The sequence below is a fragment of the Panonychus citri genome, unplaced genomic scaffold, assembly GCF_014898815.1.
Source record: "Panonychus citri isolate SS breed McGregor unplaced genomic scaffold, ASM1489881v1 Contig00134, whole genome shotgun sequence".
NCBI classification, from domain to species: Eukaryota; Metazoa; Arthropoda; class Arachnida; order Trombidiformes; family Tetranychidae; genus Panonychus; species Panonychus citri.
The window spans coordinates 3,935,543-4,049,597 of NW_026515539.1; the positions used below are offsets into that span (position 1 = coordinate 3,935,543).

At 31.1% G+C, this 114,055-nt stretch overlaps 8 protein-coding genes and 1 pseudogene across 8 annotated transcripts; 6 read left to right on the plus strand and 3 right to left on the minus strand.

Moving 5' to 3' along the window:
* Positions 1-7,107: 7,107 nt before the first annotated feature.
* Positions 7,108-10,989, minus strand: LOC128391281 (uncharacterized). The gene is made up of 3 exons (XM_053351134.1): positions 10,655-10,989; positions 9,940-10,336; positions 7,108-7,715 (listed from the first exon to the last, which is right to left on the minus strand). Exons 1-3 carry the CDS (start codon positions 10,664-10,666, stop codon positions 7,309-7,311), a joined length of 816 nt encoding a protein of 271 aa, XP_053207109.1. The 5' UTR covers positions 10,667-10,989; the 3' UTR covers positions 7,108-7,308.
* Positions 10,990-17,428: 6,439 nt separating this feature from the next.
* LOC128391400 (uncharacterized) lies at positions 17,429-17,857 on the plus strand. The gene has a single exon (XM_053351286.1). The coding sequence runs from the start codon at positions 17,429-17,431 to the stop codon at positions 17,855-17,857; it is 429 nt and encodes a 142-aa protein (XP_053207261.1).
* A 2,795-nt stretch (positions 17,858-20,652) lies between these two features.
* LOC128391401 (uncharacterized) lies at positions 20,653-22,653 on the plus strand. Its single transcript, XM_053351287.1, has 2 exons — positions 20,653-22,170; positions 22,582-22,653. Exons 1-2 carry the CDS (start codon positions 20,653-20,655, stop codon positions 22,651-22,653), a joined length of 1,590 nt encoding a protein of 529 aa, XP_053207262.1.
* A 6,056-nt stretch (positions 22,654-28,709) lies between these two features.
* On the minus strand, positions 28,710-29,460 carry LOC128391403 (baculoviral IAP repeat-containing protein 7-B-like). Its single transcript, XM_053351288.1, has one exon. The coding sequence runs from the start codon at positions 29,304-29,306 to the stop codon at positions 28,710-28,712; it is 597 nt and encodes a 198-aa protein (XP_053207263.1). The 5' UTR covers positions 29,307-29,460.
* A 6,130-nt stretch (positions 29,461-35,590) lies between these two features.
* On the plus strand, positions 35,591-65,385 carry LOC128391283 (beta-2 adrenergic receptor-like). The gene is made up of 4 exons (XM_053351136.1): positions 35,591-36,879; positions 58,318-58,488; positions 62,566-62,755; positions 64,407-65,385. The coding sequence occupies exons 1-4, from the start codon at positions 36,542-36,544 to the stop codon at positions 65,076-65,078; spliced, it is 1,371 nt and encodes a 456-aa protein (XP_053207111.1). The 5' UTR covers positions 35,591-36,541; the 3' UTR covers positions 65,079-65,385.
* A 672-nt stretch (positions 65,386-66,057) lies between these two features.
* On the plus strand, positions 66,058-76,542 carry LOC128391234 (opioid-binding protein/cell adhesion molecule homolog; annotated as a pseudogene).
* A 15,385-nt stretch (positions 76,543-91,927) lies between these two features.
* Positions 91,928-93,140, plus strand: LOC128391404 (baculoviral IAP repeat-containing protein 7-A-like). Its single transcript, XM_053351289.1, has 2 exons — positions 91,928-92,530; positions 92,761-93,140. The coding sequence occupies exons 1-2, from the start codon at positions 92,077-92,079 to the stop codon at positions 93,138-93,140; spliced, it is 834 nt and encodes a 277-aa protein (XP_053207264.1). The 5' UTR covers positions 91,928-92,076.
* Positions 93,141-103,058: 9,918 nt separating this feature from the next.
* LOC128391235 (uncharacterized) lies at positions 103,059-104,152 on the plus strand. The gene is made up of 2 exons (XM_053351087.1): positions 103,059-103,625; positions 103,717-104,152. The coding sequence occupies exons 1-2, from the start codon at positions 103,307-103,309 to the stop codon at positions 103,917-103,919; spliced, it is 522 nt and encodes a 173-aa protein (XP_053207062.1). The 5' UTR covers positions 103,059-103,306; the 3' UTR covers positions 103,920-104,152.
* A 6,751-nt stretch (positions 104,153-110,903) lies between these two features.
* On the minus strand, positions 110,904-114,044 carry LOC128391405 (uncharacterized; the record flags this gene model as incomplete). The annotated part of the gene is given in 8 exon segments (XM_053351291.1): positions 110,904-112,429; positions 112,506-112,675; positions 112,745-112,887; positions 112,949-113,168; positions 113,368-113,449; positions 113,516-113,855; positions 113,928-113,987; positions 113,989-114,044. Coding segments are annotated over 8 exon segments (1,446 nt in total), but the record flags the coding sequence as incomplete, so codon positions are not given.
* Positions 114,045-114,055: the final 11 nt, after the last annotated feature.

A 114,055-nucleotide genomic window follows, 5' to 3' on the forward strand; every position in this document is an offset into this window, starting at 1 on the left:
TTTGTATTTTGTATCAAAATGAGAGTAAATCAGATCAAGAGGATGCAGTTTACTAATGATGATGATGATGATGACGATGATGAAGATGATGAAGATGATTGTGACTCGAAAAAGGTTCAGAATCATTATCATCATTACTAATATCATGATGATGACCTTAACTTAATTAATTGAATTTTTCTTACTGTTGATTGTTTTATTGATTGTTTTTCTGTTGTTGTTGTTGTATTTGTTTAATTTTTCACTGATTGTTTACCTGTGTGTAGACAAGATCAATCTTTGGTGGTCCTACAACAATCAGGCTATTATAAGATACATTAAATCGTGATCAATTTACCTATTAGTTGATGATTATCATCATCATCATCTTTTACCTGAGTAAGCAAAGTAAAAGATAAAAGAATCAACTTATTTTTGTGTTTCTAGTTATTTACCTTTATTTAATTTCATGTAATCACAATTAACAAGTCAACAGGTTCTCACGAAATTGACTGACATCAATAATAATCATAAATACATGATAACAAGATAATTGGCAATCTATTGTTGATTAGGTTGATTGTCTCTGTTGATTGTATCGGTTGATTAAAAAAATTGCAATCTAACTAATGACTTGAAGCTATTCATGATTATGTTGATAGATTAAATTAAATAATAATGATAACTGTAAAATTGATTGAGTTGATTTGAGTTTAGTTGATGAACAAGAGAGAGAAAGAGAGAGAGAGAGAGATGTTGATGATGATGAAAAAGAAAAAGTTAATTCCAATGAAAAACTCAATTCAAGGGTGAAAATAATAATACATGATGAAGATAAAAACTGATGGATGATAATGTTTATCATAAACAAAGTATTGAATTTATGGTTTGTTGATTGAGTAAGATGAAAGTAAATCTTCAATCGCATACATATTATATTTAAATTGTTCATTGTGAATATCATATAGTAAATTTATATGGGTTTTGGGTTACTCACTCTCACTCTCTCACTTTCTAGTTAAACTAATTTTAATTCATTTGATTCATTTTAATCATGGTTCCGTTAACTTGGAAAAATACTACATGGGCACAGAATAAACCATAATAATGGCGATGATTATAATAGGGAAACCTTTTCATAAGAGTATATATTTTTTATCTGTTTCTCTGTAGTTATTATAACCCATTATATTATATCAACATAAGGATGCTCTTGACTAATCATCCTCATCATCATCTTCATCCCTCATCATCAAGTCTAATTACAACCAGTTGATAACAATAATTGACTGAATTAGAACTTGATTTGTTATTGAAACTCACTGGTCATTGACATTAGTATATGTTAACATTTAGATTGTCCTATTCATTAGATTTTTATATTCTATCAATTTTTTCTTCTCTCTCTCTCTCATTTACCTTGATAAAATTAAAATGACAGATAATCTAGCGTTAAATTCAAATGATACTGATGATAATGATGATGATGATTCTGTTATCATTAATTTTTTTTCTCTTTACAATAATCACGTGGTTAAGATGAGAATCATCATCATGCAATAAAAAGTTGATTAGTTGATAACAAGTAAATTCATTTAATTCTCAACGAGTCAATCAAATTGAATGCTCACTGAAATAATAAGAAGATGATATAACATTTAATATATAAAAAAACTTTTCTTTCTCTTTCATTATTATCTATCTTCATCTTCCCTCTTCATCCATCTTCCTCCCTCTCCATCTCCATCTCCATCTTCATCTCTCTCTCTCTCTCTCTCTCTCTCTCTCTCTCTCTCTCTCTTCATCATGATCTCTTTCTCTCTTCTCTTTCTTTTTTATTCTCTTCATTTTTTCTAATTCTTACAAATTAATGGTATCACTTGATGATGATAATGATTCTAATTGTAAGTTCATTTAAAGTTCAACGAAAATATTTACTCATATTTTTTTTATTCTTAAGATTATCTTATTAATAATATTTATCTCATTGTGATTATTTATCTAACCATAAGATTAACAGTCATTCATTGTATTTAATCATCAAATTGTCTTCATATTGATACATAAATTGACATTGTAATCAGAGTTTTATTTCAATTAGGAAGAGAGAGAGAGAGAGAAAAAGTTTCTAACTATCCAGGTAAACGGCTAATTTAATCACTTTCATAATCTAATTTAGTTGGAAAATGATTAATTTGATTGGTAATATTTAAATAAAGATAATCAAATTGGTTATATTAATAGATAACAATTTAATTACAATGTAATAATCATACAAATCAACATAAACGATTACATGTTTCATAATCAAACCCAATTGGTGATCAATAGCAAATCAGTTTAAAAATCAATCCATTGACTGAACACAAGTGAATTAATTTAATTATTATGATGCTCATTATGTTTCAATTGTATTCCAACAATCAAATAACACTAATCAACTTCCTGTTGATTCCGTTGCACTATTGTGTCTGATTGTTTATTGTTAATTCTGATCAGACGATCCCTTTACCATGAAGATGATGATGATGATCAGAATTTAATTGACCATCAATTGAACAATTTTGATTTGTTTCTCTTTCTAATTTCATTTCAATTGAAATTTCATTTCTTTTGATTGAACATCGAGATGATAATCATGCTGAGTGCGTAGGTGTCTTCATTTCCTGCAAGAAGAGTAGAAAAAAAAGAAAGAAAGAAAGAAAGAAAAAAGATGAAAATAAGAAGAAAAATCTTATCCAACCATTTATCTTATTACTCAGACTCAGAATCTGAATCAGAATCAGAATCAGTATCAATAAGAATAAAATAAAAACCAAAGAGGGCAAGAAAATCTCTATGCGTAATTCTGGTTCATCAGAATGGTAAGAAATTATTATTATTATTATTACCACCATTGCAATTAACTATTATCATCATTTTAGGATGAAAGGAAAGATATAAGTTACAGATAACATGATGATCATGATTAAGGTAAAAAATTAAATTATTTTGTGGCTTGAAATCAAATCTCATTGATTAGATAATTTTTCAGATATCTCTCTCTCTCTCTCTCTCTCTCTTATTTACCTGAGCTGGGCCCAAAAACTAAAGCCCATTTAATTGATAATAAAGTTTGAAAATGTCCCTTTACAATAATAATATCATTTTCTTTAGTTTTTTTATTTAATGGTTCATAAAGGTTCTGGTGTAATAATAATATTAAGCTTGAATTTTACCCTGAGGGTGTGTTAACTTTAGCAATGTCACCTTTACACAAGGTTTGCCTCATCTTTGAACATTAACTTTGTGTTTGAAACGTTTTTTTCTGCTTGAAACTTGATTAAGCCAATAAAGATATCTAACCAAAGATCCATTAATAATAATAATGATTATGGTTATTGTTTAATGCTACTAATTATAGATTAAATTATTTATCGCATTTAACTAACTAATCATCATCATCAGTCAACAGGAGTTGCAAAGGTTTAAATACATTATCAAGAGTAATTGCTTATAATGAACAGCATCATCTTCATCATCTTCATCATCTTTTTACTCATCACTATATAAAAAAACGTAAATATTATAAGAATGATAATGTTTTGTTTCTCAATCACTTTGAATCGGTTCAGTTTCATGTTATTGTTTCATCAGGTATTAGATTATCTTCCTGCTAATATCAATGTCATGTACGTTGTCATCTTCTGTTGAATATTGGTAAATGAAAATCTCTTTGCTCATGGTGATGATAATGATGAAGATGAAGATGAAGGTGCTCATTATTTTGTAGGTTGTATTTGTCTCTCTCTCTCTCTTCATTGGGGTGTGGGTGATGATGAAAAGCATAGAGAAAATGAATTTGCGTTGGATTGGCAATATAATAGTTGAAAATGAAAATGACATGGAAATGAAAGAGATGAAATGTAAATGGGAAAAAGTTGCTTGTTGATAATATTGTAAAGAGACAGAACAAAAAGTTAACATAACCACCATTTGCTTTCTACAAGAACAAGCCACAGGTCCCTTGATACATCAGATTCTGTCAACTTTTTCTTTGCATTCTAATATTTTTCCATCTTCATCTTTGCTACCTCAACATTTGAAGTAAACAGAATCATATTATAACCGAGCAATGAACTGAAATATGATAACACTGGTGGAAAAAGAGAAGTGAAAAAAAGGGCAACAAAATGAGAAACAAGACAATCCGAATGGTGTTCATTTGATGTTTCAAGTGGAAAACCAGTAACTGATATAAACTGACAAGCTACTGAAAAGATCAGCATTTGATAAGCATTAAATTGAAGACCTTTGAAAAATCAGTTCTCATAATATTTGTACAGTGTGTTATGAAAAGGACTTTAACACTTTGAGAAGCTATCGTGCGGTAGGGGTTTGTGCATTTTCCAATTTTTTTTCTGCAAAATACTGTGAAAGGTTGTAGAAATAATATATGATAAAGAAAATTCAATACGAAAAACGGGTGTCTCACAGTATCAACTCCAAGTTCAATCTTTTACGCAGTGAATTCGTCTCCCATTGAAACGCATTGAAGAGCTAAGTCTTTTGCTCTTTGTGATAGAAATTTTTTAGTACTGAATGACTATCTAGGGTTTCTTCTGAAGTATTGAAACACTTTTATTTCGACGATATATTCATTTACTGAGAATTGACACTGATTTTATTGAGTCCGAAATACCCAATTTTTACTAGAAGTGAAATTTTTCAAGAACTAATGTGAACTTGTCAACAACTAACCCGGCGTTGCAAGGACCGACTAATGAAAAGTACTCAACAAAAAATTCAGTCCAAAATAATACGTTCTTCTTAGAAAAATTTTCATTTGAATTGATAGTTTCAAATTTTGTTTGTACGTGGATTTTCTCAATGTAAAATGCGATAAAATTGAAATGACCTCAGGTATATCTAAGTTGGTTTATTGTCGACAAAAATTCACTAACAAAAAATTTCTAGAATCGCTCATGATGCTGTGAAATTAAATCAAACAGTTAAAGTGCATTTCATAACACACTGTATATAAGTAAATATCTACATGAATATATGAGTTTGAGTATGGAAACAACAAAAAGAGTCAAATATTATTATTATTCATATGAAAAAAAGATGGTTGAGTTTTTTGGCTAAACTTATTTAGACTTTATTTCTGTGTAAGTTTCAAGCATCATGATAATCATAATCATGGTAATAATAATGCTAATAATGATATATATAAATAAATATGAATTTGTAGAGATGAGACTTGATGAGTAGTGGATTGGTTGGCATGAAGAGAAACTGTTATAATATGATGAAGATAATGATGAAAAGTATAATGAAAATGATAACATCATCATCATAGAATTTTTTTTCAAAAGTAAGAAAGAGAGAGAGAGAGAATTCCTATTAAATTTACTTGGTTAATCCAATTTAAGTCAATCAAAGTTTCAGAGTTGATGCGATTCCTGAGGAGTGAGTTGTAAGTGAGATGTAGAGTGAGAACAGGATATAACACTGATGGATGGAAGCTCTATCCTTCCGCATCTTCTTTTACTTTTCTCTCTCTCTCTCTCTCTCTCTCTCTCTCTCTCTCTCTCTCTCTCTCTCTCTCTCTCTCTCTCTCTCTCTCTCTCTCTCTCTCTCTCTCTTCGTCTGCTTATCCTTCTTGCTTCACAAATTTTCAGGAATTGTAATATTAAGATGATTTTCCATGAACATCGATTCAACTTTCATCTTAAGTACGAAGTCTAAGAAAAAAAAAGTGAACATTAACACTCGTTCAATATTCATTTACATGCAAGTTGATTAAAAAAGTTCCCAAAAGGATTAGTAACTCTAATGAATTGACGATAATCATTAATTTGATTACTTTTATTAGTAAAGTGCTTCAGTACTTTTGATTATAATTCAAATAAGAAGATTGAAAATTGTTTGTATCATTATTATTATATTGAGATTAGTGTTGATTATATTTATCTATTTGTCGTAATAACTTATTGTAATATTATTGACGATCCATCCGATGGATAATATTGTTATTAACACAGAGATTATAAATCGCCAATTGATACGATTGATACTCTTTCCCTTTTCATGATTGAATATCATTTTCAACCATTTGTATCCAAATCCAAATATCAACTGATTAAGTTGCTCTTTCTTTTATTATTATCCAATTGTTGTTATATTACAATAGGAAAATTGATACTTTTTTCACTTGATTATAATAACATTATTATTATTGTGTTGATGATCAGGGCTCACGTTTTATATCATCTTAAGTGAATCATTATCGGTATTAGTTGGACCCATTAATAGATATATGAAGATATCAGTGTTTCCATTAAGTGAGTACTCAACGGAAAAAGAGTGAAGATTAATTCTGATAATCTTTCAGCTTTTATCTTTCACACGAATAATTTAATTCACTATTCCACAATTTAATTGCAATTGAACTTCTATCGCCATCTGATGGATATTTTGATCTTTCAATCAATTCAATTCCAAGATGAATATTAATCATTGATAATCAATCAATTCATTTTCACCTTTTTCATAACTTCTATTGGAAATCAATTGATCAGTTGATCTAATTGTCGTTTCTAAACAATTTAAATCTTATCCATTTGATTGCGATAAATTTTGTTTGTTTAATCAGTTTTTTTGCTTCCAGTAAATTGTAAACTTTTTTTTTGTTTTTCTCTTTTCTTTCAATCTGATTAAACAATCGTTTTAATTGTGGCACTTTGATTGACTAACTAGATAGAGTTTTGGTTTTTCTTTTCGTAACCAATTCAATCATTTACTTTATTAATCATCTCTTGTATCTTGTTACCTAATTGATAACGAACAGGAAAATTGGTTCATCTGTCTGGTTCATCTCTTAAATATGGGTTAAGATAATAAAACAAACCAAGATAATTGATTAAAGTGTCAACATTGAATCAATAACAATTGAAACCAAATGATTACAATTAATTTTTCGTGCATCAAGTGTCGCCATCTAGTGAGGCGAAATCAAACTTTTCGATTTTGACAAATTTATTGATTGAGTTTCGCAACTATTATTATGAGAAACTTACAATTAATTAACTATTGAAGTTACAGAATTTAATTTGATTTAATTTATTTTATTTTCAAATTTGTAAAGTGTTTGTGTGTGTGTGTTTAATATTAATACTAATTGATCACGTTTGTTATTTTCATTAGAAAACATCATTTATCTAATTTTATCATCAACAACTTTAAAAAGTGGTAAAAGTAATTAACTGGTTGATGATTTAATTGTAATTAGTAAAAAGTTGGAGAGAAAATGTTTTTTTCTTCTCTGAAAAAAAGTTGTTCTTTCAATTATTCGCAATAACATCGACTGTATTTTCCAGCGGGTGGATAATTGGCTCGATATTGAACTGGAGTAATTGGAACTGGACGATTAGAACTTTTAATCGATGCCGATTTGACTGATTGCTCAACGACGATTTGTGATCTGGATCCTTTAGTTTCTACTTGTTGTCTGATTGGTGCTGTTTTCGTTGGCTCATCTGACGTATATCGAGCTCTAAATTTTTCCGCTGGACTGTAAAGCGTTTTGGTGACATATTCCTCCTTTTGAACTGTTTTAACTGGTGCTGGTGTTGTCGTTGTTGTTGTTGTAGTAACTGGAATTGCGACAATTTTAGCTGATTTGATTGCAGCAATTCTGCCAGCGGGTGATAAAGGATAAGTGAATCGTGATGAAACCTTGGATGAATCTTCGGCTAATGAGAAAATGAGAAAGAATTGGATTTCAGTTACATGATTAAATTTCTTGTGAATTCTATCCTTTCAAAGTCTATTATCTCTCTTTTATAATCCATCACAAATTCTCATTCAATTTACCTGATGTTCTAAATTGTTGAGTTCGTGAGAAAAATAAAACCAAATAATCTATTGATTACAATAGAAGAAGATGATCTATCGATGATCGTAAATTGTTATTCAGTTCATAAATTCATTTCTCTCCCTGATTTTTAGATTCTCTCTCCATGTTATTAATATTATTTTTTTCCTCTTCTTATAACAAGGAACAGTCTACCATGATTCCAACATTATCTTGATAATTTTTTTCTTCTTCTCTTTTTCCAATCAATAATAATATCGTTCATTTTTATTCTCATTTATTTATTCTCATGAACATAATTTTCCTCGAATAAAATCAATTGTAATCAATGATGAGAGAGAGAGAGAAAATCACATATCAATAACATATAACAAAGCCTCGAGGTTTTTATCGAAATTCAATTCAAGTGAATTATTCCAAGGTGAGAACTCAGATCTCTTCAACTTCCTCTGTCTTTTTCAGTTCAAATTTCATGATGAATTTGATTCAGCAACATTTTCCAACTCATCATTTCAATCATAACTTTCACGAGTTGTACTCAATTGTTCAACGATAGATGTCACTAACCTGTGAACTACTTTTTCTGTTGATTAAATTATTTCAATTTTCAGATTGGTGACATTTAAACAATTTAAATTGATTGATGAGAAAGAACTTTATTTTTCATGAATAATATCAAATCTTTTCAACTTTTCATGAGACAATTGTGACATTTATAACCTTCCAAACTGAAGAGGTAACCTTGATTGTTGATCTGAATTGTAAAATATTAATATATGAAAATTAATCATTCATGGAAATTAAGAAAACAATGGAAACAATGAGTTGATTATTTCTCATTTTAATCTCTCTTTTTTTAAGCTCACCGCCAACGCCATTTTTTCACCTTCTAAACGTTGATTAACCTTAATCATTGATTATCATTAATGAGTAAACAGAATAGAGATATTAATTAAAGCGTTAAGCCCAAGATTAACCTTGGAGCTGTTCAATGAATCGATAAAAATAAAATCAATCATCAAAATTAATTTATCATAAATACTGACGAAAAGTGAAAACCGCAAATTTCAAATACTAACCATGTTAATCTTAATCTCAATCTTATCGAATGATAAATCTGATAAACATTACTACTAAACGATTAACTTTGATTGTTGATCTAAATCAAATTTGACCAGCAATTAGTCAATTATCTGAACAAGAGAAAAACTTTTGTCAAATTCAATTGATTGAATATTTCATGTTGATGATCAATAGAAGAAAGAAAATCATTAATCTAATATCATGGAACTCAATTGTCATTTATTTCTTCCTCTCTTTCTCTCTCATATATTATCATTATTTTTATTTCTAAACCTGAAAACAAACAGGTAGATAAAAATGACCACTGAAACTCATGAATTCTTATATATATTATAAAGAATGAGAATTTTTCTATCACCTTTTCTGTTCATGGGATTCTAATGGTTTGGTTTTATATTTTTTTGCCTCGATTCTATTATCATGATCATTTGGAAATCTATTTTTAAATTTTCACCATTATTACAAAATGGTCAATCTAAAAAAGACTGACCTTCTCTCTTTAGTAATGTTTATATACTTATGCTTTTTATCATCATTATCATCAATGAAAAAACAAAAGATTCTGGTAAAACCCATCATCATAATGACAATAATCAAGATGATTATGATGATAATAAACTACAGACAATTGTAATTGGTTAAAAGGTAAAGTTAATCTGATCCATTGTTAATCTTTAAATTGAATGATTCTATGAATGTTTCCATCTATTCATATCATCATTCATGATTCTGATGAATAAAACTTTTTCTTTTCTTCTTCTTCTTCTTCTTCTTCTGGTAAAAGTTCATTTTCGATTGTTCAGTTTGATTATATATCAGATTTTTTCTTCTTCTTCTTCTCAACTGATTAAACATTAGTTTTGAAGGATAATTTTTATCAATATTTGCAATTGAATTTCATCAACAAATATTATCGGCTTATCTATTAAATTGAATTGAATCTCTGGATCATTTTATCTCAATTTGGTTGAGAAAAACAAGTTGAATGAATATTTTAAATTATTCTGATTGAAACTTACCCTGGTAAGAGGCTTTAGATGGTTCCACTGATTTAGATACATACGATGATGATGATGATGATGATAACGATGATTCTGATGAATGAGGAGGTGAAGAGGTTGATACAGGTTGAGGTAGATCAGGTCCCCATGCTTGGAATCCATTACTTCCTGATGAATAATAAACTAATCTTAATTTACCATCAGGATCAGTGTAACCATAACGACCACGAACTAAGCCAGAATCATCTTTAGATTCTTGGTGAAATTGATGAGCACCAGATAGACCAGTATCATAGCCAAAGTTATAAGAACCTTTATCACTTTGAGATTGATATTGAATCGGATTATGAACATAATCATCACTTGAGACAATACCAAATAGGATCATCAATGAATAAATGGACAGAAACTTTTTCTTTACACATGAAGAAAGAATCAAAGTGATGGAGAAGAAAAAAAATCGAAAAAAGAAAACAAATCAGTAATAATGGTGAAGGTAAAGAGATGAAAAAAAAAACCATGAAAAGGATGAGGATGTTGAAAAGAGAATAGAGAAGAAAAAAAAATGATCGAGATAACAGAAATCAGAATAATTAGCAGTTAACATGTAAATTCAATTAACAAGTTCCACTGATGAGAACAACATTTCCTTCATACTTGATGGAACAAGAATTGTAGACAAAAAAATCAACAAGAACAGAATTAATTAAATAAATTATCTTTTGAAACATACCATTATCATCATGTCGAGTATTTTGGTTTCCTCGAAATTTTGTTCTTTTTTATTCTTCTTGTTCTCTCTCAATGATCAACGATAACTTTCACTTTACTTTTATCAGATTTTTCTTTCACTATTTATATAAGTATATTTATATTTACACTCGATACTTGGAACAATAAATAGAAGCGTTTTTGTTACTCACCAATTCGTTACGTTTAAATGAATAAACGATAAATGAAGTAGCACTCGAATATTTTATCAGTTTAATTGTTTGTTTTGTGGGCGATTCGTAACGAAGTAACGAAACGTCATTACGACGAAGGTAAGATGAGAAAGAGAACATTGAAAAAGGCCTTAGATTGAGTGTAGGCGAATAGTAGAAAAGGTGGTTTCTCCAATATATCATTGAATGGAATAGAGAGAGAAAGAGAAAGAGAGATGATGATAAAGGAAGAAGATGATGATGCTGATGATTAGAATCATGTTTATTTTTGTTTCTTCAAATTCATTAGACTGCAATGGATTTGATGACTTTTGGAACCTTGAAACTACCTTTTCAGAATTTTACTAACGCCTTTTGTGTACACAACTTACAACAGTTCCTTTCCTTTGTCATAGATTGATTTTCTAGATTTTTATTGATATTTCTTGATATCCAGAGGATAATTCATTTATCAACGGATCATTGAGTTCGCTTATTAAAACCATCCACGCACCATGGTCATCATCCCTTAATTTTATGGCGAAAGTTACATTGATTCCGCCTTAGGCGATTACTTTTCACAATTTTCCCTTGTTTTCCTTTACTATCTTTTCCCTGTTCGATGATTCATCTTATTATTATATCTGATATCTAATAATGTATGAGAACCTTGATGTTAGAAAGTTATTTGAGACAAAAGTTTATCATTACATAGTTTGATTGTGAAAGTTCATGAAAGATGATTTTTGATTAATATCATTAATGAACATCTAGTCAGAATTGATAACAAGATAATTGATGAGATTGAGATTGAGATGAAAAGAAGCAGAACAGAAAATTTTTCAAGTTATCTCATTGAATCAACTTTTTCTGTTTTTCTGTTTCCGTTTATCTCTCTCTCTCTCTCTCTCTCATTTTGACTGTTATTTTTTTATTCTCAACCTGAGACTTTTACTCTTCCATGATAATTGAATAAAGTCACTCATTGTTTATTGGTAGTAGTAGTGAAAGTACACAAAATGACACAGTCATTCACCCCATGTGACATATTATTTAATAGGTAATTTTTGACAGTTAAATTAAATCGATTGTTAGTATCATGTGACATATCATTTAAACGAGAATTGATTGGAGATTCAATTAAAGATATTTATTTTCTGATTTATTGATTTTTGACAGTTTAATTTCGAGACCAAAGTCTAACTAAGACATCATTATTACTTATTGATCTCAAATGATGGAAATTGATATAAATTGCTCTAATTGGCATACTAACTCTCATTAATCTTGGATAATCACTAACGAGTCCTGTCAAATTAATGAAAAAACGAATATATGGTACTGAATAATTAATCATTCGGCTCATCCTTGATATCCAAACAGATCTACTGTCATTTGATCGATTTCTATCCCTGCGGAGGAACTCACCTAACCTAACACACAAAATGACAGATCGACTATCACGAAGGTTTTCTTTCATTTCTCTAGCTAATTCGATGGCCTCTTCCAGAGTATTAATTGGTACAGCAACTGGAGCAGGACCTAAGGACAAAGATTGTTCCATCCTTGAAAAAACAATCTCGCAGCGTGTGAGTTAGCGTGTGGTGGACATCATCATCATCATCACTATCACTTTCACCATCTGAAGATTCTTCAGGATTTGTCCTCCGATTCATCTCCACAGAAGCAGTAGATTCAACAGGTTGAACTAAAGGGTTAACAACTGGGTCACGTCGATGACACCGCATTGTCTTGAACTGTCCGATCTTCCATGATTTGATCTTGAGCATTATCAGGATGTAAGGGTATAACAGCGATCGATGATTGGGTCAACGAAAGTCGTCTTTCTGCCATTGTTTCTATTCCAAAGCCCTGAATAGTCGATGACAGTTTTCAATGATGAATTGACGGGCAAAGTTTCTCCTTTCGAGCCACCATTAGTAAAAGTCTATACAAAATGATGCGATCAGCATAGCATAAGGGCTAAGGTTAACTCAGTCATTGTAAACTGGGGTAAAAAAAATTGACAGAGAAAGATGGAATAACGGTAAAGGGTAAAGAACGATATCAAAATTCAAACTTAAAGACTCCGCCCACCTGCGTTTTAGAGTGCGCATTGAATCTGCCAACATGTCAGTTTTTGTATTCGTTATATACCGGTACTGGTTTGGGTCAAAAATTTTTAAAAATATACATGACGTTTATATACATTGTCTCTGTAAAAAAATTACATAGAGAAGCACTTTTTTTCTAACTTTGTCAAAATCGTCATTTCTCATCCGATTTGACCGTGCTGTATATGTCCTGACTCAGTTTTTTACGAGGATTCCAAAAATATCCTCCGCGTAAATTTATCTCATTCCGTTCGAAAGATACAAAAATTGACTATTGAGCACAAAGTCAACTTTGTTATTGGTCCAATTGTGAAAAGAAGACTATCGTTGAATTCGTCTTAACGAGACGAGTTCAAAAATGTATAAGATATCCATGTAACTCTAACCGTTCAAAAAATAGCAAAATTGACTTTTGATCACTAAAAATCATTCATTTTATCATTGATTGTTACCAATAGATGGCAGCAGCTTCTACAGCTAGTATGTAAAATATTAATATAATATTAAATCCTTTATTCCTTGTCCGATTTGAAAACGGATTTCACCGTTCGATTTGTCTTTAAATGTCCATCATGAATATGTTCGATAACACTCTAGGACTGAAAATAACGAAGTTACCAATATGAATCAATTTTAAACTAATAAAACATTGTTTTATTTTTAACCCATGACTAGATGACAATGAGACCATAGTTTCATCTAGTTATGATCAACTTTTATGCGCTTTTCAAAATGTATAGCACATCCAAATCCGACTATTTTTGATGAAGAATCACGTGACCTTCTAAAACTTCAAAAATTTTAGACCCTAGACAATTTGTTGCGCGACTGTACAATAGCTCATCTTAACCAGCGTAAAATTCTACAAGAAAATATGTCTAAAGCTGTGCTTATGTCTTGTCTTCAATGTGTTATCAGCCGTTATTCTTTTACATTGTTATCAATTGATTTTTGCCCTTAATACTAGAATTGTTGGTGTTTTGTTGAAAAACACTGTGTCAACACAGTAAACACTTTATAGTCTATTGATATATGACAAAAAAAATTTTACGATAACACGACCTATTGTCCTCAATCTAATCAATTGTAGTTAAATAGCATTAAGCATTGAATCAATTGATTTTAAGGGTAATTTCAATTACTCATTGATGTTCATACATTCTCAACATAAGGAAAAGGATGTTGAAAAATGTCAAGTACCACAATGACCATTAGTATCAATAGTCAGTTAACATCAAGGAAAAACTACGAACAATTCAAGTTTGACAGCTTAAGGATATTCATGATTTATGATTGTTCAAAAGTTCAAACAGTCAAGGATTATTTGATCATTAATCAAATGGTACTTCACGATTTCAATTAATTTAGTTGAGTAAAGGTTGTATCTGTTTGTTTTCATTTATTGAAAATTTTCCTCAATCACAATCGTAGCTTTAACAATACAAACATTTTGAATTGTTTCCTCAAACGAAAGTATAAAAACAAAGCAAGAGAGATAGAAAATCATCAGTTCAGTTCCAGTCTTTCTACTATCAACATTAACGTCTTCTGGCCACTTCATCATCATCAATCTTCTGTTCTTCTTCTTTATTTCAATATTCTTTTCTTCTTTTATTCACCACTTGATTCTTTTCTTTTCATAGTCCTTTTGCTGGTACTTTTGGTCACTTTCTCAATCCTTTTTCTTCTTGGTTGATTCTCTTCTTCTATTCATCACTCAATTCTTGTCTTTTCATCGTCCTTTTGTTGGTACTCTTGGTCTTCTCAACCTTTGTCTAGATTATTTCTCGGAGATTTCTATTCACCACTTGATTCTTTTCTTTTCCACATCCTTCTCCGATACTCTTGGTCTTTATTTTTACCACATTTTCCTTGTTGACTCTTTTGAACATCAATACCAGTTCAAAACCGGCTATTCTTTTGATCAACTGGTCTTTTGGTCCAATAATCGCCATCAATCCATCAGTTATTCCAACTCCCTTTAACTCAATCCAATCTCCAGAGTTCACACTGATCTACGGATAAACCTTCGGACATCCATTTTAAGGTAAAAATGTACCAAGCAAAACAAATAGCCCCTCTTAAAATTCAAATTGTAAGAGAAAATAGTAATTCTGCTTCAACAGTTGACCTACCTGATGATGAGCCAATCAATCTGGCTGATTTTAGATTCAAAGTTGTTGACTTTTTCGCCATTTACATGCATTTCGATGCTGAATGGCAGAAAAAGCTTTTGAACACTATTACTTCAATTGATTATGAACGTTGGTTGTTCATAATCAATAATCGACAATTTTATAATTTTTGTCATGAATATGACCCTCTCTTTTACGATTATGTTGACATTTCGTTCACAAAATATTATTAATTAATAAACTTACAATTACTTTTTATTTACATTTGTCTATTTATCTTTTCTTTACTTCAGGTAAGATGAAAATAATTTCGGAAACGGTTTCTTCCACTCCTTTTATTTCGGGTTCGAGAATTCCATCAAAGGTTTCTTCATTTGAAAAAACACTTAAGTTGAATAAACTTGAGTCTCAAATGAAGCGTTACCTTTCGATTCCCAAAAATGATTGCTGTCCAACCGAAAACACTGGTTCTGTTTGTTTAGCTTCATCACTTGTTAAACTTTTGAAAAAGATACACAAAAGAATGGAGCTCAAAACAATTCATTGTAACCGATGCTCTAAAAACAAAATATTATCACTTGATGATAGTAGAAAAATTCATTGTAAAATTAACCAAGAAAAATATGTAAACCTTTGTATATTTGCCTCAACTTTCAAGTGCCCAAGGGTCAGTCAAGCTGAATCTTGGTTAATCAAGTGTCGATATTTGAGACACAAAATGAAGAAATGTGTTGATCATCGATTGTATACATTGAACCTGAAAAAAGAAATAGAATTGAAAAGAATTCTATTAAATAAAATTTTGTTATAACATTGATATTTTTTCTTTTTCATTTCAGGAAATAAAGGTAATGTTTTCACCAATATTTGAAGTTTGGGAGTGTCCTACCATGAAAGCTGCTCTTGAAAAATATCTTTTCATGAAACAGGAAAGAAATAGATATTTAACATGTCCATGGGCTCCGAGTAGATGGGTAACAGTTTTTCAAAATGGTTTCTTCATGAAGGAAGAATGTGTTCAATGTTTTGCATGTGGACTTGAGCTTGATCACTCTATTTTGAGAGAAGACATTGCATATATACACAAGTTTTTCAGTCCAGAATGTTCTTTCTTGAATGGAAAAGAACCAAACTTGAAACTGAAAAAAGTTGGTTGTGTGAATTTATATTCATCGAAACCAATTCTTGATTCCACCTCCAACAAGGACTTACCTCCCAAATTGAAGGTTTCGCGGGTTGTTAGGACTCAAGATGATTTGTTACAAATTTTCTCCGAAGACGAGTTTGTCATCAACCCTGAGAAAGTTTTTAACTTGTTCAAGATAAGGATGAACCGTGTTTTTTCTTTCAACAATGCTCCTCCTCCGGTAGCTCATAAAAACTATTTCGTTGAAAGTGGATTCTTCTGGACCGGTTTTGAAAGGGTTGTACAATGTGCCTTTTGCCGGATTGCAATTGATGGAAAATTACCTGGACATCCTATGGTGGCTCATAAGAAACTTTCACCTGAATGTCCTTTTATAGCAGAGTCGAGTTATGAGACGAATGAAAAGGATTCATGTTGTGTTTGTCTTGAAAAGGGACAAACAATGCTGTATTTACCTTGTGCTCATTTAGCAACATGTATTGATTGTGATGAAGTTTTGTTGAGAAACAAAAGTCCTTGTCCCATTTGTCGACAAACAATTACAAAGAGAATCAGTGTAATAAAACCTTAATTAATAAAATTTTATTTTTTCTTATATACATACTTTCAGATGGTTTCATCAATCTTATTCAACCAACGCGATTATGTCGAAACATTCATTAAGAGTAAGGAGAAAGATGATATTGTGTTTTGGATTTCGAATACTAAGTATCGATTGTTGAAGCCAGTGTTCATACAGAGACTTAAAAAACAACACCCAACGATATCATTTACAAAATCTTTAACCTTGAAGTCAACATTATTTGGTCCTTATATTCGAACCAACAAGCTTGAAATCAAAATGAGATGTATTATCAACCTATCCCTTCAAGAAACAAATCGTAACTAAAGCCTTTTTTTCATTTAGGTAATGTTGATGAATGGTTGATAGATGTCGTTCTATACTTTCTTTGGTCCAACGAATTAGTTTTTCAACCATTAACAATCGGAGATAAAGTTCAACTACTTTATCTGTTGGATTATTTCGGCATTGACATAAATAAATACTCAATTACATCAGATTCAATGGAAAGATTCAGGTCAAATTTAATAACTTTATCAAGGATAAATGAGTCAGTTAACGCCCAATTATCTCACTTGATTTCAATATAAAACCAACAACTAACATGTACAGTTTATTAATCAATCATGTCTCGATCACTCTACTTTGTTAAAATGTTTCCTGATGTTCCTGTTCCATTTAAAGCTACACCAAGGTCTGTTGGATTTGATGTATCATCTTATGAAGATACCATTGTTCCTGCTCGAGGTCAAGTTATTATTAAAACTGGGTTAAAAGTGACTCCACCTAAAGGGACGTATATACGTTTAGCTTCAAGGTCTAGTTTGGCCTCAGAAGGAATAACAGTTCAAGGTGGAGTTATCGATCCTGACTATACTGGGGAAGTTAAGGTAATTCTGTCTAACAATACAAATGAACAGTTTATCATCACAAAAGGAATGCGTATCGCTCAAATGATATGTGAAAAAGCTACATTTGCTGTTCTTTATCAGAAAGAAGAGGTGGAGACAATCACTACTCGATGTGATTGTGGGTTTGGCTCTTCAGGTCGATAATTGTATAAAAGGAAGGATAGAAAAGAGAACTTCATCATTCAGTTTTGATTCATCAGTGAAACAACATCAAAATGTATTCCAGCAACTCCAATGTTACAACTCAACAAAATTCTCCACCAGCTGAAAGACCAAGATCGACCCGTTTTGAGGATAATTTTCAACAACTCATGACCTGTGAAATCGCTCCTCTTACCTGGATCTCCGTAAACAAATCAAAATCAATCGATTCAACATTTGTTGATATACGGAAGAAACGAGAAAAGATGGTCAATGGTGTGAAGATGTTTATCCCTACAAAATCTGGACTCTTCTTACGTCTGGAAGAGTATGAAAAGCTGAAGGATCGATTAGTTTGTATTACTGAAGGTGAACAACGGAAGTTTGAGTTTACTGTAGCTCCAGGACGAACTGTATCCGGTCATCTGAGAGTTGATGGATGTTGGCATTTTTCGATCAAAACTGAGGTGAAAGAATCTGTTCTTACTCTTACTGGTTCTGAGATAAGTAAGATTGCGGCTTATTCAATTCCAAACAATGTCTTCGCTGCAATGGGGGAAATCATCTGGGGGTGAATTGAAACTTGATATATACATTAATCTTTTTATCTTTAACATTAACTACTAACATTAACTATATTTTATCCTTATTTACTTTGTATCCGTTAAGATTTAATTTTAATAAAAAAAAATGAGCTCAAACGATGCTTTATTTAACTTATTTCGTGACTATAAAAAGAAACCAAGGAAGAATAATTACATGAATGATGGCTGTTTATTTCATTACTCTAGTACTTATTATACTCCTTCTGTTACTTGTTTTAAGAATATATCTATTAGATAGCTTAGAATATGATGGTATCAGGATATAGATACGCCTATTGACATGATTAAAACCTTATATAAATCGAATACAAAATCTGTTTACAATTCAGAGTGTAACATGATCAAGTGTAGCAAGTGTCAGGAAAGCTTTACCAAACATAAATCTTATCTTATACATAGAAGAGATTGTAGTTTCAAGTCTGTTAAATGTTCAACATGTGATAAAATTTTCAATAAAAATAGTCTATTCGTAGACCATCTACTACTCTGCAAAAATTTCAACAGAAATTTATCAACTTTAACCAGTGATTTCACCTACACCCTACACAAGAAAGCTTTCAAAATGTTTTGCCATCTATGTCAAAACAGGAAAATGGTCATCATTGGAAAGTTTATTTACAAATGAGCGTCAAAATATTGAAAATTTATTAGATTCAATTCTAAAAACAATAGGGTCACATAAAGTACAAGTCTGTGTTTTACTAAGATTTGTTAAACAAAAAATGGATGGTGATATTGATACAACTGAGATTTACAAAGTGACTCAAATGAGACCATTTACTCATATATCACAGTTCGATGAAACGATGTCAGCCTGGGCTCAACATCTCGATTCAGTTGTTGATCAATTTACTCAAAGAGGAAGTGGCTGGGTACTTAAATCGATAAGTACAATCGAAATAAGAATATGTAAATTGAAAGAAAATAGTGGTGGATGTTCATCAGTTAAATTACCACCAATGCTCTTGAAAAAGAAAAGTTTAATTTCACCAAACTGTCAAACCCATTGTTTTAAATGGGCTGTTTTAATATCCTTACATCCTCAGGTTAAGGATAGAAAAAGAGTATCAAAGTATAGGAACCTGACTAGTCTCTACGACTTTACTGGTATTGATCCGATTACACCGTTCTCCCAAATCGATAAATTCGAAAGGAGAAACAAGATTTCAATCAACATTTATACACTGACAATGGATAAACATCGAAAGATTGTTCCATTGAGGGTCAATAAAAACCCTTCAAGTAAACATGTAAACTTGTTTTTATATAATGACCATTATTACTGTATAAACAACTTCAATGCTTTTGTACGAAACAACAGGGCTTGGGAAAGGTTTTACTGTCCTTATTGTTTATCAGGATTCAGACAAGAGTATTTGTTATCGAACCATCAAACCTACTGTAAAGATGTCACCGCTCAACGTATATTACTACCAGGTCAAGGAAAAGTACCAAAGATTTGTGAGTTTTATCGTTTAGATAAAACAATAGCATATCCTTATGTTGTTTACGCTGATTTTGAGGCCCTGGTTGTTAAATCAGATAAAACTTTAGGTAATAATACCTTTGAATATCAAAAACACCAAGCTTGTTCATTTGGACTCGTGGCAGTTGATTGGAATAATCAAATTTTATCAAAGAAATTTTATCGAGGGAAAAAGCTGCTGAAAACTTATTGAAACTTTATTGGAGCTACAGATGTTCTTAAGAGAACACTTGGAAAGCAATAGTAAACCAGCAATACTTTCAATGAGGAACGTGAAGCATTTGAACAAGCTTTAGAGTGTTATGTATGTAATGAGCCTTTAGTTAATGATAAGGTTTTAGATCATTGCCATTTAACTGGATCATATCGAGGCCAGCTCATAACTCATGTAATCTTAAACTTAGACTACCACATAAACTACCTATTATTTTTCATAATCTCAAAGGTTACGATGCTCACCTTATAATCAGTGGGTTAAGATCAAATTTAGTTCAGAACATAGCCGTCATCCCTCAAAATACAGAAAAGTACATTGCTTTCTTTATGGATGACTTTATCTTTCTAGATAGTTTAGCTTTTCTCCTTTCAAGTTTAGATACATTGGCTAATAACTTGTCTACTGAATCTAAATCAACATACTTGTTACAAATGTTCAAAGAAGATGATCTACCCACATACTTGGAAAAGGATCTCTACCTTATGAGTACATGGACTCTTGGGATAGATTCAATGAGCGCGCGCTACCACCAATCGAATGTTTCTACTCTCATCTCACGAAAAAATCAATCGATCAACAATCTTATGATCGATTGATTGATATGTGGAATCATTTTGGTTGTGAAACACTGGGTGAATTTCATGATATTTATTTGAAAATTGATGTGCTACTTTTGACTTGTATCTTTCAAAATTTCAGAGCTACAAGTATTAATCAGTTTGGCTTGGACCCATGTCATTACTTTTCAACACCAGGTTTAACATGGGACGCCGCTCTCAAGTCAACGAAAAATAAGTTGGATCTTCTCACTGATATTGATATGATTTTAATGATTGAAAAAGGTATCAGGGGTGGTATCTCTTGTGCAATGAAGAGACACGTCATTGCTAATAACCGAAACTCTGAGAATTATGATGAAACAAAACCCTCATCATACATCACATATTTGGATGTTAACAACTTGTATGGATTTGCACTGAACGATGTCCTTCCCATGAAGAACTTTTCTTGGGTGTCACCAGATTTGTTTGATTCTACAATTGAGACGATAAGAAATGGTAATTTGGATGGTGATACTGGTTATATTTTAGAAGTAGACTTGTTATATCCAAGTGAATTACATGACTATCATAATGACTATCCTTTAGCGCCTGAAAGATTATCAGTTAAAATTGAATGGATGAGTAAGTATCAAAAGGATTTGGTTGCTAAAATAGAAAGTCAAGGATTAAAACGTACTGAAACTGAAAAGCTCATCCCAAATTTGTTTGATAAACATCATTACGTCGTTCACGGTCGAAATTTACGTTTCTATCTTGACAAAGGATTAAAATTGAATAAAATCCATAGAATAATTAGTTTTCATCAATCAGCTTGGTTATCACCTTATATTCAAATGTGTACAAGTAACAGACAAAAAGCGGCAACTACCTTTGAAAAAGACTTTTGGAAACTCATGGTCAACTCATTGTATGGAAAAAGTATAGAAGATAAGAGGAAACATACTAAAGTCAAGGTGATACAGAATGGTAAACAAGCTCTTCAACAAATTCGTAAGCCAATGTTTGAACAGTTTTTCATCTTGGAAAATGATTTAGCCATTGTTAAATTACGAAAGTTTGAAGTCAAGCTCGATAAACCGATTTACTTGGGGTTCACTGTGTTGGAACTATCTAAGTTACACATGTATAAACTTCATTATGATTGTTTCCGGCCCAAATATGGTGAAAACTTATCACTTGTATATACCGACACTGACAGTTTCATATATCATATACAAACTCAAGACATTGTAGCTGATTTAAAAGAACTAGATTATATCATGGACTTTTCTGATTATCCAACATCACATATTCTCCATGATAATTCGAATAAGAAAAAACTCGGGTACCTTAAAGATGAGATGAATGGAGAAACCATTGATGAAGTTATTGCCCTGAAATCAAAACTTTATGCTATCAAATATGGAACTAGAAAAAAACTTACCGCCAAGGGAGTACAAAAGGCTGTGATTAAAAATGAAATCTCAATAGAAAACTACAGAGATTGTCTCTATGACAACACCATTTATCATCATATTAATCATAGATTACAATCTAAAAATCATCAAATTTCTTCTATAAGACTAAACAAAGTTTCATTATCACCAATGGATGATAAAAGATTTATACTTGACGATGGAGTATCTACACTAGCTCACGGACATTATAAAATTGTACAAAAATAGTTGTTTTAATAAATATTTTTTATTATAAATTCATTAATTTCTGAATTACATTTAATTAATGGTAAATCCTTGTTTTCAAAACAAGACTCTAGAAAGAGAATACAATACAATCCACATTTTATTGATAAATCTCCTTGGTAGATGTAATGGTTATATTTAAATCCATTGAATTTACAATTTCTTTCCAAAAAGGAAGTGATTAAATCCAATGGTCTATTACCAAATGAATCAAAATATAAACCTGGTCCATACTCTGGAATATAGATAGCTGTCCAGTGGGACCCAGTTTTCCAACTTGGATCAAGATTTATCACCATACCAAAAGGTTTAGCTAATATTTCAAAAGGTAATTTATCAAGAGGATAAACACCTTTGAACTGTGAGTACTTTTCAATCTCGAATCAATATCGATTGTAGTTAATGCCATCAATAGTCTGTAATTATATTCCGCGATGAATCGATTTGTAGTACGTTGTCATGAACACCAAAAACTATCATGTGTAGACCTGTGGTTAAAGCGTCAGTAAATTGAATATCTATTCGAGCGCTACCTCGTTTAATCAATGATAGAGCCCCAGATTCATTGGTAAGAGTACCGTCATCACTTAAATCAAAAACAAACAAAGGGTGGTTCTTTGCATAGTCTTTGTACTTGATATTAATTTTAGGTATTCCATTCTCTTGGTTCATTGACGGAACATGTTGTAGTATTCACGAACATAAATACTATTCTTGAAATCCGGTTTATAAGCAGAAGCTGGTATCTTTATTCCATTAACAACAAAAGCAATCTCTTTAATATTTCCGTGTTCAAATTTGAACGGATCAGTTTGTATCTCCGTTGAAAGACTTGTCAGATACAACCAATAATGACCCTTCGGGGTAGTTGACCATTATACACATTGTCAATGCTATTGGCAGCGAAGCCACTCACAAGGTGATATGATTTAACCTCATTACGCTGGAAATAGTATTTTACCATTGAGTTGGTCAAGTTTTTTTCAATTGTCATCTGAACGGGCATAAAAAGTTTCACTCGTCTTACGAAAAGTGAAAGCTGTTGAAATTTCAAATTGATTGGTCCTTGAGTGGAACAGGTCAATCCAAATGTATCTGGTGCCAATTTAAATCTTAATGTTATCGGTACACCATCGATCAAAAATTTTTCTTGTTGAAACATTGGGGCATGTATCGGAAGAATCAAATCAAAGTCCTTTTTAACACGCTCAACTCTTACATTTTCATCGTCATCAATCAGCTGACAAGCATCAATTGGTGACTCATGTTTGAAGAACAAGTCATCGAGATGTGATTGATAATGAAATAAACTATTACCTGGATTTAAATTGACACTACCAAGATAAACATCACATTGTTCAAACAATGAAGTAGCGTAGTTATTAACAGGAACAATTTTGTCACCATCTTTTATTGGATCTTTGTATTCAATTTTTAATTTAGCATGTAAATATGTAGCTGAAAGATCAGTATAGTGTTCAGAAGCGGGAACTACAAATTCAAATATTTTTGAATTGTCTAATGACCCAACTGGACGATACTCTACATCATACATTGTCTCGACGACCGTTTGTGTTGGAGGAACACTAAATAAATCTAGTTCAGCTATTGTTGCTGGTGTCGAGGAGTTGTGAATAAATTCCATCTTAATTATTGAAAATGTCTCGTTTAGTTGTCTTTCTCTTTTTGATTACGCTCTTGGGTGAGCGTTTCTTCACTTTTCGTAAAGTTACTTTTGTGACAGTTTTCTTTCTTTTATATAATCTTTTGTTTCCACTACCGGTTTGTGACTTTGTTTTTATCTTTTCTAAACCTTTTGTGGCCAAATCAGAAACACTGTCTTTGAAAGCTTTCTGAATCTGTGGATCTTGTACAACACGCTTACCAAGAGTAACACCTTTATCTAAGGCTTCTTTTCAATGTATTTCAAAATTGGCATGGCTAGTCTTGAGAAAAAACTTCCAAATCCATAACCTCTTTGATATCTAGGAGCACGTACAATTCTTATGTCATTGAACCCTGAACCACTTTGATTTGTGTAGTAGTGATTAAAATCACTATCTTTAGGACAATATGATTTACGGTACATGTTTAGATGACAAATAGTTGATATTTCTTCTTTATACAACTTTTGTCTTCTTTCTAAAATCTAAACTTAAAAACATTCTTCCACCAGATTCAAAGTACACCTGCTCTCCAGAGTCATGAGTAGCACTGATATTTCACCAATGTGGTTTTTTCGAACAGGGTAATATATTCGATGAGAGAACGTACAATATCCAGTATCTTTGTAGATACCACTTGTTAATGGTAAAGCACGTAACACAGGTGATTGAGTCCCACCTACTATATGATCTTGGATAATATCAGTATATAGATACATTAGAAATATCGCGTCATTTTCTTGGCTTCAGGTTAAATTTTCTGTAGGATTAAGAAAATCCTCGATTTATGAAAGTTGAGGTCTGAATCTTGGACATGATTCATTCCTAAATATTTTTTAACCTCTGTAGTGAAAAATGGAGCATAAATTAGACCGCTGTAAACCCACTGATATGGAGCTTTACCAAAAGCAAACTGCTTTGCTTTCGTATAATTACCATCAAGCCAAGTGTCAAGTAAAACTGTGTCTTTGTGTTCTGGGAGCACTTTTTCAATTATATGTGTTGATGATTCATTGTCAAAAATCATCCCCAAGCTCAATTGATTTTCACTTATTTCAAGATTCTGATTTATGACATCATTTCGGGGGGCAAAGGAAGGAGGTTTGAATGATTCTTTAAAACTCTGATTTAACTTTTCAAACACTTTTGGGGCTCTGATACAAAAAACGAATCGTTTGTTCAGGAGAAGCATCAACCCATTCAGCATCCTGGAATAGGATTTGACGTCCTGTAGTCTGCTTGTAAAAGTATTTGGATTTTATTTTATATTTTATTTCAGCTTCTCCAGAGAACTTGAGAGGAAAATAAATTTCGGTTAATGCAACTTCCCAATCACCAGATAACTCTAAAGGAGGGTCAATTCGGTTTTGAAAAGAAGAAATTGTGTTGTTGGGATATATGTCCATTGACCCATTTGAAACTAAGTCAATTGTGAATGATGATTGTTCTGTCATTTCTTTTCAGATAAATTGTCCAGATCCCAGACCCAACTATCGAATTTCTTTGGCCATCCTTCCCATCTCACAAAGTACTTATATAATCTTTTTTCTCTATCGTAATCTTTTTTCAAGACCTTTGATACTCTAAATCTTGCATTAGGGTCAAATGAAACTTTTTGAAGCTCTTCTGGATAGAAAATTGATGATATTTTCTCTCCAGCTAGATCTTCAAGTTTATATACGAACTTGGTAGGTGTTTCTTTAACAGATTTCACTTTAAATACTTCATCTGTCCATCGTTGTGTTGTTCCTTTATCAGATGTCTCATTTAGAGGAATTTTAACTATATCGTTTACACTGAAACCTCTTTTTCTGTTCTTATCTGATTTCAATGATGATTGGATAGTTGTGACAATCGATTGTTGATTTTCTGTGTTGACAGAGCTAGGCGATGTTTTTATTGTTCTATGATATGAATCGTTGTAATTATCAACAATCAACTCTAAGTCATCAATATATCGCTGTGTATGCTTCCAATAAATATAACGATATATTCGTGAACGTAAAGTCCTAATCAATCTTTCAACAATAGCACACTTAACTGAATTGTCAGTCGTTGTAAAGTAATGGACTCCATTTGTTAAACAGAACTGGGTCAAAAATTTGTTTTTAAATTCTTTTCCTTGATCTGTCTGTAATTTTTCAGGTTTTCTTCCTTTTGAAAAAATTTTATTGAATGCTGTTATAATTGAATTGGCTGATTTATTGACCACAGGTTCTGTCCAAGCGTATCTACTAAGGACATCGATAACTACAAGAATGTATCTTTTACCATCATTCTCCGAACTCCAATAAGACATGTCCATTAAATCAGCTTGCCATTGCTCATCGATTCTATCAACCAAGATAGGTAATCGTAAAAACCTTTGTTTCTTGGCTCGAAAATTAGTGTATGTATCTTGACCTTTCAACCACTCCTTTACATCTTGAAGTTGTATACTTGAATCGATTTGTTTAGCAACATTGAACAATCTATCAGCTCCACCGAAACTTCCTTTACTCTTGATATCATAGTAAACACTTTTTAAAAGATTTTGATATCGCTCCATTTAATGTTAGTTGAAGGAACCGGTTGAGATTTTTCCTTTTTTATTGACTTTCTTATGACCTTATTCTTTTTAAAGTTTTTAATTGCTTTGGATAATGAATCTTGATAATCTTTCAATACAGTTTTATCAATACTTGATTGTTTTTCTTGTTCAGCTGGTTCCGAGTGGTCTACTTTTATTTCATTGTTTCTAAGAATTTGATATTCCTTCTCTGGTATCAAAACCATTTTATTAAGTACATTCATTACATGTATCTATCTGCCAGTTTACCACCGAGATAAGATAGTGCTGGCCAAAGTAAAGCAGGAAGAAAAGCTCCTCCTGATTGAATAATAATTTCTTTTCTCTCTTTCAAAGGAACACCAGATCTCTTGGAAAGTCTTCTCAATTGTTTTTTGTAGGGTAAAATCTTTATCTTCTGTTGTTGATCTATTGGAATATTCCTTTAATGTATTTTACTTATCTCTGATATTGAATAATAGATACACGACTTTGCCTTTTTTAAAATAATATTTCTCTCTTTCTTTGTCTTGGCGTTAGCAAGTTTTCTTAATGTAGGAAGGCACTTTTTAACGCCTTCGATAGACATATTGATTGATTGATAATTGTTAATTTCTTTTATATAAATTCAAAGAGAATAAGCTATCATTGGATCATCATTCTCATTGAAAATATTGCTGATCAATCTTACTTTATCATCTGTGTCAGGTTTCAGATCAATGAATAAGTATGAATAAGGTTTAATTGTAGCGTTTTCAAAAATGTTTTGGAATTTTTTAATCTTTGATGGAAACATCTGCCTAGCAATGTTTGTTATCATAGATTTATCTCTTGGGTTCTTGTAACAAACAACATACTGACTATTTAAGCTTATGTTCCGACTTTCCTTCCCTCTAACAAAAAAGTTTTGGGTTATGAGTATTACAGAGATATTTCTATGGTGTGAACCTCTTGTAAATAAATTACTTATCAATGGTTGGTTACTGGCTTCTAACATTAAGTCATCTATCACTATCCATTCAGGTTCATCCCCTCCGGCATTAGATAGATGTTCTTCTGATAGTCCCTCTATAAACTTTACATTAGGCATAGAATTGAACATTTTCTGATATTCACCATAGAAATATGTTATTTTCTTTGGTGCTGGATCACATATTTTACCAGCTGCATTTATCATATTACGTACAAAATAAGTTTTACCAGAGCCAGTTGGCTGATATGTACATTGTGAAATGTTTTAAATAAATTGAATAAGACATGGTGATGATTTTCAAGATTAGTTTATTTTTTTATATTAAATTATCATGATACAATTGAGGAAGGAGCTGAGCTTGAAGCACCATTATCTGAACTCTTGCCCGATCGAAACCTTGGAGTTGGAAGAAGATAACCAAGTGATGATCCAAGTAAAGCTGTCCATAACGGTAGATTTCCGGTTTTTAAGACAATGTTAACAATAGCTGTTATCAACATTGATATCAATACAACTAGTTGTACAGTGAAAAGAACTTTTTTACACCAAATTCTGTAGGTTTCGTTTGTATCCATGGTTTTTGAATAACTAGGTTATTTATAGCCCTGTCTCTCTTTATATTGATTCTGCTAAAGATTTAAACTTTTCAAAATATTTTGAAACATCATTATAATCTTTGATACCGGTTACTGTTATCCTTCCTGTTTTAAAAACGATAAAAATAACCTTGGTATCGTCCACTTTGATATGTGTTCCTGGAAATAACTCTGGCTCGTATGAGTACTTTGGAAACCTTTTGAGTATTGAATAATCAAAATCACTTGATAACCTTGAGTGAGCCACGATGTTGACAACTTTGAAATTAATGTAATCAATTTTTGATGGATAATTGATACAAAAACGATTTATTAAATTGAAAGAGATTACACAGTTTTTAATTCCAGTTACAATAATTTTACCAGAATCAAAAATTAATAAACACCCATCAACATACTTTAATATTCCCCCGGAGAATCTCCTGGGGTACCTTATTGATGGGTAATACATTTTTATTATACTTCGAGAAAGATTAGAGTTCAAAGTAAATGACATGACAACATTATTAACTGTAATGTTTTCACAAAGAGTCATCCTCGTTAAATGAAAGATTAATCAGTAAAGCTAACCTTAATACTTTTCTGATTAGACGATCACATATCGGACATTTCGAGAGCTTGACAGTACAATTTGTACATGCTACTGCATGTTCACATGGATAGAAGATACATCCAACCTCCATCTCTTTACAAACTTTACAGTTGTATCGATTAATTTCGGTTCTTGATAGTTCAGCTAATGGTAACTCTCCTTTAAGATCATAGCATGTCTTAGCCAAGAACATTGTACCACATTTTACGTATAGATAGTCACATTTGGAGTTATACTTCAAGTGCTCGATTAATGGATCGTCATCTGGCTGCCATTCATGTACGTTGAGGCCACAATGGAAACAAGATACTAAATCTCTTACACCCCTGTAGAAAAATCCGGCATCTACCAACTTTTTTATATCCAATTCTGGTTTAGGCCAATTGACATATGATTCCATTCGTTCCTGTGGAGTCCTATACTTTTCAGAGTAACAGGTTTGATAACCAATACTTTCATAATAATCGATGGTATATTGATCGAAATCAGCTTTAGCACCAAAACCACAAGCTTTACAAGATTCCATTTTGAAACTGAATGTTGATCGAAGTTTGAACACTCTTTTTATACTAATTGCTCACTCGGTTAGTAGGTCAAATTCAGATATAAATAGTTTTAATTGGAAATCAATAATCAATAATTATTCATAGATTTGACAATAATTGATCTAATTAAAATGTCTAAAATGTTTGTCACATGGGGTGAATGACTGTGTCATTTTGTGTACTTTCACTACTACTTTGGTTAATACTTTTCACCGATTTTCTTTCAACACAAAACTCTCTCTTTCTCTCTTGGTGATTTATGTTGAGTAAAGATTTTTGCTTGACAGAACTTTTTCATTCCAAAATCTCTGGGAATTTCTTTTCCCTGTTCCATCCAATCCTGATTTTATCTCCCCTGTAAATATCATGCTTCTTGTCAACAACAACAATGCAAAATTAAAGTAAATGGTTATATTTATATTCAATTCAAAGGTAAAATCCAGAAAAAAAGGTAAAACTTTTGTTCTGACAGGTTAAAGTTGAGAAACTTTTTCTCTTCCCTTTTTCATTTCAACTCAATCGAACCTTGAATTTTCATGATTTAAATTAAATTCATGGTCTACCTCAGGTAACTGAAACTTTTCTCATCTTAAAACACATATATCGATATACCATTGATTACCAACTGAACTTTTTTTCTCATCATCATCCAATTGATTTAGTGATTGAAATTTATTGTTTAGATAAACCTGAATCTCTCTCATGTTTGTTTTCTCATCCAGTTGATTATTTGATTACATATAATAAAGATCAATAAATTGAAAAGTCAACAATCAAAATAATAAAAAAATGATTTATCAAAACACCAAGAGATGAACAACTCAACTGATAAACCTTGAAATGAAACTTTTGTTTTTACTTGAAGGATACAAGAAGAAGGCGATTACCATGATATATATTATATCTAAGTATTTGTATCTGATTTACTTATTGAATTGATTGTTGAAATTCAATCTCATATAATTTTGATGAAAGGTTAACACACTGATCAAGTTAAGTTTCTCATTATAAAAACAATTAGACCTTCAATTGATTTTTGTGTCTTCATTGCTTTGAATAAGATGTATAGTTTTTAAGGTCAAATATTCAGTAATCTCTTAGTAATGATTCAGTTTTCCGGTTTTCCTTGATGATCATGGTAAGTGAAAATGAATCCCATATGGAAATGGGATTTCAAATTAATGTTGCAAACTTTTGAGGTTCTTATTCTTACTTTTTTCAACTAAATCTAGTAAAGTGATGAGCCTACATTAAAATGATTTATGGATAACGTTATCATGAAATCTTCGAGCACTTTTAGAGTCAATTTTGTGATGATAAATCACAATTTGATGGTAGAGATGATAATTCATTGTAGACTAATCAAATATGATATTGATAATGATCAAGTAAAAGGGAAACAAATTTTGATGAACTCTGAAATTTAACACATCTTTGCATAGTGAAGGAAAGGGTTAAATTTTCATGTGTTAACAAGTTATTATTTAGCTGTTGAGGTCAAAAAATTCAATTCATTAAATCAGAAATTTTAGATCAACATTAGTATTAAGATATAATATTAAATTAAAAAACCGGTGAAAATCTTTCATTCAATAAATTCATCTTAGCCTTTATAGCTACACTTTTATAACTCTAAAAACTGTACACAAGTATTACAAATCAGCGTTCGTACGAAATAACTTTCAAATGACCTTGAAAACGCTCTTTCACGAATGACCTAAATGACCTTGATCTTCGTATACGACTAATGAGTAAAAACTGCTGAATAGTCCAGCACATCTTAATTGCTTATATTTAGCGAAATCGTAGATCAATTTCTGAATCTTTTGACTGAACTCTTACTACTTGCTGAACAAATCTAAAACCTAGCAGTTGCTGATATTGGTGAAAATCCATCAAAATATTATTACAAGTACTTAATTGTGGAAATGAAAAAACAGGCTCCATAGTGTAAGTCACTAAGGTAAGATTTGTATTGCTAGAAATTTTTCGTTATGATAATTATTAAATTTATAATAATTTATATACGTTGATAGTTTTCTCTTTTTAAATAGTGAAATAAACGTTAATGAAACTGATTGGAATAGAAATGCAATGATGTTGATCGAGTTTTCTGTAAAGTTATAATCATCACACCAATTAATCATAACGATCATCCCATATAACAAGCGATAAAAAATAATAACGCGAAAATACGAATAAAAATTGCCTAATTTTTGCGAACTTTGTGAAATTGTCTCTTTGTACTTGGTAACATTTTCCTAATTGAAAAGTGCAAATTACTCAACAAATTGAGTGAAGTTCAATTTATCAGGTCACCTTGGTGATCGAAGACATTTCATTTCTTTCTTATCTCTTCTTATAAATGTTTAAATAGAAAGGCACAATTCTAAAAGATGAACTCTGGTAATAATGAAAATGGTAATAATTTTGTTTAGCATTATAATATCTTGAAGATTAGTAATAAATTTTTTATTTTACGTTTCAGAAAAAAACGCATTCGTCGAATAAGCTAACAACAATCAGGCTCAATCGACAATAACATTGAAAGAGTTAATCAAGAGTTAATTCAATAGAAATCAGTAAGAAAATAATAATGAAATCGTTAATAGTAACACGAGAAAATAGAAGTATGAATCGAAAAAGTTTAAGTTCAAATATTAGAAAGACTCAGTAGTCCCATGAGGAAATGGAATTGATATATAAGTGTTGAAAGTATTTAACAAGTTTTGGTGATGAAAGAATCAGCAGAGCTATTGAAACTTTTTTCTATCGTCGCGAAAAGAATAGAGAAAAATAAACTATTTTTCTGTGATACAGATTGAGGACAAAGCTATTATATAATAACAGAATGATCTTTTGCTACGAAGAGAAAATAAAACTCACCGATATCGAAATGAATTGTGTGTACTTTCTGTAGAATCGAAGATTATATTAATAAACAGGGAGGGGAAATTGGAATTGTTCAGTAAGTATGGTTAAATAACATTTATATAAATAAATAAGTATGGAACTTTATTACTACACTTTTAATCAATTCGTTAAAATTTACGTTTACATCCTTAATCTCTATTGTAAGAATTTGACCTTTTACAAACATCTAGTAATACTTTCTTGATGGCCAAATCGTAGTGACCAATACCATGGATCAAATCATTAATTAGTCGCGTACACTTTATAGTATCAACCTTATGTGCACCATTACAATTAGTACATTTCTTAGTTCCCCTTAGACAGTTTTGAGAATGGCGCTGATACCCACAACGAGTACAAAGTAGTAATCTTATACAGTCATGTCCTATCTTTGCCCTCTTGTGACAATAGCCACAATTTATAAGTCCAGTGTAAGTAAAAACCGGAACTCCCTGGTATCCATGGTTAGATGAACCACCTAAAAGTTAGAAACAAATAAAATAATATCAATATAACTAATCAAAAGACATTAATTTATATACATTAAAAAACATTTATAACTTAAACATAAAGCATTTATAAACTAACATATCACCACCAACAAATAATTAAACAATAAGATAAATAAACTTACCAGAGGCTATTATAGCAGATACGAATTCTGTTTTAACAGAAAAAATCAAAATTGTACCATTTACTCCACTGTACTCCTCACCAAGATAATTAAAGGAACCAAAACGAAGATTCATCAGTAAACAGATATTTTTTACGAAAGCTTCATTCGAACAAGTTATACCAATAGGTCGATAAACAAAAAACCTCGGGTCCATTAACTCAACTGGTTCAATTCTACTGATGAAATTCTTGGTATTAATTGTCTCCTCAAAATCCTGGATAACTTGAGGAACGACTGGAACAATAACATGGTCCTCCATAATTTGGGCATAATCAAAATTACTAATGTAAATGTTGATATCATTGTCGTTTTTCAACTGGTTTAAAAGGTTAGTAAGCGAATTTCGAGAAACACAAATTGGATAAATTTTCTGATAGCAAATTGAAGGTTTAAATGATATATCAAAAACCTTGTTAGAAAAAAGATACATTTTTGTAACAAAACCACAAAATAATTAAAATTAATTAAAATAAAAAGAAAATTGATTAAAGTTGATAAAAGAAGAAAAAGAAAATTGAAAAACTCTTATCACTCAAGATACAACACAAACTGCTATTTAATTTTTGAAAACTTGAACTGACAACTGAATTGATAGATGAAAATGGTAATAATTTTGTTTAGCATTATAATATCTTGAAGATTAGTAATAAATTTTTTTATTTTACGTTTCAGAAAAAAACGCATTCGTCGAATAAGCTAACAACAATCAGGCTCAATCGACAATAACATTGAAAGAGTTAATCAAGAGTTAATTCAATAGAAATCAGTAAGAAAATAATAATGAAATCGTTAATAGTAACACGAGAAAATAGAAGTATGAATCGAAAAAGTTTAAGTTCAAATATTAGAAAGACTCAGTAGTCCCATGAGGAAATGGAATTGATATATAAGTGTTGAAAGTATTTAACAAGTTTTGGTGATGAAAGAATCAGCAGAGCTATTGAAACTTTTTTCTATCGTCGCGAAAAGAATAGAGAAAAATAAACTATTTTTCTGTGATACAGATTGAGGACAAAGCTATTATATAATAACAGAATGATCTTTTGCTACGAAGAGAAAATAAAACTCACCGATATCGAAATGAATTGTGTGTACTTTCTGTAGAATCGAAGATTATATTAATAAACAGGGAGGGGAAATTGGAATTGTTCAGTGTTAACTTTTCTCTCCCTTCAACTCATTATTATCCACATAATTGTCAGAACGACGATAATGTACACCCAAAAACAAATAGAAAATAGAGATAAATTGATTTTCGGATTTGTGTTTACAATAGAATTGAATTGTAATTGCATGTCAATCGAAATCGAAAAAATATCAAATCAGATAACTAATAATAAAAATATTTCTCTTCATTTTTTTTTATATTTTCATTTCTCTATTGAAAAATATGATTGAACTTTTATATTGGAAAAGTAAACTAAAAGTTAACTATTTCGTGACTTTCAACATAATTCTGATCCCTCTCATGGAATCAATTGCAATGATGGAGAAATTTTATTTTAACATTATTATCATGGGGAAATTAGTTGATAGTTTTTTTCTTGTTCATTCCTCATCTTCATCATCATCATGAACATGATTACACTGATTTAGTCTTTTAAGTAATTCTAATAATTGTTATCATCACAATCAAACTCAAACATTAGTTTGAAACTTTTATAATCATTATTATTATTACATCATCATTATAACTGTTACAACACTTATGTTACTTTGGACATGATCATTATCCCTCATCATTTTGTACAATAAACTGAACAGTTAATAAAGATTAAGGTAATAATATAATTTTTATTGGATTAGGATGGGTAACCTCATTGAGGAAGCAATGGAATGGGAAAAGAAAAGGTAAAATTATATAATACTAATCGTTTTACTGTAATAGATTAAAGTTGAGGTAAAAAATAATTATCAGAACATGAGGTTATATCTGATAATGAGAATGATAATAATAATAGTAACTCTCATCGGAATGATAATCTTTGGGTGGAGATATCAAATTAATATCATCAAGGTAACAAATGTTATCAGGGTAAAGGTAAAAAAAAGAGACAAAATTCAATTGATGAATATTAATACATGTATTGGAATAATAATAACGTTATTAGAATTGTTGAAAATGTTGATATGATAATAAATTGATTCTCGATTGAATAATTAATTAATGTGCTTAATTGATTGGAGATATTCTCGTTTAATATAATTATCATCTTCTTAATCTAATCTAAGATTGAGGAATTGAATAGATGTGAGATAATGCTGACGATAATTTATCCTCATGTTGTCATTCATTTCACTAGATTGTTGATAATTAACTTGATAATTCTAGTTAATCTTTTCATGATTATCGATGTAATTTCTGTGCTAGATTTTGTTTTAATTAATGATTAACATAATAACCAGAGAAATGAATAAAAGTTTCATCATGATAACATCAAGTCAACTGAAACTCTTTGCTATTTTTTTTTCAACAACAGTTAAACATTAATTATCATCATTAAGATTAATCTTAACTTCATTTTCATGAATAATTGTCTCTCAAAGGAATTGATTGAATAATTAGTTGGTTAAATATTTTTTATCGTGATAAAATTAAAGGGTTACGAGTTATATATAATTTGAAGGATTGGGTTAAACATAAATCATCATCTTCACCATCTTCATCATCTTTATCATACTCATGTTCTGAATAATTATCATAATATTATCACGATGAATTCATTGATACATTTGATTTTCATTTATTCACCATCATGTTGTATCTTCTTCTTCATGAGAATCTTTTGTTATTCTATTCGTTAGATGGTTATATCAATTTTTTCGATTTCTGCGCATTCCCATTGAGAACCTGATAACACAGGGTGAGTTCAGGGAGAGAATCTCAAGATCAACCTGTGGACTTGTATTCACTGTTAACTCGACCTTTCTCATGAACAGAACAACAATCAATCGGTAGTAGAGAGAAAAAAACTAACAGTTTAAGTTGAAACCGAGAATTGAGTCTATGTGATTTTGTGATTTACTTTTCTCTTTTCTATCTCAGCAAATGAATAGTTTTCACTTTACTCGGCAAATTATCATGAACGAAATTTCTTGACATTTTTTTACGATAACAATTTGAACATTGTTATAACTTCGAACCCTTTCAACTTTTTTCTTCTTCTTATTCATGAGAAAAGTTTTTCTTGTGATTATGTTCATCTTACAATCTCAACATTGTTTGGATTCTTGTGTCTCAGATTGTTTCATTTACCATGATGGTGATTTTTCAATGTCCGTGACTTTTGGTTAACGTTTTATGTTCATTCCCTCAAGAGATAACCGTTGTCACCATATTCTTGATTTTATCCTTGAATGAGTTTCGATATATACTTTTGATAATAGAAAAAAAAAGTGAAACATTGTCAAAGAGAATCGAAAAGTCTAAAGGGAAAATCCTGTTAACCGTTATTTTCCTTTTTTTTCCTCTTGCTTTTCTCTTTCCATGTTTTGATATCTTAATCTTTTCCATCATCTTGTTTATCTCTCATCCATCTACCAAATTCTTCATTCGATTATTTTTTTTCTTCTTCTTCTACTCTACCTCTTTGTCGTTCTCGCCTTGCCAATGGAATTCTGTTCACAATGAAAAATTCTTCCAACATTGTGGTTCACCGAAACTCGGACAGTTTATTGGTCACTCGATACATCAACAATTCACAATTCCCTTTAAGCTCATCAGTTAATTTGACAACTGAACCAACAGAATCTTCTAGTTTACCCTCATCTTCATGGTTACACTCATTCATTCCTGATGGATATGTTCCCGAAGAGATTGAACCAAGAGATATGGTTACTCGAATCATCGGTGTAATAATCGGGTGTCTTATTATAGTTGGTACACTTTTCGGTAATATACTTGTCATCATGGTTGTTTATAAATATCGTCGCATGAAATCAGTAACCAATATACTACTTGCCAGGTAAGTTCAAAGTAAAGTTTTTCCCTCCAAGAGGAAAAAGAAACTTCAACATTCGATAGAACTTTTTTTTCCATCAACATGTAAACTTTTCCTTTTGCAACTTCCCTGTCAATCAATCTCACTCTTATTTCATCGAGAGTTGATTCATCAATTTGTTCATTTTAAAACTTGATAATATTCTGGTTACTTTGTAACATTTACCGTTATTATTTGGAAACTTTGTATTTTATCTGATGATTTTCACACACAGTTTTCATTTCCTTTTTCTCATCAACTTTTCATGATGGAAAAATAAAATTCCTAAATTCTGTTGAATCTTCCCTCATGTTCATCATCATCACTTTTACTTGATGATTTCCTTTTCCATCATTATCAATAGTTTGTCTTGTTGATGGAAAAGATAATAACAAAAAAAATTGGAAAAAAAATCTCATGGATAATGTTAAGACTCTTTGTTAATCTTCTTGGATGATGTTTAATCCTTTTCCTGATTAACCCTTTTTCATTTCATTGAGATTAATGGTTGACACATTTTTCCATCATTTGAATGAGAGGAAAAAAAATTGATATCAACATGAGAAAACTGTCATGAGAAATTTGTCATTTTTTTCCTCAATTTTTGACTCAACTCCAATTCCAGCTTATGCTGAATTTCAACCTTTTTTTTGTTGCTCTTCACTCTTGATTTCATCATCTATTCATACTGATTTTCTACCCTGATTTCAGAGAAAGTTCATTTTGTGGTTCTAAAATATTGTGTATATACATTTTATCCTCTCCTTGTATAAGTTAAACAGCAAGACAATCATCTTCATCCATTCATCTTCTTCATCTAGTGTATATATATTTCATTCAATTTTCAATGATGATGATATAGTTATTATTATTACTCCAAGTTTCAAGTCGATGGAAACTGAATCATTATTATTCACCAGATATCACAGAGAATACGGTTCATTGCCTATCATGTTAGTTTTTTTGTGTATCTGCCCTGAGTTAGGAATCTTCTCTTTCCTGAATAACTTGTATTTTCATCTTTGTCCCATTTTTTTATTCACTATTACCATGTAAACCTTTTTATCAAAAAACATCCCTGCTGATGATGGTTCATGATCATCAGGATCATGATCATAATCATCCTTGTGTATGTGTGTTAGTCATAACTAATAACAGGGCGAAAAAAAGTCTCATGGTAATGAAAAAGATGCTAAAGGGTATTAATACATTTTCTCTTGCTTTTGTTTCTTTTTTTCTCCAAATTTACACCCAATCCAAAAGCTGAATGCTCATGGAAATGAATTTTTCTTTCAATGTTTTCAACATTTTGCATATGATTTGTTGTTCCACCATCCAAAGAGTAACAGAATTGAACAGAAATTTCTTTCCCTTCTACTATTAGTTACCATCATTAGCATTTTCACCAAGCGACGCATGATAACATTTAATGGCAATGAAATTCTAGTTTCATCTATTAATGTTCATAGAATCATTTAATCTGTAATCATTAGATTGATGTTCAATATTTTCCTTTCCTCCTTCTCTATTAAATGTTCACTTGAAATTTACCATGAAAAATGAGAATCACTTTTATTCTGATCATTTCCGTCGTTCACAAGTTCCAAAGTCTCCAGCAAAGTTTTTCCATCTCAAGGCAATAGTTGTTCTCTCATTGCGATTGGAAAAAAAAGTTTCCAATTTTACTGAATATCAAAGGGAAATTCATAGATTTTCAATAAGAATTTAAATTGCTCTCAAGTATAATGATGATAATAAAAAAGTTTCCATAATATTTACAGTTATCAATTTAGGTACTTTACCCTTTTAAGAAAATGAATCAAATCTCATTATTAATCCAACTAATGAAAAAGTATGTCGACTTTGATAATATTATAAACGTTTAGCTCATTTTTCCTCATGTAACTTTTAAATTATCTCTCATTGAAATCCAAGGAAATTTGATTATTTTTTTACCGCGTTTTTTTCATTATTAAAATCTCAAGTTGAACAACAAAAGAAAGTTAATCATTTCTTTGCTTATTTCGCTTTTCTCCTTGATCACTTTACTTTTTCTTACTGATTTTCTGTTATCCTGAACATCATCATTATCACCACAATCTATTTCATGATAATCCTACATAATAGCGTCTATTGCTCTTGTTAATAAACTACAGAGTCAATGTAATAGCATAACAAGAAGAGAGAGGAAAAGTTGATTCTGATTTCATTTAGTTTACAATCTGAGTGTTACCTCATTATCAAGAATAACATTCATTTCTTTATCCCTGAGAGATTGAATTGGAAAAGCATCTTAACTTTAACTCCTCAGAGCAAAAGAAATAACTTTTACCAATATAATTGGTATTATCTGTTTTCTGGTAAAGATTTGATGAGAGATTTATTGGTCAATAGCCTGGAGTTGAGTGTAAATGGTACAATTAACTTTAATAACAATAAAAGTCACAATTAAGATGCTCATCGATTATCACAATCCAAATAGTACATTGAAACGGAAACTAAATGAACAAAAAAAAAATGTCATTACATTAAGAATGAGCAATAATCATACCCGGAACTGAGTTATAATAATAGTTAAAAATAATAATAATAATATCTAATGTCATCTTATTATTATCATGTGAAAGTATATATCTTGTCAAAAAGATTGAGATATAATGAATACCTCAATGAATACCCTGGAAAGGAAATATAATGATTATTAACATGTTTCTATTTCGTTTCTTCATGAGATGATTTAATCGTTAGATTAACACTTTCATGATACATTGACTTGATGTCAGATAGTTTTTCCATGATAATTTGATTTAAAAGATTAAATTATTTGTCTGATTTTTATATTTATATCAATATATCAAAAAGAAGAGGCTTGAAATGATTTCATGATAAGTGAGAATGGGAGAAACTTTTGATTATAATATACAAATGAATGAATATATTCAATGTTTACTTGGAATTTATCATTTTTCTTTTGTTTACTTTGATAAATTACTACAATAAAGGACATCAGGCATTTTTGACTGTTTTTAGCCTAAACTTTTTGAAGTGATTTTATTTGATTTTTGAGCTTATGAGTTAAAACAAATCAACACGTATTTTTTAATTTTTTGATCTGACTCGCGGATTTCGTAAAATTCACCAAAAACGGAAAAATGGTCTGAATTGTTTTGTGATCGAATTAATATACTTATATAGCTAATCTTGGTATCAAACGAAAGCTCTTGAGCTGTTCTTTAAGAAAAATATATATTTGCAATTTTTTTCCGAATGTGAGGCTCGTTAGACACAGAAAACAATGGTTTTTTCATTCCGACTTGAATAGCATCTTTGGACTACCCTGAGGACCAACTTTTCTGCACATATTCTGATAGATCTTGATCTGGTCTATAAGAAATTGAAATAAAAAAAGGTGCCGACTGGCGCCTTTTCGAAAAAATCGACAAAAACTAAGATTAGCGTTGTAAAGCGGTAAAGTGGCCTCGGCATACCCTGAGGACCAAGTTTTTAGTACGGTTCCATACAGAAGCAATGTAAGTCAATCCAAAAATCGAAAAAGTTTTTGACTTGGATTGCGCCTTTTCGAGATAATGGACCTGGCTCTAAATTGTCACATCTCGAGGCGCAGTCGAAGTCAAGCTTTCATTCCTGTTCGACAGAACAAAACTCAGCGAACAGCAATCGTTTCGAGGCGCTCAGTCGTACCTGACTGTTCTTATGAATCAGATCAAGAATCTGGCCTCGATATGTCAAGGTAATCAAAATGAAATCGATGGTTTTCTGTCTCTAACCTGTCGAAAAATACTGGTATTATTGTGAAGAACAGCTCAAGAGCTTTCGTTGATACTGAATTAATATAAGCTGGTCGATCACAAACAATCAGACCATTTTCCGTTTTTGGTGATACAAAATCACAATCAAAATAAAAAAATACGTGTTGATTGTTTAACTCATAAGCTCAAAAATCATTAAAACTGAAAAAATTTTCATACTTTAATTCTAAGGCAAAAAGGCCTGATGTCCTTTTATGGTTTCTTTTTCTGTTATTTTTTTCATATCAATCACTTCCTTTTGTTTCATTTGTTTACCATGAATTTTATTCAGATTCAACTGAACAGTCTAGTTGTGGAAAAAGTGGAAAAAGATGAGAATCGGAGTAGAAAGTAAATATCGAATTCGTAGCAATTCATAAAATAAGAAGAAGAGCAAGAAACAGAAAGAGAGAAAAAAAAAGTTCTAATATGATAAGAAACACGAATTTTATCAATGATTTTTTAATCTGTTACAAATCACCGAGAACATTTTCTAGGTTATTGGAATCATTTCGATTGTAAAATTTACTATTTGTTTCGTTTTTTTCTCTCTTTGCTTTTTCTTTCCTTATTTCTTACCGAATGATATATTATAGCATCATGATGAAAATTCGGATTCATTTATCATGTGAATGATGTCTAAAAATCAGATAAAACTCTCAACAGTCTGAAAATTAGTCTTAATAACAAGAACAATGGATCCATTGAAGCAAAGAAACTCAGTGAAAACTCATGATACTTTTTTTTTCTTCACTTTCTCTCTCATCATCTTCGTCCTCTTCTCATGTTGTTCAGTCTCATTCTTTTCATCATCTTTTCCACCGTCGACTTTTTTTACGATCTCAAGAAAAGGCTCATTTTCACATTCCATTTGAACTTCTCACTCCATCAATGGACAATTTTCACATAAAATGGTCAAAAGAAGAAGTTGAAACATTGTGTATGACAGTTCTAAAGACTATTAGTAGAAGATACAGAGAATTGTATGGAATTACGAAAAATTTAGTCTATTTAGATAATTCTCTTGAAAGAGTAGAAAGAATTTTCTCTTCATCAACCACATTCCTTTTTAATAGTAAAATGAATAAACCACAGGCATCGAAAAATAGAGAAAAAAAAATCTTCGATATACGAATATCCGGTTTTCTATTGATTGAATTGAACACTTCCGATTCCCTTCATCTTCTTATTTCATATCATGAAATATTTTCTATCCTTTTTTTCACTCTCTTTACTTGCAACTTTTTCTCTATGTTGTTTAACCGAAACTTATAAATATATTCAGATTCTTATCGAGCTATAACCATTTGATCAAGTGAGTCCTTGAATTTTATCAAATCATTTCCATGATAAGAAATGATGCTTCATATCAATAATAACTGTAAATACTTTACCCTCTCTAACAGAATCGATTATAATAATAACCGTTTTTCATGCATAATATTTTTCTCTCTCTCTCCACTTTTCTCCTATCAATTGACTGAGTATTCAAATGAACTTTACCAAGTTCCCCTGCTACTTTATTCAATGATTACTATTCCCACTCAACGAATCCTTTTTCTCCCAAATTTTAGTTCAATGTCTTTTTTTTATCTTCATCGCCAGTGAAAAATTAGTCAAGGGAATCATTAGATCTTGACTATTCTGTGAATTCTGTTAGGTTTCCTGTTCTTCAATTTTTTATCATCTTACACAAATGATAGATTAGATATTATTCCCTGGAATTTGAATCAAATGAACAGGAAGAAGAAGAAGAAGAATTTGTATTCTATTCTTTACACTCTCTCAAAGAGATAGATGCAGAGAGAGAGAGAGGGAGAGAGAGATACTTAAATGCTCCTTTTTTCTCAGCACAAAGAATTGAATTGATCACAAATTCCCAAGTTACCTTTTTTCGAATTGTATATTTAATACAATTCTGTGGATTCGTCATTTCCAAATTTCCACAGACACAAACACTTTTTTTTAGTTAACATGATATTCATTTTGTTGAAGGATAAATAATAATAAAGAGTAGTGAAGGGTATAAAAACGTGTCCCCGATAATCCAGAATTTTGGATCACTAGAATGATTTGAATTCTCGATTTATGCTTATTTAATCTTTTCTTTAATTATGTTACTCATTTTAATTTGCTTTTATTAACAATTTACTCATTCGCTTAATTGTTCTAATTAATCAACCTTAATTGTTTTTGATCACTAAAGTGATATACTTTTAATCATCAACAATTGAGACTCAACAATTAACAAATTTAGTTCCTATTCAACAATATAAACTTTTATTATCCCTTTTCTATTTAACAATTAACCAAATTTTCATTAACCAATTAGAATTAATAATATCCAATTTCTATATGAAATCAAAATTAGTTAACCAATTAATTAATTATATTCCTATAAGAATATTTGATTAACAATTAACTAATTTTCCTATTTAACCAAAATTTCCTATTCTTTCTATGTTAAAATTAAGAACACAAAAAAGTGTCACTTTAAGAAAGGAAAAACTTTTCTCTTTCTTTGCTTCTTTCTTTTGCTTTCTTTTTTCTTACAGCTTATTTAAGCCAAACTACCTTTTTCCTCATCCTTTTGTTTAACCTGTTACATTGTTATCTTGGTTAAAAAACAAGAGCCCAGATTATCAAAAGATGATTTGTCTGCCCAATGTGTCTCCATTATAATAATGTTAACCCATTTCATCATTTAATTTTGTTTCATTTTAATTAATCTCTAAGAAGATTTTCCCCTTATTTGTAATCAAATTTGTTACCCCCAGTTAATCCACATTTAATCACCCTTTCAACTAATTGTAACCTCAGTTGAATGCTTGGTATAACTCTGTTAAGTCTAATACTCATTCAATTCCAGTTGAATATTTACTCTTATTCCAGTTCTCAATTAAGTTTTTCTTGACCATCAACCAGTTAGGTTTTCTTAATTCAGTTTAATAAAAAGTTCTTTAAGAAGTTCAATTAGTTCCATTTCAAAATTAGTGATCACTGAGTGATAAATTTTCGGTAACACGAGTTAGTGTATTGGCTATCCTAAAAGAATCTGTTCAATCTGATTAAGTGGGCAGATTAATCTTCTGATTACTCTTTCAACTTCACATAAGTTGCTGAGAATATTGAAATTCTCAATCTCTACGAGATATACACATCTCACCACGAACTCAACACAGTTCAACCTAATCACTTTCACGATTAAACCCCACAATATTGGCGACCCAGGCAGGATAGTCAATTCATCCCATAGCTCATACTACCCAAGATTTCCTTGTGTTTCTCACCTGTGCTTCACGTGCTAATCGAAATGGCTCCTAAAAAATTACCCAAACGACTTGGTAGACCTCGAAATCCACCTACAGTCACTTCAGTCTCCGATGATACTCTCATCAATGCCACACCGGTACTTCCACAACAACCTCAAACTTCATCTCAACACCCACCAGCTACTCCACACCTTCCTCAGAGATCTACTCGTAATGCTATTAGTGTTAATGAAAAATCTCTTAAAGATATTAACTTCGATGAAACAAATTTTCTATTTGAACAATGGCATGTTTCCATTCCAATACGTTCCCTGGCTCAGAAGAAATTAACCGAAGTGGTTAAAACTAATCTCCTGTTGCTCGGTGAAAATTTGACTTCTGAAGAAGTTCTTAATCTTACATTTGGTGACATCAAGGATCAATCCATCCCTGATTGGATTCTGGAATTCCGTAATCAAGATATTAACGAGGGTGAGATACAAACTTTCATCCAAACCATTGGTTCTGATGAATCAATAATCTTTGGCCTAACAAATAACGAATTGTCAGAAATTCCGTTATCTCTTGGATCTATCAAAAAGATCAAAACAATTTTAAATATAGTTGACCCAATTCCAGTCTCAACTTCACAATCAACATCCCATTCAACTCCGAATGAAATTTTGAATGCTACTAATCTCTTAGAAATATTCAAACAGTTGAAACAAGATCCCCATGTTCCTGAATTCACCCGTGGTGAAGATCAATTTTCATGGCTTACAAAAACTCGAGATCGATTGGCTAAAGAAAATGTCGACGATCCGACTCGTCTCCGTTTGCTTCAGAAAGCTATGGCTTATGAAATTAAGTCATCAGCAACTGATTTGGAATCAATCGATGATTATTCTTCTTATGTATCCGCTTTATTCGAAAAACTTCGAACCCCTGAAAGTCAATACTCCGCTGAGTTTGAACTTCAACAATGCAGATTCAATCCTGAAGAACATCCTGAAAAATTCTTTTCAGATATGAAACGATTAGTGAACAAATCATTAGGTAATGTTAATGATCGAGTTTTTCTTTCTCTTGTGCTTCAACACATACCAAAGTATATCCGCGATGATATATATACTTTAGGTATTAATGATGATCGAACCAAGATCTTCAATTTTCTTACGAGAAAACATTTCGACAATCAAGTCGCAAAACAAAAAGACAATCGTCCAAAACGGGACAACAACAACGCTAATAAAAGCGACAACAAGCCGAATAATAAGCTTTTCAAAAGTGCCAATTTCAATGGTCAGTCTACATCCACATCTTCATCCAACAACAACAACCGTAATAATAGTAACAACAATAATTACAATCCTCAACAAAATTACCGTAACAATAATCAACAACAGATTAAATCAAAATGGTGTTCTTTCCATAAGTCGAAAACTCACAACACCAATGAGTGTAAAACTGCTCATCGATTACAAAATCAAAATCAAAATCAACAAAGTTCACCCAACGAACGTCCGAATAATATTCCCTATTTTGCCTGCTAATTTTACCGAAATGTTGAATCAATAAGTCCTCAACAACTTAATCAACAACTTACAACAAGTTCCTCAACAAATTCAGAACTTCACCTCAGTCCCTGAGACAAATCCATTGTTACGAGAACCGGCTCAATGTGCTCTTCGTGATGGATCCGTTAGTTTCGCAACTACCAAAGATGCTCCTCAAATAACAAAACTTGGAAATTTCGCTATCGAACATATGCCTCAAGTTAATATGAAACTTTGTCAACCCTCGAAAGAACTTTTCAAAGAAGGTAAAGTTTTACTCGACACTGGTGCTTCCGCTTGTGCAATCGATTATAACTTGGCTCAAGAACTCAATGTTCATTGTGTTCCAATTGGTCGATATCTCAAAGGGATTTGCTCAAATTCTCTTGTTGATGCCGCTGGTTTCGCCTATGCAATCGTCAAACACGCTGACATGGACGAATCAAGAATCATCAAAATTCAAGTTTGTAAAAACTTTTACCCAGTTTTGCTTTTGGGAAATGCATTTATGCATCTTTTCTTCATGAGATTTGAATCCGATGGTGATCAATTTAAGATCATTAGTAAAGAAACTCCAACTTCCCCTGAAGTAACCAATCAGAATTTCTATTTTAGATTCTGTACCCCCGCTGAAACTAACCATATTATTGAATCGACAATTAAAGTCACAGGCAATGCTTCCTCAGATTACATCTTAGATTCCTCAATCAATAATTCCACTAACAAACTCGCTCATGCTAAAAGCTTAATTTCCGTGCCAACTAATTCTGCTAAATTTAAAGAATTCCCTCAATCAATAATCGCTAAACTCGATATTCTAACTGAAAAAGAATATCATGAACACAAAATTACCCCTCTTATGGAAAAAATCAAATCACGAATTAATCCTGATTTAAATCAAGAACAAGAACAACAATTATTAGATCTTTTCGATCTCTATCAAGATATCTTTTCCAAACATAAAAATGATTTAGGAACTGTATCATCTTCAATTTGCCCAGTTCATATTGATTTGGATAATCAAACTGTACCTTATCAAAAGCCGTATAGTTGTCCAATCAAACGTCGTGAAGAATTTAAAACAATCATTAAAGAAATGTTGGACAATGATCTAATTGAACCCTCCGATGCTCCTGGTGGTTCTCCTTCGTTATTGGTTCCTCGTTCTCAAGGTTCGCCTAGAATGGTTATCGACTATCGATTATTAAATCGTTTGACCAAAGTTCCTCAACATCCAATGCCCCGCATTGATGATTGTTTAGAAGTCGTTCGTAATGGCCGTTACTTCAATCTTTTCGACCTCGCTCAAGGCTATCATCAGATAGAACTCCCTGTTTCCGAACGCGAGAAAACTGTCTTCGTAACACCGGATGGCAAATATCAATATAAGAGGCTTCCCATGGGTCTCTCTGGTGCTCCATTTATCTTTCAAAGATTTATGAATAAAGTTCTTGATGGATTACAATACGTCAACTGTATTGGTTATTTCGATGATATTCCCGTTGTCGGTAAAGATTTCACAGATCTCATCATCAACACAACAAAAGTTTGTGATCGTCTACGAAAATTCAACTTAAAGGTAAAACCTGAAAAATGTACTTTTGGTGCTACTGAAATTCTACTCCTAGGACATTTAGTCTCTGGTGATGGAATCCGCCCTGATCCGAAAAAGGTATCAGCCCTAGTTAACTTACCATATCCTCGTACTGTTCGCGAACTTCAGTCAATACTTGGATGCTACAATTACTTTAGTCGCTACATAAAAAATTACAGCACAATCGCTGCTCCACTTTATCGTTTGATTTCAAAGGAAAGAAAATTCAAAATCCTCAGTGCCGATAAAGCCGCACTTGACGCGCTTAAAGATGCTCTTTTAACAAAAACTCTCTTGGTTCATTACAATCCCAAGCTACGAAGAAAAATTGCTGTCGACGCTTCCGATGTTGCCGTTGGTGGTATTCTTCTTCAAGAAGACGATAAGTCAGAAAATTACAACCCTGAAACTCCAATCGACGAGATAAAAGATTGGCTTCCGATAAGTTTTTTCTCTCAGAAATTACTTAAACACCAACTCCACTATTCAGTTTCAGAAAAGGAATTACTTGCAATCCTTGTAGGTGTTTACAAATACACTCATTACCTCGATAACGATCATTTCCTGATCGAAACAGATCATCACGCGCTCTGTCAACTAACCAAAATTAACTTTAAAAATTCGCGACTTCAACGCTGGTCAATAATGTTGTCCGCCTTCAATTTTAAGGTCATTTATCGTAAAGGTTCAACGCACCCTCCCGATTGTTTTTCTCGGTATCAATCCGAGTGGGACCACAGAAAAATCATCGACCCGGAAGAAGAATTTCTGGATAAGATATTCCTAGCAGAATATACAGTCGATCCTGAAGATTATCAATATTATGATATTGGTCTAAACTTGATTAACATTTCGTTCAACTTCCCTTTCTTTTCATTAGAACAATTAAAAGAACCTCCCGCTATCATTTACTCAACTGCAACTGAATCAATTCAATTGAATCAAGATTCAAAATCTAACCCTGCAGAATTTTCCCTATGGAAGGAAAAAGTTCGACTTCGACAACAAGGTGATTCAACTATTCAAGAAATAATTTCTCAATTGGATAATCCCAATTCCATAGCTTCAAAACGCTATCACCTCAAAGATGGTCTCTTGTATCGAAAAGATACTCGAACTCCATTTGGATCAAGATTGGTTATCGATCCCGTTATCTTAGCAGAAATCTTCCAACACGAACATTCATCAACCCTTGGTGGTCATTTTGCAACTGAAAAGACCTACCTTAATATCGCTAGACGATTCTGGTCTCGATATTTATACGATGAAGTCAAGAAACTTTGTGATAACTGTTTAACTTGCAATCTCGCAAAGCCCTCAAATGTCATTTATGTTGACCCCGCTGCTAAACCAATCCCTAAAGAGATTTTCGAAAGATTCGAACTCGACGTCCAAGGACCCATTACTATTAACAATAGTAAGAAATACATTATCGTAATCGTTGATGTTTTGTCAAGATTTGTTTATGCCAAATTAACCAACAATCAAACAGCAGATACAGTAATTAATTTTCTCTCCCCATTCTTTAATCAATATGGTTACCCTAAATACATCCAGACAGATCAAGGAACTAATTTTCTTTCTGAGAAAGTTTCTAAATATCTGAAAGATAATGCTATCATTCATGATGTTTCGACCCCTTATCATCCTCAATCCCAAGGTATTGTAGAGCGATGCAACCGCACGATTGCTGAAAGGCTACGTACTTATGTGTGCGAGAATGGTACGAAAAATTTAGAAGCTGCACTCGCTGCGAGTCTCTATGCGATTAACTCATCAATCCATAAGATTACTCGATTCTCTCCCTATTACTTAGTATTTGGTCGTGAGCCAAATAAACCCCTTGATAATTTCCTGTCAATCATCCATAACTCCCCTGTGAATATAATCCAAGCTCGAAAATTGGCTTATGCTCGCTTGAATGCTCAACAACTCTATCAGATAAATCGCACAAAACAACTTTATCCTCAATCTCCTTACCGAATTGGTGATTTTATTTTAGTGAAAAATGAATCTATTGAAACCGATAAACCCAAAAAGTTCAGAAATAAGTGGCATGGACCTCACTTAGTTTGTGGTTTAAAAAATGGTGCATTATTGTTATTAGACACTGAAGATTTAGGTCTCTTTACTGCTAATGTTAGAAATACCTGTAAGTTTAAAGGTGAAATAACCTCAAACTTACAATCTCTTAGAGATAATTATTTTAATCCTGATACCTACTTAGAGTTAGAAAATTTCAATTCTCCTGAGATTAACGAAAAAGCTGATAGTCAACTTAGAACTCTAGAGTTAATTAACTCTGAAAATCTTAACAATGAAACCACAATAGAATCATTTCGCGCTCGAATTAATCAAGATCTTAGATTATCTCCAATTGATCATTATAATGATATTGATCAAAATCGTAACCATGACAACCCAAATGATTTAGTAATCACAAGAAAAACTTTAAATGATTTTCTTAAAGTTATCCCTAACAATGAAAAAGAATTGGCCTCTAAACATAATCAAAACTTAACTAATCTCAACAATTCAATTGATGATTTAACAACAATCAATCAAACAATCAACCCAACAAATCAACAAAATCTCAACAATCAAAAATCAAAAAGGAAATATCAAACATCCGACCAATCAATAATTAAACAAACTAATTTAATTGTTAACAATCAAGATAAACCTCTCACTCGACAACAATTAAGACAACAACGACAACAACATCTCTACACATTATTTCCAGTTTTTCAACTAACAGATGATAAAGACGATGAACACATGAAATTAATTAATTCTAATCACTATCATGATTTTTCAATTAAGTTCGAAAGATGCAAAAACTTTAATTTTCCTAATTGTGATTATTCCTATGGTAACCAGATTAACCAGATTAACCCGAAAAACCAAAACCATAAGACTCCATTGCTAATGCAATCTTCCGCTTTTTTACCCGATGACACTAACACTAATTATAATAATTATAATTTTCGACCCGGAAAAATTTTAACCGTCAACTTATCTTCTCCTTTGTTCAACACCTTTTTCCCACAGTCAACTCTTCGGTCACTTCTCGACAACATTAACTTTTTCAGTTTAATTTCTTATCACCTTCTGATCTTAACAGTTAAGATTTTAATCAACCTTTTCCAATTATTCTTATTAGAATTTCTTTCTCTCCACCAAAGTTCAGTAACTTTTCACCTTAATTCCTATCAGAATTTTAATTCAGTTTATCAGTTAGTTAACCAAAATTGCAATTTAAATTGTAATTGTGCTTTTAATCACAAGTGCCCCACCTTAATCATCACAGTTAATCATCAAGCGTTTACTCGCTTCATCAGCTTAATTAAGCTAAATCAGTTAATCATCATTAATTGTTCACCTTTAATTGACTCATCATCAAAAATGAATAAAAACCCAAGTTCACCGTCACAATCACTTAGTGATAATCCTGTTGGTCAACGTGTTCCTGTTCACCTTAATCCCCAAGTTCGCCTCAACCAAAGTGGTGATCCAATTTTGAAGATTCAGATTCTGAAACTTCAGTGATTTTCTTTCCAAGAAGACCAGTTGCAACAGCAAAACAACCAACTCGACCAATTCTAACAATTGACTCTGACCTAAGTGATAGTGAAACCCCAAAAACAATCATCAACTCTTTCTGTTCATTGAAACCAGTTCAGTTTGATTCTGAAACTCATCCAGCCCCATCGCTAAAACGATCTCCTTCGATTGAATCGATGGCCGTGGACAATCAACCTCCACCAAAACAAACCAAAATGGACCCGAAAGAAAAGGTTCAAGGTAAGGCTGTATCATTTACCGACTCTGAAATACAAAAACCAACTCACTTCCCCGAACAATACCCTAAACCTGGGGAATACCCTCAGAATTTCAGCAATGAAATTCCAGCTCCTCTTCCAGCCGAATTACCTGAATATTGTTCAGTCGAAAAATTTAAAAGTGTTCAACAGTTAGTCAGGATTAAATCCGATGGATTTAAAACAATTTATGCTCAGTTCGAAAAGATGATTCGAGAAAAAATTTACCTCAATCTCTATCAAGATAGTTCAATCTTTAGTATCCCTTTACCGAAAATTCCTAAAGGAATTGCAAAAGCTTCAGTTTACCACCCTGACTTAGAAAAGTTCATTGATCAGATTCGATGTTACTTTTGTGAACAAATCGCCATTAACCCCGTCGAATGCAATACATGTTCTCATTGGTATTGTACTAATTGTGTGAATTTTACTCAACAATTAATCAAAATTTTGCAACTAACCCCGATGTTGCAATGCAACAAATTCATTTGCCTTTTTCCCTATTGCATTAAAACTTTCGCCGAACTTGATGATTATCCAAGTTTTGGAAAAATTTCTTATTCAAAGAATTACATAGCTTATCGCTCCGCCAAATTTACCTGTAGATACACCTTGTGTCTTAAACAGTTCAGTTCTAATCTCTTAGAAAAACATGAACGAGTTTGCAGACTCGGATTATTCCGAGAAGAAGTTGATTTAGAATCAATTGAAATTTTTAAATCAGGTAACTCATTAAAAGTTTTAACCTCAATTGCACCCAAAAGGCTCATGAATTTCATCCCTTCACATATTAAAGTCGCTCCTAAGCCCCAACTTACTTACACTTCCCATGAATCAGAATGGAATTACAAGTTCGAACTATTCGCTTGTCTTCTTCAACTTCGTGAGGATAATCCAAATGATGAATTCCTTACCCCAACTAGCATTAGGTCTCAGACTAATTTAAAATTAGGCTTTTGGACTACCTTCCACAAAGCAAGAGATCCCACTTTACCGTTAGCCGAAGAAGAAGAGTTTCTACGCGAAATAGGTTTTCCTCCAGTTCATAAATATGAACCCGCTCCCTCTCGACCTCGAACCACCCGAACCTACCCATTCGGTCATCTCCCTCATTATCTCATTAGAGATTCTGATGAGTGGTTAAGTATCTCAGAAGGTCGATATGATTATGGCCGAACTTGTTCCTTCCCACAACTAGCTCCTGATACAAACGAGCCGATTCATCCATTCACCGTCGTCAACCCGTTACTTCGACTAAAGCCCGAAGATCAAGAAAAAGTCCGAAATGATATTTCGAAATGGTTTCCGTACTCGCTCAGAGAACTTGTGGAAATTTCTCAAAATGCTTTTCCACCAATCCAGACCAACCCAAGAAAATTCTATCGAATCAACCGTAGAATTAAAGCAACCGAACATTTCCGGAACTTAACCCAAAGACCAATGGAAGATCTGAATGATCGACATTCTACTTTCCTGATTAGACAATTGGCCCAACACACTGATGCTTCGAATGTCTATTCGATTCATGCAGCATATTGCCGAAACCCACGACTAGATTTCTCTGGAAAAATGGTCTTAGCCCCTCATCCAGTATGGATCGTGATCGTGGATGGAAGATCCAATATTGTCTACGAAACCCTTGTCAAGTATAAATCCATTGAATACATGGACACTGGTTATCATGGTCTAACTTTCCAAGATCTCAAATTCGGAAAATCCCTTGAAGCCGTCCGAGATCAAGTAATTCAATTCCTCGCCTGTGCCAAACAGATCATTGGTGCTGGACTGATTACTCTTTTCAAAACTCTCCAATTCCGTGGATGTGAAATTGAAAGTCTTCGATTTAAACTCCGCGATGTGACAATTTATTTCTCCCCGTACAGACAATCACCCGCTTCTCTCTCATTGATTGCATTCTTAGTCTTCTCAGGCTATACAATTAAAAATCGACCTCATTCCCCTGCAATCGAAGCGATCACCGCCATGAGACTCTATATGTCGTTCTGGCAAGAGATTGAAGAAAAAGTCAACACGATTAAATTCGGTGTTCACAATCAATCAATTAAATATTATGTAAATAATCACCAAGTTTCGAAACTTCACCGAAAGTTTTCTCAACTTGTAACCGATGGAAAACGCCAATGGCCTACCAATTGGTCATATCTCATGCATCGTCAAGAATTCCCTGATTATAATCCGAGAATGAATGCAACTCCATCATCATCAAAAACATCATCACCATCTCCATCAATCATAACCTCACCAGTGGTGCAAAGCCCAATCATTGTACCCACTCAAGTTAACATCCCAAGTCCATTCATCAAAAAATCCGAACTCGAAAACTACTTCACTCCAGCTAATTCACCGATTTCCTCAAAATTCTCCTCATCCGAAACCCTTATTGACCTCACCGAAAATTCAAGCTCATCATCAAGCTCATCAAGCACTACCTCTGGCTCTTCATCTACCTCATCATCAACCTCAAGCTCCGCATCTACTTCCTCTACAAGCCCATCTACCGAACAAAGCTCCAACGCTACAGTTGTTTATGTTCGTGAAGAACTGAATTTATCTGAAAATTCAACAGAAGAGGAAACTGAACCAAATCGCTCCGACGATATCCCTGATGCCGCTCAACCACCCAAAGGAAATTCAACCTCATCCGCTCCACCGTCATTGATTACCAGCTCACAGGAATCAAGTAACCAGGAAATCCTCCTCTCAAGTCCGATCACACCTTCTCTATCCAACCCGCTCTTGGCCTAATTCACCCGCAAATTCATCCTCATCATCATCATCGATCTTCAAATTCCTCTAGACGATCAAAACTCAGTCTTATTAAGGTTCTTAATCAAAACCTGGGGAATTGAAGGGTATAAAACGTGTCCCCGATAATCCAGAATTTTGGATCACTAGAATGATTTGAATTCTCGATTTATGCTTATTTAATCTTTTCTTTAATTATGTTACTCATTTTAATTTGCTTTTATTAACAATTTACTCATTCGCTTAATTGTTCTAATTAATCAACCTTAATTGTTTTTGATCACTAAAGTGATATACTTTTAATCATCAACAATTGAGACTCAACAATTAACAAATTTAGTTCCTATTCAACAATATAAACTTTTATTATCCCTTTTCTATTTAACAATTAACCAAATTTTCATTAACCAATTAGAATTAATAATATCCCGAATTTCTATATGAAATCAAAATTAGTTAACCAATTAATTAATTATATTCCTATAAGAATATTTGATTAACAATTAACTAATTTTCCTATTTAACCAAAATTTCCTATTCTTTCTATGTTAAAATTAAGAACACAAAAAAGTGTCACTTTAAGAAAGGAAAAACTTTTCTCTTTCTTTGCTTCTTTCTTTTGCTTTCTTTTTTCTTACAGCTTATTTAAGCCAAACTACCTTTTCCTCATCCTTTTGTTTAACCTGTTACATTGTTATCTTGGTTAAAAACAAGAGCCCAGATTATCAAAGATGATTTGTCTGCCCAATGTGTCTCCATTATAATAATGTTAACCCATTTCATCATTTAATTTTGTTTCATTTAATTAATCTCTAAGAAGATTTTCCCTTATTTGTAATCAAATTTGTTACCCCAGTTAATCCATTTAATCACCCTTTCAACTAATTGTAACCTCAGTTGAATGCTTGGTATAACTCTGTTAAGTCTAATACTCATTCAATTCCAGTTGAATATTTACTCTTATTCAGTTCTCAATTAAGTTTTCTTGACCATCAACCAGTTAGGTTTTCTTAATTCAGTTTAATAAAAGTTCTTTAGAAGTTCAATTAGTTCCATTTCAAAATTAGTGATCACTGGTGATAAATTTTCAGTAACACGAGTTAGTGTATTGGCTATCCTAAAAGAATCTGTTCAATCTGATTAAGTGGGCAGATTAATCTTCTGATTACTCTTTCAACTTCACATAAGTTGCTGAGAATATTGAAATTCTCAATCTCTACGAGATATACACATCTCACCACGAACTCAACACAGTTCAACCTAATCACTTTCACGATTAAACCCCACAGTAGCAATTATGCTGATGTATTCTGTGTTCAACATTCCATGATGTAGTTCATCATTATCTGTTATTCTAAATGATAAAGAAAAGGGAGAACAAGAAGAAAAGGAAAAAGATGAAGAGTTGACTTGAGAACTCTTAACAAGCATCAACAAGAATAAGAGTAATTCCAATAACGACTCATCATCTTTTCCTCCTTTAGTTTTCTCAAAACCCTAATCATTCTTATCATCATTATCATCTTCATTCTTCCTTCTTCACACCCTAATGAGATGTAATCTACAATCATAAAGTGAATAAAAGGGCGTTCAGATAAATAATAATTGTAACAATTTACGAGCTTAACAATTATCATTGTCACAATTCAATTGGAAAGATGAAACGAACGAAATTGAGAATCACCAAAGATAATGAACAAATTTCCTCTTCTCCATCTTCATCTTCATTCATAATCTCTTGTTTTTTTTCATAGACATACATCTTATCCTTAATGAACAAGAGCACGTTAAGCTCAATGTTCAGCCATAGAAATAATAATAATAACGATGTGACAATGATAATGTTTATAATTGTTTCACTCCCAACAGAATTAACTAAAAACGATAAAAATAATAAGCTTAATCAAATTTGTTTCCATTTGCAATTATAACAACTCGACCTTCACATTTAGTTTTGATATTTAATTAAAAACTTATCACAACTTTTTTTTCACTCTCATAATTAAACCTCAATGATCACTAAATGATATTTCATTTAACTATCATACTATTTAAATTATCATCATCATGTTAATAATGATTATGAAAAAAAAGTTTTTCTAAATAATTTATATATATAAATTATATCACACACATGTAATTATATATTAACAATTTAATATTTAATATAATGATAATCTTGATGATGATATTTTCCTCATTGACCCTTTCATGTTTCTCAATCATTAATATGTAAATCCTTTCAATAGATCATTAATAGTGATTAATTGACCTGAATTTGGGCTCTTCTCATCTTGTTGATTGTTTTTTAATTGAACAACACCAAGAATCAAGTATTTTAATTCAATTGTAATTGTGAGAAAACATTTTCCTCTAGCATTTTGATTGACCCACTTATTGGAAAAAAATATTGATGATAATTCCTATTCTTATAATCTAGTCAATATCATATTGAACTAATATTAGATCAATTTGATATCTCTCTCTCTCTCTCTCTCTCTCTCTCTCTCTCTCTCAAAATGATGTTATGAGTTAATGACCATTAAAAGACCATTAGATTTACATTAACAGAGTTAAATTGAATTGTTCAATAATGATCACAATGGACATTAAGATGAGCCCAAGAGGGAAACCAATGAATTCATTGGGCGTCTCATTGTTCAATGATTATAATAATTATCTCAATGAATCGCATGTACAACTATTAATTAAATTACTATTAATTTTGTAACTACAATTTGCATAAATGTTTAAAAATTGTTATAATAATCAGAGTTTCCTTACTCTTCATTATAATTAAAGCATCTCTTTTAATTCAGTTTTTTTTTATTCTTCTCTTTATTTCATATTAATTCATTTCCATGAACACCTCAGTCAATGAATCATAACGGAATCACAGATAATTATGTTCGTAGAACTTTTTTTTGTGCCATTCTTTTACCATTATATTAGTATATATGTTCACATACATAATAATGGAAAAAGATATATTATATTTTCTCCGCCATTTTGATTCAATTTTATTCTTTTTTTTCGAAATCAAATTACCTCATCTTTTAGCTCTCTATCATCAAGTTCAAGTTTAAATGAGAATGATAAATGTACAAGTAACGATCTCGATTCAGGTCGATAACTTTGTTACTTATTCAAAATCATTATTTCCAAAATTTAAATACAATTGTACCTGAATTTAACCATAACTGTAACTACAGGTATTCTTAATTTGCAATTAATATTTTATGCTCATCAATTTATCTCTTCCTTCCCATGAAACCCCTGCAATTGAATTAACTAAACAAGTTTCATGAAATTCATATTGTTATCAAAATTTTTCTCAAATCTATTGATAAGTTGAGTTAAATTCATTTTCCCTGAGTAAATTTTACTCTTTTTTCCCAACAATCAACTGGATAATTGGATTCTCGGTACTATTATCCTGATTATGATTGAGTTAATTGTATCAATTTTACTATATGTTTACATTAGCTGATATATTTATTGATTCTATTCAATCAAAGTAAATTAAATTCTGATTATCTGATTATGTTTCAGTTACCTGAATTTCATTATTATTATAATTGTATTCAGATTTGATTGTTTTTGGATTATCTCATTAGGCGAAAGATTAATTTCACGATTTGTTGATTGTTTTTGTTTCAGTGTTGCTTTTGTTGATTAAGTTACATTCATTGAATCAATTTTGTCACTATTTCTTGTTTATCATCATGTTTATCATGTTGAACAAATTTAATCCAAAAACAATGTGCTGCTATTTTTAGTTACGATAACTTTTAACGTCTCTGTGAATAAGTTGTTGATGTATCTCTTTTGTTTTGCTTTTTACTGAGGTTTTAGCTCAATCAAGAGAGAGAGAGAGAGAGAGAAACAATAACATTACCTAATCAACAGAATTAAATTCAATTATATAAGTGAACAGGATTCAGTTAATTAATCACCACACAATGGAATCTTTTTCAGCTCAGAACAAAATAACATTTCCACTTTCTCTTTGCAAGTGAAAATAATCACAGAATTGTTATTCATTGTAATAGATAAAATTTTCGCCACCATGCAAATTGATCAATAGAAATGAGCCAATTTATCTCATTGTGTAAATTAGTTGGAATCAAATTGTTTCATGTAAATCAAGAAATTGGAATATGTTATATATTCGTTTGAATAATCGAATTAACCAGAAAATTTTCTTAATGGTGTTTTTTTGCTCTCTCTCTCTCTCTCTCTCTCTCTCTCTCTTTACTGTTCTTACGATGAAATAGAGTTGATGTTATTGAGAACAATTCTTCAAGCAATCGAACGCAAGTTCTGGTATTATCTTCTCTGATTTATTCCATGCCCTATGGATCAATAAGATCATCGTAACTGAAATTCATCCTCTTAATGTATTGAAGATAATCACAGACATATCCTGATTATCTAACATGAAATATTCACTCTTGAAGATAGAAAATAATATTAATACTATTGACTGATTTTCTTTACCTCTCTTGATTATCATTCAGACGAAATGTTGATGTTTCTTGGTCATTATTTTATCAGATTATTTCTAATATCATTTACATGTTGTTCTGATTTCTTTTTTCTTTACAAATTTCTTTTCGACTCTAGTCTGGCTTCAGCTGATATAACCGTCGCCATTTTAGTTATGCCCTTTTTATTGGTCTATGATTATCTACGATTCTGGCCATTCAGATCAATTCCGTGTCATTTTTGGATCTCCTGTGATGTGATGTGCTGTACATCTTCAATCCTCCATCTATGTGCCATTGCACTAGACAGGTAAAAGTGAATATACATGATTAATATCTCTAAGAATATAAGACAAGAAAATATTATTCTTTCTTTACCTTTGTCTACTGTTTTCGCTCCAATGAATATAAATAATTTGGGTCTTCTCTTGGAATCGAATTCAAAATGTTCATATCACTTATCGATTGTGTAAAAAAGGCAGAAGAAAGAAAAATATCAGAGTAATTGTGCCGAGTCTCATATGAATTCTCATCGAAACTGCAACAAATTGTTCTAGTATAAGTTGGAATTTTTTTTCTCCATCTCAACTATTATCAATTAGATGATTCGTCGATATCCGAGTTGAACATTTTTGCAAGTAAACGAAAAATTTTCCCTCGACAGATTAATCGTTTCAAGTAATTACTCTTATTCAATGATCAAAATCCAAACTGAGAATTGATCATCTTGAGACTAGTTTTCAACTCTCAAGGCCAATTAATTGATTCAATTGAAATAAATTATCACTTTCAGTCAATCTCAATGTCAATTTCAAGTGATAATCGATAAACAAGTGATTTAAATCCACTACAAGCTCTACGATCAGATAAATATCCAAAAATGTAATCATATTATGAACAGAAAATTAGTTAATCATGAGAAGGTTGGAAACATAACAATCTGAATTGAATGCTTGTTCCAAAGGAAAATTATGATAAGAGTATTTAACGAATCAGTTGTGATATATTTATATCCTTGTGCTTATAATTTGATATTGTATTCAAGATACAATGAGAACCTAATAAACATTGAAAATTCAACTGAACTCATGATAATCTATTGTAAATGTGTTTGAACTGTTATCATGGTGAACAAAAAAAAATGGAGTAAAAGTTGAAAGAAAGTTACGGAAACAATTAAAATGAAACAATGGATTAAAATTACAATTAGAATGTAAAAATTGATTAGTTTTTTATTATTCGGATTACCCATTTATCTCTATCAAACTAATTAGCTGTAAAGTCAAACATTAATTCACATTCATGATAATATGTCAACAGAATTTATCACTCATTTCTTTTATCATTCATTTAGTTTTTTTCTCATTCCAACAACAAAAAAATATTATATGATTTTTCATTATCGTCTCAGATTCAGCCTCTGGATAACCTCAAAGCATTTACTTACTGAATAACATTTCAAATACACTAGAATTTAGCCTCTCTTCAACTTCTTCTCCCTGATAGCTTGATAACAATGAAGAATGAGCCATGAATAATAATAATAATAATAATGTGTAAAGATTAATGAACATCTTACTCAGAATGAGTTGTATGAGAAAAGGGATGTTACTGATGATTCTGATATTGATGTTGTTCTTTGGGTGCTTAATTATAATAATATGAAAACACAAATGAAATTACACTTTACGCCTAAACATAAAATCTTTATTAATGTCTCCTTCATTATCATCATCATCATCATGCTGATGATGATCATCACCACGATAATCTTTTTCATATTCTTTTACTTTTACTTAATTGTCAGAAACATTCTACCAAATGCAATTTAATGAAAGAAATGATTAAAAGTGTAAAACAATGAGCCTACTACTAATGATGCTTTTTCAATGAATTATTAAAATAACAATTATCGTAAATCATTAACCTAGCAAACAGTTGAAGACTTTTTTACTTTTGTAGATTTTTCGCTTTTCTCGTTCGAACTCCTCAAAGTCATAATCATCTGTCAACAATTCGGAGATCTATTATCAATTTTTCCCTCAAGGAAAGGATCGAGTCGTCATGTAGCTTAATTAAGTAATTTAAAATGTTCGCCACCTATCGAATCAATTTGAGTGACCCCTATTGGGCTGTTCTGATAGGTTATCTTTTCCTCTTTCTTTTTCATTTCTACACGGATCCGTAACTTCGGGAAAAGGATTGGCTCTGAAAACTGAGCTGGTCGGGCTAAAGGCAGAAGCAAGTACTACATTGTACTGAGACTGGATGAAATTTCTTTGTTATTTATAGCATAGTTATAGATTCTGGACTTGTGTCTTTGTGATCTTGTGTATGACTATAGCTAGGATCCTTTACCCATTATAGCTTAGCAGAGCTTCGGTTATGTTAACTATGATGGTGTAGAGGGTAATCTTTTCGGCCAGCGAAAAACAGTTGACTCAGAACTGGCACGGACCCCGGGAATGTATGTTTCTCATCGGTAGCAGCGGTATTTGGATTTGTGAATTCACAATATGTTTTGCAATGATTAATTAAATGTTCTGAACCTTTCCATTTTAAAGTCCACAATTATTGACTTAAATAGATGTATTAGATGATAGCCAGCTAGAAATGACTGTAATGATCAAATTACTCCTTCATGGAATGAATTGATATAACTCATGGAGATATGAGATAATCATTTACCCTTATGATTTCAAATTTCTAACTCAATTGTAAATATATATATAAAAGATAACTCTGATGTCGGTAAATTTACCGTGAATATACTTATGATTCTGGATAAAGTTATTTTGAGTTACAGATAATGATAAGTCAATTCATCTCTTGAGTTTCTGAAGTTGAAAAAGTTCTGATAAAGAACATAAAATTAGAGGGTTAAGTATTCTGTTCACGAGGTGATAAGTGCTCATGAAAAATTCACTCCTCTCATCAACACCTTCTTATTCCTGTTTTTCCAATACTCTAATCCAGTTTCTCTTAAACTAGAGGGAAAAAAATGTAATACCAAGTACAAGAAACTCGATCAAGTGTAAAACCTTTCGATATACAGCTAGAGCACAAGAGAAAAATCATTTTCTATCATGCTCTTGATGATGTGAATTACATCATGAGAAACATGATCAAGATGGAAAAGTTGATAAGAGAGAAATAGAAATAAATAGAGAGAGAGAGAGAGAGAGAGAGAGAGAGAGAGAGAGAGAGAGAGAGAGCTCTAATACATATCGAGGGTTGATATGAAATCGATGACATGGAATTCATGAATGAGTCGAATGATAATGACAATGATAATCTCATAATGATGATTTTGTCTCATCTGAACATTTCAATATTTCTATCTCCTTAACATTCACTTTTCCAATTCATGTATTGTCCTAAAGGGAGAAATTCGTTCAGAACCATTGGAGGAAAACATTGATACATAATATTATTACTATTATTAAATCCAATAAGTTATCGATTTTTTTCCATGCTATCTAACTTTAAATGAGACTTTTGATTCCCAACAACGGATACATAATCCTTTCCACTGAATTTTTTTATATCATATTAACACAGGAGGATAACAAGGAGTAAAAAAAAAGTTGAATAATATTTTGGTACTGAGAACGGAAAAATCATTTTCTATGAAATAAAATCTCATGTAAATGTAGATACTTTTTGACAATGTTCATGGTAGTGAAAGTATAAGATTTAGATACATTTAAATTGTTGAGTAACATAAGAAGAAAAAAGAAATGAATATTTACCTGGATAAAAAATCATGTTACATGAAATGTTACCATGTTACTCAGATGAACCACAATGAATAGAAAGAAAATAACTGCGATTTAATATCATCAATAATAAGGTGACAAAATTCATTCACTTTTAGAATGATGAAGATAAAAAAAGAATAAAATTCTCAACATAAAAATCGATTATCAGATTAATGATAACCAAATAATGAGAGATTTCAATCCTTGCCAATGATTAGATTTATCTAATTGGAACTGATTCAAGAACCATGAGAGCGAATAATTTGAATCTGTATTCATCACCATGAATGAATAGTTCGATGATATATTTTTATAAGAATCTCAATCAATTATATCGCTCTGATTGTCTTTTCTTTAAGAAGGTAAAGAAGAGATAGAAAGAGGAAGAAGAACTAGAATAAAAAAGAAATTAAAAGAAATTAAAAGATAATTTTATCAGCATTTTCTTCGAACTATTAACAATTCGATTCCATGAAATGAGATCAATTTAAAGAGTGAGAAAAAAAAAGAAAGCGAAAGTAATTAACTGATTGAAAAGTTTTCGAACATTAAAAGTTAAATTTACTTTTATTTTCTTTTTTTCGACTTACTAACTTTTCTAACTTGTTTCTTTCCATTTATATTAGATATTGTGCCATAACTAATCCTCTTCGATATAAGACTTCAGTGAATAGACGAAATCTTTATTGCAATATAATCGTTATTTGGATAAGCAGTATTACCATTTCATTTGTTCCAATATTCAGTGGTTGGTATCATGCTGGAACCATTAACAATATCCTAACATTTGACCATCTCCCTGACTGTGAACTTAAGGTAAAAATATTATATATTTACGATTCATTTACTCCATCATCTTCATCATCCATACTCTTATCATTATTATCATCAACTCTATCATAAACATCATCATCGTCTTATTTTTTTTTGTTGTTTCTCTTATTTTCTAATGATAAAATGACCAACAACAAATTATCAATCCAATTGAGATCTCCAGTCTATTCAGTAACATCATGATAACCCCACTAATACTCATAGACAAAAACACAATCTCTTATCCTGTTCTTGAACATAATAATAATAATATAACAATATTAAACAATTGAACATGATAAATTGATCTCATCATGAGTCTATCATTAGATAGAGATTTTAATTTATCAATGACCATCAGATTTTGGTAGTAATTTAGTGGACAATATCATCCGATACAACTGACCATCAACATATTATCATTCTCATCAATTAATATCAAATAATTATTGTTCATCATCACGATTATTATTATGAAGATAATGATGATGATAATAATAGATTGATGGATTAATTGAAAGTTTCATGATATGCAAGATATCAATTCGATTAGTTGATTAACAAGAAAACTGATTTTTCATTAGAAAATCAATTAATATTTATAATTATCTTTTTTTTTTATTTCTTCCCTTTATTCAATCATGATGAGAATTCGTTGACATTCAACCAATCTATCATTTTCCCTCATCAATATTCACCTGAGTGTTTACCTATCATTTTCTTAGCATCTCTTTTCCCAATCCACTGTTGGAAATTAATTCTTGTCATAGACTTTAATTCCTCATGTATTTAATTTCTTATTATTACAATGTTAATCTTCTTATAATAAAAAAAAAGAGAATTATTTTTTTCTTCTCTTCTTCCACTTGAGAGATAGCAAATATATATATATATTATTATATCCTTGGAAATTCATCATCATCACTCAGAGGAAAATTAAAGTTCAGGGTAAATCTTAATTTGCAACTCACAATGTAAATATTAAAAGTTCACAATTCTTTGAGAATGATAATTGAAAAAAGAAAAAGTTGAAATCAAATTTAATCATTGGAAAGGTTTATCATAATTATTATACAAATTTCAGAATTTATCGAAAAGCTCAATTGATCAGATGAACATCATGTAAATACATGAACAAACAGGTAGCTAAGTCTTTACCTGTTTCTCATTGATTATCATTTCATTTCTCAATTAGCTTTGATTTGGTTTATAAAATACAATAAATTAAACTAATAAATGGGATGATTAATGTTAGTCTCTTTTTTGATATTAATAAATATCAAATGAAACAATTAATCAGATGAAAATTGAGATTAATATATGAATAACTTTTATGTATCAAAGGAATGAGTTAAATTTTATCTGATTAATGGTTACACAATTTAACACTAATCGTGAATTATTTATGATTGATAATCTCCCAAATCAATTTAATCAATGGTAATCATTTGATTTGTGGTATTTACGATTATATTTATATTCAGATAATAATAATAATAGTAATGACTTTAAGCTAATTTACCTGAGCGATGTTCATTGTATCATGAAAACTTTCTCATGGTGGAGTTTAAGTTTGTACCTTTTGGTGACGAAATAGATTGAATTGGTTACCTAAATTCGAGATTTTTTTTTCTTTTTTCTTTCTATTCTACAGGTTAATCGAATCTATGCCGTTCTATCTTCTAGTATTTCATTTTATGTTCCATTGATTGTTATGCTTTATGTTTACATGAGAATTTTGATTATCGCTGAGGAACAATCTCGACAAATTAAGCAGGTTGAATATACACTTAAGGAAAGTTCATCCATGGGTTCGACTGGATATTCATCTAATACAAGTGGAAGTCGTGATTCTGGTGATCTATTTGATTCGGGGAAACGTTTAAGGAGGAAAACTAAGCAGCTTCTCGTTGAGACAAAAGCGATTCGTACACTTGGTATTATCATGGGTGTTTTTTGTGCTTGTTGGCTTCCATTTTTTATTTATTACCTTGTTGAAGCTTATTGTGATTCTTGTCAAACTCCTTATGAGGTTAAAACGGGAATTCAATGGTTGGGTTATCTTAATTCATCTCTTAATCCATTAATATATGCTTTTTGTAATCAGGATTTTAAGAATGCTTTTCGTCAAATCCTTTTCAATACACCAAGTTATCTAATCTCTTCGGATACTTGTCATGATGAAACCAGTAGCTCAACAAAATCTCACATTCAGGGTAATAGATTTGATAAAAATTGTGAAGTTGTTGCTTTAAAAGAGATCTCAGATTATCTAGTGGACCAAGTAACCATTGGATTAGCAGGTCGCAAAGTAGATCAACATTAAATGACAGATCGTCAACTCGATTATCGATAAAGTTTTGATTAAATTTGTGACAAATAAAAAACAACAACAAAAGTTGGATTTGAGAAAAAACTTTTCACCAACTAATCAAATCTCAATTTCTGTCATTGAAACAAAAGCGAATGTATTAATTTATAAATAATTGTTATGATACTGTTATGATGACAATCATTTAATGGACACATTATTTTACATAAAACTGTAAATCTTTTCTTGTGGTAAATATTATACTTTGTAAATCGATTAAAATTGTAATCATTGGAAAGAAAATAAATTTTAAATCATATCGTTTTATTACATAAATTACAATTAGTATTAACTTTCTCTTTCTTATTTGATGCTCAGTTTAATTGGTGAAAAAATGAAAGAATTTGTTGTTAAATCATCCACTAGATGGCAGAGCGAATTTTCTCAGCCTTCGAATATGTATCGCCATCTGATGACATTTTCTTCAACTTTTTCGATCTAATAAATTGATTCGATTGATAATTACCCTTGATTAGCCTTTTTTTTCTTGTTCTCAGGTCACTTTTCGAGTTCTAAATTTTCTCTACTTTGTTAAAGGAGCCGAAACTTGGAATTTCATTCATACGAACTGATCGATAACAGTCAATGGAATCTCTTGAGTCAAAGTTATCATTTGAAAACAAACCATAAACTTTTCGGTAAAATGATTGACAGAAAACAAATTAGTTATTATGGTTAACTAATAACAATATGATTAGAATAAAGTTCTTTCAGTTATTGCTGGGTAATTTTTCTGATGAATGTTGATACTGAATGGAAAAAAATAACAAGAAAAGATCAACTCTTTCGAGATGATATCGAATTGTGAATTGTTTATGGAATTCACTAGATGTCATGATGTTCATGTTTCGAATGGAATTATATTCGGTCAACATTTCTATGGGATGAGAATTTCATCTCGAGTTGTATTCTCAACAAATGTTAGTCATGATTCTGTTAGAACATTTTTCTATTCATTATCTTGTTCAGATCTGATGAACGACTTGATCTCCGTTTCTCTCTTTTTCCCCAATATACTTGTGAACATAAAAGTCCAAGTAAAATGTTGATACATAAAAGTGGAAAACTTTTCATTCAGTTAATTTTAAACATCCAAAATATTATTTTATTCACATGTGAGTATAACTTTACAAATGAAACAAAACTTTCTCATACCAGAAATTGTTAAACTTTTCCAACAATATCAAAGTGCTAGTATTCATCTTTACCAATCAATCGTTAATTATCATCAGCGAAACAAACCGCAAATTTGATTGTTGACATCAAAATGATATCATTTACTTTGAATTGATCTAATTTTCTTGCGTGTTTTCATCTAATTGTTTGCAGATACAAATAACTGTCTGGCCAAAGAATACAACTCAATCGACTCGATTAACTCTCTAAACGAGAAAGATTTTCCTAATGAAGATTATAATAATAAGCCTTATTTTGCCGAGATAATGTCCAATGTAACGGTTCAAGTTGGACGTCCTGTTAAATTTCAATGTGTAGTTGAAAATCTTGGCACTCGACAAGTGAGTTAATTGTTATTAATTATTTTCTACAATTGTTTGGTTACTTGATTGTGAGTTTTACGATGTCAACAAGGTGATTCTTTGTCTTGTTCATATTGATTGGAATTTTGATTCAGTTGTTTTCTGTCTTTTCTGGGTGAAAAAAACGATGGTGATTAGGTTGATATGAAATTGGGTGGAGGGTTTTTTCTGATGGAGTCATCAGTTGGTTGGAGTAGCTGGATGGATGGTAAAAGCGGAGGAAGGAAGAGGAAAAGAGAGATGATTCTAAGATTTTTTTCTGTAAATAGATAAGAATAATAAGAGAGGGAGAGAGGGAGAGAGAAAAGAGTCGATAAGCTAAAGATGAGGATGAAGGAGAGATGAAGATAAAGATGAGAATGGGGATATTCTGACAAGGACATTCAATAAAAGATAAAGAGGGGAAAAAAGATCCCAAGTTTAGGTTCTCAATGATTCTGTAGCTATTATCATGATATAGTTTTCAAGTGAAACTGATTCAACATTTGAAAGAGCCCAAGTTGAGTCCATTCCACCCTCTCTCTCTCTCTCTCTATCTCATTCTCTCTTTTATATCTTTATCTTCCTCGTCTTTCTTTTTTTCCTCTTTGATAATCATCTTACTTTCATCTTCCTTTGATTTTATTCTCATCCATCCCCATTATCCTCTTTACCCTCATTTTAACCATAAACATGTTTGGTTATTAAATGGAAATTGGTTTAGCCCGGGCCAACATACTTTATCCTCATCTGATGTTGTTTTTTTTTCTTGTGGGTGAGTGAGGGGTTTTCATGATGAGTATGCGTCTTCATTTTACTGATGCTAAATTAAATTGATGAACAGCATCAAACAGTTTCTTTGGGCCACAATATCTGTGTGAATATATGATAGCTTGAGCAACTTTACTTGATGAAAAGAGGGAAATAAGAAATGAGAGAGAGAGAGAGAGAGAGAGAGAGAGAGAGAGAGAGAGAGAGAGAGAGAAGGATGCAAAAAGAAGATGCTACAAGAAGAGAGACAGGGAGTGAATGATGAAAGTAGGAAGATTGTACTAGAGAAGATGACGAAAGAATATGAGTAAAATGAAAGGCAAAGCCGCTAAGCCGATTTTGTTAAGCTTAGCGATATTCATCAAAGTAAAGAGGGGAGAACATGTGAATGAGTAAGGAAAGGGTGAACCTTAATCAAGATAAAAGAAAGAAGAAGATGATCATCTTGATGAAAGAAAGAATGATGATAAAGAGGAAGAAGTGTATATATTGGACTTTTCGAGAATAAGAATGATGGGAAAGAAATTAAACTAAATAATATTGAATCTGTTCCAGGGAAACTAGAGAATCGGATGAAGCAGATAAATTTGATACTCGCCTTAGGAAGGTGTAACTGAATAGGTTACTATGTTTCTCTCTCTCTCTCTTCATCTTTATCATCATTATCATCTTAGAGATTCAGAGTCTCTCTGGTGAATTCAATTCCAAACAGTATATCCGGTTAAAAAGATTGAGGGTCAACCAGACAAAGTAATACAAGTATATATAACTCTTGATTAAATCATTGGAAAGCTTCAACTACAATGTTAATAATTGCTCATTTTGAGTGAGGGTAAAGGGATAAACTTGAAAAGGATTATCATTATCAGAATTATCATCTCAATCACCAAGAATATCTAATCAAGAGAAAAGGTTAATTTAATTTACAGAGGAACACAAAATATGTAAACAATTGGATTAACAATTTACTCTCATTTCTTTTCATTATCTTTATCCCTAAAGGTTGCCTGGGTTCGCAAGGATAAACATACATTATTAGCACTTGGAAAGGAAGTTATTAGTAAAAATAGTCGAATCGATGTCTCGAATCATACAGACAAAATATTTTCTCTCAAATTAGATCCAGTTAGAGAAGAGGACAGAGGTGAATATATGTGCCAAATAAACAGTTCTCCTGTAATCGATCAATCCGCTTTCCTCCGTGTAACAGGTAAGATGAATTTTCAATTTCTTATTTGAATATTTACCTGTAGAGTTGAATTCAGTCTGCATGGCGATTAATCAGTGTGAGAAAATGTCATGTTAATGTTATCATGTGTAATTTGTTATTGTTGTTGTTTTCTCTAAATATGATTACTGATTGGTGATTGAGGTTAATTGTTGAAATTTTTATGGATACAATCAAATGAACACAATGTTACAACACATTTACTAGTGTAGCAGAATTGAGTGAATGTTGTGTTTATTAAAAGATCAAGTTTCTCAGTTGAATGGTTAACAAAGTGTTAGGTTATTTACTTAATCAGTGGAAGCGTTAAAGCATTGGGAACAAAATGATAACGTGGTTTTGATCACATATAACATTGAAATCGGAAGTAAATCTCACTTGATGAGTTTATATATTTATCTCTCTTGTTATCGTCTATTAGGAGTATGAACTATTGTTGAGAAAAAGAAAACAAAAAATAACAAGAAATAAAATTGTGAGTAAATAACAGTATTTATATTGTTTATCCTTCTGTCTATTCAAAGCTTTTTACTCTTGTTCAAATAACATTGGGCTCACTTTAATCAATTGAATCGCATATAGAATTGACCGATTTGAAAGGGAATATGATGAGGATGAAGATGATAAGATGATAAAGAAACCAAAACAGAGAGAGAGAGAGAGAGAGAGAGAGAGAGAGAGAGAGAGAGAGAGACCCAGATGAAGATATTCACTTTAGTTACATTGACATTGGGTTCTTAATAATAAAGGTTATCAAATATTTTGACAGTCAAGTGTCTTCATGATGATAATCATTATTATCATTGTTAACTAGAGTTAACAATTGATTGAGATAATTGGTCTGATTATGATTGTTAATCAAATGATCAAATCAATGTCACTTTTCAAACTTTTTACATTAATCAATTGCTTTTCCCTTCTGATTGTGTGTCATTTCATTTAATAATCAAATTACCTTAATATAAATCACTCTGGTTGCTGATAGGCAATGATAACAATGACAAATTATCAACCAAAAGTAATTGGTAAAGTTAATCAGGTTATAAGAATCAGGATTATCTCTTAATCATTTACATAATTATCAGGTTAATATAATGATTTGAAATTGTTCATTTCAAGTTAATTGATTAATAAGTTTTCTACTATTTTTCCATCTCATGAAAGCCACAAGAAAGTTGGTCAGTCTTATGGTCAAGATGATAATCATCATGATAATAATATAATTCTTTGAAATGTAAAACATAAATTGAAGTAATTCCCATAAAGTTAACATAATATATAGAAGATGACGTTATATAAATAACATGAGAAGATGATAAAAAGTTATCATGATAACCATTAGAAAAGAGCTGAGAGTTTGAGTTTTGAATTTTCGGCTTATTAACATGAAATCAATTTTCCAGTTCGAGAAAAATTTGATATATATGAAATAATAGTAAAAGTAAAAAGTTCAACAGTCAGAATGCTGAGATTTTTATCTCTTTTCATCACCATCATCATGAATCTTTTAATCTAATCATTTTCCTTTCCGCAATCCGTTTCTCTTGTTAGATTGAAGCTAATACATGGTTATATTTATTGGACCAAAATCCTATCATACTTTTTATCCGAAGCATTAATTTTTTGGTTTCCCTTTATTTTCACTGTACTTTTATCCCAAGTTAAACTTTTTTGATTATCTCTAATGGTTATGGTTATTATTTACATTAAACAGAACAAAATAATAAAAATATCGATATGATAATTCCTATTGTGATCTTAGACCAATAGATAAATATTATCATCATGTTATTATTATTGAAACAATTCAGTTGATAATTTATATATATTCACTCGCGGTTTTGGACTAATGTTTAAACGGTTCGAGTTTCTATCAATAAAAAGTAATCAGAGTTATTAATTTTATCATGTTATCGATTCATTTTGAGAAAACTTTTATTCATTTTCTGATAATCGATATGAATAACCTTCCAATCATTACTAGTGGCAATTAGTTAATCCACAATTTATATCAGTTTAATTGTAATATTAATAGATTGTGGTGTTAGGAGATAGTTTATCACCGATAATTGTGATTATCTGATTTTTTCTCTCTCAAAACTGATGTTCAACTTAATGGACTTATATCTTATCATGTTGAGCTTTTTTCTTAATCATGTTGATTATATTTATCCAACAGATTAGATCAGATTCTGATTTCTTTGATCAGAACTTTGTTTTAAAAATCTTTCAGTTGTGACCTTTTTTATCAATGAACTTGAACTCGGTTGTAGTAAGATTAGGTGATAGTGTATCTGTATTGACTAATTGAATTTATCATCATGTTGACAGAATAATTTTCCATGCAAAAGTTATTAATCTTGTGAAGTTTTTATTATTTCATGTTGTTCATTTGGTGATAAAAATCAGACTTTATGAGTTATATACCGGAAAAGTGGTCACCACAATAACTGGAAAGATAAATGAATATGATTCATATCTTACCAGTTGATATTCAGTTTCAAGTAATAAGCCAAAATGAATCAAGTAGTAAAATGTTAACACACTCAATTTCAATGGGACAATGGACTGGACACTGGGAAAGGATGACCAGTGTTATTAATAATAAGAAAAGTTCAATGGTCAACATAATGAAACTTAATGAACTTGTTCAACTTGAATAATATTAATATACGCATTGAAGTAAATTGTATTCAGTATTATGGATGAAACAAAAAATTGACCATTTCTTTTGAATGAAGATTAACCTGTTGATTTATTGGAGTGAAAACAATGAGATTGAGTGAATGTATCTACCATGAAGGTAGTACTGACCAGTCTAAGGAAGTAGATTTTCAGTTTCATCAATCCAGTCATTCTGATCTATTTTCATTTTCATTTGTTTCTTTTTCTTTCACCCTGATGGATTAAGATAAGTTCATTGGTAATGTTGTATATCAGCTTATCAAGTGATTTATTAAGGATTTATCAACTTCCAAGAATCTTGTCATGAACATGAAATCATTTACTCTCTCTCTCTCTCTCTCTCTCTCTCTCTTTCATGAATTACTTTTTCCCCAGTATAACACATGAGATTAAGTGAAATCAATGAAAATTTCGCCTGTAAAACTGATTATTCTTGATAAGAAATCAACAATTTGATTACTGAATTATTCACAAAATTATCAATAATTAATTCAAACAATACAATTCAAGGAAAAGCTCATTCATATCAATCTGTTCATTTTCAGGGAAACATTTCAACGTTTTCCTCCCCTGGTAATCACTCATTTCGTTTTCCAATTCCATCAACATGATACATTTTATATCTTAAGTTCATCTTTTATAATAATAATTTTCGATATCATTATTTCAATATAAATCTCTCCATGTTTTTCTAAAATTTCATCTCAATTCTTCAACTTCTCATATAATCTCAGCTGAATTTGTCTGTCATCTAATCGTCATTTCAAGTAATAAACCAGATAGAAAATATCACAATGAGAGAAATTCTGACAACCTTTCACCTCTCACAAGAAGTTCATCAAATAACCGAATCATCGATAAGATGATAAAATACGAAAATATTTTCGTGTATCGAATCATCAAATCGCATCAGTCTACATGATCTAAAACCCTCGAGGGCTCAAATATCAATACATTAATGTTTCTCTCACTATTTCACACTTTTGATATTCTTAAAAGAAAGAGAATAGGTCACTTTTATCGACGGATAGTTCGATAAATATCAAACAAATTGGTAGAAAAGAAAACAATATTTTACTCTTTCTAATGACCTTATTATAGATTCTAAGAATTTCTGATGTTCAGCTATCATGAGAAACAAATCATCAGAGATAACATTTAGTTGAGATTATTTCACCATGGATACTTTCATATTATTCTCAGATAACATTGTTGAAGATAAAATTAGGATATCAAGATGCAGAAATCAACTCGATACGTATATCAGAATTAAGCTAATATAATACAATGTATTTAACTTGGGTAAGCAGTTTGAATACCCTCGCTATTATATAGTTGATTTATACTCTTAAATCACCTTAGGGTGTTTCTTTTAAAATAATTTTCTGTTTATCTTAAATCTGGAATTACAGTTGAATCATTTACGATAAATTTAGCCTGAAAAGTTCATTGGCATTTGCAAGTTTATTTTCTGACTTATTAGACATTTGAATTTATTTCATTTCATTTTCCTCAATGAAACCAACTCAATTCCAAGTTTTCATATTTAAGCAGCATTTTTCTCATCCTATTGCTGACCTGATTATCTTGATGATTAGAAGTAGATCAGAATCAGCTGATTATTGGATTAATTTAGTACTATTGAAGGTGCATAATTAGCCAATAGCCTGGAGCATTTTGATCAAAATTTCAGCTTCACTTTGTATCAGAATTATTAACATGAGAAAGTTATCCGATAATTACTGAGGTTAACTGTCAATCTTCAGGGTTGTTTTTGGAAGTATCTGTTTAGCTCTCAATACTTTTCACCTTTGGGCTCATCAAAGTTCTGAATCAAATGAAAGATATAAGATAATATCTGTCATCAAGTTGAGTCTCTTTTCCCTCCCAAAGATCAAGAAGATGAGGAAACAACATGAAAAGAAACAAAAAGTTTATCATCTTCTATCATTTTGAAACATGAGATGCTCACATTCTGTCGCTTTTTACCTTCACTCATGAAAGTAGAGAGAAAGAGCAAAAAAACTTCATCATTTTGAGAACTTAAAGTTTCAGTTGAAAAGTTGAAAAGAAAAAAAAAGTTAATACATTAGTCGTTTCCTTGAGATAAAATTCACTCCCAGTAAATAGGAATTTCTCATCGTGCCTTGAAACTAATTATCTAAAAGTTACTCACAATTTATGAACAAGATTAACTTCACCAACGAAAAGAAGTTAAATTTTTTCAAGAGACAGTTGAATTAGAGGATCACAAGTTAATTCTAATCAAGATTAAGCTAATTGGATATTGAAAGATTATCATTATTGTATTTCCGGTTCATGTTTTCGATGGTTTTTTTTTCGGAAACAAATTAAAAGCAAGAAAAAGGGGTCAAAAGTTGTAGCTTATTATTTGATCTTTAACTCCCAGGATGATAATGTTTACTGTATGTCTTGTCATGGATGAAATATCTGTAAAAGTTAATCTGACCTATGGTCAGTCTTGAGATTCATTCTGCTGATTTACTTATTTACTCAGGTTAAGATGAAGAATAAGATAAGTAAGGATGAAGATAAGATTTTCCAATGAAAATTGTATGAGCAGCATCGTCTCATGATGGTTAAAGTAAAATATTGATAAAGGTATTCATCTAATATCTTATCATGAGAATATATTTATATATACCTACAGTTGATACCTTGAATTCTTGCTCAGAATTTTGATGCTTTTCTCCATTAACCACGAATTGGAGTCTAATGAATTTTACCATTGAACCTTAATATCTCATACTATTCAAGTTAATTCACTCAATTTTATCTTCACATGAGCAAATGTAATCACAAGAAAATGAAAACATGAGATAAAACCATAAAGAAATGAACAACTGAACTTATAGGAAGTTATTGAAGAAAACAAAGAAAAAAAAGAAAAGTAATAATTTAAAATATTGGAAATGCAAAATGAGATAAAAAAAAAGGAGAAGAAAAAAACTTCAATTTGATTATATTATCAATGATCAATTTCCATTAATTGTTATCAACAAATTCAATTGATTTGGGTGATGATAAACTCACAGTTTTACCAATAATTTGAAAAGTGGTGAAAACGATAATAAGTAATTGCAATAGCAATAATATTAATGATTCTGGTGATGGATTTAATGTTTTCCCTTTGGTATAATATAATAATTCAATGCTCTATGTTAGAAAATGTTAAGTTGATAATTTTTTGTTCACTATTCTCGTTGATTGTTAAGTTTTGCAAAGTGAATTGTGAATCACAATTTAGTTAACTACTATTAGAATGGAGTAGAAAATGGGTTGAACAACAAACGATCAATGATCTTGTGGGCTCAGTTTGATTGATAGATTTTTGTTGTGAGAAGTAACAAAAAGTTAATCTGACATTTCGCTTCTCCTTCTTATGTATATTCCTATTCTCCATCTTTTACTTTTCCTCTTTTCATCATCATCATCATCTTTCACCATCTCTCCATCTTCATCTTCATCTTCAAATGCAAAAACATTACACCACCCTCTTTTTGTATCTTCCTCTCTCTCTCTCCCTTTATTTTCCTCTCTCGGTAATAAGAATCATCTCCATATCAAAATGTTATCTTTGTTACATGATAACAATACTATGAATAGAAATAAGCAAAATCAGATGAGATCAGTTAGCTTAACCATTGAGAGACCAGCAGATACAAAATGATATGAGCAATGAATTATTATCTCAGCATTTCAATGGAAATGCTAAGAAAAGCATCATCATCATCATCATCACTTTGTCTTGCTCTCTTTTTTTATTATTACGCTTTTTTTACACTCCAATATTTCACAACTAATTTTTCTTATTCTCATCATGTTAATATGTTTTTTTCTCATTCACTTTCATTCAAATTTTTCTTTGACGCTTCTTTACACTTTCTCATCTCTCAATTCTGATAATTGGCTCACCAACTCTTTTAAATCATAATTAAGTTGTACATTTACTCTAATCAAAAATAGAGGCCAATAAACCATAAATACTTGAAACTTAATCATGTTGCTTTACTTTTACATGAAAGTCTTTTTCACACTAATTTAAAGGGTGAAATCGAGATGATCTCAACTTAGAAATCGCACAGAATTGACCCAATTTACTAATCGTTTAGTCATTTGATTAATTATAATCCGGCTCAGATCATTTCGTCTCTAATTTTTATCCAGCATAATCAATAAACTTTTTCTGTCAAAAACAAAGTCTTACGCTTTAGATTTGATTATCTAATCTATGAATAGACAGAGAAATAAAAAGTTCTTTTAACGAATTTAATTAACTGAATAATCTTTGATCCCTGTGCTTGGAAAAGTTTTCAGGTTAACCCATGATACCTGACACTAAGGTGGAATATTTGTTTGAAAAAGTTAATCAAATAAACTGTAGACTGAATTTTCCTAAGGATTATCTATTTGTTTCATAAGAATGTTGAACAAACTTTTACTAATCTTTTCTCTCCCTCTCGCTCTCTCTCTCTCGAAATTATCCTGAATCATCATGAATACTTTCGTAGTGCCACCTTATTTTGTTGAGGATCAAACAAGTTCAGATACTGATGTTGATGAAAATGATTCTGTAAGTTTACGATGCACAGCAAGAGGATTCCCTGCCTACGATTGAATGGAGGAGGAAGATAAAGAATCTATTGATGCCTTATCACCATCATCAATATCTTCATCTAGTGACAATAAGAATGGTAAGTAACCAGTGAATACCCTTCTCTATATATAAATATCATAATAAAAGTGTGAACGTGTTTTCAATCAAATGAAACAATGTTTATCCTTTTAACACAATTTAAATGTAATATTTTTCTATGCCATCTAAATATCATTATGAACGTGATAACATTATCACAATCACTTTTGGGAATTTGTTCATTCCAACACAAAAGTATTTCGATAGGAAAATAAAACACTATTACCCTGGATTAGACTATCGATTGATACTTTTTTTTGCGAATCACAACAATTTGATCGTGATGATGAACGTAAATGATATAAATAAGAGGCTTGATAGTTTTCGAAATGATTAAGTTTTTGACCCTTTTTGTCCATTTTTTCTTTGCAGTTCGAACCGTTCAAGGTACTTTTTTGAACTTAAGTCAAGTTCGTCGGCAACACATGGGTGTTTATCTATGCATAGCATCAAATGGAATACCAAATTCTGTAAGCAAACGGATTTTTCTCGGAGTTAAATGTAAGTTCAATATCGAGAATGGATTAACAGATTGAATTTATTTCATTTTCAATTTTCTTATTATTCTGAATAAAATTTTTTTTTTCTTCTCTTCAATGGAAGATACTTATGATGATGATGATGATGTGAGGATAAAGATGGTGGTGATAATGATAAAAAAGATAAAGAAAAAAACTAACTGAGGATCATGAGGTTAAGAAGAATGTTGAACAAAAAATAACAATGAATACAAAACGATAAATGATCAGAAAGTGGTCTTTTCTTACATATCATCCAATCGTCATTATCTATCTTATCTGATTTTATTCTTCATCTTCCTGATTTTTTTGCATCTTCTTCTCTGTATGAATGTTTGTCAGAATGATCAAGTAGATTTGCTATTTATCGACACTTTAAATGGATAACATAAAGTCCCTTCCTGATTTTTTCTCATGTAGCAACAAAAAAATCGGTTAGTCCTATTTTTCTGCTCTTCATCTTTTCCCTTAGCTGCTTGAATACTTCAGAACTTTTTTCTCAACAACTTAGCTTTTCATTTGATTCTATGCAATTTCTTAATCTTTTCTGTGCCACTATTGTATAATAGGCCAATCATTCAATCAAACGCATCTGATTTCTTCTTGTTTCTTTTCAAGTTACCATATAAATCTTATATTATAAGATGATATGAAAAAGATGACCATTGTCCTACAAGCTATCATCACCATGATTGGTCTCTAAGCTTTGTATTAATATCTTTTTGATATCGGTTACTAGTGTAACCAAACTGGTCTCACAACCAGTTCTCTTTGTTTAACCAGGTACCACCTCTCACGTGGTACCTGGTTAATCTGATTGGATGATTTTTTGTTGAAGATGGAGGAGATGAGGGAGAAGAAAATCTCCTTCATTACCAATATAATGGCCGTTTTTCGGCCATTTTCCTTATGGATTTTCGGGGTTAAGTTTACCCAATAAGTTTAATAAATTTATGTGCTTTAAATAATGAATTTTCGTATCAATTATTGGAGGTCCCACCGAGAGATTAATTAGTGATTAATTTAATTCTTATAAAAGTGATTTAATATCAGTGATATTTACGAAATATATATATATCAGTAAACAGTGACTGTTTTACAAAAGTGAAATTATATCAGTTAAAAACTAATATAAGTGAAAATTTACATCTTTACAATTGTAAAAGCGACTAGAAAAGTGTAAAAAAAAACTAAAAGCTATTAATCGATAGAAATTGATTTAATAACTAGAATATTGTGATCCAGTAAAAAAACTGGTAAAGTGACAAAAATTAGTCAATTATTCAAAGTATTTTCAATTCATTTAAAGTGGAATTGGTTGCCTTACATCCTCACCGTCAAAACAAAAACGTCGAGTTTTACTCACCATCTTACGGTTCATTATTTGTTGATTGATTTTACCCCGATTATTAATTGTCATTTAAATAAAATAAATTGAATATTAAATTAAATCAATCAAACAATAATACACAGGAAAAGGAGAACTTCCTCAACCTAAAAATCAATACTAAAAGGGACCATATTGGAAGGAAAAAGATAAGTTTCATTTTATATACATTTTGTCTCATTCGAAATTTGCTTTAGTTTTAACTTTTGGACTTTTTACTTCATATAAATGGTTGTAACAAGTATTATATATGAACTTTTCACCTAATTGCAAATTGGGTATTCAGGTGCTTGACATGATTAAGTAGATGAAGTGAAGTTAACAACTAAATAATGTGAACAATTCTATAATAAGTGCTGTTTCTATACATTTCATATTTTAAACTTAATCTGGTTTTTACCTTTAAAATACATTTCACTTCCATTTTGCAGTACAAGAGAAATCAAGCCACATAATCTTTTCACTTTTGGTAAGATGAGAGTAATTGTTTAAGCAAGACTCAAGTGACCAAATTGCGATATTCATTAGGGAAAGTGTATTCCAGTTTGTTTCTTTCTCTTTTGAATTCTCTTTTCTCTCTGAGTGTTACCAAAATAAAGTCGTTCAAGATCAAACCAATTATAACAAGACACAAATAAGAGACTTTCACCTTTAGAGTCAAGAAAATTTAATGATCAACTTTTTGTGTTTGATTTAATTTTTTCTCAGATTTGACCAGTCAAAAATTGTTGAGATAATTTTTTCTAGTATTTGTCATCTTTGACCAATTAAAAGCTGCTGAGATTATTTGTCATCTTTACTTTATCAACTACAATCGACGAGAATCAATCTTTTCTTAATAGATTTTGTGTAATAATGAGTTCCCTGTTAAAATTTTTTTTTCTTACTCACTCTAATCATATATGTCTGAAGATCAAACACAGTTCAAAATTGATTGAATTAGCCTTTCTGAGCAAAATATAAGCAAAATAACGACGATATAGAATTCAAATAGTCCAATACGAATTCAATACAAGTAACAATTATTTTGCCGCTTTAAGATCCAAATAGAATACATTTCTCAGTAAGATCCAATTAATCCATCTATAAATAAACCTTGAGAAATAGTAATTTAAAATTTACTAAAAAACAAATCAGATATAACAAGTGAACGGTACAACAATTGAACCAACCATAACAAAAGTTAATTATCTATCTTTCCAAATTGAATTGAACTTTACAACAATCGAACCAATCAACTATAATCAAAATAAAATCATTGAATCAAAACAATAATTATCTTTAACAATTGAATGAAAAGAATTAAATCATTGAATCAAAACTACAATTACCTTCAACAATTGAATGAAAAGATTAAAATCATTGAATCAAAACTACAATTACCTTCAACAATTGAATGAAAAGATTAAAATCATTGAATCAAAACTACAATTACCTTCAACAATTGGATGAAAAGATTAAAATCATTGAATCAAAACTACAATTACCTTCAACAATTGAATGAAAAAGATTAAATCATTGAATCAAAACAATAATTAACTTCAACAACTAAATAAAAGATTTAAATCATTGAATCAAAACAATTGAATTACCTTCAACAATTAAACAATGAAAGAATGAACAATTGAATTCAATTAGTTATAAATAAAATTAACTCTTGAACTGGGTGAGACAAATTAACTGCAATCATAATTGAAATCAGTCAACTATAATTAAAGTAAATCATTGAAATTTTCTCAAATTGAAGTAAACTTTTATCAATTGAAAGCAACCAACCATAATTAAAAATAATTATCTGCACTTTTGAATTGAAGTGAACTCAACAACAATTGAAACCAACCAACCATAATTGTAAGAGAATTGCTCTTTCGTATCTTAATTTTGTTTCTTCTCTCTCTTTTGCATTATAGCCTCTCTCTTTTTATCTTAGGTCTCTCTCTTCTCTCTCTTTTAATTAGAGCCTCTCTCTTTCGTATCTTAATTATCTTTCTTCTCTCTCTTTTGAATTAGAGTCTCTCTCTTTCTATCTTGAGCCTCTTTCTTTTCTCTCTTTCTAATTAGAGCCTCTCTCTTTAATCTTAAGCCTCTTTCTTCTCTCTCTTTCTAATTAGAGTCTCTCTCTTTCTATCTTGAGTTTTTTTCTTCTCTCTCTTTTGAATTCATTTCTCTTTCTTTTAATTTCACGTCTCTTTCTTCTCTCTCTTTTGAATTTCGTTCTCTTTCTTTTAATTTCAAGTTTCTTTCTTCTCTCTCTTTTGACTTCATTTCTCTTTCTTTTAATTCCAAGTTTCTTTCTTCTCTCTCTTTAGAATTTAGTTCTCTTTCTTTTAATTTCAAATCTCTTCCTTCTCTCTCTTTTGAATTTATTTCTCTTTCTCTTAATTTCAAATCTCTTTTTTCTCTCTCTTTTGAATTTATTTCTCTTTCTCTTAATTTCAAGTCTCTTTCTTCTCTCTCTTTAGAATTTAGTTCTCTTTCTTTTAATTTCAAGTCTCTTTCTTCTCTCTCTTTTGAATCTAGTTCTCTTTCTTTTAATTTCAAGTCTCTTTCTTCTCTCTCTTTTGAACTCAGTTCTCTTTCTTTTAATTTCAAGTCTCTTTCTCCTCTATCTTTTGAATTTAATTATATTCCTTTTAATTAAGTTCCTTTTTTCTCTTCTAATTATGTGTAAAACATTTTGTTTGTTTTTTTGTTTAATTATTATCTTTTGGTGATATGAACAATAATGATGATTATTTAAATATAGAGGAACAAGAAGATATACAATCAATACTCGGGATTAAATTTAGAGACTCTACAATCAAAATATTACAACTATTAAGTTTTCTCTCTCCATTAATTATATTACTAATTTGGTTTATCTTTAAATTACATCAATTATACATTGAAACTCACTTCTCACCTTAACTATGGATGATCAACCTCTATTAACAACCCCGTGCTGGGAGTTGGTAGAGAAAAGAAAAACAAATTAAATTCTACGGTAAATCAACAATTACATATTCCTAATTTCTCCGGTGATGGGGATGAGGATTTATTAGATTGGCTTGATCATTTTGAATCAGCTGCAGTTGCTCTTGATTGGGATGAAGAGGTTAAACTAAAAGCTTTACCTGCTTATTTAACTGGTACCGCTAGTAGATGGTACCGATGTAGAATTAAACCCTTAACTGGTGATAATATTCCTAAAACTTTTGAAGATTTGAAAGTCAAATTGGTTTCAGATTTAGCTCCTTCAGGTTACCGGAAAAATTTAATTAAAGAGTTAAATAATAAGAAACAACGTTCGGATCAATCAGCTATTTCTTACTCTTACGAGGTTCGAGATCTATGTAGAAGAATCAACCCAGATATGCAAGAAGAATTAGTAAATAGCTTCATCGACAGAGGTTTAAAATCAAACATTCGAACTAGATTAGATTTACTTACAGCTGATTCTACCTCTGACTTTATTACTAAAGTAACATTAGCTGAACGATCAACATTATCAAAAAATGATGATTTAACTGAATCCGAAGAGAATGAACAGTTAAAAAATACAATAACGGCATTATCGCAACATTTACAACAAATTACCGAAAGATTAGATTGTTTAACTTTCCAACAAGATATGAAAAAGCGAGAGAGAGACTACTATCGTAATCGAAATGATTATGGAAACAGTAATTATCGAAATGATAACTATCGAACTGAAAATTATCGAAATACAAATAATTATCGTGGTAACTATCGAAATAATTATAGAATGAATAACTTTCGACAAAGTAATCAATCAAACGATAATAATCAACCAGTCATATGCTACGGTTGCAATGAGCCTGGACATAAAAGGAATGAATGTCCCCGAAGAGTGGACAGACCTCGAGAGGATCAAAAAATATCGGATGGGCAACTCAAGGTCCATCAACATCTAAAGATGATAATTGGAGAACCCAAAATCAATCACAAGATAATAGAAAACAACCTTGGTTTTTAAACAGAAATTTAAGTAGATCGCCTCCTCGTTCGATGCGTCCACCTCGACCAGATGAATATAAAAGTTACCCTCAATCAAATACACCACGAAATCGATCACTAAGTCCTCGACCTAGAGGACGACCACGACAAAATTCTCCTCACCCCCAAGGTAGAGGTAGACCAAGATCGAGATCAAGATCACCATCAAGTGACAAAAGAACTAAAGTAGTTAAAACAGTTTATACTGAATATGGTGATGATGATGATGAAGTGAAAATTTCCAGTTCAATCATTTCAAATTTATTCAAAGAAAAGAATCAATTAATATTTACTAGAGCAAAAATTAAGGAAACAGAAGTAGAATGTTTGGTCGACACCGGAGCTGAAGTCTCATTACTTTCTAAACACTTAGCTCAAAAGTTTTCACTAGATTATCACAACTATAAAGGTCCAATCCATCTAACCGCCGGAAATCAACCACTAAAAGTAATTGGTGAAACTTATATTAAATTAGAGATTCCCGATGGTCCAACAAAAATAGAAATTAAATCACCTATGATTATTGTTGATACTTTGCCGTCAGGAATTGAGGCCATCATCGGACAAAATATTTTAGAAAAAGGAAAATTTTTCATTGATTGTAAACGAAGAAAATTAATCATTCCATTGAACCCAAAAGAAAAATTTGAAACCATAGATTTAAATTTTAAATCAAAGACAAAACAATTAACAGCATCATCAATCGTCTCATCTAATTATGATTCGAATCAAATACAATCATCAACAAATTCACAATTAATTACAAGAAGTGACTATTCATCAACAATTAGTTTATCTTCATTATTTTCAGTCTCCGGTGATGGGGAAGAAAATTTTGTTGATGAAGAAATTTACATCAATAATATAATTAATGATTTAAAACTTGAAGTGAACAGTGAAATTCAACCCACAACACGAAACAAATTAAATGAATTAATAACTAAATATCGAGTGGTTTTCGCCGCCACATCCAAAGAGTTAGGATTCTCTAATGTTTACTCTCACTCAATTGATACTGGAAATCATCCTCCAATATCTCAAAAACCTTATCGAATGTCAGATTTGAAAAGAAAAGTAGCAGAAACTTCAATTAACGAATTAATAGATGATGGAATTGTTATCCCATCCTGCTCACCTTGGTCATCACCAATTGTATTAGTATCAAAAAAGGGAACCACAGAGATGCGATTGTGTGTAGATTATAGAAAATTAAATGAGATAACTGTTAAAGATAAATTTCCATTACCAAATATTCAAGATTATCTTGATAGTTTAAGAGGAATGAAATTCTATTCATTATTAGACTTAAGATCAGGTTATCATCAAATGGCAATGGATCCAAAGGATCAGCCTAAGACAGCATTTGTCACTCCAAGTGGGTTGTACGAATACACTAGATTACCATTTGGATTAGCAAATGGACGTTCATCATTTATGAGGATGATGACTATTGTTTTGAGTGGATTAATTTATAATACTTGTTTAGTTTTTATTGATGATTTATTAATTTATTCAGAAAATGAAGAAGAACATTTAAGTAAATTAGAATTAATATTTACGAGACTCCAGAATGCAGGGTTAACTTTAAAACCTAATAAATGTTCATTTTTGAAAAAGAAAATTCTATTCTTAGGACACGTGATTAGTGAGAATGGTCAACAAGTTGACCCAGAGAAAATAATAAAAGTTCAACAATTTCCTACTCCTAGGACAGTTAGAGATATAAAATCTTTTGTTGCTTTATGCTCTTATTATCGAAGATTCATAAAAGACTTCGCTAACATCGCCCGACCTCTCACTAACTTAACAAGAAAAGATTTACCTTTTGATTGGGGGCCAGAACAAGAAAACGCTTTTAATGAGTTGAAATTTAAATTAACAACACCACCAGTTCTTGCTCATTATGATCCAGCAAAAGAAACTCAATTGCGAGTGGATGCCTCAGGTTATGGTCTCAGGCAATTCTCTTACAAAAGGATGATAATGGTTATCACCCTGTTGGATTCGCCTCCCGAATATTAAGAGGAGCAGAGTTACATTATCCAGTATCTGATAAGGAATGCTTGGCCATCGTTTGGGCAGTACAAAAATTCCAAGTCTATTTAGAGGGAATTAAATTTGAAGTAGTAACTGATCACTGTGCCTTATGCCACATTCATTCAAAAAAGATCCTTCCCGCTCGCTTACAGCGATATGCAATGGCCCTCCAATCATTTGATTTTTCAGTTAAATATAAATCAGGGAAAATTCATGCTGATGCCGATTGTTTATCACGATATCCTGTTGATGATATTGTCTATGATAATCAAAAGGATGAATGTGAAGAACTGTTCACATTATTAGTTAACCAAATTATTGAAGAAAAAATAGACTTAGTTGATGAACAACGAAGAGATCAACGAATCATAAAAATAATTGAACAATTAGAAAACTTTCCTCATTTAGATCCCAAAGAAAGAAAATTAATTTCTAAGTATAGAATTCGAGAGAATCTATTATACCGATTAACAATTAACCATTATGGAGAGAGTTGGAATAGTTATTCCTAAAAGATTAATTAAGCAAATTTTGCATGAATATCATGATTCGATCTTGTCCGGTCACCCAGGATCTTTTCCACTTACAATAAAATTAAACAACATTATTGGTGGCCACAGATGAGTAGAGATGTAACAAATTACGTTCAAGTTGTCTAATCTGTCAATTAGATAAAGAGGAAGTGGAACCTTAGAAGCTCCATTAAAATCAATAATTGTTAATAATGCATTCGAGAAAATTGGAATCGATTTAATTGGTCCTTCCCAACATCTAAGAAAATAATTATATTATAGTATGTACCGATTACTTTACACGATGGGTAGAGGTTGCAGCAATCAAAGATATGACCGCTGAATCAACAGCGACTTTCCTAATTAACTCGATCTTCCTCAGACATGGTTGCCCCAGAACAATTGTCTCAGATCAAGGTAGAAATTTTATATCTTCAGTGGTTGATCAAATTAGAGTTTTCTTCCAAAGTAAATGGTCATTTTCGACCGCCTATCATCCAGCAACAAATGGCTTAACAGAAAAGGTCAATCAAACATTATGTTCAATGTTAACTCATTATTGTAAAAAAGAAAACACTCAAAAGTGGAGTGAATTAATCCCGGTGCTGGGATTCGCCTATAACTCGAGTGTAAATCAATCTACGAAAGCCTCTCCTTTCTATTTACTATATGGTCGTCAACCAACCTTACCCATTGATATTATAATTAACAACCAGACATTTAAACAATTACCATCTAACTTAAAATCAACAATCGAAAAATGGCCTGAGATTTATGATCAAGCAAAACTTTACTCATTGAACTCAAAAGAAAATCAAAAAATTCAACATGATCGGAACAAATTACGAACCTATCAAGTAGGAGATGAAGTAATGTACAAGCAATTTCAGGGACCAAAGAAACTGAAGCAAAAATTCAAAGGACCATATAAAGTAATAGAAAACAAGGAGACACCACTTATAAAATATTAAGAACAGATAAAAGGAAAAATGAGACGAGCTCATAGTAATCAACTCAAGCCTTATTTTCATAGAAATTTACTTAATTTAATAACAATCTTAAGCATAATTACACGAATTGAGATGTTAGAGATCTCTCCTTTTATCTCTGGTGAACCTATTCTATGGAGAAAAACTGACTATCACCCAAGAAAATCAACTCAACAAGTCTCTGTCGTACTAGCATTTTCAAACCCATGTAAAGAAATCCCAATTGTTCTAAAAACAGACAAGGAAAGAAATGAATCCATTACATGTGAGTATAATCCAGCCATGTGTAAATATGTAAGGAAAATTCTGGACAAATTTGAAGAACATTGTTCATCATTTATTGATGAAAATTACATAAATCCTATTCGTAATATACCGAACGTAACAACCAAACCAGAAGAAAATATTATAAAAATAAGACGAGAAATAATCACTGCGGGAACTGTAGCCACCACAATAATAGTTGGTGGAATAGTAATTAGTGGCGTTAACTATTTATATAAACACATTTTCAATCCCGAAATAGAAATACAACCAGTACTAACATCCATCGCAGAGTCTAACCAAGAATATAAGAAGTTGATAAAAAAGCAGTTTGAACAATTACATAATGTAAGCCAACAACTGTTTCTGATTTCTTTTGATGTGAATCAACTGCCTCAATATTTACCGTTAATAACATTTCAAGCCGCCGATACAGTAACGCAAGCAAATAACCAGCTTAATCAATTAAAACATTTTAATGAAACAATTAGAGAAGCTAAACCAAGGATTGATAAGAATTTCTTTAAATACTTCAAAATTATTTTACCCTGCTCACCAGAATGTTCATTAGATGAAATTGAAAATGTTAATGTAAATGTATACAATAACGAAAGATTTCCAACATTAATGGTAAATTTTACAACATTTTACGAGATACCACTAACCAAATATTTCAAGCAGATGCATTTACATTATATAATAAAATAATACACACATTGTAAAGTTACATATAAAGGTCCAGAATATGTATTAGTCAACATCACCGATTATCGATTCTGTGAGATTAGCGAGAAGGATTTGAAAGGTCACAATCCTATCTTTAAGAAAGTATCAAGTTGTAAAGAAAATTTAAAGAAAATAGAACTCTGGAAGAATGAAGTTTGCTTTAGTAATAGTCCTAATGTTACTACATATGCAGAAACAATACAAGTTAAACAAATGGGGGAGCAATACTTAATACATTGTGCAGGACATCCAATTACTTTATACAATAATATTAAATATATTTGTCCAAATAATGTGATAAGATTATCAAAATATACTAATTTTACTATCGATGACCTAGAATATACAGTTCAAAAGTTCCAAATTCACAGTCAAGGTTCACCGGTATCAGAACATACACATGCAATCAATTTACGATTAACTCAACCATCGGCTAAAGAATTACAAATTGAACCACTTGATTTCACATTGATCGATGAAGCTCAAGAGAAAATTGAAACAAGTATCAATCACCTTAAAATAAATTGGAAAATGAATGTACCAAAGTGGATTTGGATACTTATTAGTATTACCATCAGCTTCTTGTGTTGTGTTATTGGTTGTAGATTAATCCCTTATCCAAAAAGATCAATAAACTCTGTGATAGTTAATAGAGAAAATAAAGAAAATAAGGACGTTGTTATACCTTTACATCAGTGTTATTAATACAATTAAAATCAATGCTCCGGTGCTGGGGCAGGGTTTCAAAATTCTCCGGTGATGGAGATAAAATTACTAATGATAATGATAATTTACTTGGTGATGGATATACAATTAACTAAATGAAAATGTTCTTTTCACCCGGTGATTGGGTTTTTGAAGTCCTATTGATAAAATTTTAATTAACCCGTGATTGGGTAAATTCAAATTTATGATAAAATTTCAATCAACCGGTGATGGGTAATTTAATACTTATTATTCAAAACTCCGGTGATTTGGGGTAGATGAATAATTGAAGCTTTCTTCTTTCTTTTCTTTATTTTACAATTAGGATGGAAGACGATTGGAATGCAACAAATGCTCCTCCAGATCCAAAGCTGGAAAACTTACAACTAAAAAATACAGGCCCAGGGTTTTTCATCTCATCAAAGCAACGAAAGAAAAACAACCAAGATCATTACAGTCAACTTAAACCAATTTCACCAAGTTCAGTATTTAGAAAATGTTATTTGATTCTGTCAATTTTTGCCACTAAATACACTAATTACTATGGCCATGTTTGGAGGCCGGAGTTAGTATCATCCGATTATGACATATGTGGTACCCCAAAGGAAATGAACAAATTCACAAAATTAACGGTTACAGCGAATCACCCAGATAAGTTGCAAACTGCTCATCAAAATTTATTATCTTACACTAGAAAACTAAATTATCAGAACAGCAGAAACTCTACAAAAATCAATCTTATCGATTTACCAGAAAAACATTGTTCCCTATGCTTCCGCTTTAACCATACTAAGATAAATTGTGAATACTGCTCATACTGTAGTGAACCTGGTCACTTCAGAAAAAATTGCCCTGAATTACCTTTCAAAACTGATCAACAAGTAAATATAAATACCGTGGTACAATCTAGACCAACAAAATATTCCTATGCACGAGAACAACGACGAGTTAGAAGAAGAAAATTAAGGGAAGCGTATGGAGGTAAACCTTTTTGGAAAAACCTTAACAATCCAATACCAGAACATTTAGAAAAATATGTTCCGATTGGCCCGAAAAATAATAAAAAAGAAACATTATCCCTTGACATCGAAGGTGATGGAAATAATGGTGTAGGAAGCGTTCATTTATCAGGGTGGTTTGGAAATGTAATTAGAATACAAACAGTATATTATGCTCAGGTAAAAAACACTACAATATCAAACCCAAATACTCGAATCACTGGACTACAAATCAATGATTTAGCAACAGGATTAAGCCTGGACGAGATATGCCAACAAGTACGAGAATTAGCCATCGGAAGAAGATTATTAACACAAGGGAAAGACGATTTGAATAAACTCGAGTTAACGACATCTAAACTAAAAGCATCGTTCATCCAACACGTTGACTTACAAGATCTTTGGCCTGGACAACAACCAATAGGATTAGTTTCATTAGATAAATTTTTATTCTTTAATCATCAAAAATTACGTAGAGATGATGATAAACATGTAACCATTGGACATTCTCCTGAGAGAGATTCTCGAGTCACTCTTAAAGCTTACATCGAATTACAAAAGATGAAAGATAAAAACATTCCTGTCCCCACAGCTGAAGTCGTTCGAGATATGGTAAAAATGGGACAAAATATTCATCACTGGCTCCAATTGCATTCAAATAATCTGATTGAAATAATAACTTTAGACTGACATGTCCATTTACTATTAATTATTACTAACTTTAATTCTATGTTTCAATACCGTTTATACCCAATTTTTATACTTTGTAAATAATGTCCGGTGATGGACTATTTTTATATTGATTAATTTCCTAATAATTGTAAATCAACGAGGACGTTGATCCTTTCTATGTACCCCCGCAGAACTGTAACCAAACTGGTCTCACAACCAGTTCTCTTTGTTTAACCAGGTACCACCTCTCACGTGGTACCTGGTTAATCTGATTGGATGATTTTTGTTGAAGATGGAGGAGATGAGGAGAAATCTCCTTCATTACCAATATAATGGCCGTTTTTCGGCCATTTTCCTTATGGATTTTCGGGGTTAAGTTTACCCAATAAGTTTAATAAATTTATGTGCTTTAAATAATGAATTTTCGTATCACTAGTAAAAATGATCCCTGAAAAGTTTAAATAACAATCAAGTGCAGTTTATGGTCTAAGCAAATAGAACTGAAATCCTAATTATGAAACTCAGTTTAATTTTCTACTTTGTTGTACTATATTGCCAATATTAGGTACCTTCGAAAGTTTTTGCACGGTAAGAATTGGTAGAAATAGAAATATAAAGTTGAAGGTCAGTTTTAAGTAAAAACAGTTATGGTACTTGACAAAATCTCTTGAACACCAGTTTTTTTTAATATAAACGAAAAAAGGAATGATTTAACTTAAATTTTCCCGTTTTTAATAGTAGTTTAGATGAGAAAGAAGAAGTTTCATTGATAAACATTTTGTCTGGGATCCAGTCATAGGATTTTCCGGAAATCGGGAAAAATTAACGCAATTATCAATTATAAACTATCGAGATATTTTTATTTTGATTGTATTAGGCTGACAGGATAAAGTTGGGGAGAATTATTTTGATTGTAATTTTTTTATTAAACATGTAATTTTTTTGAAAATTTGGGAAATTCATAAATATTCACCGGCCTTTTCAATGACCTCTTTCCATTTCTCAGGTAACTTCGCTATGCCCTTCAATTGACCTCTATTATTAGGTTGCTCAACTGCATCTTCTAGAGCTGTATTGAACTAGTCCCAATCACTAAATTTTTTACCTCTCAGCATGTCTTTTAAGGTACCAAAACAGCAAAAATCTAAAGGTGAGATGTCAGGTGAATATGGGTGGGGCCAAACAGTAATACCTTTTTTTCAATAGGGTGGTAATTTCTTGAGGTTTGTGTGAGCGAGCATTGTCGTGTAGTAAATAGGGCCTCCTAACAACCCTAGAATTGATCCAAGTAGGTATTTTCGAAACCAAAAAGATTTATACACACTGTAGTTAACCGAAGTTTTTGGTGGTAGTAGCTCCCAAAATGCTATACCACTAATGTCCATGGCCATTATCAACATTCTTTTGTTACCTTGAATGTTTTCCCGGGCAATTGGTTCAGGTTCCTCACCAGCTTTAGTCCATCTTCTTTGTTGGTTCCTATTCGGACTCATATAAAGCGAAACCCATGTCTCATCTATGGAAAATGTTTTATTTAAGGTATCAGGGCCATCTGCTAAAATTCGAAGGTTAAGTCTGCATGTGTTGACACGTGTTCCTTTTTGAAACTCGTTCAACTCATGTGGCACCCATTTTCCAAGGGTCTTCTTCGTCTTCAGTCTATTCTTGATATATTCTTGCAGTGTAGTCAGAGGAATCTCCAATTTTGCAGAAAGAGCTCTAGTAGAACAGTGCCTAGATTCATTCATAGCAGATTAGATTGCTTCCAACCGTTTCTCTCTCCGAGCAGCATCTTTTGTTTCTCCAGATCTTTTATCAATTACGTCGACCTGGCCTTTTCTTATTCGGCTAAGAATATTTTGTACACTTTTTTACGAGAAAGCATTCTTACCAACAACATTCACAAGGTCAGAGTGTGTCACGGAAGCAGAATGCTCAAGTGAAGCACAAAATTTTATAAAAACACGCTACTCATAATCAGAAATTGAGTCCGATATTAATTTCTTAAGCTTCATTTTGAAAATTTAAGCAAAAATCGCGGCCCTAACTCTATCCGGCCTACTTAATAAATTAAATTGATTATTTATGCTATTAAGAGCACTTTAAGATTTACTTATCAAAATCAGCCAAGAGATAAAAAAGTATCACCAGATATGACGGCTTAAGGCTTTTAGTCAAGCACTATAACTAAAGACCCGCTCTGCAAGTAACTGTCTTTTCTGGGATAAATTCCTTACGACAAAACTTTTCAATAAATGGTTTCATTCATGCACATGTATTCACTTGATAGAAATATGAGAAACTCATCCATTTATTAAAAATACGACACACTGCAAGTAATTTTTGAGCGCCTTTAGATTTGAAAGGGAATGGGAAGAGTCAGTAGGTTTTTCAGCAAACGCGAATCTTCTGAATCATGCTTTAAGCTCAATGTAATTTCAAAGCCTAGATCATGTTTTTCTCTAGCACAAATCTCCTAATTCTCAATGGATTTTAATGAGCAGAAAGTTGCATTATTACAAGAAAATGAAAAAACTAAATTTTACCAAGAAAAAGCGAGAGGACGATGCCAAGCAACAATTCATGAACATCAATAAAAGTGTTTTCGGTTTCCTTGCCAATGAGAGTCATGTATGTGCATTGAAAAGTTTTCGCAAAATGTTTGCTTTATTCTTCGTCTTTACCAAATAAACTTTTCTCAGTGACATAGGTAGTGATTCAGACTACTAAACAATCAGCATCCTTATGGTCATCTATCGATACTTTTTGAGAACGAGAATAAAGAGAAAAAGGTTTTATGATTAGTACAAATGATTGTGATTCTTGCTTGTTGAGAAAATGAGTAAATTGAAAAAAATTTATACTTACAAGCTCTAATAGTGGATTTGATCTCTTTTTGAGATCTTTATGGATAGCTACTCGAATCCTAAGCCACTCAAACATTTTTACGATTCATCAACTTCAATTTTAAACAAATTTTTAATCTCTCTAGTAGTAAATAGTGTCTATTGCCTGTTATGGGCGGAGCTTAAAGTTGTCTGGGTACCTGAAGTGGGGTGGGTATTAGAAAAATGCGCAGATTTCAAAAATGACCTCTACACATGCGCAATAAGATGCGCTCTATAATATTCGCAGTAATTTAGTGAGAAGTATAAAACAAGATGGTCAGTCACGAAATAAATCAGTTCATTATCAACTCTTGCTTATGTAGTTTCTCTTGTGAACATCAATATGATTAGCCCGATATTTTCACCAGTGTCTGATCTTAGTTATCTGAAAGATGAAGAACAGCGGATAGTAACCTTCTTTACATCTGAATGGGGGCGTGAGATAGAAAACCGCTTCGAATTAGCGCGTGATGGTTATTACTATACAGGAGTAACTCGCCAGTGCAAGTGTATTTTTTGTGGCCATCTACATTATGCATCTAATGTTCAGGATTTATATTATATTGAACATCGGTTACAATCATCAAATTGTCCCTTCATGCGAAATCTTGATTGTGGTAATATACCTTACATGCCAACTGAAACTCCTAACCGTGGAGGTTGGTTTGAAGTATGTAATCAACACAGTTCAACTCAAAATCAATCTCACATACAAGAGACCTCTATTCAAAACAGTGAACATAGTTCAAGTGAAGGTGAAGACGTAATAGATGATTACCCAAGATCACAGAATAACCGTGAGATCATAGAGGTGGTTAGACATGAAACTCCTACTCGGGGTGCTCGTCGTTACATCAGATCAATAAGACACAACATCCGAAATCGGCTCATAACTTTTGCCGCATAATGTGAACGTAGAAGATACTTCAAACCAGTTACTCCTGAGCTTAGCTCATTAGTTAAGAGACTATCAACATTTCATGGATGGCCTTCCAACACTATAATTAGTCCAAATGAATTAGCTGAGGCAGGATTCTTCTACACTGCAACGGTACAATTTCAAATTGGGAGAAGGACGACAATGCTTGGGCGGTTCATGCATATTTCTTTCCAAAATACTCTTTTCTTTATTTGAAAAGAGGACAGCTTTTTATCGATGGTATCAATTCACCAAAAACTAAGGTCACACCCTTGCTAGAATTGCCAGAAGCATCTGAGGACAAGAATCGATATACATGTAAAATTTGTCTTGACAAAGAAGTAGGCACAGTATTTACTCCATGTGATCATGCAAAAGCATGCACAGAGTGTGCACCACAGCTTGATTCATGTCCTATTTGTAAGACAAATATCGCGAGTATTTTTAGATTGAAATTAATCGATTGCGTTTTTTTAATTATAAAATAATTTTATTAATAAACTGACTTCATCAAAAGAATTTACAATGTCTGTTTTATTGGTAAACCCTGTTAAAGTAAGTTTACCTGTATGAAATACAGAGACTTTAGATTTACCAATTATGTAGTAAGTAGCTAGATATATTTCAGGGTTATATTCAAAATCTCCATTCTTTGCTAGGATTATAGTGAACATCTGTGTTCCCAAAGGAAAAGAGTTATAACTATCTTCTTTATCTTGGTTCTTTTCATTTACCATCTGTGGAAGATAGGATTATTATCGTCTTGAGAGAGATAACTTTTGTTTTATTATGGGAAGGAGATAGACAAAGGAGATCCATAGAGTGAGTGGATGACAATAGGCGTTACCTTCCGAGTTAGCTATTTTCCACATAAATACCAAGTTTATTTCGTGAAAAATCATCAGTCTTCTTTACTCATTCACCCTTGCTATCTAACTCTCACTCTCTCTCTCTTAACTTAATTTTTTTCTTTGCTCACAACAATGTCTTCGATCCCTCCTTTATCGTCATCTCTTGCTGAACTTACTCTATCGCCCTCGACTTTCGCCATGATATTTGGTCCCTCAGCTATGCCTGCTCCTTCTATTTCTTCACCTCAAGCCTGCGATGGTCAACAGCCTGATATTCTTGAACTTCAATCACTCGATGCTTCGACAAGGGCAGCTCTCTTAGACCCTTATAGTCTAACTGGGTTTGTTCCTTTAGCTGAGGTTGTGAACCTACTCAATGCCCTTAGAGTCTCTATCACCGAGAACAAGGATTGGGCCTCTGCCGCTTCATATCTTGGTTTGGCAGTAAATCAAATGGTGGACTGCTATAAGAAAGACGAAGAGATGCCTCCAGTAGCTTCAGCAGTTAATGTTTCTACTAAAGATCAAGAAACCATTGAAATCAGTTCGAGTTCAACAATCGTCCTTGACTCTTGTGACAGTTCTCCTTCAACCCAGCTAAGTGAATCCTTCACTTCTATCTCGGACCATTCGAGCGACTGGACTACATTCACTGATGGAAGTGAGATAGAATATAATACACCATCTTCAACCATACCGATACATTCAACACCGATTGTAAAAACTCCTTATAAAAGACTTCCTTTATTACCATGTAGACTATTTGGACCTTCTCCTATTCTCATTAGAAAGCGTCCTCATAAAGATTCTTATGAAGTGATCAAGTGTAAAAAAGTTCGCCGATAATAATTGTGATTAACAATAAAGAGCTTTTCCTCTCCTTAATATTGTCTATTATTTCCATTTATTTCATTTCTAATATCTTCCCTTAAATTTCATTGATTCGAAATTAGCGCTTATTATATGTGTATACATGTACATAGTGTATATAGTACCATTAACTTATATACAAACAAAAAAATGCAAAATGCTTCTACACTACCTATCTACCCCAAGCGGATTTTATTTGAAGATTTTTTGTTGTTTTGTTTGTTGGTTTTGTCGGGGTAGACTCGGTAGTGTAGAACACATCTGGTCTTGTTTGTCTTGGGTGGACCTTGCGTCACTTTGCCACCTTGTTGGTTGACCAGTCCAACTGGAAGGGGCTAGCGAGACGCCAAGAGAGTTGCTGCCTAGAAGTGGACGTGAACCCACGAATCCGTAGTAACCTTGCAGTTGGCCATTCCGCTTGGCTACCAGGAACTAGACAAAAAGATAGTCTTAAATATTCATGTCTTTCCTGTTTAGACCACTCTCCCCATTTCAGGTACCCACCCCTAGTCAACTTTAAGCTCCGCCCATAACAGGCAATAGACACTATTTACTACTCTCTCTGAGTATCGAAATTAGCATGAGAGAAAATGACACATTTTCCTCGTCGTTTGTATAGCATAAAATAGCTAAAATTTGAATCAGCAATTGGTAGATTGCGATGAGAACTAATTAGCAAAAAATACAGAATTTATAAATTTGACTTATCATAACAATTTGAAAAAATCTTTTACACTTACTTATTGGAATGAAAAGAGACTTACGATTTGCCTGGTTTGTACATATTTCAAATGAGCTTTGGTTGAATTTTTTTGTTGAGTAGACTAGAATATCAAAGATTGTGAAATGAATATTTTTGATCTGTTTCTCACTGTTGATGAAAAAAGATCAAACTTTATGAAGAAGAAAAGCGCAAACACAAAACTTGAAAAGTTCAAAATGGCATTAACTCTTATAAATAGACAAATTGAAAAATTTTCGGTTTCCTTGCCAATGAGAGACATGCCTGTGCGTTGAAAAGTTTATTAAAATGTTTTCTTTATATTCTCCATCTTTAGCAAATAATCTTTTCTCAGTGACATAGGTAGTTAGGCAGATTACTAAACATCATCCTTATGGTCCTCTATCGATACTTTTTGAAAACGAGAGAAATAACTATATTGTGAATTTAGTCAAATTACAAAGTATACAAACAATCACCGCGCACCCAAGAAGCATTTTTGTTGTACTAACTCTACTGTCCCACCAAATCAAACACAATGGTCATCGGCAACTCTGCCTTGATCGAAGAAATGTTTTTTATTTCAAATTAGGAATTTGTGTTCCGTTCCAAGTGATTTGAATGTATCTTGAGTATTACGAGTATTTCACTTAATTAACCAGGTTACCATTCAAATATGTAGCTTTTCTGTGTTGAAGACGTGGTCATATTTCTATGCAAAATTGAATATTATCTCCGCGAATTTGATGGCTTTTTCTGTTAAAATCTTTCAGAGGAAATTTCCTTTGAATAAATATTTTCTCCAATATAAACTGTACGGGCTGAATTTTATTACAGATATTTTATCATGCAAATCTTGAGCTACTTTATTATTATAACAAGCAGATTACAGGGTGAAAATGTTATGTTAAATCACAACTGAATAATGATTGTCATTGATGGTGAACGTTATCAACTTTTCATTGTTAAATAACGATACAAAAAAAGGGTTTGAAGTAATTTTATCTCAGCAAGAAGAAAGTAAAATTAATGGTAATACCTAGTTTATCATGATGATAATAATCATGATGAAACCATGAAAATGTTATAAATTAGCCTAAGAAATGAGTGTTTCAAACTAATTCACATTTTAAGCATGTCTCAAGCGCCATCAAGTAAAAAATTTGAAACAGTTAAGGTTAAGATACAATTGTAATCAAATTATCATCATTAATTTAAGGGTAAGGATAAAAAGTTCAAACAAATTCAGGATATAATACATGAAAATCTAAGCAACTCTCATAATTGGTCTGAAAATTTGATAATTTCAAACAAATTGGTTACAAAATCTTATCATATATTAGTTGATGTGGTAACTAAGGGAGTAAATTAAATTAACTGTGTAAAAAGTTTTCCTCAATTGTAATTGTTTATTTGGTTAATTAGTTAATCTCAATGTTCCCCTTTTGGTCAGATGATACGATTTTTATTCCTCAATCATCATTGGTGAATTCTGTTTAATCAGGGAAATTGTAAATGAATAAGGAACAGAATCAATTGATTATCTCTTTAATTTTATCTTCTTCTTGTTGTTGTTTCTTTAGTTTTCTTATTCCATTGATTTATTCAATGATGAATTTCCTTCTGAAGTTGATGATAAGATGCTTAGTGGATATTCAAAGGTTAATACAAAATTCAATAGAAAAAGAATCAACTTATTACAACTAATGAGAATTTCATCAAGCATCATTTTCATCATTCTATTCATTGATATTCTAGATTCTCTGTTTCATCATTTCATTCATTATTGTGTTTACACATTCAATTTTATTCTCATCTTCATCTTCATCTTCATCATCACGATGTTATCATTACCTTGTAAAGTGTAATCATAATGCTGAACAATATGCTGATGAAATGAACATTATAATCTTGTTGATCTTTTTTTCTTCTTCCTCATCATTTTGGTTATTTTATTTTCACTATTCAAGAAACGAATTCACCATGACTGAAAAAAAATCATGATGATGAGAATGTCGATTAGAGGAATTAATATTTTTCGATGATAATTGAAATACATGATCTTCTTGTTGACAATAATTGTGACAAATTGGGACTTAATATCATCAAAAGAATCAGTTGTTTTATCTTATCAAGTCGAGCAAAATATTGTTATCATTAAAATTATCTCTCAGTTGAGTTTCTCCTCAATCTTAATCCATAAGGAAAATATAATTGATTCAACCGACTGGAATAAAAGAGCAGAATGAGAAAAAAAATCAGATTAATTTCTTAAGAGAAAGAGAGAAAAAGATAAATCAAACTGAAGATGAGGATAAATACCATTCTATTCATAAAATATTCTTTCCTTGTGACGATCTTTACATGGGGATAGTTAGTATTACATCAATTTATTATCTCTTTTCGGGCTCAGAAAAAGTTCAAACAAGTATTTTAATCGTTTCGACCGCAAAAGATTTTCGTCTGAACATTAGATGCAAAAATTTCGAGCCGACCTTTGAACGAATTTCAACTCGAATGAGCTTTGGGCGAGAAACTTGAGTTCGATGTTTAACTTGATTAGAGTTTTTCCAACAGAATTATACTAATAATGAATTAGATGGTTTCTTTTATGAGAATTGGTTTAACTTTCTATTATTATATTTGTTTGGTTTTCTTGTTCTCTTTTTTTATTGACTCTCAAGAGGAATTCAAGTGGGAGTATCTTGATTGGAATCAGAATCAAGTGATACTTTGTTCAATTGAGAAGAATAAAGTTGAAAGTAAAGAAAAATACAATGAAAAAGTGAATCTCGAACCTCCAAATGAACACATATGTAAAAGTTACCTCTTGTTCTGGATTGTTAATCAATGTCAAAATGGTGTCTTCTTCTTATTCCGTCTCATCTTGTAATGATGATGATGATACTCCTCATGATCTTCATGATGTGTTTATATGTTTATCTATTGGAACACCAAATAATTGTGACATTGTGAGTTGAAGAAGAAAACAGAATAAGACAAAACGAGAAGGAGTCAAAATAAGATGAAAAATAACCAGGAAATTGAAAGACTCAATCAAATATCTCATCATCATCTTCATCATCATTTAGATCTTCATCTTCTCGATAACATCTCTCATTGTTTCCTCATATAATATATACTTTTTTTTGTCTTAGTCTATTCTCCCAATATATATATATACACTTATATTGTTCTGATAAATTCAGTTCGAAATAGGATATTAAGGTCATCAAGAGGCAAACTCATATATACATCAGGAACATAAGGTCAAATTGGGATCACGATGATAATAACGCGAGTCGATAAACTTTTGTTTTCTTTTTGTTCATCTTGGAGATAATCTTTTTGTGATTCAGAATATTGATCACCAATCTCGATTATCATAATCATCATTAAACAATATTATTTATCTTTTCAATATAATATTTGTATGATTTGCTCTGATTCTGATAATATTCTGATTCTAATAATAATAATAATCTTTTCCCCCATTTCCCTCAATGAAAGGCAACATTTTTTTTTGTTTATCTTGTCAATTAATATCATTGTGACAAGACAATTGATACAATCAATTAATCAAATAACAGTTAAACAAGATTAGTTTACTATCATTTTGTTTGTTTTGTCGTTTAATTATTTTTTCGGGTTAATCTGATTCTCACTGTTGTTGATACGACCTTTTTGTTTTGTCTGATATGTTTTACTTTCTTGACATCAAATAGATTTACATATATAATTAGAAAAAGGCAAATGTAATCATTGTGAAATTATCAAACAATTAATCAATTGTAAACAACATTAACTTGTTTTCATCTTCTCAATTTCAATTAATTTCATGTTAAAACAAATTGTTCACTTTGTGAGATAAAAATCATTTACATGATGTAAAATGTTTCCTTCATTATAATGATAATATTAGATTGATGTGATTTATTATCATCATTTACTTGAGGTAATTATTTAATCACTGATTAAGTGTATTTCAAATATGTGGTAGCTAATTGACTTTGATAACTTTGTCAATGTTCAAATCAATTAACTTTCATTTCATTAGAAGGTTGAAAAAATATCATTATTGTATTAATAATGTTAACTTAATGGAGGAGATGAAAATATAAATTGAAATTCTGAGAAAGTTTCAAGTGAAATTAAAGTTTGAAAGTTTTTTCTTTTCTCTTCCTATTCTTTAAAATTTATTTTCGCCCTGGTCATGATCTTCATGATCGCCTGAGTATCATCATCATCATCATCTCATTATCTTCACCATAGTATCAAGTGAAATGTTTATCATCATATTCAGTTAATTGTATATTGTCCATCACCTATATTGGTACTTGAATAGAATCATGATGAGGATAAAGATGAAGATAATGAGGATTTTTGTTTGTTCATTTTCCAGATTGATTTAGTTGTTATGAGTGAGTGAGAGAGAGAGAGAAGTGGGATGATAAACAGGGAGACGATGATGGCGATGATAATGATCATATTGATGAGGAATCTCATTGAATATGGGAAAAGGAAAAGATTGATAAAGTGACTTGTATCTTATTCTTTCTTATATATTTCATTTCTATTCATTCGAGATGTAAATTTCGCTGGATAAGATGATGATAATATTATAAAGATGAAGATGAGGATGAGTATCAGAATTGAAACAAGAATCGGTTTCATTTACTGTGATCTTATGTTTTTTTTTCATTGATTTCTCATTGATTCATTATCTTTGTTGATGATTAACCCACTTGATGATTGTCGGAATATTCAATTGCTATTATAAATATCTAATTCTTGCACATCTACAGACCAAATTACCGATAACAGGTCAAACTTGGTCAAGTTTACTTATCATGAATAACATGGAATCTTGAACTACTTGAAGGAGTATCTTTGCTAGAAAATGAGAAAACCTTTGAGGAAAGTTCATCTTGTTCATGATTATATGTATATAAAGAGGAGACAAGATAAATTCTGATTAATCCTGATTCTTTTTTCCAGCTCAAACCTCTACTAGCCTTTTCCAATTGAATCAACCATCAAGATTTCATATGTAATTTAACCAAAATTGAGAATCGTCTCAACAGCAGAGAGAGAGAGAGAGAGAGAGAGAGTAAATATTTTCTTTGAATTCATTAAGATTGATTAACAAGCCAACTTTATCTCATCTCTGATATAATACATTTGTATATTATTATCATGATGATAATCATCTTAGAGAATCAACGAAAAAGGTGAATGATTCAATAAAGGCTTAAGAAGATGAAGACGAAAGAGAGGGAAAAATTCTAATACCAGTCTCGAAAAGGTTATTGGTTTAAGTTTACATGTGATGCCCGAATCAACTTGTCTAATCATATCTATTGACCCATTGGTATATTTATCTGTTAATCTGTTAATATGTATTATATTCAATCACATTCCATGTAGGATAACCTGGCACTACATCGATTCAATAGTTTACTATTGGATCACAGGCCATCCCAATATAAAGACCGTCAAAATTTCAACGATAATCTTGTCCCCCATTTATGGTGTGACCAAATAAACCTTTAATAATAATCCCTAAATACGTTCTTTGAAGGATGACCTTGAAATTTAAAATTTACTTTCACATGAACTTTAAAGACGTTAGTTCACCCAAGACCTTGATCTTTCAATAAGACGATTGAGTAACTTTCAAATTTCCCCTGTTCAAGTCTCTAGGGCTTCTAGTTACCGGAAGAAACACCGGAGAAAAGCTGAACAGTCCTGTATTTGGATTATATATTAAAATGCTCTGTATTGGAATTTATAAATTGATTCAATGAGAAACTGAATTTACTGATAAAATCTAGATAACAATTAATCCTCTTAAAATAATCAGTAAGTCATCAAGGTAACATGAAGCGATCATTGTTAAAGTTAAAACACTTTGGTTAAACTGTTTCGAATGAGCAATAAAGTTAGATTAACGTTGAAGAACCAGGTACATAATATATGTCATCATCATCATCATCTTCATGATTAAGATGAAAGAGTGAACATATAAGAAGAATTTTAGATGGATGACAAGTTATCTTCCTCTTTCTTTTCACTTAATTTGTACTCTCACTTTCGTCTTAATCTTCATTTGTCAAGATCCTTACGAAAACTTGTTTCGAGGATTATGTTCAAGATGTTTGTCTTTAGAAGATGAAGATAAATCCAATGAGAGAGAGAGAGGAAAACTTTACAGTTATCCCATGAATCTGACAATGAAAATAAAACTTCATTTTTGAGCTCATCTTTCTGTCTGTTCAATAAAATGAAAATAAAAAGCTCCAAACAAATAAACTCAATTGAAGTGAAATTTGGACAACATGATGAATCTATCACTTTCATGGTAACTTTTTCCAGATTATTCAACGTTAATCTTGACATGAACTTTACGAGTCTATGAGTTATCTTTCTGTCAACAAGATCATCGACTTTCAATCTTATCAAAACTTTAATCTTATTCTTTTGAGTCAAATTTGATTAACCATAAGATTAACACCATTCATCTGATCTCAATTTAAATCTATTGAAACCATAAGAAAATTGTGATAATTTGAAATGTTTAATTTTTCTCTAAATCACTTCTACTCATTGGAAACTTTTTTACCTCTTTTCTGGAAATTAATCAGTTGAATAGAACAAGAAAAATTGAGAATTAAATTAAATTGAGTGAAACTTTTATCAGAACTTTTCAGAACTCTGTGTATTGAATTGGTTTTGAACAATTTAAATGATCTTGTAATCACTCAGCCCATTGAAATTATTATTATCATTAGGTTGACATTGAGATTCTGATGAAGATAATAACATTAACATTGATTTAAATGTTATCATGACAACATGAAAATGTCTTGTTACGCCTTCAACAATTATGTTATTAATAATATCATGGAACAAGACTCACTTGAAGATTCTGCTCCCTGGATCAATTGTTGTATCTTAGCATCATCTTGAGTCGAAGATGAAGATAAAAAAGAGAGAGATGAGGATGAGGATGAGGATGAAGATGAAGATGATGAAACTGATGAGGAAACTGGTTGATGATGCGTGAAAAACTTTTCAGGGGAAAAAATTGTAACCATTATTAGCTGAATTTTTCAGGAATTATCTGTTTATCCATTTGGGCATTTATATGATTATCATTCATTACTTTCTGTGATTATTGAATTTGTAAACTGGTTGATAAACTTTTCCAAATTAATATCAACAACAAAGTATCACAATCGTTGAATTGGTTAGATAAATTATTGTGAATTTCGATTAGTTTTAAATTGATTAAATCAGCAGGAAATTTGCGATTCATTCATTTTTCTTGTCTCTCTCTCTCTCTCTCTCTCTCTCTCTCTCAAATGAATAATAATAGTATTTAATTCATCAGAATATCATGAGTATCAAATGAATATTGTGATCGATTAAGTTTTATTACTCGAATCATGATTATTTCAAATGGTTTGTTTTTCTTTCATTGATGAACATTTTGAAAAACGGAAATTTTTTTCTCCAAGACTTTAATATCATTTCTATGATAATTCAATAGTAAACTCTCAAAATATTTAGTTACTCATTTCAATTGTTTCTCAGAAAATTCAAAGATTGAAATTGATATCATAGTTTCTGTTGAATATTATTCAGATATTAACTATATGCTTGTCATTTCAATCAATTCTGTGCTCAATAGTCAATACAATTCAAGAAATAGAGTTTCAATGATGAAAAGTTTCGAGTCTCGAATGAGAAAAAAAAAGTTACCAGTTACTTTTCATTTGCAAATTTATTCAAATTAATTGGATCAGATTGTCATTCATATTAAACAATAATAACAAACATAAATCTAAATTCAATTCTTCCATAATGTTATCGTTTGCACGAGAAAATTTTAATTTAACAAACAATTTACTTAATTGTTGTTAAGTTCGTGGAAAGTGTCGCCATCTGTAACCGTAGAAAGAAACTGTAGATGTAAACAGAGAGAAAAAAATTTAATCATTTTAACCCAAAAGTGGGTTAATTTGGTTGATTAGAATTTGTAATTGATTTAATTTCTGTTGATTAATTTTTTCTTTTTCTCTTTCGTAATTTGATCAATACAGTTCCACCTCTTGTCTGGACACCGTTACAACGTGTTGGGTCACCTTTAAACGGAGAAGTCACTTTAAATTGTATTGTTGATGCTTATCCCAAACCCGATTGTTATTGGATGAAAACATCGACACGACAAATTATTTTGGACAATTCTAAATATTCAACATCAATCACATCTAATTCATTCAAGTACGAGGTCACTTTAACCATAAAGAATGTCGATTATCAAGATTTTACCAGTTACAGTTGCGTTGGTAAAAACGTACTAAGTGAAGCCTCAGGAACGATTGTCCTATTTGAGATACCACGTCCATCGACCCAACGGGCAGTTATTAATAGTATAACAAGTCCACCGAGTAAAGAAGTTACAAAAAATAGAAAAAATTATCTTGGTAATACAAAAAATTCGCTCAATTCTGATTCCAGTGATAAAGGTAAACCAATAATTCTGAGCATTATCATTAATAGATATCGATATCGAGCTAATATTTTTAATAACATTTTCTGTTTTCTTTTTTTCGTTAGAAAAATTAAATTTTGCTTCATTCAAAACGAATTCATACAAAAACGATATTCCATCGGAACAAATTACAATGCAAACCGAAGATGGAGTAACAACTACCGACGATTTAACAGAATCAATGGCAGATTCATCATCTAAAGAATTAATTACTTCCTGGTCAATTGGTTTTCTTATCGTCTCTCATTTAATGATCACATTTAATTAACCATTAGAAGAATTTGATTGTGTTTTCCATTCCCTTCGATTATCACAGTTTCATCTTCGTCATCTTGAATACCCTCTTCTCATATTGTGCCCTTTCAATTTGTTTCTCCTCAAATTTAAATTGAAAGACAATTAACATGTTTGTAACTATTATTACAATCGAATCAAGTAAATTGGCTTAATCGATGAAAATTCTGTGCTAACCGAAGTATCGTGAGCTTATATATATTTAAATCTCTCTCGAAATTAAATCGCAAGAGATGATAATCTGTTGACAATTTATGCATCATTTTCCAAAAATTAATCAATTGCAATTTTTAACCACAATAAAGGAAAATTGTTACCGAAACAATTATTCAATTCCATTGAGAAATATAAATAACGTGTTCACTTTTCTTTTATTACAATTGGGTTAATTGTCCCATTAGAAAATGGATAAATTGATTGGATCGAACTTTAAATTTAGTTCTAACCAAATGATCTGCGGTTAAATGATGATTACAACTTTCGAAAATGAGGTTAATTATTGTAGATGGAATTTTAAATTGTAATATTTTCTTAATTGGATTCATTGTTCTTATACCTCATGAAACTGAGCCGATTCTCAGTGTGACAATTATCATGGTGATTTTCCCGATAATTAGAATGAGTTTGCGTATTGGAATTCTCATATTATCTCATGATGAAAGTTCATTAAAAGATATTGTGGAAACAGAAGTAAATGAAAAGAAAAAGATATTAGAGTTAAATCAATTAGGAATCGTGGATATTTATGATCATTGGAATAAATTTTCTCTTCAGAATAATCATCATGAATTCGATATTATTACAGAGAGGGAGAAAAGTTCTAATGGTCGGGTTATTCATTCTAACCAATTCTTTCCATCATTATTATGGATTCTACATTATGATAATCCTGAAGTTGAAGATTTTATTTATAAAATTGTGAGGAAAAAAATTCTATTCAATGAATAGCTGATTTTTCAGAACTAATCATCATTTGGTAAAATTGATGAGTAAATTTATCGATAAAATTATTATTATAATAATTATCTTCCAACTAACGATTCGTATTCAGGTTATCTAATTATATTATGAATAGTTATCCATTTGTGAACATTTCATTGTTATTACCTTCATGTTAATCAGCTCAATTCCCTGAGGCTATTTTCTGATTTCATTCAGATTCATTTTCAGTTTTCATGATCATGAATTTGATGAAAAATGAGCTCAAAAAGAAACATTTATAATAATTAATCTTGTAATTTAGTAATTAATGAGTTTATCTGTATTGTTATCTGATAGAAATGGTTGAGAAGTTAATTGTTGGATATTAATTTCCAATGGATCGATTAATTGTTTTCATTGATAGAGGCAAAGAAGTTAAATCACAAACGACAATTAATCAGTTTGACTTAACCAAAAGTTAATCAATTAATTTGGATCCATTATTTTTTGTTATATTGTTTCAATTAATTTCTATTCACTGATTTATTGATTGTCACAATCAACGTTTTCCAATTAATTTTTTCATTCACATTTGGATTGAAATAGTTTCTCTTAATTGTTGTTGTTGTAGTTTTTTTTTTATTTCAATTGATTAATTTTCATTTAATTTTTGTTTACATTTAATTGATTTGATTTATTAATTAAATAATGAGAGTTTCATTTGACAATCGTTTCTGATGATAATTACAATTAACTGATTGTTATTGAATCAATTTTAAGGAATCAAGTGATTTGTATTGATAATAGTGAAAGAGCTGAGGTGTAGTAATTTAATTAGATTGCAAATGATTAAATTTAAAATGTGTAATTGTAAATGTTAATTTAGTTAATTGGTCTGTTCTTAATCTTAATTACTTTCTTTATAATTTTCGTCTTTTTCTTGATTAAAATGATTGTGATTTAAGAGTTAATTAGCAATAATATTTACAATGTTAATCTCAAGTTGATTTTGTTTTCATGAGCTTTTCATTTCTTGATTGTTGATTAAATCTAATTTGATTACACCGTTTTGTTTTTTTATGTATATATATTAATTGAAACAATTAGCAGCTAATGATTGATTCTCATAAGAGATTGGAAGACTTGTTTTCAAAGTTAATTTCAATGTTAATCAATGTTAATTGTTACCATTAATCATGTAAGATCATCATTCTGTCTCAAATTCAGATCATTAATATCATCATGTTAATCTAATCATGAATAAATTTCATTTCTCCCAATCAAATTCAAGGCAATTTCTCCTCCACCTCTGATTAGATTAAACAATTAACATCTAATTGTCTATCATCATCATCATCATCACCATTAACTTAATTAACTTGATTTTCACTTGTTAATCTAATCTTGTTTTCATTTTATTGAATTGAAGATAAAATCAATTACCATTATTATTATTGTCGATTTAAATTCAATTATCAATAGTTACAATCTCGAAAGTGATCAACTAATCAATCGATGGTGTTTATTGTTATTGATAATATTGATTTACCCAATCTGATTGATAATTTTCATGAGCTATTCTTTCATTCATGTAAATCACCATGAAAATTTACTCCACATGAATATTATCATTTTTCCTTTCGAACTTTGATTTTTATCATTTTATCAGTTTTCCATTCTCAGTCTTTTCTTTCAATTCTCTCAGTTTTTTTCCAGTTTCTCTCCATGTTATATGTTCACTAGAACTCAGCAAGGTGAAAGGTGAAAAGTAAATCAATAATATTCTATTTTTCTAGTGAATCAAAAAAAAGAGAATTTTTTTTTCGTTCCTTTTGGACGAAATTCAGTTTCTATTTGATGGTAAACTGAGGGAAGAAAAAAAAGTGCTACGAAACTTGAAGGATTTCTCATGATAAACATAAGAATTAAAGTCTATCAACCTAATACATAATCTCTTTTATTAATATTCTAATGAAACCTGATTATCATCATAACTGTTTATTCATATTCGATTTCGTTTCATTTCTCTTATTCAATTCATCGCCTGGAATCATATCAACTTAGAACAATTTATCCTTTTTCTTATTCTTTTCCATCCTTCAACTCCACCTTCATCTCTCTCTCCTCCTCGAATCTGTTGTTCTACTTTTCCCTTTTTTTTCTCATCATCTTTTCCAATTATTTATATATATAAAATTCTGAGAATCGTCAACAACACAAGTTCATTTGAATTCTGTATATAAAATATCATAATATTATCAACTCAGGTCTCAAGATACATATTATATCAACCCAACTGATTTACATTTTCTGTGGATGTTATCAAATCATGTTATCATTATTATTTGGGAAGCTTTTGTCTGATTCTGTTCTTGATTCACTTTTCTCTTGATTACTCTTGCAAATATTGCTAATTTACATGAAGAAGAAATGATGATGATGATGATGATATGATTCATGATTCAGAACCATTAAGAATGTAACTTGACTTGATTAACCATTGGTAATATTCAACATTGATTGACATTAACAACTCATGATGGATCATCATGATAAAAGATTACGATGAATTATTGTTGATTAAAGTTGCATTTAGTATAACACAAGGCGGATAATCATTTGTTTGTTAGCTTAATAATAATAATTGTTGTTGTACCTTCGTGATTTGGACCAATCGACAATCGAGAAAATCGATCTAACTTCTTTCTTTTTGTTATCTGTTTCTCTCTCTCTCTCTCCCAATAGTAAACAATTGAATTTGGGAAATTTAAGTTGAAAGACTGAATTTTTCATGAAGCAATGAAAAAGGAAAGGCAGGAAAATGAAAGTTCAGATTACAGGGCAGGTTATGATTATTTATATTCTCGTCAACAACAATTGATATTGACTTTTGTTACCATTTTCTGATGGTAACTTTAGTATTTTCAGACTAGAATCACATTCCCATTGGCAAACAGAAATGACCACAAACCAAATCAATCACAACATAGAAGGTGAATCTTTCCCATTTAGCTTCAAGTCTCCTTCTTATTTTCTCGTTGTAATATATATATTATCATGACTGTTGATGATGGAAATGATGAGATGAGGATGCTGATGGTGAGATTATCATGGTGGTGGAAATTGAACTGATATACATTTTTATATGCACAGTGTTTATATTCACAATACAATCTTGGTGATTGATTTTCAATAAGAAGGCTCAGAGAAGCTTCGAGTTCTAATTCGTTGGATTGAATTAAACGTTATCGTTCCTGGTTTGTTGATCATCGTTTTCTCATTTAATTCTTCCTCTTCAACGTAATCAGTTGCATATTTTAGGTGCCAGGAGAGTACAATTGCTGCAAACATTAGGCCAATGAATAAAAGTCCCATGAGAATCACCGTTTTCGAATGTGAATCAAGTAAAGATTCTTGTGGGGCGATTATCCAAATTAGAGCATTTGAAATAACGAAAAGGAAAATAATTACAGAATAAATTAACAGGAAAACAATCTTCTGATGGTGAGCACCACAATAGCCTATTAGGGCGAAAAAGATGAATACAACTGAGGCAATGGCACAGGTTCGACCTTTATAGCCTCCGGGAAAAGTTTCCATGGAATAAGCTAATCCGAAAAGCACTACGAATATGCCGAGCATGACACCGAAAGCATTGGACGCCATTAGAAAATATTTAACACAAAGAAATTTGTTCTTTCTTTCAGCCATTGTATCGATAAATTATTTAACTATCGATTAATTGTCAAGATGAATGATAGATTTTTCTTTTGTTTGTATCTAAATCACTTTGATTAACCAAACGAACAGTAATTTTAATGTTGAGCTAATTGAAGATCAATTAATTTGTTTTCGCGGGTCTTTTGGTTTCTTTCTTGTCATTACATTTTTTTTTCTTTTTCTTCTTCTTATTCTATCCAATGGATTGTCCAGTTTAGAATTGTTCGAATATTATCATGGAAATCTGGTTGATTCACTGATATGAAGGTTCGAAAAAAAAAAGGTTATTCGAATTGTCGTTGAAATGAGCACTTGGGTAATTTACTTTTTCGGTTTTTTCTTTGCTCAGTTTTATCTCGTAGATTTTGAATATTAGAAGATATTTGGGTTCTCTCTTTGGTTCCAAATTTCTTTCGACTCACTGAGCTTCGATTGACGATTTGTTATTCCAACCAATTAATTAATTGATCTTGAGCTCATCAATTAATTGATTATTGCTTGTAAGAGGCATTTAAGGACTAATTATTTTGCTTTTCTCGTTGATGATAATGATGTTACTCCAGTAATGAGACCTTATTATTGGTCATGTAGTTGATTATTGTTACACTATTATTGATGATGAAGATAAATTCAGATGATTATTCATTACTTCACATGATGATATGATAACGATGATGATTATGTTGAAATGGAGCAATTGAATATCATCAGAAAGTATTGATCACACAAATGAATAGCTGATTAGCACTTTAGATGTTATGGTTGAATTTGGATAATCAGAGAAATGGATAAGCTGAAAATTGGATAGAAAGCTAAATGCTGATCTCTCAAACAGAGGATTTTTTGTTCGAAAAAAAGAACAAGATAATTGAGATCGAAAATAACTGTAAAGTGAATTATTAGAATTAAGAATGAGAGAGAGAGAGAGAGAGCACTTAATGTTTGAGGCACTCGAAGAAAATTATCATTACAATGTTTTCTATTCTCTTAGGCAATTGTAATGGACACAAAGAGAGTCAATGGTTAACATGGAAAGGAAAACGTATTGGTAATCAGAGGAACACAAATGATGGAGTGTAAACATTATCGATTAACTGAATTAACTTAAATTCATTTTAATAGAGATGATAAATAAATGCGAATAGAAAAAGAGAAAAAGTGAAATTCGGTTTATCATTAGATGTTCTCTTTGTAAACTCATTCATTCACATTCACTTGTTCATGATACATGAAAATGACTTGGAATTGCTCCTCCTTCAGTATTATTTTTCTATTCTCTTTCTATTCTCTTTCTCTCTTTACTTTTCTTTCTTCCTTCTTGACATACTCGAAACCACTTTTTTCTCTATTTATCCCAAATTCTGAGTTTTCCTGGTTATTCCAAAAAGGTAAACATGAAAGATTCTCTCTCTTCTCTTGCTCCATTTTTCTCACTTTCCACTTTCGCTTTTGTCGCCTAAACCATTACCTCTTACCTATCAGTCAATATATTCTCAAAATCTTTACCTTATTATTCCCATACTAGTTATTAAGTCGTCCAAGTTAATGTCATTTCCATCATCTTCATCCTCATCCGACTTGTTCTTTATTCCATCTTACATCATATTTGTATCTTCTTCAGTTTCTCTCCCTGTTAAACACTCTTTTCTTTTTTTTCTCATGATTCACTTTGGAATCCTAAAAGAATCAGAAGCAAATCCTTCTTTTTTGGCCTCCAAACAGAATTTTCTATTCTTTTTGCATCTTCTTTCTTCCTTCTTCAACTTACTCTCAATTCTCATCTTCCTCATCACCATCATCATCATCTTCTATTCGTTATCACAATAAATCAATAAAATCTTTTCTTCTTCTCCCTTATATTAAATTCGAGCTCAAGGTCAATCCCAACATTCCCTACAAATTGTTGACAATCAAGACCATTAAAGTTGAATATAATTCACCACTTTTACCAACTATTAATGGTTCAATTTCATGTGAACATGATTACCTTTAAATGATAACTCTCATCGAATTACTTTCATCTAAATTGGTTGTAAGACAATGTTAATATAAGTGTAGGTTGAAACCTCTTTCATTTAATGAGGATATTTGACAAAACCAAAGGAACAGAGAAAAAAATATAAAAAAAAAGAACCGTTAAGATGAGATAATCAAGAGAAACCTTTGGAATGACAGTTGATCGATAAAAGTTTCAATATAACTGTTCACTCTGATTGAATATTATTAGAGAAAGAAAAAATTAACTACCAATCATTTCCTTTGCAAGGTCATTTGTGATTCCTAACAATGGATAACAAAACTTAAACTTGAATATAAATCATTCCCATGACAAGGTTTCATTGGATCCATGAGGGAACAATTGATTATTATTACAGAATAAGAACAAAATATCTTATATATATTTAAGAGAACAGGTAATGAGATAAACTGTCAGTTGCCCGTATGTACATTTATCGTTGGATTAAAGGTAATAGAAAATTTCGAGCAAGATAAATGTACATTTTCCGATGTGGAATATGGGTTTACAGAGTATTTAACATTTTCGACAAGGTATATAAGTGGTTGACCATTTTATATTCTGATTCTCCTTTAATTCTGTTAACTTGATTGTCAGAATTGTTGTTTGATTACTTTTTCTTTCTCGTCTTCTTTTTCTGATTTTGATTTAGTTTTTTTATCATCATCATGATAAAAGAAGTTAAATTGTTGTTGTTGTTGTGGTTTATGGTGACTTTGATTGTTTCCAATTTCGTTGATCCGGTTAAATCTTATGCAATTGATGAAACTCCATTCAATCCTTATGATGTTCATCCTTTTATGCCAAAGAGATCTTCCTATGGTTACAATGGTCCAATGGTTAATCGTAATAATAATGATCTACTTTTCGAGTCGAAAGGAAAAATTTATCCAGTAAATGATGAGAATGATGATCAGGATGAATGTTATCGAACTGAATGTAACACTGATACTTTTCGAGTCATGAAAGCGCTTTCGGTAAGACCAGAAGCGCTTGTCTATTGTAAAAATAATCAACGTTGTGATTGTTGTGTTCGTCCTGGTTTAACCAAGTACGAGGAGGATTTACTGATACAGCAAATTGTTCAAGAAAATCAACGACTTGGGATTGATTAAAATCTATTGATTAATCAAACGTGAGTAACAACAATTTCATTTCATTTAAACTCATATGTATTACTAATTACATGTTTTCAATTTCATCTTTATCCATTGGGTTTTTTTCATCGTGAGCTCTGAAAATCTCATGAAATGTTAATCGTAATGATTGTTTGTCTTGTTAAAAGAAAATACTTTGTATAAAATGTCAACTTTTCATGAGATAAACTTGTAACTTTAAAAGAGAAAAATAAACAATCAAGTTAGAAGTCTAATTGGAAGACATTAATTGAATTAAAATTTCTAAATCACAGTGGTGGATAATAGCTTATTCCTGGTGAGCTATTAAATTATTCAGGTACAAATCAGTTCGTTATCGGTTATATCGTCGTTATCACTATCGCCGAAACATTCCTCGCTTCTGTTCAGCTTGAGATCTTTGCTAATTTGAGCAGCTCTTGTAGCTAATGCTGATGTTAAATTGTTATTGGAAATGAAAAAATTAGCTAATTCAGTTTCTTGTCTCATTGATTGAGGTATTTTTGGTCCTTCTTTAGATTTTAAATTGTAATCATTGATTAATTGCATAGGCACTTCTTCTTTGGGTATTCCTAAGGCTTTTGCTTCTCGTTCCCTGGTTTCTTCGGCTTTGGGTATGAGAGCAGTTTTAAGTTCTTGAAATAAATTGGACGAAATTGTGGTAAAATCGTCAACCATAATGGGAGATTCCTAATTGGGGAGAGAAAATTAATATTATATCAATAATTTCATAAAGAAATCAAATTTTGTAAGGAACTAAACTTACGTCGATATCATCTTGATATTGACAATTTAGACAATCATCATCGTCGATGAATAGTTCAAATACTTGATCTTCAATCGTTGGTTGAAAATTTTCACCAATTATCACAGGTTGAGATTCATTTTCGGGATCACATTCAGGAGCTTTTAGAGGTTTGAAAGATTCTGTATTATCTGAATAGAATAGAAAACAATAATAAGATTAGATAAAATTCTAGGAAAGAAAAGTACAATAGAATTTACCATTTTTTCGAAGTTTTTTCGAAAAGGCTTTCAAACTCTCCGTTCCCAGATTGAGTTCTTTCTCTATCCTGGAAACATCATCCATGATACAGTAATGCTTGAGATTCACATCTTGGGTGGATAAACTTTCGATCTTGTTTAGTCTGAAAAAGGAAATTGTAATTAGAATCAATCTTTTGAATAAATTTTGTTCCTTCCACTTACAATAAAAGTGCAGCCTGAAGATGAAGACGAATTGATCTTAAAGAGTAATTGATATCGAAAGTTGCAGCGTTTAAAGGCACTGGAGTTTGAGCTTCGCTTTGTTTGTAACATGACGATTGATGGTAAGCATATAAGGATTTTAATCTTGAAAATTCAGGTAAAATTTTATCTTTACACCTTTGTAAAGAATTCGTGATACGGGTAAGAGTTTGGCACTTTTCTGAAAAAGAATCAAATTCATAAGATAGAAAATATATAATATCAACTTGGACGAATGGTCAACCCACACCAACACAGTGTGGGTGTGAAGTTTATGGTGATCAACGAAAGTACAATAATACACATATTCGGTGAATGTGATACTTTCATGTAAAAGTGAATTCGAATCGTCATCACAAAGGAATGAATCAAGTATTCACCTTTGAGAGTTCCTGAAATATGAGCACACAGAATCCTCCTGAGATATTCTGACTGTTGAATCCTCACCAATTGCATTAAACTCTAGAGGAAGAGAATTGTAGGTTTAGAATTTGATTTAGAATAATAATAATGATATTCGATTCTCACCTTGAGTTGATATGATGTTGGATTTTCTTCATGAATTAGGTCTTCAAATAATTGATTCGGTAAACATGAGACATAATTGTCCTCTCCATTTAAATCTTCGATAGTTGCAGGTAAACTAAGAGCTAATTTAGTTTCTTCTCTAAGTAGATTAAATAGTCTCACAGTGATTGAGAAAGTTGATTGGACAATTTTCGATGAATTTAAATCATTTAGAGAGCAATTTTTCTCAATTATCTGCAATTCTTGACCCAAGGTTAACAATTTCTTGAGTAGAAAATGATTTTCCCCAAGATAGTAACACAATCCATTGAAACGGTTAATCAATCGATACTCATTGAATCTGTACGTATGGAAAACAAAGATAATCCCAATTAAATCACAAAAGAAATTTTAAAAAAAATCTCAATCTTACCTGTAGTAAATTAGATAATATAAATTGATGGACAAATAAGGTGAACAAAGGAGAGTCACCAAAGGATAATCCTGATCCAAAGTAAATCCAATCAACGCCAATCGATGAAAGTAGCACAATAGTAGTGA

Coding starts and splice junctions, on each gene's coding strand:
- LOC128391281 (XM_053351134.1), bottom strand. Junction 7,716..9,939: donor ATCTAAAGCCTCTTACCAGG/GTAAGTTTCAAT, acceptor TTTTCTCATTAG/CCGAAGATTCATCCAAGGTT.
- LOC128391400 (XM_053351286.1), top strand. CDS start 17,429: ATGTCTCGATCACTCTACTTTGTTAAAATGTTTCCTGATGTTCCTGTT.
- LOC128391401 (XM_053351287.1), top strand. CDS start 20,653: ATGGACTCTTGGGATAGATTCAATGAGCGCGCGCTACCACCAATCGAA. Junction 22,171..22,581: donor CCAAGGGAGTACAAAAGGCT/GTGATTAAAAAT, acceptor CTTTCCAAAAAG/GAAGTGATTAAATCCAATGG.
- LOC128391403 (XM_053351288.1), bottom strand. CDS start 29,306: ATGGAATCTTGTAAAGCTTGTGGTTTTGGTGCTAAAGCTGATTTCGAT.
- LOC128391283 (XM_053351136.1), top strand. CDS start 36,542: ATGAAAAATTCTTCCAACATTGTGGTTCACCGAAACTCGGACAGTTTA. Junction 36,880..58,317: donor ACCAATATACTACTTGCCAG/GTAAGTTCAAAG, acceptor TTTCGACTCTAG/TCTGGCTTCAGCTGATATAA. Junction 58,489..62,565: donor TGTGCCATTGCACTAGACAG/GTAAAAGTGAAT, acceptor CATTTATATTAG/ATATTGTGCCATAACTAATC.
- LOC128391404 (XM_053351289.1), top strand. CDS start 92,077: ATGATTAGCCCGATATTTTCACCAGTGTCTGATCTTAGTTATCTGAAA. Junction 92,531..92,760: donor CCCAAGATCACAGAATAACC/GTGAGATCATAG, acceptor GAATTAGCTGAG/GCAGGATTCTTCTACACTGC.
- LOC128391235 (XM_053351087.1), top strand. CDS start 103,307: ATGAAAACATCGACACGACAAATTATTTTGGACAATTCTAAATATTCA. Junction 103,626..103,716: donor TTCTGATTCCAGTGATAAAG/GTAAACCAATAA, acceptor TTTTTTCGTTAG/AAAAATTAAATTTTGCTTCA.